This window comes from Bubalus kerabau, chromosome 9 (assembly GCF_029407905.1).
Source record: "Bubalus kerabau isolate K-KA32 ecotype Philippines breed swamp buffalo chromosome 9, PCC_UOA_SB_1v2, whole genome shotgun sequence".
Lineage (NCBI taxonomy): Eukaryota > Metazoa > Chordata > Mammalia > Artiodactyla > Bovidae > Bubalus > Bubalus kerabau.
In genome coordinates this window covers 41,572,416-41,716,594 of record NC_073632.1, presented here as the reverse complement: position 1 = coordinate 41,716,594, position 144,179 = coordinate 41,572,416, and the positions used below count along the sequence as shown (strand labels likewise).

The 144,179-nt window shown below is 38.1% G+C and overlaps 2 protein-coding genes across 2 annotated transcripts; one reads left to right on the top strand and one right to left on the bottom strand.

The window, feature by feature from the left end:
* Nucleotides 1-8,161: 8,161 nt before the first annotated feature.
* On the bottom strand, nt 8,162-24,275 carry GPRC6A (G protein-coupled receptor class C group 6 member A). Its single transcript, XM_055534734.1, is given in 12 exon segments — nt 8,162-8,510; nt 8,512-8,779; nt 8,782-8,850; nt 8,853-9,167; nt 9,170-9,235; nt 10,072-10,195; nt 13,004-13,086; nt 13,089-13,175; nt 13,904-13,943; nt 21,884-22,023; nt 22,026-22,188; nt 24,228-24,275. Coding segments are annotated over 12 exon segments (1,752 nt in total).
* A 39,426-nt stretch (nt 24,276-63,701) lies between these two features.
* Nucleotides 63,702-116,141, top strand: RFX6 (regulatory factor X6). Its single transcript, XM_055535101.1, has 19 exons — nt 63,702-63,954; nt 64,219-64,375; nt 67,107-67,230; nt 68,962-69,023; nt 82,616-82,693; nt 83,762-83,789; nt 93,781-93,888; nt 97,356-97,433; nt 97,551-97,664; nt 99,756-99,805; nt 102,153-102,312; nt 103,466-103,610; nt 104,910-105,019; nt 105,961-106,078; nt 107,519-107,641; nt 108,453-108,659; nt 110,071-110,583; nt 111,877-112,089; nt 114,833-116,141. Exons 1-19 carry the CDS (start codon nt 63,735-63,737, stop codon nt 115,006-115,008), a joined length of 2,784 nt encoding a protein of 927 aa, XP_055391076.1. The 5' UTR covers nt 63,702-63,734; the 3' UTR covers nt 115,009-116,141.
* Nucleotides 116,142-144,179: the final 28,038 nt, after the last annotated feature.

Here is a 144,179-nt window from a genome sequence, read left to right as displayed (position 1 = left end):
AATTATTAGACAGCCATTGCTTTTGTATAGCAATTCACTCACCTATGCCCACTGGAAGTAGAATAGGCAAGTTTCCTCTTGTTTCTTCCACCCCTGGAAGCCTTGGTTCTGCATGTAATTTGCGCCTTCTGTTTTCTCAGCTTCCACCAGAGCTTCATTACAAGCACTGATTTGCAACCTTCCACACACTAGGTTATTAGGAATAGCCCCAGAACAAAATACACACAGGCTCTTAGAGGTGAACCAGAAAGGGACCCTCTCTCATGTGGCTTAGCAGAGTGATTTGTCATCTTCTTCCCCATCCTGGAGGACGTGTATGTAAAAATGCATTTTTATTTCTTTCTGAGGAGTAGGAGTAGATACTTGAAAGAAAAGAAAGTCTTGACATTAACAGATTCATGAGCTAGAGTTCCAAAATTTGGCTTCTACTTTTTAAAACTACTGATCCAGTAAATGCTTTTATACTCTCCCTGATTCAAATCTTAAAAGTTCATTATGAGTGGAATGATTAATAATTTTTCTCCCTAACTTGAACTATGTCACTAATATATAACTCTCTTGGAATATTATATTTCCCATGAAATCAGACTTATAGTTCAATGTGTATTTCTCACTTGGGTTGTAAACACATTCAGTGATTTAGCTACATTATTTAGCTCTTTTTCCAGGAAAGAGAACCTATGAGCATATATCTGATACTGCTTTATTTGGGGATACAGATGGGGAATAAGTAAGCAAAATTAGAGATAAATAATTATAGAATAGGTTTGAAGAGTGGCCCACTTATTTTTTTTTTTTTCAATTGATTCCCAGACATAGCAATTGAGAGTCTTCTAAGTGGCACAAATTCTTGATACCAAAGTTGATGAGATAATATCCTTGTGCTGAAGGAATTCACATATTAATCTAGTCAGAACTATAGAATTTTAGATTGGAAAGGGAAGTTTGAAATCAACTTATTCCATGTCTTTCCTTTTACGGATGAGAACATGTAACCAGTGATGTGAGACACAAGTGTTTTAGTCATGCTTCTTTAATTTCAATTAGTAGATATCCAAGAAAAATCAACTGAAGAAAATGGGAAAATTATTTGCTTTCATAGCCGATAGTCTAAAGAGAGTTCAGCTTTAGTTACTGCTGTGTGTTCAAATGTTGGTTTCCCTCTCCTCTTCTTCTTCCCCTCTACCCGCTTCCCTCTTCTGTATTACTTGGCTCAGTTTTCCTTTTCATTTTGAACTCATTATCTTCTGTCTCAAACAAGTTTCCTTCAGGAAAGGTGAAGGTTGATAGCCCTATGGTTCACAAACTGAAATCAAGGAGGGTCTTTCTGTCTCCTTCCCAGTGCAGAGAGGACCCAGGACTCTGTGGCTGGCTCAGTCACGGATGCTTTCCACCTTGTAGTGCTCCAGGACCGACAGTCCTTTCAGTGTCGCATGGAGTAGACAGTTCCTCAAAGAATTATAAAGAGGGATGGAGACTTGGAACACAGCAAATGCAGAAGGAGCTGAGACCAGAAAACAAGCCTTGGAGACGATGAACTTCCCAACGGCACTGCAGGTTAAGCCTGCTGAGGGCGCTGGTGTCCACTTCCCTTGTCTGCCAAGATGCCCAGAGCTAAGTTTAGCACAAAAGCAATCACTACTCCTCACTTCAATTTCAGTTATTATTTGCCTTTCTAGAATGCCTTTCTATTATTTGCCTTCTAGAATGTCTAAATTCTATTATATGCATTTTCCTTTTAAAAAATACACTTCAGATCTCTTTTTGGAAATAGGTGGTTGCAAATATAATAAATAACTCGCACCCTTCAACACTTCACTTTTCTTGTGCTTTTTACCAACATGGGCATCTCTTACTATCAGTTCTTATGTCTATACAGTGGCATGTAAGGACTAATATCCTGGATTCCATTAGTTTTACGTTAGTAACTTGCAGAATTTGAGTTTTGTTTATCTAAAGTATTTACAATTGATAGCTCTTTAGATGGGAAATAATCTAACACAGGCCCACTGGTTAACTGCTGACTAGATGTCACACTGTCAGCTTGTACATCTTATAGTCCTGCCTTCTATTTCTAACAAGCAAGAAACAGATCAAGTTCACATATTTATAGATGTGAAGGAATAGCTATTTGCAAAAATGAGAAGATCTTTGATTAATTTGTTTTAGGTCTGGCATTCTCAAAATTTTATTTTCCTATAATCTGATTTTGGCTGGAAACATAACACCAGGTACCAGAAAAATTATATAACAGCAGAAATTATGAAATGCAAGAAATGTCAATTGAGATTTTCCTCCAAAGAGATTTTGATGTATACATCTGTTTGTGTGTTTTGTCTTCCAGTACTTGACATCGATTTTGTAGTTGGCCACTCATTAAAGCAGACAAACAGCCCATACATGAATTTATCAGGCTGTTTGTGTTTCTTACATATTCTCTAAGCATAAGTAATCCAGGGCTGAAAAAACAGTGCTAGAGTGTTGGGGACCAAGTCTTCCTCAGGCTGTTGCTTTGCTGTCTTCAACTTGCAGATTCTATCTCATGGTCTGAGATCATAGCTCCATTGCTCCATAGAAGCAGCAAGAAGGGAAAAGAAGCTGGGAGAGGGCATATCCTTTCCTTTTAATATCACAGTGGAAGTGCCACTTACTTCCATGTTTCATTGCTCACATGCTTATACGCCACCTTATTTTAAGCCATCTTTTGAAGGTTATGCAATTCATTGTTTTCTGCTCTGAAAGTCTAATTTTGTTGACCATGGCAGTGAAGGGCCTATCTGAAGGATTGGTTTAGAGATAGCTCAAGAACTGTGGAGAAAGTTGGGAACACAAACATTGAGTTATTGTGCTGACCAAGATGTAAGGAAAATTGGTGAGAACATTAAACTCGCTCATTTAACATTTATTGAATGCCAGTTTCTGAGGTGGCCTTATACCAAACCCAGAATGCACAATTACACTTGGACCTTGCTCTTGAGATCCTCACGACCTGGGCTGATAGGCTTCTGATTTCATCCTGCCAATAAAAGTGGTGGTGCGATGTGTATTATTTCCCCACCCCTGCATTTTAGCAATAAAATATACTAGTGTGTCTCCACAAACAGAGTAAGGAGATGACTATATGGGTCCTTTTTTGAGTGTTCATTTGCTTATTTTTATTTTCTTAGTAGTAGTAGTCTCTGAGTCATGTCCAACTCTTTCCAACCCCCAAAACTGTAGCCCACCCAGCTCCCCTGTCCATGGGATTCTCCAGCCTAGAATACTGGAGTGGGGAGCCATTCCCTTCTCCAGGGGAATCTTTCCAACCCAGGGATCAAGCCCAGGTCTCTTGCATTGTAGGCAGAGTCTTTACAGTCCAAACTACCAGGGAAGAAATAATAAATTTATTTTATCATTTTTATAATATAGTATACTGTCTTTATAATAAAAAATAAGCCCTTTATGACAAAATAGTAAGAAAATCATTGAATTTATACCCAGTTGAATTCAGAAACCTCGAAAGTTAACAGCAAAATGAAAGGTACAATAATCATTCATTTAGTTGTTCGTTTTACATGGAAGCAAGGAGATAGCTTTGGGTTTAAAGGATTCAGAACTTAATTTCATAGGTTGAATAGCATTTTCTTGTGGAATAACTGTTGAAAGCTTTGTAACTGTAGTAAAACTCACAACTCCTATGAAACAATATTTCTTTTATCATTCTGTTGGCACAGCAGTGCTGGGATTTCTGTTTTGTGTGATTACACTTGAGAATCTGAAAGCGTTCCCACAGCTTTGCTCCCATGTCAATAGGAGAAGCTGTTTTCATGTCAACAGCACAATAAATCAATGAAATGACAAACAGAATACTCATTTCTTAACACTTTCATGTACATCAGAATATTTTATACCCTTAACAATTTTATGAGATAGTATCACCATATTGTATGTAAATACATTTAAGCTAAGCGGTCACCTAGGATTAATATCTTTGTTCTTTTCATCTGCTTATGTATTTATTAATGTTTAGTCCATGCTGAGATAAGACTGTGGAAGGTCTTGCTTAGCAAGGTGGGGGGATTTAATTCTGAAGGCAATAGGAGGTTATTCAATTTTCTGAATAGGAAAGTGATCGTATTGGAAGAAACTTGTTAGAGGTTGATCTGTAATGATGTATTCTGTGTATCAGAAGGGGAATCTTGGGGTATGGAATTTTCCAACAAGAGACAGATAAAGTCATAAGGGCTTAAATTGTGATGACGACAGTGGTAATGGCAGAGAGGAAAGGGCAGTTGAAAGAGCTCTTTCTAAAGAAGAATTGACTGCTCACTGCAAAATGATGAAAACACTAGAATGTAAACTCCTCAAGAGGTGAGAACTTGTTTGTCTTTTATCATTTCTATATTCCCCTTGCATAGAGTGGTATGCCTGTGTATAGTAAAACATTTGATAAATGTTAGTAGAATAAATTAGAATAAAAACAGATGAATGCAGTAAAATGTAATATGTGCTTTGACAGAAGCAGAAAGAAAATCTTGGTAGAAGAGGAGATGGTTGAATTGTATCTGAGGGACCAGTGAGGAGGACAGAGGGGTGGAGAGGACATTAAGGCAGGGGGAAGAGGTGGGCTCTGAGGTGTGGGAACAGACAATCTCCAGCAGTTGGCCATTTCCCAAGGGTGAGGCAGTAGCCATTACCTACATGCTGGAACTGGACTTGCAGAATGTGAGCATCTGGATAAGGAGTTTTGACTAATTGCAGGTTTAAAAACAAATGAGTAAAGCAAAGAGGTTTTTAATATAGAAATATGTGTATCATAAATGAGTGGAAAGTTTAGTGAGTCCTTCTCTATGTTTAGAATAAAACATTGAGAGACCAGAGTCAATTTGAAGCCTATTGTAATAACCTATGTAAGAAGTGATGAAGGCCTAGGTTAAGGAACTAAAGACAGGGGTAGAGATCTTGGCAAGATTTTGAGAAAATGCAGGAATTAGAAAATAAAAGACAGGAACTTCCCTGGTTATCCAGTAGTTAAGACTTTGCCTTCTGGTGGCTCAGACAGCAAAGAATCTGCCTGTAATGCAGGAGACCCAGGTTTGATCCCTGAGCCAGGAAGATTCCCCTGGAGAAGGGAATGGCAACCCACTCCTGTATTCTCGCCTGGTGAATTCCATGGACAGAGCAGGCTGGTGGGTCACAGTCTGTGAGGTGGCAACGAGTTGGGCACAACTGAGCAGCTAACACTTAATTACTTATAACGCAGGGTGTGTGGGTTCATTCCCTGGTCATGGAGATAATAGTCCCACCTGCTTCAGAGCCAAAAAACCAAAACATAAAACAGAAATGATATTGTAACAAATTCAATAAAAACTTAAAAATATATAAATGATGAATTAAAAATGGAGAAGAATAAAGGAAATAGTGAAGTTAAAGGTGACTTGGATGAATTCCAGGGTTCCACCTAGTCCAGTGGTAGTACAACAAGCTGAGAAATGGAAAACAGCAGGAGGAGGAGTGAGGAGAAGGAAATAATGGAATAAATTTTAGGCATCCAGACTTTGAAGTGTTAGAGCGGCAAGCAGGTAGTTTGATTAAAGAATGACCTGGACCAGAGAGTTGGCGAGTTATCTGCATCAGGGTTAAGACATGAAGATGGGATAATATTGTAGTGAGAAAGGGTGTTGAAAGAAGCGAGATTGATACTGAGGGAGGAGCTCTGGGGAATGACCACATTTAGAGTCAAAAGGAGGAAGACATATCAGCAATGGAGACCAAATCTGAATGGTCAGGGATGTCAGAGTAGAACCAAAAGAGCCTTTGCATTAGATTGAGGAATAATTGAAAGCTTTAAAAAAAACTATGAAGAAAGAGAATTTCAAGGAGGAGGAATTATACCACAAATGCCATTAAGATTCAAAGGAGATGCTTAAAAATGACCATTGAATTTGATAGATTAAAAAGCTTCATTTTTCTGAGATCTTTTTTGCAGAGTGGTGCAACTAGAAGCCAGATTTTAGTGGTCTCAGAGTTAATGGATCACAAGTCATTTATGACACTATTCCCTCAAGCATCCAGTTAGGAAAAGGATGGAGATATTATTTTGTACATTTATCTATTGTATAAGGATGGAAATGATATGAACATGCATCCAAATCCTTATCACCAGCCTGACCTATTCCCTGAGCTCAGAGTCTTATATCCATGTTAATGCCCGTTACATCTTGAGATGACTCCAGGCACCTCCAATATTAGACTCAAGTCCAATAGTCTTCGTTTACTTTAAACTAGTCTTTCTCCTGTATTCTATGCCACCCTTCAATGAACCAAGCTAGAAGCCTATTACCTTAACCTTCAACAACTAGTTCAAAATAAATTCCCACCTCCTATGTAGCTTGAATACACACACACACACACACACACACACCACATCCTTCTTTCTGTTCCCTGTCATAGATCTTAATCCTCTGTTAACTAGACTCCATCCATCGCCTTGTGTCAGAGTGATCTGCCTTAAACAGGACTCTTTTTGCATACTTTTTTTCTATTGTGATAAAATATATATAACATAAATTTGAGCTTCCTTGGAGGCTCAATCAGTAAGGAATCTGTCTGCAATCCAGGAGACCCAGGTTTGAGCCCTGGGTTGGGAAGATCCCCTGAAGAAGGAAATGGCAACCCACTCCAGTAATTTTGCCTGGAGAATTCTAAGGACAGAGGAGCCTGGCGGGCTACAGTCCATGGTGTCACAAAGAGTCAGACACGACTTAGTGACTAAACCACAAACATAAATTTACTGTTTTGACAATTTTAAGTACACTATTCAGTGGCATGAAGTACATTCAAATTGCTAGAACAGGACTTTGAACCTGTTATCTTTCTTTGATGATCATCTTCTACCCACAAGATAAAGACCTAAGGTTTTCATAAAAGAACTCTGGTCTATGACATTCATTTATAATTTCATCTTTACATATGGCTGATGACTTCTCTCTAGTCATACGAAATGACTCTCCTTCCCTGGGTACATACTCTTGATACATTTTCTGCTGCTGTTTTCCCCCTTTATCTGGAACAGCTTTCTCTACTTTCTTTGATTAGTCATGACTCTTACTCATTTTTTAGGATTTCAACTAAATATCACATTCTTTATTTAACCTTCTCTAAAACCCTCCCATTATTCCCCCGGTGGCTAAGTGCTACTTCACTATATGATTATAGTGCCCTACTCACATTACAACCATCAATCACAACTGCTCTGAATTGATCGATGCTTTCAAAAAGACTCTTGAGAGTCCCTTGGATGCAAGGAGTGTAAACCAGTCAGTCCTAAAGGAATTGAACTCTGAATATTCATTGGAAGAACTGATGCTGAAGCTGAAGCTCCACTACTTTGGCCTCCTGATGCAAACAGCCTATTCATTAGAAATGAATGAATGAATGAATCAGGGACATGAATCTTTCTCTGATGCTGGGAAAGATTGAAGGCAGGAAGCGAAGGGGTCGACAGAGGACAAGATGGTTGGATGGCATCACCGTCTCAATGGACATGAGTTTGAGCAAGCTCCAGGAGATGGTGAAGGACAGGGAAGCCTGGCATTGTGCAGTCCATCGGGTCACAAAGAGTCAGACATGACTGAGTGACTGAACAATGATTTTGTGACTGTTTTCCCCAGGATTTTGAGCTCTTTAAAGTCAGAAATGATGCCTCAATCCTTTTTGTACCTTTGTATTTAGCATATCACCTGAACATGGTAACTGCTCAACTTCTTGTTTAACTGACCTTAATTGATCAACTGCCTGTTCAGCAGACAAGGCTAGAAGGTAAAGATGCTCAAGAGAGGAGGAGAACCCATACAAAGAGGTTTGAGAAGAGGTTATAGAGAATGGAATAAGGATGATGCATTACGGGTTGATTTCAATAGAAAAGATACCTTTGGCTCTGTGCTGAAAAAGAAGGAGGTAAAGATGGAGGCTGATGGGGGTGGCTAAGGAATGAAGGGAGTTTCAGGTTGAGGGCTTTATTTACTTTGTTACACAGGTGGTTGAACAGGGGGAAATTTGGTGCAGGTAGTAGTAGTGAAGTCACATAGTGTATGTTTGTTCAGGAAGTAAATGCACATCTTAAATGCAAAGACCCTAGAAAACATTTCATTCTGAAACATACCATGTCTTAAGGACTCATTCATATACTTGAGATTCTTTTTGGAGGCAAAGCTTTAGGTCTGCACATAGCATTTTCTCTGCATATGTGTGCAAAGCCTTGTACCTGAAGATCTCTGCTTTTCTGCTGGACTGCAGACCCACCAGCAGAGGTGTGGTTGGTTATTGTGATGTTGCTGTGGCTCATGGCAAGGCTGCCTGCACTGTGGGGAGAGTAACTGTAAATCATCTTGAGAAAGACAGATTTTGTGTTAGTCTCTTGCTTAGAAAGTATAACATAGCATTTGGGGAAGAACATGCAACATCGGATCCCGTATTTAGATATTAAAATAATGATGATCTCCACAACCAGCATATATTTGCCAAACGTGGTAGATGGGGATGAAGGTGATCCAAGCTATGAAGTAAATGAGCATGCCAAATGTTATGAATTTGGCCTCATTGTAATTCTCAGGGAATTTCCTGCCTTTGAAGGCACAAATGAAGCACATGAAGGCCAGGATGGCAGCATAGCCCAGCATGGAGCCAAATGCAAGAATGGACCCCTCCTCGCATTCAAAGATAATGACTCTGGGCAAGGAGACATTCTGTCCCACAGCAGGGGCTGCAAAGATGAGCTAGAGGGTGTAAACGACAACCAGATGCCCGTGCAAGTGAAAATGATGGGGATGGGTTTATAGAAGCACTTCAGGAAGTTCTGCAGCTTGGACAGCTGAAGGCCAGCAGAATTTTCAGGGACTTCATCAGAATGTAGGAGATGGAGAGAGTAAAGCTCATGCCAGATAGCCTCTGCCTGGTTTTACACGTGAAGCTTTGTGGTTCCCTAATGAAAAAGCCTGTGCCGGCAAAGTTGAGGAAATGACAGAAGAGGATTACGTAGCGGACCATCAATTCCCCGGATGATTTCACAACGGGTGTGTTCAGGTTTCTTGTAAATATTATGCCAATGGCCAGAACAAACAGAATTCCCAGCAGAGAGAGGGCCAGGAGCAAGATAGCCAAGGAGTCAAGGTACTCCATTTCCTTTCAAAGCACATTGTGCTCCCTACAGGGGCCCAGTGAGTTTCGTTGTTGTATAAAAGGCAATGATCCGTATGTAAAAGACACAGCAGATTTGGTTACATTGCAAATATTTAAACCAGGTGATTGTCCCCAAGTGCTACAAATGAGACTCCTCAGTGAGAGTTCTGACTGGAAAATGGATATAGATAATTGTCACATTGGTTACTTATTAAAATAAAGCATGCACATGACCCAGGAAGGTAATAAAGAAAGAGGGACAGTGAGGGAACAGTAAGAGTGGAAGAGAAAAAAGAAAAAGAGAAAAATTCATCTGGGCCATGAGTCTTTAGAAAATTAATATACTCAAGATAGATGCTAGCCTCTTATGAACTTGCTATGATAGGTGGCAGTTCAGGGACTGTCAAGAATAAGAACTTTGGTACCAGACATATTTCAAGCCCTTTCTTTATCCCTTACGGGTCCTGTAATCTTGAACCTTCAATCTTGAGCTGATTGAACTAGTGCCTCTTGGTAGGAATAATGAGATCTCTAGAGTATGCACACCTCTGGGTTTTCATCATACTCAGTTTAGTTAGTTCAGCATTTATTTATCTATAGTTATTGTGCCTCAGTTACAAATCAGACATGTCTGTGTGGGATACATAGACAAAAATTCACAGAGAACTTGCATTATTTTAAGAGGTACTGGGAGAGGAAGTCCAGTAGAGGAACAACATCTTCCCTTGGAAGTGAAGTTACTTTTACATCTGTTAGGTATTGAGTATTCATCTGCTGCAGAAGCATAAAACACTTTTTATTTTTTGAAATGAAAAAAATAAACTAAATAGAATCCATGTTAAAAAATCAGCTTAAAGAGAAATGGTTCAGGTGTATCACTATGCATGTTGTAGGGAGTGTAATTAATATTACCTGTCTGATTACTATAGTGATTTTCAGGACAGGTCACACATTCATAGCAGCAAGTATGTTGACTTTTTGTGGTTTTCTTCATTTGCCCAGGACTGCATTCCTTGAAGAATTTAGATTGAATTTTCTGCAAAGTGAAAAGAAATTCCAAATAAGTTTTTAAAAAGATTTATCCTAACTATAATATCTCTGATTTAATTTAAAGATTTATTTGCAAAATAGTATTTTGGTCTTTTTTTCTTCATAGTGTAAAAATTCTTTGTCATCTGGAGGAATTTCAACAACTTAAATAGAAAGTATTTCAGATAGTGAAACTGCTCAGGAAGAATACAGTTTTTGTCACATTAATAAATTTTGTAAGCAAATAAGGAAATTAACTCTTCTAAAAAGTCACTAGCAGACATAAAAATGTGTAGTGGTGGAACTAATGGAGGAAATGATGTTTTGGAAAATTTCAATCCTGTGCTATATGAAGAGTTCAACTATATAAGAATCATTGGACTTTTATATACTTTAGATGAAGGTTATTAATCATGGCGTCCAAGGAGCATGCCGTGTCTAATCTTGAAAAACAAAATAATGGAAAATTATCATTTAAACCCATTACAGTATTAGTTAAAAAGATAACCCTTGATACATAAATAAAATTTAATATTTAATTCATCTTGAGAATTTCAGTTTTAATTCTGCATGTCATGATATGAGTCACACATACTACTCTACTTTTATGGAACCATCTCTTTTCAATATAGCTAGTAACTCTTTGCATTTCAGCTTTTTTTTTTTTTCATTCCTAATCCCTTTCTCATGGCACATCTTGTGAGATAAATTTTTTTTTTTTTTGTCTCACTCTTACCTTGGGAAGCCAAAGCTGAACAAGTAAATGAGACTTTCTCTAGAGTGTCTTAACAGCTATTCCTAGCCTGGAAAATGAAGCCCTTAGCTAACTAGTCTTTTCTTTGGGACATGAAAATGATCTGAGTGAGAGAGAAAAGTAGCCAAGGTTAGTAGCTGTGTTCACAGATGCTGGCTTTCTTGTCTTCACTACAGCTATGTCTGATCTGGGGTTTCAGCAGGCAGGATATCTGCCCTGTAGATTCCTCAGGGAAAACTTAGTCCAAAGTATCCACACTCCTAAAGGATGCTCAGAAGACACAAAAGGATTGAACTATGAGATAAAGCTGAACATCATTATGGGGATAAAAGTGAAACCTTTCTTCCCAGCTGTACAGTTTTTTTCTCTCTCCCCACATAAAAGATAGCAATAAGAAAATGAATCTGGGTGAGAGGTGATTGGAGCTTGGATCAGGGTGGTGGTAGCAATGGAGTAGAGGACAAAAGTGTAGACTGTGTATTTTGAAAGTGTAACCTAGAATGGCTATGAAGTGTGACAGAAAGAGAAGTGACAAGGATTTTTTCATAAACAGCTAGAAGAAATGAGTTACCATTTATTGGGATGCAGGTAGGTTTTGGAGGTCAGTCTTGGAGATAATCAGTTAAGATGAAAAACTATTAGATACCCAGGTAGAGATGTCAGATAGACAGTTGTATATTTACTTGAGCTGAAATTCACAAGATAAAAATGTTGGTATCATCGGCCTTCTATATAATGACATTGTCTAAGTGCATGGATGAGATCACTAAGGAAAAGTGCAGATAGAAAAGAAGAGCAGGGAACTTCCCTGGTGGTCCAGTGGTTAAGACTCTGCACTTTCAGTTTATAGGGCACAGGTTTGATCTTTGATCTGGGAACTAAGATCCCACATGCCACAGGGTGTGGCCAAAATAAAAAAAAATTTTTTAAAGAAGCAGTTTGGAGTTCTGGGTCTATCAATATTCAGAGGGAGCGGGAATGGTAAGGAAAGGGCAAAGGAGACTGAGAAGTTGTGGCCAGAGACAGAAGAAGAAAACCCAGGGAGTGTGGTGTCATGGAAGCAAATACAGAAAGCATTTCATGGAGGGGAGAATAATTAGCCAGTAAGCGAAGTAAGATGATGTTTGTATTTATTAACCAGAGAGAAATAATTTTGATGGACTGAAAAGAATTAAAAAGAATTTATGGGAGGAGAGAAATTGAGGCCAGTGAATATATTCAACTTTTTCAAGGAGTTTTGCCGTAAAGGGAAACAGGAATGGGCAGTATACAAAGGAGGAAGATGGGGATCAATACAGTTCTTTGGATTTTCTTTTCTTAAAATGGAAGGAAGACCAACTTATTTGTATCACTATTTAGAAAACATAGAAGAGAAAATACTTGAGGGTGCAGAAGAGAGTGGAGAATTGCCAGAGAAACATCTTTGAGCAAGTAAAAGGCGCTGGGATTCAGAGGAGCTGACCTTGGCTTGAAGCATGGACAGCCCACGCACAGTGCCAGATGGAAAGCAGCGACGCAGCATAGATGTGGTGGAAGCAGTCAGTCCCTTGTGATTGTCTCAGTTTTGTCAGTCAAATAGGAAGCAGGGTCCACTGAAAGTGAAGATGGGAAAGGTGTGCTGGAGTAAAAGGACAGACAAGAAAGTATAAATAACCATCTAGGGTGGTAGACAAACGAATGGGCTGGGATACTAGTCTGATTTCCCAACAGCATTTAGAACCCAATGGAAGTTAGAGATCATGAATTTTAAGTGAGAACAGTTAGCAAAGTAGGTGGGGTTTTTTGTTTGTTTGTTTTTGCCAAGATCAGCTGTATTGGTTAGACAAAGTTGAATATAATCAGGATTATACTTTGGTCCAATGAATGATGAATAGAGAGCTGGGCACGGAAACTGAGGGTGTGTACAAGGCAGTAATATACAAGTTGACCATGGAATTTAAGGAGGGAAGTTGGGAACATTGAACAGGCAGTAGGGCCACTGAGGGGTCTGGTGGGGACAAGGATTTTGCAGTTGAAGTATCAATTGATTTGAATGCTACAAAGCAGCCAATACAAAATTACCTTAAGATTCCTATGCTCATTTTTTGTTTCTTGATTTGTGACAATGAAGACATCATTCTTCAGGTCATATTGTACCATCTTGTGATAGACATGTGGCCATTGATCTCCCTCCAGAGCACAATATTGTATCCAGTATTCATAGCTCCATGGGCATCAAAATGAAATGAACTCCCTCCATCCATGAATTGGAGAAGGCAATGGCAACCCACTCCAGTACTCTTGCCTGGAAAATCCCATGGACAGAGGAGTCTGGTAGGCTGCAGTCCATGGGGTTGCTAAGAGTCAGACACAACTGAGTGACTTTGCTTTCACTTTTCACTTTCATGCATTCAGTTCAGTTCAATTTAGTTGCTCAGCCATGTCTGACTCTTTGCGATCCCATGAACCGCAGCATGTCAGGACTCCTTGTCCATCACCAACTCCCGAAGTCCATCCAAACCTATGTCCATCGAGTCGATGATGCCATCCAAAGATTTCTTCCTCTGTCGTCCCCTTTTCCTCCTGCCCTCAATCTTTCCCAGCATCAGAGTCTTTTCAAATGAGTCAGCTGTTCGCATCAGGTGGCCAAAGTATTGGAGTTTCAGCTTCAACATCAGTCCTTCCAATGAACACCCAGAACTGATCTCCTTTAGGATGGACTGGTTGGATCTCCTTGCAGTCCAAGGGACCCTCAAGAGTCTTCACCAACACCACAGTTCAAAAGCATCAATTCTTCAGCGCTCAGCTTTCTTTATAGTCCAACTCTCACATCCATACATGACCACTGGAAACATTGGAGAAGGAAATGGGAACCCATTCCAGTGTTCTTGCCTGGAGAATCCCAGGGACAGGGGAGTCTGGTGGGCTTCTGTCTATGGGGTTGCACAGAGTCGGACACGACTGAAGTGACTTAGCAGCAGCAGCCCTCCATGAATGTGACATTTTTCAGTACAGCAAGTAACTATGAAAAATAAAAACAGAAATAAAGACTGATAGAAATATTTTAAGTGTATCCATTATCCCAATTATAACACTATCCTTGCAAGGAATATCACTTAAAAATGAGAAAAAAGGATATTCTGGATCAATGAGTGTGAGAACTACTTGAGGACTAGTAGTTCTTAACTACTAGGCAACAATTTGAGAATTGTTGAGAATTTCTGATGTCTTGCTCTGTGAATTTGAGAAAGTAAGCTAATGTTTATGGAGATAAATTCTCTTACTTACAGAACTGAAATCTGAGCACCTTTATGTTTTCCACTTTGCATACTTTCAGAATGGGTCCTCTAGAGCAGATGCCACTCTAATTCTGGTTCCAAATTTCATTAGTGGTGTGATCTTGACATTTACAACTTATTTCTAGGCCTCAGTTGAGATAAATGAAACCTATTATACTTAATAGGACTGTTGTAAGAATTAAATGTAATTATTTCTAGGTGGCTGCAGCATAAGGAGTCTGCCTGCCAATGCAGGAGATATAAGAGATGTGGGTTCGATCCCTGGATTGGGTGGTTACCCTGGAGAAGGAGATGGAAACCCACTCCAGTATTCTTGCCTGGAAAATCCCATGGACAGAGGAGCCTGGCAGGCTACAGTCCATAAGGTCACAAAAGAGTTGGACACGACTGAGCACACACATGTATATGAACACTTTAGCCTAGCATCAGGAACAGATTCGGAGAAGGAAATGGCAACCCACTCCAGTGTTCTTGCCTGGACAATCCCAGGGATGGGGGAGCCTGGTGGGCTGCTGTCTATGGGGTCGCGCAGAGTTGGACACGACTGAAGCAACTTAGCAGCAGCAGGAACAGATTAAGGGTTAATAAAGATTAGCTTAATACTTTTAAATACCTATAATTAGCTGACAGGGATGATGTGAAAATAAATGAAAATGCTTTGAATCTATCAAGTAAAAAAGTCACCTGACATTCATATGCTACTTTATAATACTCAAATCTGTGATGCCCTTTTACTCCATAATAACTCAGCGAAGCACACTTAGCAGGGATCATCTTCCTCTTTTCTCAGAGGAGGCCCCCAGCCAAGGAGTGAAAGACCTTCTCTGAAGATACACATCTTGACTTTCATTATGGAGTCTTTCTGTTGCACCTAATGATATATTAGTTTAAATTATCCTCACTGTGTTTTTCTTTTTTTTTTTTTCTTCTGACTCAAAGCCATAATCAAGGTGCCATTTGGAAGCAGGAAAATTCATCCTTTCCTTCTAGAGTCACACTCAGCCTGGGTCTTTGACCCAAGTTTCAGCAGGTGATCCAAGCCAGGAATTGTCATGCTCACCAGCCCCAAAATGAAGGCTGAAGTGACAGAGCTGCAAACCCAGAGAGAGTTCAGTAACAAACGCACCCTGTTCTTGGGTGCATCCCTACCTGAGAAGTTTAACTGGTGGACCTAATGTAACTTCTAGGGCTCCCCAGATGTCTTCATGGTAAAGAATCTACCTGCAAAGCAGGAGGCATGGGTTCAGTCCCTGGGTCAGAAAGAGCCCTTGAAGAAGGAAATGGCAACCCGCTCCATTCTTGCCTGAGAAATCCCATGGACAGAGGAGTCAGGCAGGTTACAGTCCATGGGGTCACAGAAGTGTTGGACACAACTGAGCACAGAGTAACTGCTAGTGACCTCCCTCTGAGTCCATACTCATTGGGTAGGAGGTAGGGAATCTTACTATCACCAATGGTTTTTAAGTCTGTTTCAGTAACAGAGGGTATAGTAATTGTTGTTTAGCTGCTAAGTTGTGTCTGACTCTTTTGCAACCCTATGGACTATAGCCAGCCAAGCTCCTCTGTCCATGGAATTTCCCAGGCAAGAATACCAGAGTGGGTTGCCACTCAGGGATCCCTGAGTCTTCCCAACTCAGGAATCAAACCCATGTCTCCTGCATTGCAGGTGAATTCTTTACCACTGAACCACTGGGGAAGCCCCAGGATATAATAAAGAGACCTCTAAATTCTATTTCCAATTTAGTTCAGAAAATGATTTTTTTAACCTGAGAAGAAAGAAATATAATGAAAAATTACTCTTCTTACTACTCAGTTTGTACAATGAGAACTTGTATGCAGTACAGCTAGAACAGAAAATGTTTTACTGACACATGAGGCAGCCATATTGAACTTGTGGTGCAGGAGAGAATCCTAGACTGAGAAGGAGGAGAACATTTGAGTTCTGGCTCCACCGTTAATGTGATATATAATCATGGCTAAGCACATACCATCGCATCTGTATCTGTGATGCTTCTGTGGTTTTTGTTGGGTGCAAAATCTATGGAACAAGGCAGAAGTTATTCTACTTGAATAGAGTTATTCTTCCTCTGTTTTTTCTCAGTTAATTTTTTTTTCAGTTAATCTTTTATGAATGTTTCCTTCCTTCAGTTATTCCCCCCTTTGGCAAATACAGTGTAAGAAAATCAAGTTGTATTTTAAGTGAATGTATTAGCTACAATAGTCAGGTCAATGACCAAATATAACTTTAGCAAAGTCTTTAAGCATATGCATTGATTTTATTATATGTCTTCACAGACTTCTAGTTCTTTTAATTAATTCAAATTTAATTAGTATTACTTTAAAGAAGCAGAATATCAGATCTAACATGGTGGAATTAACCAAAAAAGTCTTATTGCAGCAGTTGCCTGGAAGAAAAAAAAATATATGGAGGAAACCAAAATGGGCAAAAAAAAGCTTTCAGTGTTCCCAACTCTACCTGTGTATTGATTTTTCTTCCATTCGTTCCTTAAGCAATATACACATGTAAGCCCTAGTATCTTATTTCTTTAGGGAGCAAATCCTCTTCCATTCTCTTGTTTGAACTATAATTTCCACGAGCTTTTTTCCTGTATTTAAATAGGTTTTACAGGGTAAATTTCTGACACATATATGTTCCGTAAATAATGATAACATTGTATGATGTAAATAAAATGGCACAATTCCACATTTGTTCTTACAGGAAAGAGGATGGAACCAAACCAGTGCATTCATTACTTGTTAAATATTCTTTTGAATGTTTGCTCTGGATTAAATTCTGAACACTAATGCTATGATTATTAAGCTGTTAAAGACTTCTTCCATCCATTATTCATTTGTTTTTCATCAAGACTCTGACCCTCATGATAAGTTGACCCAAAAATATTTAGAGAGTAGGATTTGCATTTCCTTGATTATATAATCCACCTCAGTATGTTAATGACCTATTTTTGAGAACACAAGGTCAGGAGGCCACTCCCATTAAGCTGCTGTGGTTGATGTTGTTTTCCGTGTCCTCAGCCGCTCTGCTGTCCACTGCAACTCTGTAAGTGAGCTGTGCTTGGGAAAAAAGATATCTATGTATGTCAAGCAGAGACTTGCAAAGGAAGCACCCTTGCATCTCTATCTGGTACCCAACCTATGTCTTTTACTTTTGTAAAGTTTTCCATGGTGTAGCAAAAGCACATGACTAAGACTGGGAGAATTTTGCTGCTAACTCTATGGTTATTGATGGGCCCCAGATCCTTACAATCGAGGTCCCCCCATCTCTAAACTGCTGCAAGTCTCAGTCACCAGTAAAACCTCCTCTTGCCAGTTCTTTAGGATGAAATGTAGTGAACATGAATCTGTGGATCTACCATATTTAAAGATTAGAGATGAGGTATGTTAATGCTTAGTTTGTTAAGTGAAGTGAAAGTCGCTCAGTCGTGTCCGACTCTTTGTGACCCCATAGACTGTATAGTCCATGGAATTCTCCAGGCCAGAATAATGGAGTGGGTAGCCTTTCCCTTCTCCAGGGGATCTTACCAACCCAGGGATCGAACCCAGGTCTCCCACATTGCAGGCGGATTCTTTACCAGCTGAGCCACAAGGGAAGCCCAAGAATACTGGAGTGGGTAGCCTATCCCTTCTCCAGTGGATCTTTCCAACCTAGGAATTGAACTGGGGTCTCCTGCATTGCAGGCGGATTCTTTACCAACTGAGATGTGAGGGAAGCCCCAAGGCTTAGTTTAGTAAGCCTTAAAAATTATTAGTTATTATGGGCCTCATCACCTCACAATCTTTCCCTTCTAGTCCCAATATCTCCTCTAACTTCCAGACCATTGCACTTGAATGTCTTATGCTGATAAGTCGATTCAGTTGTTTCTGACTCTGTGTGACCCCATAGATGGCAGCCCACCAGGCTCCCCCATCCCTGGGATTGTCCAGGCAAGAACACTGGAGTGGGTTGCCATTTCCTTCTCCAAGTTCTTCAAATTCAACGTGTCCAAAATGGAATGCTTAATATTTCTTCTCTCTACCAGACCTTCACTTTTCTTTGCATTTTCAACTCAATAAATGGCACCAGTTGCCAAAATTTAGAATCATTTGCAGCATCTTTGCTTTTCCCTGTCATTCTTTACATCCAATCTATCTCCAAAGACTCTTCATCTTACCTCTCAAGTATACATCGCTCTATCCTCATTGTCACATTCTTAGTACCTGTAGTACTTATACCTGACGTATAAGGCATACTTATTGTATGCCTGGATTAACAAACTTTCTCTGTCTAGTGTTGTGTTCATCTAATCAATGCACATTGCAGTAGAAATACCATTTCTACAATGGTAGGTCACATCACTCTTCCGTCTAAAAATAGCTCTAATTGGTTCCCCTTTGCTTTCTCAAGTCCAAACCTTTAAACATAGCTTGCAGACTTTTCATTGAAAGGGTGGCCTTTGTACCAGCGATAATCAGAATCATCTGAGAGGTTGTTAGAAGTGCAGTCTTTCAGGTCCCCCTTACTGGAACTACTGAATTAGCATCAACATGGTAATAAGATTACCAGGTAATTAACACTCCAGCAGAGTTTGAGATGCTCTGATTGTCAAGCCTTAATGATGGATACTTCACTAATCCTCCACTCTGTAATTTCCACAGAAGACTCCAATTCTGTGGTGCTACTTTCTGATCCCTGAAGATGCCACACTTTCTCTCTCTGTGACTTTGCTGGAGTGTTTCTGTCCTGCCTAGCTCTCACTCATCTATCATATTCACCAGGGATGTCATGATCTCTGGAGAATTTTCTCTGCCATCTTGTATTTATATGAAACATTGTAATGCATTATTCTTCACTGTAATCAGCTCCTTAATTCTTTGACTGTTTACTCCTCTAGACACATGACTCCTTCAGCAAGAGAATTATCTCGTTGCCCATGATATTTTCAAAATTCAACACCATGGCCGGAACACTGAGACATCCAATAAATATTTGGCAAATAATTGTGTGAATAGTAGTTTGACTCTTATACATTCTCTTGTCCCACATACATCACTCACTACCTTGTACCTGATCCAGAATAAAGGAAAATAAACAAGGAAACCATAATCACTATTCGGGACAAGGAGGTAATAGTCCTCACACACATTTGAGGAACATAAAATAATCTGTTGCAGTAAAACAAATATGATTGCACTCTCCCTGAATACTGCTCACAGATATCACCAAATATGGAGCCAAAGTAAGGATTATCCTCAAACACTGGAGAAAACTAACTCCTTTGAAGTTATTTGAATCTAAAATCACTCAGAAAGTATTATTTAAGTATTAGTGAATTTTGCCAGGGGACAAAATAATTTTGAGGAATAGATCCTTGATTAGTGACCCTAAATATTGCTGATCTTTTCAATTTAATATCTATATGGAGATTTCTTCCTAAAAAGACAATAGTTTGCATTATTGTATTTGTCCTATTGGATCTGGCAGGGACTTGGCTCACTGGTGATCAAAGGAACAAGACACTCCTCTACTCCTCATTTCCAGGCTGTTTCTGTCTGTTTCTGGATAACCATGTCCCAGGGGGTGAATAAAGAATGACCCCGGGCTTCCAGTGTTTAAATAAAACATTTTAGAAGAGCTGCTTCGATTGTACTTTCTCAAGAGCTTTCCTCAGAATGTTTGAGACTTATTCCTGATTTTAAATACTTTCCCAGAGGATAAGTAACTATTGCTATTTGTGTTTCTTTTTTCTTATGAGTCTCTTTATAGCTCCTCCCCTTTATCCCATCTGTCTCTGATTGTCTGTTTTCTCTCCATTACTAGCTCTCACTCTTAAAATTTCATCTAGTATGTTTTATTATGTTGGTCCACTTAACATATAGGTGTTTCTTTTAAAAAACCAATCCATCATTAAAGTTTTTCACTACAAAGAGTATGCTTTCAAATAGCCACCTTAAAATAACTAGACATATAAATATGCATGTGTGTGTGTGTGTAGTAATGTATATTTTAAAGAGACTTTTAGTTAAAAAAAAAACCGTAATCTCTAGTCGTACCTCTTCATTAGTTTTTGTTTTTAATTTTGCCTTGCATTTACAAAGTGAAAACTAGTTTTAATATGAGCAACTTAAAACACCCTCTGACCATCACATGATTCACCCAAATGTAAGCTGATCACCTCAAACCTCGGAGCTTGTGGTTGTGGGTGTTTAAAGTAAAATGACACAAGTAGAAACAGCCCTGGACTGATTCAGCCCTGTTCTGATCACTTATGTGATCAGAAAAAACTGGATCTTATTCCATTTTACCTTTTTCCCCTAACAAATTTAAAAGAAATAAATTTTTGGAACATGATTCTTCCTTAAGACAGACAAGTTTGAATGCTGAGAAATTTGTTTTTGATGAGTTAAATTTATCATATAAAGCAGCCGTTTGCTTTTAAATGCCTTGTTTATGGACATTTTAAAGACACAGTGGATAATCTTCACTAAATAGGGCCACTCTAATTAGAGTTTCTACAAACTAATCGAAGAGAAGAAAGAGAGACTTCTTTTACACAAATAGTGGTTCATTTAAACCTGAGATAACACAGGACTTGGTATGATTGACCTAATAACATTCTTTTGAAGAAGACTGGAGTCCTAGAAAGACTGCCCTAAGAAAGAGTCCTAACTGGAGGTGTTGGGCTGTAATCACCCAAAGGGTATGGAGTCAGAAGACCCAGACTGGAGTCTAGTACTTTTGGCTTTGGTTTCCTTACCCACAATATTTAGCAATAATAAAAGGGATCGTTAAACACGCCTGGTCTTGTGTTGTTAGGAGCATCAAAAGATAATTCGTATGAAATTTTGAAAAACTGCAGGATCAGATATAAATCCACAAGCTAAAGGAAAATAACACTATCAGCAGAATCCTCTTGGAAAATAAGAGCATACAACTTTGGTGGAAAAGAATAGAAGGTGAAGGTAAAATAACTCTTATGCTTAAGAACAAAGAACTAATAATAGAAATGAAGGTTATTCAACACTGACAGTATCTACTTACAAAATAAATAAAATTTAGAGCAGTTTATAGCAATATTGCAAATTAAAGGAAAGAAAGAAATGATGGTAGGGGAATTTTCTTGTATCGGTGAGTTACTACCTCCCATGGTTGAAAGTCTCAACCTTATTGAAGTTACTACCTCCCATGGTTGAAAGTCTCAAGCTTGTCACAGATCCTGAATGGCATAACTGAGGGCCAGTACTGCTGGCTGAATACTGTGAACAAGTCCCAGTTCAGTGTAATTCCACAGGAAGTCAGTTCTCAGGAAGAAGTTCCTTTCTGAGTCCTTAGTGGCCAAAGTGCCCTGAGAACAGTTGGAGACACATTGACTCAGATCACTGCACAAGCAGATTCGAGCATGGCATATTCATTTAAGGGTTTGTTGTTATCACTGGGAAACACACACAGATTTTGAAGAAAGGAATGGAAAGAGGACACATTCCCTCTTCTAAAGGTAAACCCCACAACTTTGCCAATCCTTTTAACATCAGGAATGGTAGCCATCTTGGTGGATGTTGACCAGCTCTAGCCAGCAATCCAGGTCTTATTTATATTCCTTTCAATGGCTTTACTGAAGAGATTGAAAACATGGAATTGACTCAGAAATACCACAATGACATTAACCTCAGCTTCTGCTATGATTCTCTCAAGTGTCTGATTGATCCTGACTTCGATGGTAGTATCTGAGAGGAAGGCTGGGAGAGCTTCTCTGAAGGCTGTGCACACATTATTTGCTGCCGTTTGAACTGCAATAGTGTTGAGAGTCCATAGTCGTCATCTGTGGTTAGGATGTCAATCCAATTCTGTCCAGATTTCTGAATCAGGTGGGCCATTGCTTTAGTTTGGTAGAAGTCACTGGGCACTGTCCATAAAAATGAAGGAAACTGAATTTTGTCACTTAGGGTTTCTGCAGTAGATTCATAACTCACCTGGAAATGGACAGAGTATTTTAGTTATGGTGTTGATAAGCTGCAGGTGGCTATTCATAGTAGATGTTCTTCTCTTTGATTTCTGTGAGTTTCCATAAAGTTTTCTAAATTCTTTGATCCTTTCAATCCTTCCCCTTCAATGAACTACTTTATAAATAGCTTAAATCATGATAGTTAGGACCTGATGATTATTGAGTCATTGCGTCTCACTTGTTTTGTCTGTGTATAGTATAAGCAAGGGTTCAGGCTCTATATTATAATTCTGTCTGCTGCTGCTGCTAAGTCACTTCAGTCGTGTTCGACTCTGTGCGACCCCATAGACGGCAGCCCACCAGGCACCCCCGTCCCTGGGATTCTCCAGGCAAGAACACTGGAGTGGGTTGCCATTTCCTTCTCCAATGCGTGAAGGTGAAAAGTGAAAGTGAAGTCATTCAGTCGTGTCCGACTCTTAGCGACCCCATGGACTGGAGCCTACCAGGCTCCTCTGGCCATGGGATTTTCCAGGCAAGAGTACTAGAGTGGGGTGCCATTGCCTTCTCCGATAACTCTGTCTACATGCCTATAATTATGGCACCCCACTAGCTTGCTCCTCCTCTGATCTCAAGGTTCTATATTTCTTTGAAATTTTCTTCATGTGAAGACATATCTAGCTAGTACCATTTAAAGGTGATAGCACAGAAGTGATAGCACTAGCCAAGTAATTCTCATACAGACACCATCACCCTGCTTGGACAAGTACAGTAAGGGATGTAAAATCAATGAGTAAGCGTGCTTTGCACTATCATTAGTTTATAGCACTTTGGTAGGGTGAGTCGCTGCAGCCCAGTGAGCTAATCTGAGCTACAGTGGTTACTAGATATGATCAGCATCTCAAATGGGCTATTACTATCATTGCCCACTTGCAATAATCAAATTATCAATGCATATGATGTTTAAGTACCATTGGATGCTGGAGGGATACCACTGTATCGTACATCACAAAGTACAGCAAACTTCAGCTAGAGGTAAAATTAGATGGCCGAGGCCCAAATCACAAATGGAACTAGTTAGCTGCATAGCTAAATAATTGATTTCATTTAGTTGGATTTCTGGGCTTCCCTGATAGCTCAGTTGGTATATAATCCACCTGCAATGTGGGAGACCCTGGTTGGATTTCTGGGTTGGGAAGATCCACTGAAGAAGAGATAGACCACCCACTCCAGTATCCTTGGGCTTCCCTTGTGGCTCAGCTGGTAAAGAATCCACCTGCAATACAGGAGACCTGGGTTCAATCCCTGGGTTGGGAAGATCCCCTGGAGAAGGGAATGGCTACCCTTTCCAGTATTATGGCCTGGAGAATTCCATGGACTGAATAATCCATGGACTACAATCCATGGGGTCGCTAAGAGTTGGACAAGACTGAGCGATTTCAGATATGTAAGTATTTGAATTTCAAATTTTGAAAGTAGTTGGATTTCAAATATGTAAGTAATTTTAGAGTTGGTTCTTAAGAAGATTATAAAATAATTGAGTCAAATTTTGGTGTTCTTGCAATTTTTCATCTGCCAGTTCCTTTGTTCCTCTTTGTTTACTCACCTTGTCTGTCTTCCATCATTGTGTACTCCTCGCTGAATTGTCAGTTATCACTGCAACACTTCTGCCCCATCATACACCATTTGCTGTACTCCTGCCTGTAATTGAAAGTTCTCTCCTAGCATTTTGTTTGTGTGTAATATATAGATTTAGCATTTGAAAGTTAGTGTTCTTGAATGTTCAACATAGGGGACATTATCCTACTCAGGCCACCCTAGTATATCCATGAAAGTCTGTGAATCCCTTAAAATTGTATAACAATTTTGAGTGGACATGCATGTGTGTGTTTTTTGGGGGGAGAGCAGGCAGTGCTTTTATCAGATTCTCAGAGTCTGTTTCCCACAGAGAAGTTAAGCACTACTGTCTATTAGAACTGATTGGAGCCTTGCTTCCCAGGAAACAAGGGAATGTTTTCCAAGATAATGATACAGCCTTTGTTATCCATTTGTACCTCCAATCATTCTCACTAATCTTCCACTAACAACTTCATCATTTGCTTGATATCCAGTCGTCATTTAAAGCCACCAGTCAAAAGACCCACAAAGTACTTCTCATCACTTGCAAAGCAGATCACAACTAGATCAGCACTCTAAGAAAACCTACTTACCTCACTGACCACAAAATGAAGGGAAGGATTGCTGTTCCCCAGTGAAGTTAAGCAGCAGAAACAGTCTATACTGTTTCATTAGTTCAAAACAGAACAGACCAAGTGTTCATTTTGCAAAGCTATTTTCATTTTCTCTTTTTTTTCTGCCAGTCATGCAAAAATGCTGTTATTAAAATAAATACTTTGTTATAATTTGAGGGTGTGTGTGTGTTCCCCTCTCTAAGAGGAGAACTTTAGTAATTTAGGTTGCCATTGAGATCTACTTTTCACAGTCTCACATGGAATGCTAATATAGCATTTCATCATCTTCTCTTTTAACTCTGATATACTGTTCCAGTTATACAAATACTTCTTTTGCCCAGCTCAGTCCTAATTGTAAATTAGGCAAGGAAATAAAAATCCCAAAGGATTAGCCTCAGTATCCAATCTCTGTCTCAGCCTTCTTTTTATGTATTAATTGAATCTCCCACACTTATCTTCAGTGGAGTTATAAAAAAGTTATAAGGCTTTCATGTTTTGTCTAAGTTGCACATACTTGAAAGCCATTTTCAGTATCAAGCTAAATTATAAATTCTTTGAAAAAAACAAATCTGCTGAATCACTACTTTCAAGTTGTTGATACAATTGGCTGATTGAATGTTTCACTTTTCAGTTTTTTGATGTGCACATATATAGTCCAAGACAAGCGCTAAGCTTCCTTTTCTCAATGATGAATAAGTAATGCTTAATTTATAAAATAAACTTTCTTCACAAATTTCTAAACTGTGTTCCTGTATCCCCACATTCCCTAGTAAACATTCTGCACACAATGCTTATGTTAGTGACAAGCCTATTCCTTCTTACCCGGGCTACTCTGTTGAGCCCAAAGTTGAAAAAGTCTAAAGATCACTTTATGTTACCCTACTGATGTTGATACTAGAGTATTTTCAACCTGTTTGTATTTGGTTTTGGCTTTAAATGTGTAAGTTCCTTAGAGAACTTATTCATTTTCTTCACAGCGTTTATTAATATCTCTCACCATTAATTTTTTGTTTACTGTCCACCTTCTCCATTATATTTTAAAACTTTGCAAGGATAGAGATTATGTCCATAAGGTTACTTGACTGTATCCAGTATCTCATACAGGGCCCAGCACATGGTAGACACTCAATAATAAGCTGTTGGACAAATGAATGAATACTTTGAAACAGGACAAAAATGAATGGCTACAGTTTAGACTGCTGTTCTTGACTGGGTGCACATAGCTTTGGGAATCTACAGCACCCATAGAAACTGAAAGCTGAATATTGGTGAATCCCACCAAAAAAAAGCAGCTAAAAAGAGAAACTCCCAAGTTCACATTGGTTTTCTCTGGTTTGTGATCGCAGAAGGAAGATTTGTATTGAAGTCAATGATACCTGCTCCCCTATTTATTCATTCTCCGCCTTCCACTCCTAATGAGCTAAATAGTGAGCACCTGGCTGATTGTAGCACCAACAGACTCTTCACTACTGACCTGTTATTTGTTTTCAACATACTCCATGAGGTTCACAGTTCACATTGTGAATGTCACATGTGAGTGTTTTAAGGATAAATAACTTTTTATATGTACTACACATACAGCTGTTCAATTCAAATCACTAACAGGAACAGGCTGAAGTAAGTGATAAGTAGACAAGAAACTCAGAACTCTGTCATATGAACAGCTCATCAGTGGAAAAACAGCAAAGTTGCTCAGGAATGGGAGTATTTCCCCTTACAGGTTCCTCATCAATATAGGCAGAAGTAAAGAGGTTGTGAGTTTGAGTGGGAAATAGGACCCAGTGTAAGAGACAAGCTCAACTTTTCTGCCCTTGAGATTCCAGATAATCAACAGATTTAATCCCTCAAACAAAGGCAGACAAATTTGGTTAATCCAGGTTGGTGAATTATTGCAGATCTAGCTGCTTCTGTTGGCAAGCAATCACTGAAGGGTTTTTTCAAAGTTTACTTATAGAAAGAGATAACAGAACTATTGAAAACAAACAGGTAAAAATCTTCTCTGTTATGATTACAAAAGACAGTAAAACAGATATCTTACTGAGAAAGATAATAATTATACTTATGACTACTATATAGAATCCTAGTTGGTTAGATTGACCAGCATTGTTTAGCTCTTTGAATCCATTCAATTTGTCCTCAAATATTGTAGAAATAAATGTATATAATTCTTTAAATGTATAAAGTGGAAAATGAGAGTTGGGAACAAGAATAAAATTGAAACATAAACATTCATGTGCTCATAGACTACTATCCATTTCTATCAAAGGAAAACTGATCATGTAGCAACTCAATGCTTTAGGAGAAGTGTAGAGAGAACTTGGGTCAGTTATACTTACAATTCTATTCTCAGGTATAATTTATCTGAAATAGTCTCAGTTGCCTGGCCATTGATCAAAGTTACTTTTCATTTGTTTATACATTCTTTCCTTTCTTGGTTAAAAGGCATATTAAACTGTGCCTACACTATATTTGTCGGAGAAGGCAATGGCACCCCACTCCAGTACTCTTGCATGGAAAATCCCGTGGACGGAGGAGCCTGCTAGGCTGCAGTCCATGGGGTCGCTAAGAGTCGGACATGACTGAGCTACTTCACTTTCACTTTTCACTTTCATGCACTGGAGAAGGAAATGGCAACCTACTCCAGTGTTCTTGCCTGGAGAATCCCAGGGACGGGGGAGCCTGATGGGCTGCCATCTATGGGGTCGCACAGAGTTGGACACAACTGAAGTGACTTAGCAGCAGCAGCATGCTATATTTGTATTCAATAAATACTTAAGTGTCTTCTATGTCTCTAGCATAGGCGCTGGAGAAACAAAAGTGAACAAAACAGAAAAATAAATCCATCTCTCATGAGGCTTACAGTCTAATGGAGGAGGCCAATAATTACAGAAAATGTATGTTTTATAATATATTAGAAGGTATTAAGAAGGTTGTAAAGAATAAAGAGGCAAAGAGGGAGATAAAAAGTTCCAGAGTTGGTAAGGCAAGTTGGTCGTTCAAGGGCTTGCTGAGAAGATGAGACATTTGAACAAAGATTTTAAAAAGGTGAGGGAGAGGAGCCTGTGGATATGGGAGGAAAGACTGATCCAGTTACAAAGGCTTGACGAGGGAGACTTCCCTGGCAGCCTAGTGGTTAAGACTTCGCCTTGCAGTGCATGTAGTCTGATCCTTGCTTGGGGAACTAAGATCCCACATGATTTGTGGTCAAAAAACCAAAACATAAAACAGAAGCAATAAAGACTTAAAAAAAAAAAAGTTGAATAGAGAGCATCCAGAATAGCAAAGAGTAGCATTTGGAGTAAAGGGAGCAAGGAGGGGGGCAGTAAGAGATGAATTAGAGAAATGACTGGGGACCATATATGAGGGCCTTGTAGATCATTGTAAGGACTTTGACTTTAAATGAGAAGTTATTGAAAGGTTGTGAATAGTAAGAGTGATATATATCTTAATTTACATTTTTTAGATCACTTCATTGCTTTTTCATGTTCTTTTTCAAAAGCTTTTATTGGCGTATAGTTGGTTTACAATGTTGTGTTACCTGATTTAAGTTTTTAAAGGGTCAGTTTGTTTCTGTGTTGAGAGTAGATCGGAAGAGAGTTAGTAGTCATTACAATAATTTAGGCAAGACGATGGTGGCTCTGGGGAGTCTAGTAGTAGCAGAGAAAGTCAGAAGCAGTCAAGTTTTAGATGTATTTAAAAACCACAGCAAACAGAAGTTGCTGACTTACTTAGAAAAATTGCCAGCTCTAAAATTCAAATTTTTTTCTTTTTTCAATTTCTATTACAGCTACACTAAGGATGTGGGTATAGATTCAGGAAGTCAAATTATTTGGCTATAGAACCTATATTTTGAAATAGGTAAATGTTCAAGAAAAACTACATAATATTTCTCTATATTTTGTACTATCACTATTTTTCCTAAAATAGTCGATAAAATGAGATAAAAGGTAAAACACAGTTTGTATTTTTCTCTTACTAAGTATGTGGTAAATATTATTTTTAATGAGGTGTGGCTGAAACATTTATTTTGAGCTTCATGGTTCTGTCTTGGTGTTTACCTAACAATAGCATAATATGTCCATCTTGGAAAATGCAAAAGATCAAACATTTGGCTTCAAAGACAGTAAAGGGCAAACAGGAAAAGAACAATCATTGACAGTTTTCAACTTTTGAACTCTGTCACTCTCTCTTACTTGGTGTGTTTCCACACTTCACTTTCATGCTTAGTTTAAAACTACTAGAACTTGCTTTAGTAAACAAGAGATGATAAAAGCATTTTCTTTTGATTATGAAGTAAACCAAAAATTTAAACTCCACTTAAGAAAATAATCTTCCAGGAGATACAAGAAAAACAAAATACTTATGAGTTACAGTTTCAACGAATGATAGAATGCTAGCAAGAGAGGTGTCTGATGACTTCCTAGTTCAAGTACTAGGAAGATCAGGGAGAGAATTTTATGTGAGCAACTAGAGCCTGGAGAATCCCAGGGACGGGGGAGCCTGGTGGGCTGCCATCTATGGGGTCACACAGAGTCGGACACGACTGAAGTGACTTAGCAGCAGCAGCAGCAGAGGAAGAGAAAAAATAAAATCTCCAGGTCAATGCTTCCCAAACTTTCTTAAGATGTTAATAGTTGTCCTTTGATAAAAGGATTTTTATTTAATTAAATGGGAAACTTTGAGTTAGACTAAGTAGGCATCAGTTCAGTTCAGTTCAGTTGCTCAGTCGTGTCCGACTCTTTGCGACCCCATGAATCGCAGCACCCCAGGCCTCCCTGTCCATCACCAACTCCTGGAGTTCACTCAGACACACAACCATCAATGCCATCCAGCCATCTCATCCTCTGTCGTCCCCTTCTCCTCTTGCCCCCAATCCCTCCCAGCATCAGAGTCTTTTCCAATAAGTCAACTCTTCCCATGAGGTGGCCAAAGTACTGGAGTTTCAGCTTTAGCATCATTCCTTCCAAAGAAATCCCAGGGCTGATCTCCTTCAGAATGGACTGGTTGGATCTCCTTGCAGTCCAAGGAACTCTCAAGAGTCTTCTCCAACACCACAGTTCAAAAGCATCATTCTTCTGCACTCAGCTTTCTTCACAGTCCAACTCTCACATCCATACATGGCCACTGGAAAAACTATAGCCTTGACTAGACAGACCTTTGTTGGCAAAGTAATGTCTCTGCTTTTGAATATGCTATCTAGGTTGGTCATAACTTTTCTTCCAAGGAGTAAGCGTCTTTTAATTTCATGGCTGCAATCACCATCTGCAGTGATTTTGGAGCCCCCAAAAATAAAGTCTGACACTGTTTCCACTGTTTCCCCATCTATTTCCTATGAAGTGGTGGGACTGCTTCGTTTTCTGAATGTTGAGCTTTAAGCCAACTTTTTCACTCTCCACTTTCACTTTCATCATGAGGCTTTTGAGTTCCTCTTCACTTTCTGCCATAAGGGTGGTGTCATCTGCATATCTGAGGTTATTGATATTTCTCCCGGCAATCTTGATTCCAGCTTGTGCTTCCTCCAGCCCAGCGTTTCTCATGATGTACTCTGCATATAAGTTAAATAAACAGGGTGACAATATACAGCCTTGATGCACTCCTTTTCCTATTTGGAACCAGTCTGTTGTTCTATGTCCAGTTCTAACTGTTTCTTCCTGACCTGCATACAAATTTCTCAAGAGGCAGGTCAGGTGGTCTGGTATTCCCATCTCTTTCAGAATTTTCCACAGTTTCTTGTGATCCACACAGTCAAAGGCTTTGGCATAGTCAGTAAAGCAGAAATAGATGTTTTTCTGGAACTCTCTTGCTTTTTCCATGATCCAGCGGATGTTGGCAATTTGATCTCTGGTTCCTCTGCCTTTTCTAAAACCAGCTTGAACATCAAGAAGTTCATAGTTCACATATTGCTGAAGCCTGGCTTGGAGAATTTTGAGCATTACTTTGCTAGCTTGTGAGATGAGCGCAATTGTGCGGTAGTTTGAGCATTCTTTGGCATTGCCTTTCTTTGGGATTGGAAAGAAAACTGACCTTCTCCAGTCCTGTGGCCACTGCTGAGTTTTCCAAATTTGCTGGCATATTGAGTGGAGCGCTTTCACAGCATCATCTTTCAGGATTTGAAATAGCTCAACTGGAATTCCATCACCTCCACTAGCTTTGTTCGTAGTGATGCTTTCTAAGGCCCACTTGACTTCACATTCCACGATATCTGGCTCTAGGTCAGTGATCACACCATCGTGATTATCTGGGTCGTGAAGATCTTTTTTGTACAGTTCTTCTGTGTATTCTTGCCATCTCTTCTTAATATCTTCTGCTTCTGTTAGGTCCCTACCATTTCTGTCCTTTATCGAGCCCATCTTTGCATGAAATGTTCCCTTGGTATCTCTAATTTTCTTGAAGAGATCTCTAGTCTTTCCCATTCTGTTGTTTTCCTCTATTTCTTTGCATTGATCGCTGAAGAAGGCTTTCTTATCTCTTCTTGCTATTCTTTGGAACTCTGCATTCAGATGCTTATATCTTTCCTTTTCTCCTCCCTTGCCCCAGCCAAGGTCTCTGATTTCTCAGCCTTTACCCTAGAGAGGTACAGACACACGGAGATATCATTTATAAAACGCACCTGCTAAGTACTTTGTCCATTTGAAAATAGGATTGTATTTTTTCTTAAGGTTTCTTTATAAATTCTGCTACATATATGAATTAAAATTATTTTATAACACTCTATATCTTGTCTTCTCAAACCTCTCTCCATTGTTAGTTCCTAGAATATTGGAGAAAAATAATGTCCCATTTAGGTTAGAATGACAAGTTCAAGAAAACAGCTTCATGGGTAAGTCAGGAAAAGATGGTTCTTTTGTTGCTAAACTGAAGTTTCCATAGATGCCAACTTCAAAAATGAAGTCTCATTTTCCATAAATGCCACAATGAGACTGAAGCTGCAGATTTATTTGAATGCTGTAGTTTGGCACTGGGTTAGATATTTGCTGGTTTCACTTCATCTTTAGGATATTTAGTCAGAATTGACTCCTAGGATAAAACATAGACCATCAGTTGTCAATGCAGGAGATGTAAGAGACACAGGTTCAATCCCTGGGTGGGGAAGAAGGGATCTTCTTCACTATTTTTGCCTGGAAAATCCCATGAACAGAGGAGCCTGGAGGGCAATAGTCCATAGTGTCAAAAAGAGTGGAAAAGTCGGACACAACTGAAGCAACTTAGCACACACACAGGCTTGCAAGCAAAACATAAGAATCAATGAAAGCAGAGATGAAATTCTGTCTCCACCATCTAATAGTTGATTGAAACTAGCTAAGTAACTTAATTCCTCAGTTCTCTTATCTGTAAACAGAGCTAATAATATCGACCTAATACCAGAGCACCTGACTTGCCTCTTGAGAAACCCATATGCAGGTCAGGAAGCAACAGTTAGAACTGGACATGGAACAACAGACTGGTTCCAAATAGGATAAGGAGTACGTCAAGGCTGTATATTGTCACCCTGCTTATTTAACTTATATGCAGAGTACATCATGAGAAACGCTGGGCTGGAGGAAGCACAAGCTGGAATCAAGATTGCCGGGAGAAATATCAATAACCTCAGATATGCAGATGACACCACCCTTATGGCAGAAAGTGAAGAGGAACTCAAAAGCCTCTTGATGAAAGTGAAAGTGGAGAGTGAAAAAGTTGGCTTAAAGCTCAACATTCAGAAACGAAGGTCATGGCATCAGGTCCCATCACTTCCTAGGAAATAGATGGGGAAACAGTGTCAGACTTTATTTTTGGGGGCTCCAAAATCACTGCAGATGGTGATTGCAGCCATGAAATTAAAAGACGCTTACTCCTTGGAAGAAAAGTTATGACCAACCTAGATAGCATATTCAAAAGCAGAGACATTACTTTGCCAATAAAGGTTCATCTAGTCAAGGCTATAGTTTTTCCTGTGGTCATGTATGGATGTGAAAGTTGGACTGTGAAGAAGGCTGAGCGCCGAAGAATTGATGCTTTTGAACTGTGGTGGTGGAGAAGACTCTTGAGAGTCCCTTGAGCTGCAAGGAGATCCAACCAGTCCATTCTGAAGGAGATCAGCCCTGAGATTTCTTTGGAGGGAATGATACTGAAGCTGAAATTCCAGTACTTTGGTCACCTCATGTGAAGAGTTGACTCATTGGAAAAGACTCTGATGCTGGGAGGGATTGGGGGCAGGAGGAGAAGGGGACGAAAGAGGATGAGATGGCTGGATGGCATCACTGACTCGATGGACGTGAGTCTGAGTGAACTCCGGGAGTTGGTGATGGACAGGGAGGCCTGGCGTGCTGCAATTCATGGGGTCGCAGAGTCGGACACGACTGTTCGACTGAACTGAAATGAACTGAGGGTTGCTATGAGAATTTGTTGTTGTTGTTGTTCACTCGCTCAGTTGTTTCTGATTCTTTGCAACCTCATGGACTGCAGCATGCCAGGCTTCCCTGTCCTTCACCATCTCCCAGAGCTTGCTCAAACTCATGTCCATTGAGTCAGTGATGCCATCCAACCATTTCCTCTGTCGTCCCCTTCTCCCCCTGCCTTCAATTTTTCCAAGCATCAGGGTCTTTTCTAATGAGTCAGCTCTTCACATCAGGTGGCCAAAGTATTGGAGCTTCAGCTTCAGCATCAGTCTTTCCAATGAATATTCAGGACTGATTTCCTTTAGGACTGATCTCCTTGCAGTCCAAGGGACTCTGAAGAGTCTTCTCCAACACCACAATTCAAAAGCATCAATTCTTCAACACTCAGCCTTCTTACCAAATCTGAAGGGCACCTAATTTAGCACCTGGCACTTGTAGTTGCTGCTGCTGCTGCTGCTAAGTCACTACAGTCGTGTCCGACTCTGTGCAACCCCATAGATGGTAGCCCACCAGGCTCCCCGGTCCCTGGGATTCTCCAGGCAAGAACACTGGAGTGGGTTGCCATTTCCTTCTCCAATGCATGAAACTGAAAAGTGAAAGTGAAGTTGCTCAGCTGTGTCCGACTCTTAGCGACCCCATGGACTGCAGCCCACCAGGCTCCTCCGTCCGTGGAATTTTCCAGGCAAGAGTACTGGAGTGGGGTGCCATTGCCTTCTCCACCTGTAGTTGCTAAATAGCTACTATTAGTGAAAGAAGTAGAGTCAGACTCTATCGTAGTATTTTTGACATGTGGATCAGACACAGGCACTTATTCTTTATTTCTATTTTGTAATCCACTCTCAAAGTACTGGGTCCAAAATTGAGATGAGACATTGATTTAAAGTCCACTAAGCAGCCCAGAGGCAAGAGACTGACCTTCCAGTGACGGTACCTTCCTCCTGGAGCTCTAGAGCTCATATTCTAAGCTGAACCCAATCTTTTTTTTTTTTTTTTTTTTTTGGTTATTTTGAATACTTAAAAAAAAGTTATTTGTAAATTTTGAAAAAAAATTTCCTTTAATAAGAGATTTTGTAATATAGTAGAGAAGTTCTTTATTCGTAGGCTTTTTTTTTTTTTATTTTAAAGTCAGGAACAAGGCTTGTGACATCCTAGAAAAATATTGTTCAACATCCCCACCTACTGGTAACTCTAAGTAATAGTATTCAATTAGTGAAAACTGAAAATTCTTACTTTTAAAGATATAAAGTACTACTTCTACTAATAATGATTAACATATATTGAGCACTTTAAGGTCGTGGAGAACTTATCAAGAATTTTATGAAAGGGCAAATGACAGATTAATAAACTATTTTTTGGATTGAGTCAATATAACCTAAGGAAGAAATAATAATTTTCAACATTATCATTAGGCAAGAGGACAAATCACTGACTCAATCCAAAGCAGGATTTTGGGTCCACATCATCTTAGGTGTGCAAAATCACACAGCCTCCTAAATGACCTCTCGGCCTCCAGTTTTTACCCCTGGTGTATCCATTCTGTACTGTGACATGTATTTTCTCATACAGATTAAAAACAAAGGAAAAAAGTTTCTGGATAGACACTTTCAAAAAGACTTTTAACATTTTTTATCAGAGACAAGTCTTCAAGCCAGTACTTTCACTTGATGGGGTTGAACTTGTGGGAGAAAAAGATTTAAAGATGAAGCCCCGAAGTCAAGAGAACATGAAGTATTTGTCTTTTAAAGTTGATTTGAAAAAAATGTATGATGGTATTCCATCCTGATTAGAATAAGATCTCATAGACTGGGGGAAATGGGAGATAGGGAAAGAGATGTGATGCTGATAATGAGACCCTAGAACTTAGCCTGAGCCTGGTGCTGTGAGGGGATGATACATTTTGAAATTTGGGAAGAGAGGGACTGTATTTTACAAGTGAGAGGAATGTAAATAATCTGTGGTCACAGAATGGAGTGTAGTGCTTGTCATACATTTTTTGACACTTGTCACCAAGAGATGGTATGTGAGATCCATGGCCCCTCTCCTTGAATCCTGGCTGGTTCTAGAATTTCTTTGATTGATACAATATCACAAAAGTGACACAATGCAAATTTCCAGGCCCAAGTCTTTAGAAATGGGCACTTCTTGATTCTTGGAATAGTCTGGGAGCTCTGAGGCTCCATGTAAGAATCCCACACCAATATTACCCTATATGTATAATTGTTCTTTTCATGGTGATTCTATGGTTCCATACAAGCACCAGATTTCTTAACAAAGAGTTTTAGTGTTATCTGTTGAATATCTAGTTTGAAATGCATTATTAATTATCTTTCTTTAGTTCACTCTTTATATTGGAGCCAGTGCATTATGTTGATTAAATATGTGTGTACTTATCTCTGAACTTCTCTAGTAAAGTGAGTATTACAAAATATTTCCTATAACACTGGGATGTGGAGGTGTGGGTTCATAGGGCTGACAGCCACTGGTGCAAGTGCGAACAACACAGCCCCTGTGCTGGTAGGAGGTCTAGCAAGCTTGCTATTGTACTGATAAAACTGTGAACCTTTAAATCAAGCCAGGCTGGATTCAATCCTGATTCCTCATTTACTAACCATGAGACCTCAGGCAAGTAACTTAAATTCTTTGAATATCAGTTTTTCCATCTGTAAAAAACTCATGTTTTCCTCTATCTCATAGGATCAGTTGAGGATAAAACCATGTAACAAAGTACTTAACACAGTGGTCACCACATTCGTGTTAGGTATGCATGTGTGTGTGCTAAGTTGCTTCATTGGGTCTGACTCTTCGCTACTCTATGCACTGTAGCCCCCCAGCATCCTCAGTCCATGGGATTCTCTAGGCAAGGATACTGGAGTGGGTTGCTGTGTCCTCCTCCAGGGAATCTTCCCGACCCAGGGATTGAATCCAGCTTTCCTGTGTCTTCTGCATCTCAGGTGGATTCTTCACCACTGAGCCACAAGGGAAGCCCTGGTATGCAATGTAGTATTATTAAAACTCCCTAAGTTTATTAATCCCTATAATGAATACTGAATACGAATTATAAGCAAAGTGCTTTATACTGTTAATGATACAGATATTGACAAATGTTTTGTATTTATTCTTTCATTTCCAAGGAACCTGTGTCTCCATTCTGGCTTAAAGGATTCAATGTGCTGTCCTTCTACTGTGTGTTTTTTTTCCAAGTACAAACAATTCTACCCCTTTCAGGTTTTCCTAGTTATTTCTTCTGGGTCTTGAATTTGCATTCAAATATATCAAAATCTTAGTTTGGGGATTTTTTTGAATTTCCTTTTCTCTCATTCTCCATAGTCTCATTAACATCTCTTATTTCCCTGCTGGACATCAGGACTACACACAAGTGAATGTGAGGTTCAGCTCTCTATGTCATCAGTCTGTGGACAGAAGAGATCATCCTGTTGTGGGAGACTAGGCAGCCTGCTTCCTCAGCAAGTCTGGTTGTGTCCTCTTAAGGCAAGAATCAAAGTGCATCCCTGAGAAGGAGGGAGCCTTGCTTCCTACAAAAGGGTAGGGTTTTTCACAAAGCTACCCCTACAGAGAGGGCTTCATGCCTGCTGCTCATAGAATGAAGCAGGGAAAACATCATATCCTTCCATTCTCTGGCACAATGAATCTGAAAACATCAGAATGTCATGAATTTGAAAAAAATGACTTCACAATCTTAACTTTTAAGTTAAACTCAGGATTACATTATCCAGGACATGTATTCATATCCCTACAAATTTTCATTTTCTAGCTTAAAAATTTGGGCTCATTCCCATCAAAGTGGATGATAAAATAATTGAAAGTCTAACATATGCCTGCTGTTGGCACCATGGAATTACTTTTTCACTCTATAGGCTTGTAATTATCAACATACCGGAACAGGGTCAAAACAGAAATCATCCTTACTATGACCCTGACTCTACTCAAGTCCATCTTTTTATCTTAATCACTTCCTGTCTCAACTATTGGTATTTCTTTTTTTATTTATGGTCTTATTTGATCCTCTTATTTCTAACTAAGTGAATGCTGAAGGCAGCTGGTAATTCATAGATTATTTAATGGAAACTCTGCAGGAGAATTTTCCATTAGTTTAATTCTCCTTTCATGATCCTCCACCAAGTCATATAATGACCTTGACAATTTGCCTAGAATCTCTGGAGGGACCAATTGACTTTTATGTCTCCTATGTCTCCCTTCAGAATTAACTCATGGTTAGAAACAGATAGTCAACCACCTATTTAGTAGTTACAGTAGCTATGCTGTGAGGATGAAGTGGCTCTTTATTCTGTTCATAAAAGTGAAGCTTATTTCACATTTACTCTAAGTTTGTGACTAGGTTTAATATACACTTTGCTTTTACGTCAGATTTTATGTTGCCTTACTCATTAATGAATTAAGTTTCTAGAGATGTGAACAAACAGAAATTACAGATAGATCAACCTAAGATGTGTAATGGTATATAATTATTTGTTTTCCATGTTAGTGTAAATGTTACTGTAGTGTACTTTACTACTGTGCCATTTAATTTTTTAAGTTGTATTATTTTCAAAGTGGTAGATTTTCTAATTTACTTTTATGCATACAATTTATGTTGAAAGACATGTTGTTAAAATTCAACATAGTTGACTTACCGTGTATATGGATACACATTTTTAGTACTACAGATTTTAGGAAAATGATCCATAAGTCTTTGTATTTGAAACATTAATCACTTGATGTTTTTAGCTGTTTTGATTTTATAAAGCTAATATCAAAGCCACTTTTTTGCTTCTCTTTCTCCTATTAACTCCTTCTCCCCTTCACCTTTATTTATTTTTTTTAACCTGAAATGCATGATTCTTTTTTTGTTTGTTTGCCAACATGATTAGCAGTTTTCATCCAAGGATAAAAATCAGTTCTATCACCTTTATATGTATCTTGCATTTTTAATGTTATAGTTTATACTTCTTTATTTTATGTAGAATAGTAAAAATTCTCTTGAAATTTCACTTCACATCATCTGTGCATGGACTCCTCTGTCCATGGGATTCTCCAGACAAGAATACTAGAGTGGGTTTCCATTTTCTCCTCCAGGGGATCTTCTTGACCCAGGGATCAAACCTGTGTCTCTTACATCTCCTGCATTGGCAGGTGGGTTGTTTACCGTTAGTGCCACCTGGGAAACCCTCACATCATCTATATATGGCTTAGCAAAAAGATAACATATGTAACATGCTTTCTGATACAATAATTTTTTCTATCTTTTATTTAAATATTAAAAAAAAATTTACAATGTTGTGTTGGTTTCTGCCATACAACAAAGCAAATCAGCCTTGGTTATACATACATCTCCTCCCTCCTTAGCTTCCCTCCTTTCCCCACATCCCATCCCTCCAGGTCATCACAGAGAACCAGACTGGGCTTCCTATGCTACACAGCAACATCTCCAGTTTTCCAGCTTTCCAGCTTACATCTGATAATGTATATATATATAGATAGATAGATAGATAGATGCTATTTTCTCCATTCGTCCCACTCTCTCCCTCCCTGTGTCCACAAATCCATTGTCTACATGTGTGTCTCCATTCCTTCCCTGCAAATAGATTGATCAGTACCATCTTTCTAGATTTCATATATATGTGTTAGTATACTATATTTGGAGAAGGCAATGGCACCCCACTCCAGCTCTTGCCTGGAAAATCCCATGGACGGAGGAGCCTGGTAGGCTGCAGTCCATGGGGTTGTGAAGAGTTGGACACGACTGAGCAACTTCACTTTCACTTTTCACTTTCATGCACTGGAGAAGGAAATGGCAACCCACTCCAGTGTTCTTGCCTGGAGAATCCCAGGGACAGGGGAGCCTCGTGGGCTGCCGTCTATGGGGTTGCACAGAGTCGGACACAACTGAAGCAGCTTAGAAGCGTACTATATTTGTTTTTCTCTTTCTGATTTACTTCACTCTTTATAACAAGCTCTAGGTTCATCCACCTCATTAGAATGGACTCAAATTCATTCTTTTTTATGGCTGAGTAATGTTCTATTATATATATGTACCATATCTTCTTTATCCATTCATCTGTTGACAGACATCTTTGTTGCTTCCATGTTCTGGCTATGGTAAACAATGCTATTATAAACATTGAGGTACATGTGTCTTCTTTGATTATGGTTTTCTCAGGGTATATGCCTAGTGGTAGGGTTGCTGGGTCATATGGTTGATTTATTCCTAGGTTTTTTTTTAAAGGAATCTCCATACTCTTCTCCATAATGGCTGTATCAGTTTACATTCCCACCAACAGTGTAGGAGGGTTCCCTTTCCTCCACATCCTCTCCAGCATTTATTGTTTGTAGATTTTTTTGATGATGGCCTTTCTGACTGGTATGAGATGATACATCATTGTAGTTTTGATTTGCATTTCTCTAATAATTAGTGATGTTGAGTGTCTTTTTATATGTTCATTAGTCATCTGTATGTCTTCTTTGGAGAGATGTCTGTTTAGGTCTTCCGCCCATTTTGTGATTGGGCTGTTGTTTTCCTAATATTGAGCTGTATGAGCTGCTTATAAATTCTAGAGATTAATCCTTTGTCAGTTGTTTCATTTGCAATTATTTTCTCACATTCTGAGGGCTTTTAATTTTGTTTATTATTTCCTTGACTTCCTACTTTTGCATTCCAGTTCCCTGTAATGAAAAGGACATCTTTTGGGGGTATAAGTTCTAGAAGGTCTTGTAGGTCTTCATAGAACCGTTCAACTTCAGCTTCTTCAGCATTACTGGTCAGGGCATAGACTTGGATTACCGTGATATTGAATGGTTTGCCTTGGAAATGAACAAAGATTGTTCTGTAGTTTTTGAGATTGCATCCAAGTACTGCATTTTAGACTCTTTTGTTGACTACGATGGCTAATCCATTTCTTCTAAGGGATTCTTGCCCACAGTAGTAGATATAATGGTCATCTGAGTTAAATTCACCTATTCCAGTACATTTTAGTTCACTGATTCCTAAAATGTCGACATTCACTCTTGCCATCTCCTGTTTGACCACTTCCAATTTGCCTTGATCTGTGGACCTAACATTCCAGGTTCCTATACAATATTGCTCTTTACAGCATCGGACTTTACTTCTATCACCAGTCACATCCACAACTGAGTGTTTTTTTTGCTTTGGCTCCGTCTCTTCATTCTTTCTGGAGTTATTTCTCCACTGATCTCCAGTAGCATATTGGACACCTACTGACCTGGTGAGATCATCTTTCAGTGTCCTATCTTTTTGCCTTTTCATACTCTTCGTGGGGTTCTCAAGGTAAGAATACTGAAGTGGTTTGCCATTCCCTTCTCCAGTGGACCACATTCTGTCAGACCTCTCCACCATGACCCTCCCATCTTGGGTGGCCCCACACAGCATGGCTCATAGTTTCATTGAGTTAGTTAAAGCTGTGGTCCATGTGGTCAGATTGGTTAGTCTTCTGTGATTGTGGTTTTTAGTCTGTCTGCCAGATGTTCAAGCTGGTTTTAGAAAAGGTAGAGGAACCAGAGCTCAAATTGCCAACATCCACTGGATCATGGAAAAAGCAAGAGAGTTCCAGAAAAACATCTATTTCTGCTTTACTGACTATGCCAAAGCCTTTGAGTGTGTGGATCCCAACAAACTGTGGAAAATTCTGAAAGAGATGGGAATACCAGACCACCTGACCTGTCTCTTGAGAAACCTACATGCAGGTCAGGAAGCAACAGTTAGAACTGGACATGGAACTGGTTCCAAATAGGAAAAGGAGTACATCAAGGCTGTATATTGTCACCTTGCTTATTTAACTTATATGCAGAGTACATCATGAGAAACACTGGGTTGGAGGAAGCACAAGCTGGAATCAAGATTGCCGGCAGAAATATCAATAACCTCAGATATGCAGATGACACCACCCTTATGGCAGAACATGAAGAGGAACTAAAAAGCCTCTTGATGAAAGTGAAAGAGGAGAGTGAAAAAGTTGGCTTAAAGCTCAACATTAAAAAAACGAAGATCATGACATCTGGTCCCATCACTTCATGGGAAATAGATGGGGAAACAGTGTCAGACTTTATTTTGGGGGGCTTCAAAATCACTGCAGATGGTGATTGCAGCCATGAAATTAAAAGATGGTTACTCCTTGGGAGGAAAGTTATGACCAACCTAGATAGCATATTGGAAAGCAGAGACATTACTTTGCCAACAAAGTTCCGTCTAGTCAAGGCTATGGTTTTTCCAGTGGTCATGTATGGATGTGAGAGTTGGACTGTGAAGAAAGCTGAGTGCCGAAGAATTGATGCTTTTGAACTGTGGTGTTGGAGAAGACTCTGAGAGTTCCTTGGACTGCAAGGAGATCCAACCAGTCCATTCTGAAGGAGATCAGCCCTGGGATTTCTTTGGAAGGAATGACGCTAAAGCTGAAACTCCAGTACTTTGGCCACCTCATGCGAAGAGTTGACTCATTGGAAAAGACTCTGATGCTGGGAGGGCTTGGGGGCAGGAGGAGAAGGGGACGAAAGAGGATGAGATGGCTGGATGGCATCACTGACTCGATGGACGTGAGTCTGAGTGAACTCCGGGAGTTGGTGATGGACAGGGATGCCTGACATGCTGTGATTCATGGGGTCGCGAAGAGTTGGACAGGCTGAACTGTAACTGCCCTCTGATGGATAAGGATAAGAGGCTTATGGAAGCTTCCTGATGGGAGAGACTGACTGAGGGGGAAACTGGGTCTTGTTCTGATGGGCAGGGCCATGCTCAGTAAATCTTTAATCCAATTTTCTGTTGGTGGGTGGGGCTGTGTTCCCTCCCTGTTATTTACCTGGGGCCAAACTATGGTGGAAGAGGGTGTTTGCTATGACCAGTGCATTTTCTTGGCAAAACTCTAAACACCCTCTTCCAACAACACAAGAGAAGACCGAAATCAGATTGATTATATTCTTTGCAGCCAAAGATGGAGAAGCTCTATACAGTCAACAAAAACAAGACTGGGAGCTGACTGTGGCTCAGATCATGAACTCCTTATTGCCAAATTCAGACTTAAATTGAAGAAAGTAGGGAAAACCACTAGACCATTCAGGTATGACCTAAATCAAATCCCTTATGATTATACAATGGAAGTGCGAAATAGATTTAAGGGACTAGATCTGATAGATAGAGTGCCTGATGAACTATGGAATGAGGTTGGTGACATTGTACAGGAGACAGGGATCAAGACCATCCCATGGAAAAGAAATGCAAAAAAGCAAAATGGCTCTCTGAGGAGGCCTTACAAATAGCTGTGGAAAGAAGAGAAGTGAAAAGCAAAGGAGAAAAGGAAAGACGTAAGCATCTGAATGCAGAGTTCTAAAGAATAGCAAGAAGAGATTAGAAAGCCTTCCTCAGGGATCAATGCAAAGAAATAGAGGAAAACAACAGAATGGGAAAGACTAGAGATCTCTTCAAGAAAATTAGAGATACCAAGGGAACATTTCATGCAAAGATGGGCTCGATAAAGGACAGAAATGGTATGGACCTAACAGCAGCAGTAGATATTAAGAAAAGGTGGCAAGAATACACAGAAGAACTGTACAAAAAAGATCTTCACGACCCAGATAATCACGATGGTGTGATCACTGACCTAGAGCCAGACATCCTGGAATGTGAAGTCAAGTGAGCCTTAGAAAGCATCACTACGAACAAAGCTAGTGAAGGTGATGGAATTCCAGTTGAACTATTTCAAATCCTGAAAGATGATGCTGTGAAAGTGCTCCACTCAATATGCCAGCAAATTTGGAAAACTCAGCAGTGGCCACAGGACTGGAAAAGGTCAGTTTTCATTCCAATCCCAAAGAAAGGCAATGCCAAAGAATGCTCAAACTACCACACAATTGCACTTATCTCACACGCTAGTAAAGTAATGCTCCAAATTCTCCAAGGCAGGCTTCAGCAATATGTGAACTATGAACTTCTTGATGTTCAAGCTGGTTTTAGAAAAGGCAGAGGAACCAGAGATCAAATTGCCAACATCCACTGGATCATGGAAAAAGCAAGAGAGTTCCAGAAAAACATCTATTTCTGCTTTATTGACTATGCCAAAACTTTTGACTGTGTGGATCACAATAAACTGTGGAAAATTCTGAAAGAGATGGGAATACCAGACCACCTGACCTGCCTCTTGAGAAATTTGTATGCAGGTCAGGAAGAAACAGTTAGAACTGGACATGGAACAACAGACTGGTTCCAAATAGGAAAAGGAGTATGGCAAGGCTGTGTATTGTCACCCTGTTTATTTAACTTATATGCAGAGTACATCATAAGAAACTCTGGGCTGGATGAAGCACAAGCTGGAATCAAGATTGCCGGGAGAAATATCAATAACCTCAGATATGCAGATGACACCATCCTTATGGCAGAAAGCAAAGAAGAACTAAAGAGCCTCTTGATGAAAGTGAAAGAGGAGAGTGAAAAAGAAAAAGTTGGCTTAAAACTCAACATTCAGAAAACGAAGATCATGGCATCTGGTCCCATCACTTCATGGCAAATAGACGGGGGAATAGTGGAAACAATGACAGACTTTATTTTTTGTGGCTCCAAAATCACTGCAGATGATGACTGCAGCCGTGAAATTAAAAGATGCTTAGTCCTTGGAAAAAAAGTTATGACCAGCCCAGACAGCATTTTAAAAAGCAGAGACATTACTTTGCCAACAAATGTCCATCTAGTCAAAGCTATGGTTTTTCCAGTAGTCATGTATGGATGTGAGAGTTGGACTATAAAGAAAGCTGAGTGCCGAAGAATTGGTGCTTTTGAACTGTGGTGTTGGAGAAGACTCTTGAGAGTCCCTTGGACTGCAAGGAGATCCAAGCAGTCCATCCTAAAGGAGATCAGATCTGAATATTACTTGGAAGGACTGATGCTGAAGGTGAAACTCCAATATTTTGGCCTCCTGATGGGAAGAACTGACGTATTGGAAAAGATCCTGATCCTGGGAAAGATTGAGGGTGGGAGGAGAAAGGGATGACAGAGGATGAGATGGCTGGATGGTATCACCAACTCGATGGACATGAGTTTGAGTAAACTCCGGGGGTTGGTGATGGACAGGGAGGCCTGGCATGCTGCAGTCCAAGGGGTTGCAAAGAGTCAGACACGACTGAGCGAATGAACTGAATTGATTGTTTCCTTTGCTGTGCAAAAGCTTTTAAGTTTTATTAGGTTCATTTGTTTATTTTTGTTTTTATTTCCATTACTCTAGGAGGTGGGTCTAGAGTAATGAGTCACATTACTCTAGGAGCTGTGATTTATGATGAGAAGCATACTGCTTTTATTTTTCTCTAAGAGCTTTATAGTGTCTGACATTACACTTAAGTCTTTAATCCATTTGAGTTTATTTTTGTGTATGGTGTTAGGAAGTGTTCTAGTTTCAGTCTTTTGCATGTAGTTGTCCAGTTTTTCCAGCACCACTTATTGAAGAGGCTGTCTTTTCTCCATTGTATATTCTTGACTTCTTTGTCAAAGATAAAGCACCCATAGGTGTATAAGTTTATCTCTGGGCCTTCTCTCTCATCCCATTGGTCTACATTTCTGTTTTTGTGCCAATACCATACTCTCTTGATGGCTGTAACTTTGTAGTACAGTCTGAAGTCAGGAAGGTTGATTCCTTTAGCTCCATTTTTTGTCCAGATTGCTTTGGCTATTTGAGGTCTTTTGTGTTTCCATGAAAATTGTGAAAATTTTGTTCTAATTCTGTGAAAAATACTATTGATAGTTTGATAGGGATTGCCTTGAATCTGTAGATTGCTTTGGGTAATATAGTGATTTTCACAATATTGATTCTTTCAATCCAAGAACATTGCATGTCTCTCCATGTGCTGTGTCATCTTCGATTTCTTTCATCAATGTCTTAGAGTTTTCTGCATATAGGTCTTTCATCTCTTTAGGTAGGTTTATTCCTAGGTATTTTATTCTTTTTGTTTCAATGGTGAATGGAATTGTTTCCTCTCTTTCTAAGTTTTCATTGTTATTGTATAAGAGTGCACGGGATTTCTGTGTATTAATTTTATATCCTGTGACTTCACTATTTTCATTGAATAACTAGTAATTTCCTGGTGGAACGTTTAGGATTTTCTATGTATAGTATCATGTCATCTGCTAGTAGCAAGAGTTTTACTACTTCTTTTCCAATCTGGATTCCTTTTATTTCTTTTTCTTCTCTGATTGCCATGGCTAGGACTTCCAAAACTATGTTAAATAATAGTGGCGAGAGTGGGCACTCTTGTCTTATTCCTGATTTTAGAGGAAATGCTTTCAATTTTTCACCATCGAGAATAATGTTTGCTGTGAGTTTGTCTTATACGGCCTTTATTATGTTGAGGTAGGTTCCTTCTATGCCTACTTCTAAAGAGTTTTTATCATAAATGAACTTTGAATTTTTTGAAGGCTTTCTCTGCATCTTTTAAGATGATCATATAGTTTTTATCTTCCAGTTTGTTGATGGGGTTGATTTGCATATATTGAAGAATCCTTGTATCCCTGGGATAAATCCCACTTGATCATGGTGTATGATCCCTTTAATGTATTGTTGGATTCTATTTGCTAGAATTTTGTTGAGGATTTTTGCATCTATGTTCATCAGGGATATTGGCCTGTAATTTTCTTTTTATTTTAATTAAATTTATTTATTTTAATTTGAGGCTAATTACTTTACAATATTGTATTGGTTTTGCCATACATCAACATGCATCTGCCATGGGTGTACACGTGTTCCCCATCCTGAACCCCCCCCCCCACCTCCCTCCCCATACCACCCCTCTGGGTCATCCCAGTGCACCAGCCCCAAGCTTCCTGTATCCTGCATCGAAACTGGACTGGCAATTCGTTTCTTATATGATATTATATATGTTTCAATGCCATTCTCCCAAATCATCCCCCGCCTCCCTCTCCCACAGAGTCCAAAAGACTGTTCTATACATATGTGTTTCTTTTGCTGTCTCCCATACAGGGTTATCATAACCATCTTTCTAAATTCCATATATATGCGTTAGTATACTGTTTTGGTGTTCTTCTTTCTGGCCTACTTCACTCTGTATAATAGGCTCCAGTTTCATCCACCTCATTAGAACTGATTGAAATGTATTCTTTTTAATGGCTGAGTAATATTCCATTGTGTATATATACCACAGCTTTCTTATCCATTCATCTGCTGATGGACATCTATGTACTTTTCTTTTTTGATGATATTTTTCTCTGGTGGCTCAGACAATAAAGAATCTGTCTGCAATGCAGGAGACTCAGGATCAATCCTTGGGTCAGGAATATTCTCTGGAGAAGGGAATGGCTACCCAGTCCAGTATTCTTGCCTGGAGAATTCCATGGACAGAGGAGCGTGGCAGTATCAGGGTGATGGTGGCCTTATAGAATGAATTTGGAGTTTTCCTTCTTCTGCAAGTTTCTGGAAGAGTTTGAGCAGGATAGGTATTAGCTGATCTCGAAACTTGGTAGAATTTGCCTGTGAAGCCATCTGATCCTGGACTTTTCTTTGTTGGAAGATTTTTTATCAGTTTTGATTTAAGTGCTTATGATTGGCCTGTGCAAGGTTGTACTTTTCTAAGAACTTGTCCATTTCTTCCAGGTTTTTATAATAATTATTAAATTATTTCATTCAAATGTAAATTATGTCTTATAATAATCAAGAAAAATACTCTACATGTGGTATTCTATTCATTTAATAGCATTCACTAGTTGACTATGGAAATGAAGAAATTATCCCATGACTTCATAAGGAGCTAGAGAAAGATCTAGCAACTTCTTAGTACTAACTTTTCTAGTCTTCAAAGCAGAGAACATGCAGGCAGTGCCAGGCAATGGTAACAGTGTATAGTGATATACATGCTAACAGACAGACTGATGGCTGTTCCCAACAGAGTGTCCCCAAGGGAAAGTATTGATTCCCCTCAGTCTCTTTTAGGGCATTCAGAGTCTCTTGTCTGCTTACTTCTGTCTGTGAGAAGATTCATCTGTTTACCCTAGTGTGTTGGATATAACATTATCATTTTCTACATGTACCATGGTGTGAAAAAAACAGGAAAGCACTGTTGAGACTATTGAGAGATTGTGATCACCTTCTTATTCCTCAGCCTCCATATGTGTTATTATATTATTATTCCTCCATATGTGTTCCCTTCTCCTTTCTCCAACTCTCTCTTCCCTATTGTCATTCTAAATGAGCTGATGCTAAATCAAATCCAGTTGACAGATCCTTTGTTATGTCTCTAAGGTTTTAGACTGTGGCTTAGGCTGAGAGATATTTTCCTCCCTCATATCTTCACAAAGCAAATTTTCCTTGTCTTGATGTGAGAAATTTATGACACTATGTCGATAAATCTATTTCATGCAGTGATTCCCCGGTTATCTGCATATTTCACATGTACTTCAGGTAATTCTGGTGCAGATGGTCCAACTTTAAGAAGTGCCATTTTAAACCTTACATTAGATCTAACAACCTATCTCTTCTTTTGACCTAATGTTTACTTATTACGTTATCCCATTGTTATTTATCCTTTACTGGCACCCAAAAGCAATGTGTCATGGAAAGAGCAACATTTACTCAGCTCCTCCAATTGATAGATTGTTCTGTAAAGATGATGTATTGGTCTCAAAAGCTTTCAAACAGAATGAGGGATGAGGAATAAATATATTGTACACACAGTCCTAGAACCACAACTTGCAGTTAGTAGGCATTGTATCCACTCCACTCAGTGACAAGTTACAAAATTAGTGATTTAAGCAAAAGTAATCTTGTTTAACTTGAGGAAATTACATGAGTTCTGAAAAGAGTTATTGATTTCAGTATTATATTAAACAGCAATGTATTTCATCAAAAGTACTAGTGGTTATTAGTCAAATGATGATATACAATAAAGTTATTGTAATCAATATATTCACATGTAAAGCCTCAATCTTCAATATTCATGGAACAGAAATTCTAAGTAAAGGAATCATTTAGCTTGGGCAATGATAAACAGAAAGTATACCTAGTATACTAAGTATGCTGCTGCTGCTGCTAAGTCACTTCAGTCGTGTCCGACTCTGTGTGACCCCATAGACAGCAGCCCACCAGGCTCCCCCGTCCCTGGGATTCTCCAGGCAAGAACACTGGAGTGGGTTGCCATTTCCTTCTCCAATGCATGAAAGTGAAAAGTGAAAGTGAAGTCGCTCAGTCGTGTCCGACTCTTAGAGACCCCATGGACTGTAGCCCACCACGCTCCTCCGTCCATGGGATTTTCCAGGCAAGAGTACTGGAGTGGGGTACCATTGCCTTCTCCAATACTAAGTATACTATTGAACTAAGTATACTATTGATTTTTTCAAAAAATATAAGGACAAAATTATGATATATCATGTATCCTACCTTAAATTTTAGATCATTTAATTTCTTCAAAATTGTCCATGACAGTATATATAACATGACTGAAAATTCATACTTACAATGTAATTTTTTAATTATTTATCTTGTTTTGATGAGAATATTAGGACTAAAAAGCATTTCTGGTTTTGCCCATTTCTCCCAAGTAAGCACTGATGTGACATGAAGTTGTTTACTGTCTTCATTTTTGGATTTTTTTGAATTAAAGTATAGTTGATTCCCAATGCTGTGTTAGTTTCAGGTGTACAGCAAAGCGATTCAGATATATATATATCTGAATGCATATATTTTATATATATATCTGAATACATATATTTTATATATATCTGAATATATATATATCTGAATACATATATTTTATATATATATCTTATATATATATATCTGAATATATATATCTGAATACATATATTTTATATATATCTTATATATATATATCTGTATATATATATATATCTGAATACATATATTTTATATATATCTTATATATATATCTGAATATATATATATCTGAATACATATATTTTATATATATATCTGGATATATATATATTTGAATACATATATTTTTCAAATTCTTTTCCATATAGGTTATTACAAGATATTGAATATACCTCCCTGTGATATACAGTAGGTCCTTGTTTATCCATTTTATATATAGTAGTTTGTATCTGTTAATCCCAAGCTCCTAATTTATCTGTCCTTCTCCCTTTTCCCTTCTGGTAATTATAAGTTTGTTCTGTGTGTCTGTGAATCTGTTTCTGTTTTGTAAATAAGCTCTTTTGTATCATTTTTTTTTTTGAAGATTCCACATATAAGTGATACTTATCTTTCTCTGCCCAACATATTTCTCTTAATGTGATCATCTCTAAGTCCATCCATGTTGCTGCAAATGGCATTATTTTATTCTTTTTTTATGGTTAGTGATATTCCACTACATATACATATACACACACATACATACACATAACACATCTTCTTTATCCATTCATCTGTTGATGGGTGCTTAGGTTGTTTCCATGTCTGGGCTATTAGTAAATAATGCTGCTATTAACATTAGGGTACATTATCTTTTTGAATTAATTTTCATCTTCTCTGGATATAGGCCCAGGAGTGAGATTATTGGATCATATATGGTAACTCTATTATTAAGTTTTTTTTTTATTAAGTTTTTTAAGGAACCTGCACTGTTCTCCATACTCGCTTCACCAACTTACTTTCCCACCAACAGTGTAAAAGGTTTCCCTTTTCTCCACACCCTCCCCAGTGTTTATTATTTGTAGACTTTTTGATAATGCCTATTCTGACTGATTATCTGGGTCGTGAAGCTCTTTTTTGTACAGTTGTTCTATGTATAAGAATACACCTCTTCTTAATATCTTCTGCTTCTGTTAGGTCCATACAATTTCTGTCCTTTATCGAGCCCATCTTTGCATGAAACGTTACCTTGGTATCTCTAATTTTCTTGAAGAGATATCTAGTCTTTCCCATTCTGTTGTTTTACTCTATTTCTTTGCATTGATCCCTGAGGAAGGCTTTCTTATCTCTCCTTGCTATTCTTTGGAACTCTGCATTCAGATGCTTGTATCTTTCCTTTTCTCCTTTGCTTTTCACTTCTCTTCTTTCCACAGCTATTTGTAAGGCCTCCTCAGAGAGCCATTTTGCTTTTTTGCATTTCTTTTCCATGGGGATGGTCCTGATCCCTGTCTCCTGTACAATGTAACAAACTTCTGTCCATAGTTCATCAGGCACTCTGTCTATCAGATCTGGTCCCTTAAATCTATTTCTCACTTCCACTGTATAATCATAAGGAATTTGATTTAGGTCGTACCTGAATGGTCTAGTGGTTTTCCCTACTTTCTTCAATTTAAGTCTGAATTTGGCAATAAGGAGTTAATGATCTGAGCCACAGTCAGCTCCCGGTCTTGTTTTTGTTGACTGTATAGAGCTTCTCCATCTTTGGCTGCAAAGAATATAATCAATCTGATTTCGGTGTTGACCATCTGGTGAGTTCCATGTGTAGATTCTTCTCGTGTTGTTGGAAGAGGGTGTTTGCTATAACCAGTTCGTTCTCTTGGCAAAACTCTATTAGCTTTTGCCCTGCTTCATTCTGTACTCCAAGGCCAAATTTGCCTGTTACCCCAGATGTTTCTTGACTTCCTACTTTTGCGTTCCAGTTCCCAATAATGAAAAGGACCTCTTTTTGGGGTGTTAATTCTAAAAGTTTTGTAGGTCTTCATAGAAGAAGCAGAAGCAGAAGATGTTAAGAAGCAGTGACAAGAATACACAGAAGAACTGTACAAAAAAGAGCTTCACGACCCAGATAATCACAATGGTGTGATCACTGACCTATAGCCAGACATCCTGGAATGTGAAGTCAAGTGGGCCTTAGAAAGCATCACTACGAACAAAGCTAGTGAAGGTGATGGAATTCCAGTTGAGCTATTTCAAATCCTGAAAGATGATGCTGTGAAAGTGCTGCACTCAATATGCCAGCAAATCTGGAAAACTCAGCAGTGGCCACAGGACTGGAAAAGGTCAGTTTTCACTCCAATCCCAAAGAAAGGCAATGCCAAAGAATGCTCAAACTACCACACAATTGCACTCATCTCACACGCTAGTAAAGTAATGCTCAAAATTCTCCAAGCCAGGGTTCAGCAATACGTGAACCGCGAACTTCCAGATGTTCAAGAAGGATTTTAGGAAAGGCAGAGGAACTAGAGATCAAATTGCCAACATCCGCTGGATCATGAAAAAAGCAAGAGAGTTCCAGAAAAACATCTATTTCTGCTTTATTGACTATGCCAAAGCCTTTGAGTGTGTGGATCCCAACAAACTGTGGAAAATTCTGAAAGAGATGGGAATACCAGACCACCTGACCTGCCTCTTGAGAAACCTATATGCGGGTCAGGAAGCAACAACTAGAACTGGACATGGAACAACAATAGACTGGTTCCAAATAGGAAAAGGAGTACATCAAGGCTGTATATTGTCACCCTGTTTATTTAACTTCTATGCAGAGTACATCATGAGAAACACTGGGCTGGAGGAAGCACAAGTTGGAATCAAGATTGCCAGGAGAAATATCAATAACCTCAGATATGCAGATGACACCACCCTTATGGCAGAAAGTGAAGAGGAACTCAAAAGCCTCTTGATGAAAGTGAAAGTGGAGAGTGAAAAAGCTGGCTTAAAACTCAACATTCAGAAAACGAAGGTCATGGCATCAGGTCCCATCAACTTCATGGGAAATAGATGGGGAAACAGTGGAAACAGTGTCAGACTTTATTTTGGGGGGCTCCAAAATCCCTGCAGATGGTGACTGCAGCCATGAGATTAAAAGACGCTTACTCCTTGGAAGGAAAGTTATGACCAACCTAGATAGCATATTGAAAAGCAGAGACATTACTTTGCCAACAAATGTCTGTCTAGTCAGGGCTATGGTTTTTCCAGTGGTCATGTATGGATGTGAGAGTTGGACTGTGAAGAAAGCTGAGTGCCGAAGAATTGATGCTTTTGAACCGTGGTGTTGGAGAAGACTCTTGAGAGTCCCTTGGACTGCAAAGAGGTCCAACCAGTCCATCCTAACAGAGATCAGTCCTGGGTGTTCATTGGAAGGACTGATGCTAAAGCTGAAACTCCAATACTTTGGCCACCTCATGCAAAGGGTTGACTCATTGGAAAAGACCCTGATGCTGGGAGGGATTGGGGCAGGAGGAGAAGGGGACGACAGAAGATGAGATGGCTGGATGGCATCACCAACTCAATGGACATGAGTTTGCGTAAACTCCAGGAGTTGGTGATGGACAGGGAGACCGGCGCGCTGCAACTCATGGGGTCGCAAAGAGTCAGATACAACTGAGCGACTGAACTAATCTGAACTGATTCTGACTAATGTGAAGTGATACCTCATTGTAGTTTTGATTTGCATGTCTCCAATTATAATAGCAATTTTGAGCATCTTTTCATGTACCCATTGTCCATCTGTATATCTTCTTCAGAGAAATGCCTATTTAGGTTTTCTGCCCATTTTTTGATTGGGTTACTTGGTTTTCTTGTTATTGAGCTCTATGGGCTGTTTGTATATTTTGGAAATTAAGCCCCTGTCTTTCACGTTGTTTGTGAATTTTTTCTTCCATTCTGTAGATTGTCTTTTTTGTTTATGTTTTATTTGGCTGTGCCAAAGCTTATAAGTTTGATTAGGTCCCATTTGTTTATTTTTGCTTTTATTTATGTTTTTGCCCTGGGGCACTTTATTGTCTTCATTTTATATACTACATATTATATTTTGACAGTAAATATTGACTAAATAACATATTTTTACATAATTTATTTATCTGAAATAATAGGCACTTCAGCCTCAAGGCCACTAGGAAAATGTGTGGTAAGTATAACACTGTAACAAAAAGTTTTCAAATGAATAGACTTTGTTTAGCCCTCAAACATGCTTAATTTATTCAGAGGGTTTAGTGTGCACACTTATATTTTTCTGCATATATCCATAGAGTGTGTCTCTGTACAGACTGTTCACTTTGAAGAAGCAAGTGCAGAATTTTCTGGTTTTGGGGATGGAAGGAGATGTGCCTCTGAAAATTATATTCCACTTGTAGCCAGAAACTTTACAGAGCTGTTTTACTGTACTGGGCACTCCATGTTGTTTCTCTGGAAAATGGGATGCATATGTAGATCTCTCTGTGTGTTTAGTGTGAATTTCCTTAAAAAGTCAAGTAAAAAAATAAAATATGTATAGTTTGCATATGTAGACTTGTAATGGTTATTTTTCATTTGATGTTTTTGTGTATATTTTTGAATTTAATCTTTATTTGAACTTTTTGAAGTAAGTTTTATTACTCAAAATCTCCCTCACCTTTGAGTTCTATTCTTCCCTATCTTAAAAAAAAAATACACACAAACAAAAACCCCATGAAAACCAAATAATAAAAATTGGTCCACATATACTAGCCAAATCGCTTTTGCCATGCACTACTGCTACTTCTAAAGTGTCTAAAAGTTCAACCAACTTTTGGCGATATGCAAGGCTATAACCAGTCCATCATTAAATCAGTGAGGTTTTGATGTGTAACAAACCACCCCAAACTGTACTGGCTTAAAGCCACATTGTTTATTAGTGCACAAATTTATAGGTCAGCTATTTGGGTTGAGCTCAGCTGGGCTGGACTTCATTGAGACTCACTTATAAAGCTGCACTCAGCTGGCAAGTTAGCTGGAGACTAGTTACCTCAGAATGGCTTCTTTTGGATCACTTACATGTCTAGCAGTTGGTTCTTGTTATTAATTAATTCTGGGTGTCACTGGAGTGATGGGTCTGATGTGTCTCTGGCAAGCTAGCCTGGGCTTGGCCATGTGGTGTTGTTTTAAGGTTTCCAGCATCATCAGGAGAAGTGGAGATTCAATATATATTAAGTGCTTTTCAAGACTCTGTTTGCATGTTTGCTAATAGACATGTTCAGACTCAACATAGGAGGGGATTTCCCAAAGGCATGGATGGAGAATTCATGAATCATTAGGAGCTAATACTGTAAAAATTCTATCACCAGCACCATGTATGCATCCTCAATATGTTCTTGAATCACTCCTTTCTTTTCTGTTTTCACTGCCATTTCCCTAGTCCAGACCTTTGTTTTATCACCTGGAGTAGCAATCCTCATTTCAGAAAAAATAGTCCTTAAAATAAAGAATATTACAAGAGATAAGGAAGGGCACTACATAATGATCAAGGGATCAATCCAAGAGGAAGACATAACAATTGTAAATATCTATGCACCCAACATAGGAGCACCTCAATACATAAGACAAACACTAACAGACATAAAAGGAGAAACTGACAGTAATACAATAATAGTAGGAGACTTTAACACCCACTCACACCAATGGACAGATCATCAAAACAGAAAATTAATAAGGAAACACAAGTCTTAAATGACACATTAGATGAGATGGATCTCATTGATATCTTCAGGACATTCCATCCAAATGCAGAAAAATACACCTTCTTCTCAAGTGCACATGGAACATTCTCCAGGATAGACCACATTTTGGGTTACAAATCAAACCTCAGTAGATTTAAGAAAATTGAAATTGTATCAAGCATCTTCTCTGACCACAGTGCTATGGGACTAGATATCAATTACAAGAAAAAAACTGCAAGAAACACAAATACATGGAGATTAAACAACATGTTTCTAAATAACCAACAAGTTAATGAAGAACTCAAAAGGGAAATAAAAAAACTCCTAGAAACAAATGACAATGAAAACATGACAACTTAAAACCTTTGAGTACAGTGAAAGCAGTTCTAAAAGGGAAGTTTATAGCAATACAATCCTACTTCAAGAAACAAGAAAAACATCAAATAGACAACCCAACTTCACACCTAAAACAACTGGAAAAAGAACAACAACAACAAAAACCAAAATTAGTATAAGGAAAGAAATCATGAAGGTCTGAGCAGAAATAAACAAAAAAGAAATGAAAGAAACAATAGCAAAGATTAATAAAACCAAAAGCTGGTTCTTTGAGAAGATAAACAAAGTTGACAAACCTTTAGCCAGACTCATAAAGAAAAAAAGAGAGAAGAATCAAATCAACAAAATTAGAAATGAAGAAGGAGAGGTTACAACAGACAATGCAGAAATACAAAGGATTATAAGAGACTATTATGAACAACCATATGGCAATAAAATTGATAACCTGAAAGAATGGACAGATTCTTAGAAAAGTTCAATTTTCCAAGACAAGCTTAATCACATCTTTGGAATGATAGTGGTAAAAGAGTTAACTGTTATTTACAAAATTGTCTGGTAACTGTCTTTGGCAGTAGCTACAGTGAGTTCTGGCTCGGAGTCAAACAAGAAGCTGAGTGACTATTTTGCATAGAAAATACCTTTTATTTTCCTTCATAGTTCCTAAAAACTGCAACCAGGGAAATAACATTTCTTTTTCATGCAAGACCTGTCACCAGGCAATGTTAATCCTTCCTTTAAATAACATTGCATGCTAAGTCACTTCAGTCGTGTCCAACTCTTTGCAACCCTATGGACTGTAGCCCACCAGGCTCCTCTATCCACAGGATTCTCCAAGCCAGAATACTGGAGTGGGTTGCTATGCCCTCCTTCTGGGCATCTTTCCAACCCAGGGATTGAACCCTGGTCTATCGCATTGTGGGAGGTCTCCTGCATTGCAGGAGGATTCTTCATGGACTGAGCCCCCCAGGGAAGCCCTTAAATAAGTAGTGTGTGCATAACTGTCTGACTCTTTGTGACCCCATGGACTGTAGCCCACTAGGCTCCTCTGTCCATGGGATTCTCCAGGCAAAGATACTGAAGTGGGTTGCCATTTCCTCTTCTGGGGCTCTTCCCAACCCAGGAATGGAACCAATGTCTCATGTCTTCTGCATTGGCAGGTGGGTTCTTTATGACTGCCACTACCTGGAGACATTAAATAAATAAAATGGAGATTAAATAACATTTTGTTGTTGTTGTTCAGTCACTTAGTCATGTTCAACTCTTTGCCACATAGACTGCAGCATGCCAGGCTTCCCTGTCCTTCACCATCTCCCTAAGCTTGCTCAAACTCATGTCCATTGAGTCGGTGATGCCATCCAACCATTTCGTCCTCTGGCATCCCTTTCTCCTGCCTTCAATGTTTCCCAGCATCAGTGTCTTTTCTAATGAGTTGCATCAGGTGGCCAGAGTTTTGGAGCTTCAGCTTCAGCATCAGTCCTTCCAATGTATATACAAGATTGATTTCGTTTAGGATTGACTGGTTTGATCTCCTTATGGTAATTCTGCAAGGAACTCTCAAGAGCTTTCTCCAGCACCACAGCTCAAAAGCATCCTCAGCCTTCTTTATGGTCCAACTCTCACTTCCATACATGACTATTGGAAAAACCATAGCTTTGACTACATGAACATTTTCAGCAAAGTGATGTCTCTGCATTTTAATATGCTGTCTAGGTTGGCCATAGCTTTTCTTCCAAGGAGCAAGCGTCTTTTAATTTTATGGCTATAGTCGCCATCTTAGGTGATTTTGGAGCCCAAGAAAATAAAGTCTGTCATGGTTTCCATTGTTTCCCCATCTATTTGCCTTGAAATGCAAATGCCATGATCTTGGTTTTTTCAGTATTGAGTTTCAAGCCAGTTTTTTCACTCTCCTCTTTCACTTTCATCAAGAGGCTCTTTAGTTCCTCTTCACTTTCTGCCATAAAGGTGGTGTTATCTGCATATCTGAGGTTATTGATATTTCTCCTGGCAATATTGATTCCAGCTTGTGCTTCTTCCAGCCCAGCATTTCGCATGATGTACTCTGCATATAAGTTAAATAAGCAGGATGACAATATATTGCCTTGACGTACTCCTTTCCCAATTTGGAACCAGCATGTTGTTCCACGTCCAGTTCTAACTGTTGCTTCTTGACCTGCATACAGGTTTTGCAGGAGGCAGGTAAAGTGGTCTGGTATTCCCATCTCTTTAAGAATTTCCAGTTTGTTGTGTTCCACACAGTCAAAAGCTTTAGCATAGTCAATGAAGCAGAAGTAGATGTTTTTTTCTGGAATTCTCTTGCTTTCTCTATAATCCAATGGATGCTGGCAATTTGATAACATTAGTATCTGCCATTTACCCTATTTCCAAGGGCACATTCCCTTTCCCAGTCCTGATCACTGCTCAGATGAAATCTCGTTATAGTTTTCTTGAACCCCCTTACTTGGATTTTTCCCAATTAATTGGCATCTTATATTGATTTGCAATTGTGAAAAAAAAAGTAGTTCTGCCTACATGTAAAGAGGAGTAATCTACAGTGTTCTAACCAGCTGGACATATCCTTTTTCTTTTTTTTCTATTTTTTATTTAAATATTGAAAAAAATTTTTTACATTGTTGTGTTGGTGTCTGACTCTTCGCGACCCCATGGACTGCAGCCCACCAGGATCCTCCATCCATGGGATTTTCCAGGCAAGAGTACTGGAGTGGGGTGCCATCGCCTTCTCTGGTTTCTGCCATATAACAATGCAAATCAGCCATAATTACACATACATCCCCTTCCTCTGTAGCCTCCCTCCCGTCTCCCCCAGCGCATCGCTCTAGGTTATCACAGAGCACCAGACTGGACTTTTCGTGCTACACAGCAACTTCTCACCAGCTATCCATCTTATTTCTGATAGTGTATATATGTTGATGCTACTTCTTCATTCATCCCACTCTCTCCCTCCCCTACTGTGTCCACAAGTCCATTCTCCACATCTCTGTCTCCATCCTTTCCCTGCAAATAGATTCATCAATATCGCTTCTCTAAATTCAGTACAGAATTCAATGGCATCCCACTCCAGTGCTTTGCCTGGAAAATCCCATGGATGGAGGAGCCTGTTGGGCTGCAGTCCATGGGGTCACTGGGAGTTGGACACGACTGAGCAACTTCACTTTCACTTTTCACTTTCATGCATTGGAGAAGGAAATGGCAACCCACTCCAGTGTTCTTGCCTGGAGAATCCCAGGGATGGGAGAGCCTGGTGGCTGCCGTCTATGGGGTCACATAGAGTCGGACACGACTGAAGTGACTTAGCAGCAGCATCAGCAGTGTTAATATACTATAATTGTTTTTCCCTTTCTGACATACTTCACTGTTTAACAGGCTCTAGGTCCATCCACTTCACTAGAGCTGACTCAAATTCATTCTTTTTTATGGCTAACATTCCACTGTCTATATGTACCACATCTTCCTTATCCACTCATCTGTTGATGGACATTTAGGTTGCTTCCATGTCCTGGCTATTGTAAGCAATGCTGCTATGGTCAGTGAGGCACATGTGTCTTTCAATTATGGTTTTCTCAGAGTATATGCCCTCAATGGGACATATTATCTCTTTGTCTTTTTTACTGACTCCCTCAATCCTCTCAACCATTTCTTGACCCTTCTTTTTCTTTCTTTCTCTCCTCCATGTTCTTTGTTTTCTAGTACTTCTTTCTCATCCCACATGCAATAAGGACAAGAAAGAAAGAGAGGGAGTGATGAAGGAAGGAGGAAAGGAAGGGAAAAAGGAAGGCAGGAAGGAAAGAAGAAAAAAGATTAACCTGGCATAATCAAGACTGAAGGACAAAGGAATTAGACTTGAAGAAATATGTAGACATAATTGATTGAAATCTATAGGACGGTAGAAAAAGAAATAGCTCATATTTTAAGAATAAGCCTGGGAAGTTTTTCCAAACTTTCAGTTTTCTTTATAGCAAAGTTTTGGATTAAATAGTCATTGTTATCTGGTAAGGTATCCTTATAACACTGAACTTGCCTATTTAAATTTTTTTCTTTATTGAGATAAAATCCACCATTTTAACCATTTTGAAGTATATGACTCAGTGTTTTTTTGTTTGTTTGTTTGTTTGTTTAGCATATTCACAATGTTGTGCAACCAACTCTACTAATTCCAGAATGTTTTCATTACCCACAAAGGAAACCCTATATACATTAAGCAGTCACTTCCCAATACCCCACCTCCAGTCACTCACAATCACTAATCTACTTTCTGTCTTTATGGAATTGTTTATTCTGGACATTTCATATAGATGGACTCATACAATATGTGGCCTTTATATTTGACTTCATTCATTTACCATTAGATTTTCAATTTTCACCCATATTGTAGCATATATAAGTTCTTCATTATTTTTATAGCTAAGTACGATTCCTTTGAATGAATATGCCACATTTTATTAATCTACTCCATAGTGATAGACACTGGGTGGTATCTGCTTTGACTATTATGCATAATTATGCTACAAACATTTGTATTTATGTTTTGGTGTTTTCTGTTTTCTGTTCTTTTGGGTAAATATATAAGAATGGAATTACTGGGTCATATAGTAGCTCCATGATATGACATGACATGAGTTTGAGCAAACTCTGGGAGATAACGACAGGAAAACCTGGTGTGCTGCAGTCCACAGGGTCACAAAGAGTTGGGCGTGACTTAGCAACTGAACAACCACGAAGAGTAGCTTCATGTTTAAATATTAGAGGGACTGCCAAACTGTTTTCTACAATGGCTGCATTTTACATGCTCACCAGCAATGTATGAGACTCTCAGTTTCTCTATATCTTACTTTCCTTTTCCTTTAAAAAATTATAACCATCCTAATGGGAGTAAAGTGCTATCTCATTGTGGTTTTGATTTGCATTTCCCTAAGGATAATGATGTTGAACATCCTTTCATGTGCTTATTGGACATTGGTTTACTTTCTTTGGAGAAATGTCTATTCAAATCTTTGGTCCGTCTATAAATTGGGCTACTATCTTTTCATTGTTGAGTTATAACAATTATTCAGATGTTTTGGTACTAGATCTTTATCAGGTAAATGATTTTAAACGTTCTGTCATTCCATGTGTTTTCACTTTCTTGATAGTGTGTTCCTTGATGTACACATTTTAGTGCAGTTCATCTTTTTTTGTTTGTTGCTGTGCTTTTGGTATTCTATTTAACAAATATCTGCTTACTCTAAGGTCATGAAGATTTACACTTAGATTTCCTTTTAAGAGTTGTACAGTTTTAGCTCTTATATTTAGGTCTCTGATTCATTTTGAGTTAATTTTTGTATTTATTAAAAATGTGAAGAAGAGCATCAAATTCAAAGCCCAGATAGAGTCTGGGCAAGGAGCAAAATGTTTCTCAGAATCATTCTGCAATGAAAGAGAAAATTTCTTTTTCTTTTTTGCCTATGAGTGCTAAAAAAGATCTAAAGTTTCAGAATAAAACTATTGGATAACTTTTATTGTGCTTAACTGTTCCAGTCACTGTCATAATAAAGAACACACCTAGGTTCTTTTTCACGATATTTTATTTAATTCTTACATCTGTGCTATAGTGTGGTAACTTATGTCGGCAGAACATAAGTCAAGCAGTCATCTACAAATGTGATTTTTAAGACACCGTTTTGAGAAGAAACAAGGGATGGGGCAGGACAGAGAAGAGGAAGAAGCCAAATAAGAATGTGTTTCTACAACCTAGATATCCATCAACAGATGAATGGATAAGGAAGTTGTGGTACATATACACAATGGAATATTACTCAACTATAAAAAGGAATGCATTGAGTCAGTTCTAATGAGGTGGAGGAACCTAGAGCCTATTATACAAAGTGAAGTTAAGTCAGAAAAAGACAAATATCATGTATTAACACATGTATATGGAATCTAGATAGCACTGGCGATCCTACTTGCAGGGCAGGAAAGAAGACATGGACATTTTGGACACAGTGGGGGAAGGAAAGGGTGGGATGATATGAGAGAATAGCACTGAAACATATACATCGCCATATGCAAAAGAGAAGACAGTGGGAGTTCGATGGATGATGCAGGGGACCCAAAGCCAGTGCTCTATGACAACTTAGAGGGGTGGGATGGGGAGGAAAGTGGGAAGGCTTTCAAGAGGGAGGGGACATATGGATACCTAATGTGGATTCATGTTGAAGTATAGCAAAAACCATCATAATATTGTAAACTAATTATCCTCTAATTTAAAAAGCTAATAAAATTTAAAAAAGGAAAAAAGAAAAAAACAGGCTTCCAGGAATAGTCCAGCAGATGATGCTTCAGCCTGATCCCACAGAGGAATTCTGGATTGTAAACTGCAGCTCATATTTATCCACCACCAGGTCAATGAGCTAGGCTTTTATTTTCCTTAATCGTCAGTCATTGGCTAAGGGCTATCCAGGGGATGTATAAACACTGAGGTACTGGGGCTCTGCCTATGGGCAAAGGTGGTCTGGTAGCCAAGGGCAGCTCCTCCAAAGAAGAGTCTCAGGTGCCTTCAGGTGGTGGGTGGTAGAGCTGGTTACTGGAAACAAAAGGAAGTTGAAGCTGGAGAAAGGGTGGTTCAAAAATGTAAGGGGGACCCAAGAGGATCTGAGAAAGCACCCATGGGTCTGCTACAGATAGTTACTATTTTTTCCAGTTTAGAGAGAAAGAAACAGAAAGGTTAAGTGCCCAGAGTCACTAGGAGAATGAGTACCAGTGTATCTGACTCCAGATTCCTTTTCCCTTTAATGTGGTACCTCCAGTCATGAAGATACTCTCATTTGGGAACTTCTAAGAATCTTCTTTCTCGTATATCATTGGGCTGTTTTATTCAAACAGTAAACTTTTTCAGGTATTCTTTGAGATCTGTAATGCATACAGAATTCTGTATGTGTGTGTATGTGAGTGTATGCATTTGCTTTTATCTTTTGGGAAGAGAATCTATGGCTTATGCAAATTTCTTAAAGGAATATAAAAAACAAAATGTTTAGAAGCATTATTTTAAATGATCATTTTCTATATTTACCTATTTTCCTGCCTAGGATTTTTTTTTTTACTTGCTTATCAGTCTTATGTCTCTAAATCATTGTTCTTAGGAGCTCAAATTATGATAATCACAAATGGCAATTTAGGATGATAAAAGCTTTTTATTTCCCTTCTCAGAGCACCACTCTTACTGCATCCGAGAGGGATTGGTATGAACTCTTTTTTAAACATTTGGTATAATTCAGCATTCAAGTCCTCTTGTCTTAGGCTTTTATTGTTGGAAATGTTTTTATTACTGATTCAATTTCTTTACTTATGATAAGTCTTTCAGGTTTTTATTTCTGACCAGTAGCACACAGAACTTATATATTATTTTGTTAGGGGGAAAGAGTTTACTTAAAAATAAAGCAAAAAATTCACTTGGGGCCTTAAATGGCTTGTGTTTCGCTGATCAATTCAACTGGATAATTGCCAGATATTCACTTAGTGTCCATATGACATACACACACACATACAACCTGGCCATCAAGTGATATTTTTAAAAAGCTATTTTTAAATTCTAGTAATTTTATTGAACGTTTTTCTTCTGATTATGTGATACAAGTGGACAGAGTCTTTCTGTGTACAGTTAACCACTAGGACTTCCTTTATAGAGTGAGTCTGAGGGTGTTTCTGTAAAGAAGGGACATTCTAAACTTCAGCATTGTAGGGCTGAGCCCCATGGACTGAGAAAACTCGGAGGCTTTGCAGAGAGGGGGTACTGGGTAGAGGAGACTGATACTGAAGGTTGTAGGGAGCGATGGTGGTATAGACTTAAAGCTTTAGGTGCCTGGATAGATGGATTGCCCCAACCTAGATCCAGGCTTTGGAGGTACCAGGAGAAAATCTCTGACAGAGAAGTGGTGACTTTCTCATAAGTTATGCTGAAAAATGGGTAAGGGTCAAATACACTCATAATCTTAGCCACTTTGACAAAGTAATGCTCTTAGATTGTTTTACTCCCACCTATAATCCACCCTTCAGCCATCTACCACTTTGGGTCCCATTTTGCTTTTTCCATGTTATATTTGGATATAATATAGTTTAATATTGTTAAATTTCAGGAGTGATCTATCTTACTAATGCTCCAAATGAGGATGGCAGGCTGCAGGTTGTGGTGAAAAAGTGTGAATGGAAAGCAAGATATTTGCTCTCTCTGGAGAGCACCAAACATATAGATAGTAAGCACAGGGCAATATCTGTCAAAAGAACAGAAGATGGAAGGAAGGAAAGATTCTGTGTCAATGGGGCAACACATAGCCCAAGGCTACTGATTTCCTCTTAAAGAGAGAACAAGATATTTTCCCCCATACACGACTATCTCGGCATTTTAGATTGGAAATAAAGTGTGGCAATTTCATTTTTTCATTTCCATTGCACTACTACCAGGTATGAGGGGTGAGGAATCGTCAGGGACGCGTTTAAATTACAAAGTATGTAGAGACTGGATGCATCTTTTCCTCTAAGCTCAGAGCCAGATCCCCAGAGGGCAGAGAGGCAGGCATTCTGCGCTGGGGAGCAAGGCAGTCTCACCACTTGTGGGCCGAGATGGCGTCGGTCCCGGTCACTGAGAAGACCCCTCACCACCCCCCACACCCCACCGCCCAGGATTACTCTGGGAATAAATCAACCCAGACCATGTTATGCAAAGACTGAGCGGTGCTCTGGGGTCCCCCTCTTCTGGCCTGGGCGTGCAGATTCAGGGCTGTCCCCTGAAGCATCCTTGATGTCATCTGAGAGTAGAGGTGGGGAGAGTTGCTTCTCCCCTCCCTCGGCACTCCCCCCCTCCCCCGGCCCCCGCCACCCCGAGATGACAGGGTCGCTTTCTTGGTTCTTTGGAGAGCTTTTGGTGTGGAAAAGTGTCCTCAGTCCCAGCTCTAGATGGGAGAAGAGGAAACAGAGGGAAGGAGATGTGGGGAAAGGGACTTCATTGCTCAGGCTTGACTCGCGCAGGTGAGGAAGTGAGTTCTGAGCAGAGCATCTGTCAGGATGGCAGACAGGTGGAGACAGGCAGTCCCGCCTCGGCCCACCCGGTTCCCTGGGCGGTCAGAGCGGCACCTGGGCCGGGCCTTCCTTCTCCGCGACGCCCGGGGGATCCCGAGCCGCGGCCTCCGTCTCCGCCCCAGCGGCCCCGGGGACGCAGCCCCGCCCCACCCCGCCCCGCCCCGGCCTCCCGGCTCCGCTGGGCGCCGGTCGAGCGGCGGGCGCCCAAGTCTCGGCGGCCAGGAGGATGGCCAAGCTCCCGGAGCTGGAAGACGCCTTCCTGCAGGCGCAGGCTTCTCCCCCGGTTTCTCCCGAAGTCCAGGAGTGTTGTGTGCAGCTCCTGGGCAAGGGTTTACTCGTTTACCCCGAAGAACGGGTGTACCTGGCGGCCGAAGCGCAGCCGGGGCGCGCGCTGGGCAGCGGGGAGAAAGCGGACGACCCGGAGCTGCCCGGGGGAGTTAAATCCGGTGAGTGCTCTGCCCTCCCGGGACGTGACTGGGACTCGGATGTAGTTTTAAAAGGGCCTCCAATAATAAAGATAAACACATCGCAAACGTACATGTGTTTCCCCTAGGAAAATGCTGGTCGAATAGAAATTAAGTCTAAGGGATTTTGTATAACTCTCCTCCGAACCCCCATAGACCACCCCGTTTGACCCCAAGATACATTTAGAGCTAATTAATTGATTTTATATTCTGGTTTTCTTTATCATCTTTTCAACTGGCAATCAGAAATGCATTTAAGCAATGGTAACTTTTCCTCCGAAGAAGAGGATGTGGATAATCCAGACAGCAAAACTAAAGCAACCGATCCACACCTCTCACAGAAGAAAACCATCACGCAGATTATGAAGGATAAAAAGAAGCAGACCCAGCTCACCCTGCAGTGGTAAGGCTCCCTCAAGGGTACCTACAACACCTGTTGAATTTTTAAAGTCAGTATATTCAGATTCTTTGCTTTTCTCCATTTAGTTTTCAAACTTTCTTGGAGGAGTTTAAAAGACCAATTAGAAATTCATCCAAAAATTGTTTTCACTGAATGTTTCCTATAGAGACATATCCTGGTACGGGTGAAAAATGATCTGCAATGCAAATAAAAATCATCACTTTGTTCACTATTGGCTAACTTCTTTGTAATTTTGTAATTTCTTTGTTGTAGTTTCATTATTGTAATTTCTTTGAATGTAAGCAATAATGAATTTTTAATAACTTATTTGTTCAACATGCAATCAACTCATAAACTTTTATGTTTATAAAACATGAATCTTAAAAACTTAAAAAGAGGAAGGATCTTAACATTACCTTTTACTATAGAGCACAAATTCAAAATTGTGTATCAATTGTGTACCAGTTCAGCCATACGATGAAATATGTTTGAACTAGAAGACATAGATCAATCAGTTAAAATGGTGCTATTAACTTAAATAAATATTCAACTATTTTAAAAGTAGCTTTTATATATGATTTATTACAGTGAATATCACTAATTAGATTTTGTGGAAAATCTTCTAAAACCAAGAGTTTATCAATAGGCTCTCTAAGGTCCTACAGAACCTTTTATAATATTGTTTCAAAAGGAAGAGGAATCTAAAGTAGAAACATAATATTAAACTTCCCTATGTAGGGTAAAGAAATTTCCTCCCAAATTCCAAATAGGATGCAAATAAGTTAAAATGTCTATTTGCTGATAAGTTATACAATCTGTTTATATGTAAAATGTGATCTAAATCTTAGAAAAATACAATAGAAAAAGCAGTATCTTAATAAAAACTAGTACATTTTATTTCATTTAAACATTGAATTACAATTTGCATATACTAAATGTTTGTGATTGTGTCCTTAATTCTTCCAAACATTTGAAATAGAACCTTAATATCCTTCTAAAATTATGGCTAATCTATTGAAGTTGATATCTCATTTATTAGTTAAGAATATACTAGAGCAATAAATAATTGAGCTAATTATCTTAAATATTTAGGAAACAGCTATTTTCTTTAGGATAATTGGGGCAAAAAGGTTTTGACTTCAGATATATTATGAAGGTTTTTTGAATGATCACTTCCATTCAATTTGAGTGAATGGAAACAAATTTGGGTTTTTATTTTATAAATATAAATACATTACAATTAAAGAAAAAAGTCATATCCAAAATTAAAATTGTATTTATGTCTAGGATTAGTCAGTATTTTGAAGACAAAAACAATGCCAACAATATCAATATAGCCAGGTGAAAAAGTGGACATTATATGTGTCATTTAAATATAGTTTAAATAGTTGAATATTTCTCAGTAATTTTCATATGTTTTGAGACTATAAAATGTCATCATTTTTGTTTGAACTTTCCACACTCTCACCTCCTCCCAAAGAGATATATAGTTTTTAAAAAACCTAGTTGAGTTATTTACCTTTTGATAATTTTCCCTTACGATTACAGATTATAGTGGGGATGTTAAAAATTAGAATTAAAAATTAAAGTGAAAAAATCTGCCTGAGTAGCTTCAATTTTCACTGTTAGCTAGGTGTTTGGTTTTATGTATGCAGATTTTACTTGGATTTCCATCTTTCTATGACAAAGGATAAAAGGAACCAAATCCCAGGAAACACATCTTGTAGTTTTCATCTCACGCACCTTGGGAACATGTTAAATCAGAGATCTTGAAGAGTTTCACTCAGTTTTAACCTAAATGTATATTCTATATTGCATTGCTCTTGTATAGTAGTAATTATGATTTTACTGTACATAAAAAGAATGTAAGTAAATTTTAGCCATTATTATCTACTGAAAGGGTAGAAGAATTGAGAGTAGAATCCACAAGTTCTGATTTCTTGATGGCTGTTCAGGTATTTGTAACACTTAAATATATGTTATTACATTTATATAAATTGTGTGCAGTTGCAATTGCTGGTATCCAAATTAAGTGGAATTATTTCTAAATTTTCAAAGATTATATGATTATGTTTATAATATAGAACTGAATTTAGTGTCATATTTGGTGGCATCTATACAGAATAACATTATGTTTCGTGAGTACAGGATCTTTTAGGTAATTATAAGTACTGATTACAGCTAAAAAGGGTAGAGATAGAAATAAATCGGTACTATTTCAAACTTAAAGTTAATGTATTCTTATGTATTTTGCAAATAAATGTGTCACCAAACTTCCCTAACTATTCAATGTTCAGAGCCAGTTTGTGAGTGAAAGTAAGAGATTGTAGGCATTCGCCAACCTGAAGCCTCTCAAGAATGTTATTTTAAAAATCCATCACCTTCAATTTCACTATTCATATTTGGTTATCACAGAGCAAAGCCTGATGAACAGTGAAGATTTACTCAGAAGTAAGGCTTATTCGGGCATGTGGACCAGGCAGAAGTGATTTTGTCTTAGCCATGGATGTTTTAACTGCACTAACAGGTGTTCACTGAGGTTCTTGTTCTTCTAACTTTAATCCTTGTGATTATATTTTCAATATTATCCAGAATAAAAGAAGTCTACTTATGTCTGCTCATGAACACATTTATATAGAGTCTGTGTTCAAAAGGAGCATTAAAACAATGTGAGGGGGGAAGGAAAGAAGAAATAAAGAAAAGGTTTGAACTAATTCTTTGCCCTTTTTCTTAGGCTTGAAGAGAATTACATTGTATGTGAAGGAGTTTGCTTACCACGGTGCATCCTTTATGCACACTATTTAGATTTCTGCAGGAAAGAGAAATTAGAGCCAGCCTGCGCGGCCACCTTTGGAAAGGTAAATAACACATTTTGGCTATACTGCCTTACAACTAAAGTCATATGAGGCAGACAGTATGGAAACAAACTTAACTGTTCAAGTTTTCTTACAGAATATTAAGAAACCTGTTTGTAAATGAAATCTCTTAAGGACTGCATTTGGAACTACTATATGTTTAATGTAGATTTTACCTACTATTTGTTTTACCTTGAACTGTAATTCTATATGTTTTAAATATTAGAACCCTGGCTACCAGATTTAATGTGACCTTAAAAGAAGCTTCAAATAAGCTCCATTCCCTTCAAAGAGGGATACATTAAAAAGAATGGTATGGCCTGTACTGAGAAGCAAAATTAAGTGGAAATGACAAGTATCTTGTTAATATAATTGGTGATTGCATTTATTCTATCTCATAAACAGTTCTCTTAATTCTCCATTTGCTCTTAAGTATATTTACACCCCAAACTCCCGAGATGTTGTGACAGGATTGGTTAAATTTCTCTCCTTTAAAAACATTCCTTTTTACTGAACCTGTGTGGTTAGGATAGGAATCGCTATAACTGAATGCTACTGTATTTACATACATAGGACTCATTTTAAGAATTTGGAAACAGTATCTATCTCTTGAGAAAGTCTTGTTTTTTGAGATTCTTGTCCTGCTCTATTGTCTTAAAATCTCAGATATCCCAGAAAAATTGGAAGTTTAGATCTCAACTATTACATCTCTTATAAACTGAAATCCAAATTCTAACCTGTAGAGGGACTCATTGTATTAGAAAATAATGATGACTATGGTCTGGCTTCTCAGTTGTTTTTTTTTTTTAATAAAATAATTTATGAATTTATTTTGAAAACTTATCTGTTTACAGCACACAGTGTGATAAGGGCATGGTAATCCAGTGATTTTGGTTCCAGCCTAGGCTCTAATTTGTTGGGAGACCTGAAAAGCACTTAACCTCCTGAAAACTCAGTTCACTCATTCTATAAAATGAGGAGGTTGCATAAGACGACTTCTAATATCCATTTTAGCTTTAATATTTTACTAGGCCTCCTTATGATAGTAATTCTTAACTGTTTGGGGTGCCATGAAACACTGAGGATATGATAAGAACTACAGAACCAGTCCTCAAGAAATTGATGCACATTAATGCATAAAGTCTGCCATGGAGTCTTTAGAAGATCATGTCTAGATCTCCTAAGATTCAGGTTAAAAGTGCTGTTTTATGCAGAAGAGATTTTTGTTCATGACTCAAGCGCTAATTTTTAGTCAGTTTAGAGAAAAAGAATTTAAAACACTGAAATTTGAAACCAAAGAAAAGAAAAAATTTAAAACACTGCTGTGGAGATCTGGTAAGACAAAGAAAATTTCCATGTCCTTTCAGAGCTGGAGATAGATATTTAATTTGGGTGAATCTCTGCAAAGAATTACTATAAAGAAACTCAAATTTTTCCACAAAGTATATAAATAAAGTAATAATTGTTCTAGTAATAATATCAAGCAAGAGCACATATTGGTATAATCTGCTTTGGAAATTGAGAAAAGGGCAATGGAACAATATCATCAAAAAAAAATACCTCTCTCCCTGTGCAGATGTGTCATTATGTATCAATATGTGTATGACATTATTTTTTCCAGACTAAATATTTACTCAAAGCTCAACATTTGTTTTCTAGAATTAATTGATCATGGGAGGCTTGCAATAGAACCCCACACCTTCTAAAAACTAAAGTAATTGACTTTCTTTTCAGACAATTCGTCAGAAATTTCCCCTCTTGACAACTCGGCGGCTCGGAACAAGAGGCCATTCAAAGTAAGGCACATGAATGAGCACATTTCAGATCTGTACACATGGTACCTTATACATGAGGACTAACACAGTGTAAAACAAGGATTGTCTTTATCGGTGAATAGAACTAGGTATTCTCTTCTTGATAAAGCAGAGAACTGCTTTACTAACTATTAAGATCTAAAAAGAAAAAAATAAATGGATTTTAGAATAATGTTTAAAAAGCTAAATTTACACAGAAAAATCATTTTTTTTCTGGTGAAATAATCTTTATTTTATTTTACATTATTTATTTAATTTTGGCTGTACAGGATCTTTGTTTCTGCTTGGGCTTTTCTCTAGCGAGCGGGGACTACTCTGTAGCTGTGGTGCGCAGGCTTCTCATTGCGGTGGGCTCACTTGTTGCAGAACACAGACTCGAGGGTGCATGGGTTTCAGTAGTTGTGGTTCCTGAGCTCTAAAGCACAGACTCAATAGGTGTAGTGCACAGTGTTGCTCCATGTCATGTGGGATCTTCTCAGACCAGGAATCGAACTTGTGTCTCCTGCATGGGCAGGCGGACTCTATACCACTGAGCCACCAGGGAAGTCCTCTGGTGGAATAATCTAAATGAATCATTTTTACAACCTTAAAGCCACGGCTGAAGGTACCAGCATCATGAAAAGGAAATGCAAATGGATGCCTAAGTGACTGGGTGGAATCCACACACTTCCAAAGAGCAGGAAGGGGAGGGAGGGATTGAACATGGTCCAGGTTCTTCCTCTGGTTTTTTTTCCCAGATAATAATTTATTTATATCACCCTTTTTTCCATTCAAGACAAATGACAGGCACAAATGACTCAATGGAAATATAAATATAAAACGAACAGTCACGTTTTCTCTCTGTTGATAACGTTAGCTTTTACTTATCTCTTGTGACAATCTCTGCAGAACCTTCAGCTACAGGTTCCTGTTCATCCATTATTTCTTTTGTCCACCATTTTTTTTTTTTTTTTTAGTTTTTCCTTTCCTAATGTCTACAAACATATTCAGATCTCTTCTGTGTTGATAAAAATAAAATTATCTCAAACCTGCTATACTCTTCAATATTGCTGTTATTTTTCTTCTCTTTGCTATTTCTTGAGAGTAGCTATCTGTTCACTTACCTTACCACTGATCACATACCTCTGTCTCGTCCATTTCTTTACCTGGACAAAAACTCAATGGCTCGTTTTTACTGTTGCTGATCTTCCTAGGCACCTGTCTAGAGTTTGAATCCACTGATAATGTCCTCTTAAAATAAATAAATGCATAAAGCTTCCTCTATGGCCTTTCTGTCATACCACTATCAAGTCTTTTTCCCTCTTCTGCCATTTGTTTTCCAGTTTATCCAGTGTCTCTTTCTGCCCTAACATCTAGTCCAGCATTGTCCAAAAAAATATAATGCAACCACATATTTAATTCAAATTTTTCTAGAAGCCACGTTAAAAAAGTAAGATGAGACAGATGAGATTGATTTTAATATTTTTTTAAGCCAACATATCCAAAACATGATAATTTGACCATATAAAAAATAAAATTATTGATGAGATATTTTACATTCTTTCTTTTCTACCAGTGTTTGAGATCCCATGTGTATTTTATAGCTACACTACATAGCAATTCAGACTAGTCACATTTCAGATGGCTCAGTAATAGACATGTGATCTGTGGCTATTCTATTGGCTAGCTCAGCCTCAGTCATTTGCCAAAAACATAGATCCTGTTTTATTGTGAATTCTCTTAAATCTGTGTCTGTCTCCATTCATACTTTCAAAACCTGACCTTGACCCTGTCTTTCTAGTCTGTTCAGTACAGTTCTCATCTTGACCTTGTGAAGTTCAGATTCAATCTTTTCTCTGTCATCCTCAGACACTTTCACCTGCTCGTGACAAACTTTTCTAACCTTGACATTAAAGGCCCATTCCGATTTAGTGCCAAACCGTTTTCTTACCTTATTATCTGCTCCTCACTTTTCAGCATGCAGCCTGTGCTCTCACCAGTTTATTGATCACTTAGTTCCCTTTGCCTCCCTCTCAACTGCCACTGTTTTGTTCTTGCTGTCTTCCTCCATGGAAGATCTCCTTTTCCCTAGAAGGGAACTGAACCCCTATCCATTTAAAAGAATGTCTCCTGAACTTCCTCTTCTTTTGAATCTTTTCTTTGCCTCTTGACATTTTGTAGGCTTTTTCTTTGCACCCTCATGGGAGAAGGCAATGGCACCCCACTCCAGTACTCTTGCCTGGAAAATCCCATGGACGGAGGAGCCTGATGGGCTGCAGCCCATGAGGTCGCTAAGAGTCGGACATGACTGAGTGACTTGACTTTCACTTTTCACTTTCATGCACTGGAGAAGAAAATGGCAACCCACTCCAGTATTCTTGCCTGGAGAATCCCAGGGACAGGGGAGCCTGGTGGGCTGCCATCTATGGGGTTGCACAGAGTTGGACACGACTGAAGTGATTTAGCAGCAGCAGCAGCAGCAGTTTTTGATACCTATCCTAGTGGGAAATTAACTTATCTCCTCCTCTCAAAAGATAGTGTTTTGAAGATAGAGACTTTGCCTCACCCATTCTTGTATTCTTCCTGTGGTCTGCTATGTAATAGATTGGACTCCCCTGGTGAAAGTGAAAGTTGCTCAGTCGTGTCCGACTCTTTGCAACCCCATGGACTATTCAGTCCATGGAATTCTCCAGGCCAGAATACTGGAATTGGTAGTGTTCTCCTTCTTCAGGGGATCTTCAAGCCCGGGATTGAACCCAGATCTTCTGCATTGTAGGCGGATTCCTTACCAGCTGAGCCACAAGAGAAGCCCAGGACTTCCTTGCTGGATCAGTGGTAAGAAATCCGCTGGCCAATGCAGGAGATGTGAGTTTGATCCCTGGGTTGGGTAGACCCCTCAGAAAAGGAAATAGTGACCCACTTGAGTATTCTTTCCTGGGAAATCCCATGGACAGAGGAGTCTGGTGGGCTACAGTTCAAGGGGTAGCAGAAGAGTTGGACACAACTTAGCAACAAAACAAAAACAATATAATAGGTTATCAATTAATATCTAGTTCACTGATTCGTGTTAATGTTAATAGTATTGTGACCTGAGAAATGAAATGCCAGATTGAAAAAGACAAAGTTGGCTCATTCCTTCTAACCAAATCAGCTTCTTTTCAAAGTTGAATCAGTTTAACTGGCTAATTTCTACTGAATTTGATTCCTGCTGAACTGTGTAGGGAGATAAAAGATTAAATAGTGTTTGAGGTAAATAGTGGAAAAAGGGGCTAAGCAAGGCAGAGAAATCCTCTTCACAGGGTCTACAGGAGGACAAGCAGGCAGGCTGCAGAGAAAGTCAATTAATCCTAGAAGGAGCCTTTAGGATTAGGAATGAATCATTAACCTTGTCCATTGTGACAGTGAGGCTCCCGTGTGTAGGTTTATGTTGTAAAATAATATGTAGTGACTTCAGGGAGTTTGTTTGGTATCTAACAGCTGATGCCCAAGAGCATAGCATTAACAATTTGAATTTGTTCCTACTTTGCTGATATGCCATTTGCTTTTTATAAATTGCATATTATACTTTTGGTATTTGATATCATGGGGACATTTTTTTCTTTGTATCAGCTAAGTATGTTAAAAGATATGGCAAGCTGTAGAGTTCGTGTATTTTGTCATTGTTCATATTGTGATGTAATTATTCTTAGTGAGATGATTTTCCTGACTTTTTTCATTTCCAAGAAATACTCTTAGACTTTTTTTTAATCTTAGAAGATAATATATCAAGAGGTAGAGTCACCTAGTGGTTAGGAGTATGAGGTTTAAAGTTGAACAAATCTGAGCTTTAATCCCATATTCCCATATATAACTGGGTGAGTTGTTCAGCTTTTCATCAAGAAATTGGCTATGCCATTAGCTATTAGATTTGGTATGAGAATTAAATGAAAGAAGTATAGAAATGAATGGAGACATGAATATGCTTTCAACCTCGCTATCCTTAATAGTAAAGAATTATTATTAATAGTAATATGAAATTAATAATATATTATTCACAGTGCATCCAAAAATCAGCAATGCAATTAAAAGTTATTACTTATTGAGCACTACACACACATGCACACATACACACTCACTCTCTAATCTTTACGATGACAATACAAGATTGGAATTACTGTGTTTTACAAAGGAGGAAACTGCAGTTCAAAGATCACTGACTTGCCCAAGGCCATACAGATACTATAAAATAAAAATGTTGGCATTTAAATCAAAGTTTATTTGGCTCTAAAGTTTGTGCTTTAACAACTGATAAAATTTCTTCTCTCCAATATGTCATATCAAAAAGTTGTATAATTGAGATTTTGAGGTATACATTTTATTTATTTTTTCTGATATAGCAGTTGTAAATGATCGTTAATATATTAGACTCTTCTTCAAAGAGCTAACAACATTTCTCAAGCATCAACATAAGGCATTTAAAATTATTTTAAATTTATTTAGAGATATTTTTGTTTTCTATAAAAGCAAATTTGTAGCACAGTTTTACGTTCTGCTTTGAATTTTTGTCCAAAATTTCTCTATGTTGGCATATTGTCTTTACAATCATCGTTTCTACTGGCTGTTTAATATTTCAAAAATTTGCCTTTTATGAAAAAATATTTTTATGTGTTTGGAAATGTGAAAAATTGATGAAACAAATATAAATGAAGAAGTAAGCATGTTTTGGAGAAACAAGATTTATAATTTCTCCCAATTTTACTAGTAATTTTGGAAAACTTTTTGTTGTCATTTTTATAATAGTGCCCAGAATGTATAATCACTAAATATCTATTAAATTATTTCTAACATATGAATAAATTTAGTATTAATTTATTTATAAGTAAGTAAATAATAAACACAGTCCTCCATCCTTCCATTCACTCTCACCATCCCCTTCCTGCCAAGGAAACTAACAATCCCAATGGCAGTTTCTGCATGTTCTCAATACCAGTATAAAAACTGACTTTGCTTTTGAGGTTTTTTTCTCTCTTCTCTTTGATTCACCACCAATGTCAATAATATACTTTTTCTTTCCTGTGCAAAATTTTAGATTTTGGATAAATACAAATGGATCAAAATTCTATACGTACAAAGAATGTTTAATGAAAAGTAATTTCTGCCTATTTTATATCATGAAAGTATTATTTTGAATATAGTATATTATGGATTTTTATTGATGTACAAAGCATGGTGCTAAAGAGTTTTAGACAATAGTAAAATAGGGTACATACTGTCAAAAAACTTTCACTATTAATATTCATGTATTCAGTAAACATTTTACTGTGTGTCCTGGTGCTGACTAAGCCCTAGAGATACAATAATTAGCAAAAGAGTCTGTGTCCCACCCTTGCTCAAAACCGCTCAGCAGGATAAGGGAAAAGACAGGGGAGCCCAATGAGCAGATTTCATGAGACTTCATGCACACAGTAAACTGTTTGATTTGAAGTTACATTTTAATTTCTTGTAGACTTTGATCAGTCAAATCTCGGTTTTCAGACATGACAGATAAAAGCTATTATCTTATTTATTAGTAGTGATTTAGTGGGTTAATAAAACTGATATGGCAGCTGCTCTTATCATAGTAAGTTATTGCAAGGCCCTGAACAGCTTAATCCCATCATTTCCTTATCAGTTATCATTTGTCTAATGTAAACTAACATCAGGGCTACTAGCTCAGTGGGAACATATGTTTCAGGAATTCTATATAATGACAAAATGGAAAAGAAGACTTATAGGTGTAGGTATAAACTGATCATCAAATGAAGGAAAGTATTGGACACAAAGTAAATATTTTAGTACTAAAAAGAGGAGCAATAACTTCATTTGTCCTATTAAAATATAACACACTCACTTTAAAATGTGGACATAAAAATTAATGAATAATTTTTCTTCATTCCTAAAATGTAAATGATGTCTGTCTCCTGATACAAGGCAAAGGACAGTTGATGCTAATGAATGAACACAATTTTGTTAATCACAAGGACTACTTGTATTATGCAAATGTTTTATTAGCTAAATTAGGTAATCATACCCAGGATTCTTAAGCAGTCATCATATATCTTTTAGGATAAAAATGGATAAAAATCATATAGGGAGAAAGAACTGTGGAATATTTGGAAATAGAGTAACCTACAGGATAGGCATTGTCTATTGGTATATAAGTTAAAAAAACTATTTATCCCATAGTGAGGCAAACCTCACTTTTTTATTCAACATTTACCTATATATATTCTTATTATGCTAGAATATTTCTGGCAAATATTTCCTAGCAAGATTTATTTTAGGGTAATATTTTAACAACAAATAATGATATAAAATGTTGCAAGTGAGATGAAAAAAATTCACATATGTTTTGTTTGAAATTACCTCCCCTGTTTTATGAGTTTTATCTTCAGCTGTTAGGAAGACAGAGAGCTGCTCAATTATCTCTCTCAAAGACACTAAATCATCACTCAGATGATAACACGTTCCTAGTTAGACTAAAAGGAAGAGTAAAGGGGAAAGATTATTTTACTGGCACTAGAAAAAACTGGATATGAAGTGTGCTAAAGCATTACAATGGTCATTGCAGAATATTGAGATTTATATTTCTAGCAATTTCTAGTCTTTCCACCTAAATACACTGACTGCCATGTCCTTTATATACATTGTTCAGATATACAACTTTTGTTCAACTCCAGTATTTTACCAGTAACCTGAAAAGGCACAGTCTTAGAAAGTAGTTATTGAAACTATTGGCTTTAAGAAAATGTGTGTTTTATCAGTTTCTAGATTTCTAGCAGAACACATTGATTGGTCCAATAAATGAGGATTTTTCTATACATTAATTTCTAAGGGGGAATACAATGAAGGGAAAGATACAATTCCCTTCCTCTAAATCTTATTGGTTAGTAGGAGAGAGAAGCTGTGTGTGCTCATACCAACAGTACGAGATACAAAGCTACATGGGATAACTGACCAAGAGTTCGAAGGACAGAGAAATTAATTTTACCTAAGATACCGTGCAAAACTTGCTTGATTCATGGATAACAAGTGAGGACATGTAGGAAGAAGGGCATTCCCAGAGCAGAGCTCAACAAGATAAAAGCACGAAGGGAGGAAAGCACACATTGTTTATGGAAAGCAAGGAACTCAGGAAGAGAGAAATTGTCTTCATTATTATTCAGTATAAATAGTTACCACCTATTAAGCGACTATTACATGTAAAGAACTTTACGTATACTTCACCTTGAATTTCCACAGCAGCCTGCAAGTAAAGTAATATTTATTTTACTTTACTTTATATGTAAACTATATATTCAGTAAATGTAATAGTTTATTATTATTATTATTCACAAAAGTGAAAGTGAAGTCGCTCAGTTGTGTCTGACTCTTTGCGACCCCATGGACTGTAGCCTACCAGGCTCCTCCATCCATGGGATTCTCCAGGCAAGAATACTAGAGTGGGTTGCATTTCCTTCCCCAAGAGATCTTCCTGACCCAGGGATTGAACCTGGGTCTCCCTAAATCATTCAGTACTTGTGGTAGAGTTAAAGGAATTAGTCAATTTCCTCACATCGCATTAGACAAGAGATTTTAAAATCTCTATCAAATTTTAAATTGTGCTATGTTTAAGTGTATGATACTGTATGTATGCCCTTTATTAACAAATTCTTGTTTTTAACATTTTCTTTATGATATATTATTATATTTAACTTTTTTCATGTGATGAATTTATTTATTCAACAAATGTTTATTACCTTTATAGGGAGCTTATATTCTATAGGGTATGTTTGTTTACATATAGAATTTCAAATATGAAACATTCAGACCAATGGTATTGTTCTTAATGATTCAAGTTAGCTATTAATTCTTAATGATTAATGCTGAAGTTGGAGAGGGAATGTGTCTGCTGGGTGCAAGCATGTTTGAACTATATTTCATCCAAGAATTTCTAATTATAAATTAAATTAAGATGCAGTGTAATTTTGTATCATGAGTATGAAGGGAACATGGTCTCACAGAGAGTGCTCTGTGGAGCTTCAGGTTTGAATTTTGTCTTCAAACTCATAACCTTTCACACAACTTATTCAAAAAATCACATAACCTTTTTGAACTTTGCTTTGAAATGGAAATACTACTTTACTTGCAGGCTGCTGTGGAATTTTGAGGTGAAGTATAGGTAAAATTCTTTACATGTAATAGTTGCTCAATAAGTGGTAACTGTTTATACTCATATTGACTATCACCTGCTTCAGTTTTAACACATGTTAGTTTGCAATTCTTTCTTTGCATGCTTCCCCCCGCCCCACAAGACTACCCACTCCCCCAGGGCGGAAACCCTCATCAGTCTCTTTTTGAATCCTTAGCTCCTAGCACATAGTAAGCCTTGGATACATGTTTGAAAGAAGGAGTGTTCACTCTTTCACTAGTTCCTTGTTGGCCAGCATATTTATAAGGTTGTGCTCATGTAACATGCTCAAGTACATCAACATGTCTCAATTATGAGACATTGCTAATGAGAAAAGGGCTGGCTGCTTCTCCCTTGTAGAGTGGAAAATTGCTGACCAATTACCTTCTTCAGGTGTCAATGTGTATCTGGTTGATGGTTTCATTTATATGTGACCTATACATAAAATACATTACTTAAAAGATTTTTTTTTTAAGATATAACATCTTGATTCTCATTGTAGGTGGAGGTATTAAATACTTCTATTTTTAAAGATGTGTGTGCTTAGTTGCTCAGTTGTGTCCGACTCTTTGCGACCCCATGGACTGTAGTGAGCCAGGCTCCTCTGTCCATGGGGATTCTCCAGGCAAGAATACTGGAGTGAGTTGCCATGCCCTCCTCCAGGGGATCTTCCTGACCCAGGGATCAAACCCAGGTCTCCCACATTGCAGGTGGATTCTTTACTGTCTGAGCAACCAGGGAAACCCATTTTTAAAGATATTCTGCCTTAATGATGAGAAGGGAGGAAGCAAAATAATAGCAGTTTTATAAAGATAAGGAACAAATGAATTGTGTAATAAAAATATTCTTTCCTTAAAAATCTGAAGTAAAAAAAGAATTACAAATCAGTTACTCAGTATTTTGGGGGGTCCTAAAGGATGTTGCAATTTTTACAAAAAGTGATCATCAAGTGATATTTTTAAATGAAAGTAAAGTTTGCCTAAGGGTTTTTCAGTGTGGTCGCTGCTCTGTGACTGGCAGGCAGCTGGGCTCAAGAAGCCATGAACCAGGGTGAAATGCAGAAACGTATAGGTTCCTGGTTGATTATCCAGGTCTGGGTTTTAATCATTGTGTTGACAGCTCACACGGTGGTCAGGATACAGTGTGCCAGCTAATATTTGCTGAACTCGTGGTTATCCCTTTGAGTTGTCTTACAAATGTTGTCTACCACGTGTGAAGGCAAGTAGTTTCTTCTCAGTTTACATGGCAAAACATTTCATCATGGTGTAATATGACTTACATGTTGAAAAAAGGATTATAGATGAGAAACAAGAAGATCAAATTATATAAAAGAATGAGTGCTGAGTGCTAAGTTGCTTCCATCATGTCTGATTCTTTGTGACCCTATGGACTGTAGCACGCCAGGTTCCCCATCCATGGGATTCTCTAAGCAAGAATACTAACTAGAGTGGGTTGCTATGCTCTTCTCCAGGGCATCTTCCCAACCCAGGGACTGAACCCATGTCTCTTAGTCTCCTGCATTGACAGGGGGATTTTTTTTACCACTAGCACCACCTGGAAGATCAATCAACTTTTAAAGCAATGCTTACTACATATTGCTTCAGACAGTGGCTACAATGATGTTTGTATTAATTCATTTTTAATTGGAGTATAATTGATTTACAATGCTGTGTTAGTGAAGTTATTTGAACTGTGGCATCTGCAGAGCAAAGAGCAAGCTTTGCAAAAGATCATGAAATTGCAGTTTATTTTCACTGTAATAGTTTCTCTTGTTCTCAGGCATCTCTTGCTTTATTTAACCCAATACAAAGTCATTTTCTTTTGGTATCTTAGTTCTAAAACCTAATAAAAGAAAAATAGTTATAATTATTTCAGACTTATGTTCACTAATCCTAATATGCTTGGCTGAATGTCATCTAAATATGTCCATGTGTTATGGTTTTTAGGTATTTACCTTATCATTTTCTATTACTATAGCTGCTTTTGGTAATGTCTTTATCTATGATTTAAATAGTTTTCTTCTTTTAGCTTCTAATTAGAGACAAATGAACTCAAAATTTTGGAGTTTGCTCAAGTTTCGTATTTCCTTCATTTCTCTCTTTGTCCCAATATACCATAGAGGTGCTTTTCCCTTATCTACCAGAGGGTTATTTTCTTACTGTAAAAATGGAGCTTATTCTCTTTAGGTTAATAGACTGCTTTCATTTTTCTTCCAAAACTGAAGGCTTGAACACTTATTCCAAGTCTGCTACACTCATAAAATATCTTCACTACCTTGATCAAATAGAACAGCTCTTTCTGAAGCATTTCTTAGTATAATTATGTAATTTTTTCATATTTAGAAACGCTTTCTTTTCCATCTCAAATGGCCCAGTGTCATTAGAGGCATCTTCTTTACCACTATACTGCCCTTGAAACCTAATGGGTGAGAAGCCATCTCTGGGACTCACACTTACAGAGGGCTCTGTTTCTGCCCTCTTTCAGCTGGTCTCCTCAGGAGACAAGGAATTCACAGCCCATATGGATGTGCCCACCTGGAGACCACATGCCCCTTCCAGCCCACATTTTAAGTCCATGGGGCCCAAGAACTCCAAACGGCCTCAGGCCTGCCTCCGGGGCCTATGTAGGCCTCTTCCTTCATCCATCCTCAAGAGACATAGACCTACTGGGTTGCTCGGGGGCAGCTGTTCAGGTGTGTGTGAGGGTGGAACTTGGATGTGGAGGCTGGAGTGGTCTCGAGCAGCCCCTCACAGTGAACAGAGGAGCGGAGGCTGGGGAGAGAAGTGAGGTGGGGATGGCTCTTCTCACACCACCATGTTTCCTCATGGAACTTCAGGAGGCCAGGCATTCTACATTCAGACGTACCTGCCAGATCATTATGGCAGTATGCTGTCACGACAGGAGGACAGGGACATTTTGTTTCACAGTGTGGTCACTCGATTTATATATTTTAAGTAATTAGGTATAAGGCCTGTGAGCCTCCATTTGTACTCTTGTCCTGAGACTTGAAAACATTTAGGGTTAGAGTTGCTCTGCCAAGTCCCTTCTTTATTATTGAGGTCAGCAAAGGGGCCTTGAAGCATAGATCCTCCATTGTCTTCTCCACTTCAAACTCAGATGGCAATGCTAAGAAGTGAATTTTTAAATATGATTACACTGAAGTCTACTGGAAGCCCCCTTATCCTTTTATTTCATTCCTTCCCTAATTTTAGATGAATGCAAATTGAAATGGTAGATAACCAAATATTTGATGGTGCTGCATGGTAGGCAGAGAAGGGAAGGGAAAGTGAAGGCAGAAATGAGCAGACTTTGGCCACCCTCACTAAATACCCACTGTCTGACTGGTGTTTGTGACCTGTGTGTAGCATTTGTACTTGAGTGTAAAGTAAGTCAGGATTCTGCAGTTGAGGAGAATGAGGAACAACTTGAGATTCCATGGAATGCTACATTTGCCTGTATCTCCAGTTCCATGGAGAAGGCGATGGCACCCCACTCCAGTACTTTTGCTTGGAAAATCCCTTGGATGGAGGACCCTGGTAGGCTGCAGTCCATGGGGTCGCTAAGAGTCAGACACAACTGAGCGACTTCACTTTCACTATTCACTTTCATGCATTGGAGAAGGAAATGGCAACTCACTCCAGTGTTCTTGCCTGGAGAATCCCAGGGATGGTGGAGCCTGGTGGGCTGCCGTCTATGGGTTCGCACAGAGTCAGACACGACTGAAGCGACTTAGCAGCAGCAGCAGCCGGTTCCATAGAGACGCTGATAACAAATTGTTTGTCACACTGTTACATTCCATGTTTCATATTTCCACTGATTCATCACATAGTTGTTTTCTCCCCACTGTTGCACAAAAACTTGAAGTGAAAATGACAGTGAATTGGGCTTTTCACTCCTGAGGAAAATAACTTTTAAAGGGTCATATGCTTTGTACATATTCTTATACATGACATCATTGTCTTCCCCACACAAAAAGTCACATTCTTCTCCATTCAATGAATGTACTACGAAGAGGACCCACTGTTTTCTGTTTCAGTTGACCACATTCAAATTGAACCAAGCAATTTGTAGATAGTTACACTGGATATACTTAGAGCCAGTGTCTACATTTACAAATTTAAGTGCCTACAGTTAAATGCCTGCAATTACAATTTTTTTTCTTTTCCTGGCTTTTGAAACCTAATTTTTTAGAGGTTTGAGGGGGATTGGCAGTAGATGATTTTCCTTCTTTTCAAGCTTAGAGCCAGAAATAGGATCATAAGTTGGGTTCATTTCAGTTCAGTTCAGTCACTCAGTCATGTCCGACTCTTTGCAACCCTATGAATCACAGCACGCCAGGCCCCATCACCAACTCCCGGAATTCACTCAAACTCATGTCCATCGAGTTGATGATGCCATCCAGCCATCTCATCCTCTGTCGTCCCCTTCTCCTCCTGCCCCCAATCCCTCCCAGCATCAGGGTCCTTTCCAATGAGTCAACTCTTCACATGAGGTGGCCAAAAGTACTGGAGTTTCAGCTTCAGCATCATTCCTTCCAATGAACACCCAGGACTGATCTCCTTTAGGATGAACTGGTTGGATCTCCTTGCAGACCAAGGGACTCTCAAGAGTCTTCTCCAACACCACAGTTCAAAAGCATCAATTCTTTGGTGCTCAGCCTTCTTCACAGTCCAACTCTCACATCCATACATGACCACAGGAAAAACCATAGCCTTGACTAGATGGACCTTTATTGGCAAAGTAATGTCTCTGCTTTTGAATATGCTATCTAGGTTGGTCATAACTTTCCTTCCAAGGAGTAAGAGTCTTGTAATAATCATGGCTGCAATCACCATCTGCAGTGATTTTGGAGCCCAAAAAAATAAAGTCTGACACTGTTTCCACTGTTTCCCCATCTATTTCCCATGAAGTGATGGGGCCAGATGCCATGATCTTCATTTTCTGAATGTTGAGCTTTAAGCCAACTTTTTCACTCTCCTCTTTCACTTTCATCAAGAGGCTTTTGAGTTCCTCTTCACTTTCTGCCATAAGGGTGGTGTCATCTGCATATCTGAGGTTATTGATATTTCTCCCGGCAATCTTGATTCCAGCTCGTGCTTCTTCCAGCCCAGCGTTTCTCATGATATACTCTGCATATAAGTTAAATAAGCAGGGTGACAATATACAGCCTTGACGTACTCCTTTTCCTATTTGGAACCAGTCTGTTGTTCCATGTCCAGTTCTAACTGTTGCTTCCTGATAGTTACTGTTAAAGAAGGATTAAACACATTAAGATGTTACTTGAAAAAAGTCAGGAGAGGAAGATGATGATCAAGGGACTGCAGTTCTTATCTGTGATTCACTTCAATTCTACTTTAGTTTTCCACTTCAAAAATCTATATTAACACAGAGCTGGTTCTTGTTCTAGGTATCATTATTATGGGATTGGCATCAAAGAGAGTAGTGCATATTACCACTCCGTTTATTCTGGAAAAGGCCTGACAAGGTAGAGTCCTGCTATCTTCAAGACAAGTTCTCTGAATGTCTTTAAATAATATATATCGAATAAAATGACTTGCTAATTTTGCTTATTGAAATGTTTTCCTTTAAGCATCAGACCTTAATTTTAACTTTGTATGGACACTTACAATGACTGGGCAATTTATATAATTTGCAGTCATTAATGAGAAATTAATGGTGAGCCAGGTGTCCCAGAGAGATGTAAAAGAGAAACCATGGAAGCAGAATTACTTTTAAATTAATATTTGCTTCTAAGGCTAAATTGATTTTCAAGCTAGATTCAATAAAATAAAGGCAGAAAATGTATTTTTTTCTATGTGATAACCTGCTTTAAAGATGCTTTGGCCAGTATCTTATGAGAATGAAAAGCTTATTCATCTCTAGTCACATATGCTCTGATGTACCAGCTTACTTTAGTATGATAAAGCTTCTGACCCCAGCTACTGAGTCTCTGTGAAGGAAAAAATACAAATGAATATAAAGAACATGTTGCTCTAATCTGCCATCAACTCTCAGGAGGATGTTATTGACAAGTAAGGTGGCATCAAATGAAACCAGTGATAATATACAATTATTATTTTTTAAAAATTAGAACTCCAAATGATTAAATCTGCATCTGAAATTTCTTTATGGTATGATTTACCAAGAACTGCTCTTAACTCTTAAAAGAATGATTCATTTTTAAAAGTAAGATATCTTGTGGAAAAGCAAATAACTTTAGTCACCTAAGTCATACTAAGATGAAACTCAGATACTATAGAGAACATAATGGCAGCTTATTAACCACTGCTTGCTGTAAAGTGAAAATACAGGCTAGAACACACAAATGCTTCATATTATGTGCCTTCATTGTCTCAATTCTTAACTGACTGCTCAATATCCTTTATTCTGCTTTCCCTTAGAGGCTTGGGTTCCTTTGAAAATCAAACACATTTCTCTAGATTTATTTCACTAGTCGTGGTGTAGTTACTACTTTTGTAGGTCCTCTGCATTTCCTTGATAACTATAACTGTATATGTATTTTTAATTACTGAAAAATGTTCTTATTTTTAAGGTTTTCTGGAAGCAAGCTGAAGAATGAGGTAAGAATTATTTTCATTTATATTATATATCGCTATAACATGTATTACAAGCTTAACAATAGGGTTATTCATCCTTATTAGCAAATATAGAAATAAATGTTATTTATTAAGAGTGCCTTGAATGGCTGAGCACTTCAGACAGAGTTAAATTAGATTTGGGGCAACTAACGATTCTTTACATGGACCTACTGAAACTCCAATTAACCTAGCAGGGGGAATTTTTCAATTATTCTCACCTAGTATTAGATACTAGAAAGAGTATTTTTTAAAAGACCACCATTGATCCAGAAATTTTTTATTTAAATTTTAAAAAGCCTAAAGCTGAGGATATGGAAAAAACTGGTGTTTGGAGTATATATACCTATTTAGACAAAACCTTTAATAGTTGTCAAGAACCCAAATGTTATGCCGTGATGTTTTACCGTGTATGTGTGTGATATTGCTGCTCTCTTCTGCACTGGGGCTGATGGCAGGGTGTGGCAGAGGTGGGAGGTAAGGAGAAAGGGCCCACCACACACACAGCACACACTTTCTCACCCAACACACACTTTCTCTGTAGACTCCCCTCCCCCTTCTCACTCCCAACCAAAGAACAGGTCAACAAACTGACTTTATCTAAATGACTTAAACTACCATTAGAGACTGCATGGCTAATTAGGCACATGATCAGGTCTTCATTATCCTCAAGTTAACTAATCATTAAAGGAGGTACCACAGAACCCTGGGCCCATGACAATGTGTTGTGTGGTCCATCTGGACCTGAGGTAAATTGTAACTCCATTAGTTTGGTGAAATGATGCAAACATATTAAGAAATAATATAAAAACCCCCAATCTTCTGAAATGGCCAATTTCTTCCCACAAGTGCTTTTAATACAGTTAATGGCTAATTACATAATAAAATCCTCCAGATTGCTTTTTTTATCAATGAAATAATAGCTCTTTATTAGATAAACAGTTGTGAAAGTGCAAAAATATTGACTTAGAAATACACTTCAGTTGACTGAAGTTTATGTCAATAGGGAGTTTAAATCATTTCTCTCAGGTGTTCCTTCTACTGTTATGAAGAGCTGGTGGTACCATCAGTCCATTAGCTGGTACAGCATGCAGGTGGCAAGCCTCGCTTTATCAAGTAAAAGAAAATTTTTTCTCATGTCTACTTCTTCTTCCTTGGAAGAGCACAATAAAAACTCGGGTATAGATTTTGTTAATAAAGTAAAAATAATTTTTCAATTAGCCTATACAGCCTATTTTTCTAAAGCTACCTGAAGCAATAATAGAGAATAATTATTGTGATTATTATATAAATGAGCACAGTTAAGGGCTGTTTAAAAGCTCAAAAATATTCTTTTTGTTGTTCAGTCACTAAGTCATGTCTGACTTTTTGTGACCCAATGGACTGCAGCATGCCAGACTTCCCTGTCCCTCACTATCTCCTGGTTGCTCAAACTCATGTTTATTGAGTCAGTGATGTCATCCAACTATCTCATCCTCTGTTGCCCCCTTCTCCTCTTGCCCTCAATCTTTCCCAGCATCAGGGTCTTTTCCAATGAGTCTAAATACTTTTTAAAAATTATAAGATACGTGTTTAACAAAGTTGAAATTTTTAAAAATTGTTTTGATTTGGAGTGACCAACCATCAGTTTGCTCAGGATGTGAGACTTTCAGTGCAAATCTTCATATCCTTCAGGTCATTTAAGCATTAAGAATGGTGAGGTAGGGAAAACAGGTAATAATATTGCCAATTTTACAGCTAAGGAAACTGAGATGTATTTGTTTTCTTACAAATTCAAAATAAAATTCTATTTTTTAAACCCATGGTTGAAATGTTAATTGATAGATATGTGGTATTATAGGTATGCGGGAACAAAATTGTGAATGGATAAGTTTGATCCTATATAGTGTAGCAGAAAAACGTACCTTGAGCAAGTAATCATAACTAATCATAAACAGTGTCTTGAGGGTTAACCTAGTATAAGTGATTAAGGACATTTCCCACAGGAAGTAACATTTAAAGATAGAACTGAGATAAGTAGGATTTTGGAGGAGGAGAAGAGTGGTCCAGACAGATGGAACATAGGTTAGGATTTCTCAGCCTTAGTACCACTGACATTTTAGGCCAGATAATTCTGTGTAGTGGGAGATGTCCTGTGCATTTGTAGGATATTTCAACATCACAGTCTCTGGTTTCTATCCATCAGATCCAATAGCTCTCCCTCCACCTCATTGTGAAAACCAAAAATGTCTCTGATGTTGTCAAATATTAAAAACCAGCAAACAGGAAGGCAAACAAAAGGAGCATCATGCTATAGATACATGGATAGTCTGGATAAGAAAATATCCAAATAAGGATAAAAGCCCAAAGGATGGAGAGAAATGACTGATTTTAGCCAGGAAGTACTGGAAGAGAAGCAGGTAGAAAGAATAGAAAGATGAAGGGCTCAGTTTAGAACTTGCTATATTTTTTGTTGTGTCCGACTTTTTGTGACCTCAAGGACTGTGGCCTGCCAGGTTCCTCTGTCCATAGAATTCTCCAGGCAAGAATACTGAAGTGGGTAGCCATTCCCTTCTCCAGGGGATCTTCCCGACCCAGGGAATGAACCCAAATCTCTTGCATTGCAAGCAGATTCTTTGCTGTCTGAGCCACCAGGGAAGCCACGAAGGAAAAGACCCTGATCCTGAGAAAGATTGAGGGTGAGAGGAGGAGAGGGTGACAGAGGATGAGATGGTTGTATAGCATCACCAACTCAACAAACATGAGTTTGAGCCAACTCTGAGAGATAGTGAAGAACAGGGAAGTCTGATTTGCTGTAGTCTGTGGGGTTGCAAAGAGCTAGACATGACTTAGTGGCTGAACAACAACAAATATTTGATGTGTTTATAAAATATCCAGTGTATACTTGAAGTGAGCAGTTGGATATATATGACTGGATGACAGGATTTAGGTATTTAGTTTGGTGGTGACTGAAGTCATGGTAAAGGGTAAACACATATAGGGAGAAAATAAATGAGAAGAAAAAAACATTATGAGAAAAGAGTTGTGAAAAGTGGGAAAGAAGAACAAGAGAGGAGAATCCAGAGAGGGAAGAGAAAGGAGAACATAGTGACACAGAAGCCAGGAGAAAAGAGTGCTTCTAAGGGAAGGGAACGCTTGCTGCTATCAAATGGGGCTAAAGGGTCATCAAGATACGGATTGGAAAAGGTCAATGGAATGAGTAAAGTACAGATAATAATTGCAGGGAGAGCATTTTCAGTGCTAGAGTTAGATTGATTTGTGGGAGAGCTAGGGTTTGATTGATTTGTGAAATGAGTGGACAGTGGAATTGAATGTAGAAAATTTAGGATAGGGGTGGGCTTGACCATTAGTTCAGAAGGAAGATTGAACTGTGGTTCTAATGTTGATAAAACATAGTCAGTAAAGAGTAGAGACTGAAGATGTGAAAGAGAATTGAGAGTACAGGGTCACTGAAGAGATGGGCAAGGAAGAGCTTTGGAGTGGAGGAAGTGGCCCTAGAGAGAAGGACATTTATTTCATTAAAACTGAAAAGAGGAATGGCTTAGTTCAGATGAAGTGGGTTTGTAGATTTTGTGGCAGGAAATTGAGATAGTTTGGTGGTTTTGGTTTCCTCTCTGAGGTATCAGCAGTCAGGTCATTTTCTGTGAGTGAAATCTTGGTAGGGGGTAGTAGAAGTCTGAAGAACTTTGAAGTCCCAGCTCTTCTCAGTCAGGATTTCCAGAGAGAATGTAGTCTCAATGCCCCCAAGGCATCCATTGTATGTAGGGAATGAGCACTTTTATGCATCTGGAATTGTACTAGCCAAGTGCTTTCCTTGGGAGAACTGAGAAAATGGTCATTCAAATTGTTTTCTACAGAACTTTTCTCACAGATTCCCGGTTGAGAGAGGTGGGAACAGTTTCTGGGGAAGACAGGAAAGGCAGAACATTATAAAATGTAAATTTCAAGAAACAGCAGAAATGCAAAATATTTGGGAGTAATCAAAAGAAAAGCCATCCCTGGTGGCTCACATGGTAAAAAATCTGCCTGCAAAGCAGGAGACCCAGGTTCAATCCCTGGGTTGGGAAGATCCTCTGAAAAGGGGAATGGCTACCCTGTGTCAATTCTTCCTTAAATTTAGACATTTAATACTCTATTTAAAAATTTGAGAGGGAGGTGGGAGGGGGATTCAGGATGGGGAACATGTGTACACCCATGGCGGATTCATGTTGATGCATATATGGCAAAACCAATACAATATTGTAAAGTAATTAGCCTCCAATTAAAAAATAAATTTATATTAAAAAAATTTGAATGAGCAGTTATTTTTGGAAATTAACTTGATCTAAAAGGATATATGGGGTTTCCCAGGTTGCTCAGTGGTTCCTGCCACTGAGCAAAGAATCCACCTGCCAATGCAGGAGACGCAAGGACACGCGGTCAATCTCTGGATGGGGAAGATTCCTGGCAGCAGGAAATGGCAAGTCACTGTAGTGTTCTTGCCTGGAAAATTCCATGGGCAACGGAGCCTGGCAGGCTACAGTCCATGCGGTCACAATGAGTATGACACGACTCAGTGACTGAGCATGCACGCCTGCACAAAGGGTGTATAGGAAGTAATAGTTGAGGGAAGTATAAAGAAGAATACTCAAAGGAGCCGTGTCTGGCAGATATCAAAATTATGACACTATTATACTAACTCAAATGTAGGTAGAACAAATCTACAGCAGAGATTAGATACCTGAAAAAAGGCCCAAGTGTATGTAATAATTTAGTGTGTAAGAAAGGACACATTATACCCAATGAAGGAAGAAGTATTTTTCAATGAATTGTAATAATTCCTTTATGGAAGAAGAGAGAGTACCAAATAAATAAATAAAATTCTTCAGGGCTTAATGTTAGAAAAATGGTCTATTTTGGAAAAAAAAATTCTAAAGTTTGTATCTGTATGATGTTCATATAAGTTATTAAATAAAAAATAATAATTAGAAGGAAATATATCTACCTCCTTTCTGAAGGGAGAATAACTTTTTAATCATGAAAACAATTTAAGAAATTTCAAAGGAAAAAAATGAAAACATGAAAAATGCTTTAAATCAAAGTATCATATACAAAATCTGAAGTCAAAAAAAGACAATGGGAAGATATTAGTCCATTGTCACATGCAAATATGACAATAGGATAATATCTCTACTACGTGAAGAAATACTAGCAATTTATTTAAAAAATAGGAGGACCTCAATAACAGTTTTTTAAAAAGACATGAATAGACAAAACACACGAGGAAGAAAAGGCCAATAAATGCATGAAAATGAACTACCAAATACATTTAAATTACATTTTAAATAATGAAATTGTCAAATATAAAAATTATTATTAAGCTGGTAAAAGTATGGTGAGATAAGGTCTTTCATATCCTGCTGGTGAAGACAGAACAAATTTTCTGGAAGATCATTGCAAGATCCATGTTCAAATCTTAGAAGTGTTCATACTCTTTCTCCCACTAATTTCACCTTTGTATGAATCTCACATAAAGAAATAATAGAAAATGCAAACAAAATATTATGTACAAAATTGTTATTGACTATGGTGTGAAACATATCTAAATGACTAATAATAAAAAATGGTCACATAATTTGTAAGACATTTACAGGACTGAATATCATATCATTTATTAAAGACTTTTAATGACATGGAGAAGTGTTAGAAAGTAAAACAGGATGCAAAAACAAATATGGCTTTAAAAATGTAAAATGTATAACATAAATCTGGATATATATCATATATAAGTGATAGAGGATTAATATCTACAAATACTATGCTATGCAGTATGGCAGCCACTAGCCACAAATGACTATTAATTACATAAAATATTCAGTTTCTTTGTCACATTATTTACATTTCAAGTGCTGGCTAGTGAATATTGTGTTTGAACAGTGCAGATAATAGAACATTTTCATCATCCCAGAAAGTTCTATCAGACGGCACCGTTTTAGAGTGTGTTCAACTCAATAATAAAAATTGAGCCACCAGAGAAGCCTGATAAAAAGACCACCCAATAGAAATACAGTAAAGTGTATGAACAGGCAAGTCACCAAGGTGAAAAAGAATGACACGCATAGTGTCGGTGCTCACGGTGCCTGTTCTGATCGACCAGGCTCTATAATGTGTGCGTGCGTGCGTGCTAAGTCGCTTCAGTCGTGTCTGACTCTGTGTGACCCCATGGACAGTAGCCCGCCAGGCTCCTCTGTCCATGGGATTCTCCAGGCAAGAATACTGGAGTGGGTTGCCATGCCCTTCCTCAGGGGATCTTCCTGACCCAAGGATCGAACCCGTGTCTCCTGCTGCTCCTGCATTGCAAGCAGAGTCTTTACCACTGAGCCACTGGGGAAACCCTCTATAATGTGTAGTCAATAAATATTTTGAATACCACCCTGCCAATAAATATATCTATTTTTAAATCAGGAAAATTAACATTAAAACCTTAATGGGTAATCATTTTACTATTACTGTACCAGCAGCAATTAAAACTATTAAAATATAGCCTTGTTAAGAATGGGAGCTAAGAAGCTTTTCTAAATGGTAGAAGGGGCAATACCTAATAAAACAGAAAGTTCACACACATTACGACTGCCTTCCTAGAGAAACCTTCACACTGTGCACAAAAAGGCATGTATGTGGATGTTCACTGCAGTATTGTTTATAATTTCAGAATACCAAAAAATAAAAATTCCATTATGATATAGTAGGAAAACAAAATTTTATATATTTAAGAAAATACTACACTGCTTTGGAAATGAGTGAACTATAGCCTTAAGAATCAAATTAGGTTCATCTTGAATACTTAAAGTGTGCAAAAAAGCTCATTGAATGTAGAAAAATACATACTATATGGTACCAGTTTTAAAGCAATAATATATGTTATTTAAAAACATTTACATATGAGGTAAATTTTTAAAGGTTTGTATAGTAATGATATAAACCAAATCCAGAACATTAATTATTCCTTATGAGGGGGATGGGAATGAAATTAGAGAGGGTGACAGAGGCCACGTTAGTATTTCAAATGTCTGATGTCTCAAGACGGTAAGTATGAGTCTTTATTATTTTTTATATATACCTTCTTTTAAGTTTTAAATGGCTCATAATATAAAAGTGAACAGAATCAATGGCAACAAAAGCAAAACAAAACATGGAGAGGAAATTAAGAGTCATTATCAACCAGCAGTATGAATTTTGATTGTTTAAAATGTTTTATTCATAAATATAGTGGTTCACATTTCAAAAATATCTTAGAGAAAGTCTCAGAACCCTTTACTTGCCAGGAATAAACAAATAAATGAAACCTAGTTTTAATACCTTACCCTGGTCGAAGAAAACTTTTCCTGTGAATCTTCCAGTGTGGGTACAATTTTGTTTTCAGTGGCTCTGGTAATGAAGTTGCCATTATTTCCTAGGGAATAGTCCCTTGATTTCATACATTTCAACCAGGAAGTTTCCCTGATAGCCTTCTCCTTAATATCAACCATTCATGACCAGTTTAACAACTTTGTACCAAGATAAATAGCAAATCCTCCCTCCTTGGTATATGCTTTTCAAATATTTGTAGACTGTTATCATGCTGTCTTTTAGTCATCACTTAACCAAACTGTGCAGCTTAAATCCTTTAATCTTTCCTCATAAATCAGACCCTCTTGCTTCTAATCATATTGTTTCTTTTCTGTAAGTTCCTTCTTGTTTTCTTTTGGACATAAGATTCCTAATCGTTCAAGAGTAGTGAAGTCATCAGTTGACAGAAAAAAAAAAAAAAAAAGAAACAGACCTCCTTAGCTGGTCTAAGATTTGCCTCCTCATTTAGTGCGATTAAAATAGAAAGCCTGCTAGTGGAGGTAAAATGAACATCTTTTAATTTTTCCCAGTTTATCAATCTCTCCTTTCTTTTTGTGTTATAGGTTCTAGACAGAATATTATCATTTGATTTATACCAGCTTTGTACACACTTGTTAACATATCCAGGCAAATTTAATTTTTGACTTTTTTTCTTTAGGCACTTTTCCGCCTGTTGATGTTCCATATGTGTTGCTAGCTTCTATCACAAAACTACTATTTATCAACATGAGAATTTTAAATAATAGTCAAAAGACATATACTCTGCTCCTTAATATGTGTTTCCATTGCACTCTAACATTTTTATTGGGAAATGTATTATTGTAACACATGCACACACACAGAGTTTTTAAAATAAGCCTAAGATAAAAACTCATAACCTACCTCATTGTTTAAAAGAGAAAAGTCCTCTTTGTGCCCTCACCATAATCACTTCTTGTCCCTACCAAACATTACTGCTCACAGAATTTGGTGCTAATTACTCCTTTTTCATTCATTAAAGTTTATCACTTATGAGTGTATACCGTCAATATTAAACAATGTAGTGATGATTGTACTTAGTACCACTGAACTGTATCTTTTAAAATGTTTAAAATAGTAAATATTATATATTGTTTATCATTGTCCAATTTACCACCAATGCATTATTTATTATTGTTCCTACATAAAAATGGATTCACTTTTTCTATGACTTTCTGGTTTCATTCAACATTGAGTGAGTGAAGTCACTCAGTTGTGTCCGACTCTCTGCAACCCCGTGGACTGTAGCCCACCAGGCTCCTCCGTCCATGGGATTCTCCAGGCAAGGATACTGGAGTGGGTTGCCATTTCCTTCTCCAGGGGATCTTCCCAACCCAGGGATCGAACCCAAGTCTCCCGCATTGCGGGCAGACACTTTAACCTCTGAGCCACCAGGGAAGCCCATTCAACATTAGGTTTTGTAATTCATCAATGTTAATATATGTAGGCGTTCTCCACAAACAAAACCAACAATCAGTTGTGACCTATGAGTGTGTGCCTGCATGTTCAGTCATCTGACCCTTTGCAACCCCATGGACTGTAGCCCGCTAGGCTCTTCTGTCCATGGGATTTCCTAGGCAAGAATATTGAAGTGGGTTGCCATTTCCTCCACCAGGGCATCTTCTCGACCCAGGGATCCAACCTGCATCTCCTACACCTCCTAACAGGGCTAAAGGCAGATTCTTTAACACTGAGCCATCTGGGAAGCCTTTGCTAAGGCTCTGGTTCCATCATGACTATGTATTCTTTCTCTCTATGTGTGGGTTTCTTGTAGGTACATTAGAATTGCAGTATTATATGTTACTTATTTGTCACTTTTTCTGATTTTCGGGAAACTACCAGAGGGTGCTTTGTGGCTCAGTCATGTCTGACTCTTTGCAACCATTTGGACTATAGCCCACCAGGCTCCTCTGTTCATGGGATTTTCCAGGCAGGAATATTGGAGTAGGTTGCTATTTCCTTCTCCAACCTTTGAAGGGTGCTTTCCAAAGGATTCAAAATAAAACAAGTACCTGAATTTGGCAGAGGGAGGGAGGTTGAGATGGGAAAATCCTGAGTACTAGTTTGGGAATCTGAAGAGTTAGGCTTCAATCACAATTTTACCACTAATTATCTTTGAGGCATAATAAATTAAAACTTCTTACCATCTCATTTATTTAATCCATAACTGATTTGGTAATTCATAAATGAATTTGGCAATTTCTGACCCTTTCATATTAAAGTAATTTCAGTAGCCTAAAAGTAGCTCTTTAAAACATGTCATTAACAAATGTAAACTTGTGAACTAAAATTTCTAAAAGTTGTAAAAACTGAAAAAGTGTTTAAAACTAAAATCCGAAGTAAAAGAAAAATGCCCCGACTATGAAACTATGTATGATTTGGCAACAGTAATTCTGCTGAAATATTAGTTTATCCAGGTATTTGATCTAATAAACAGTTTACTCAAACCTCCTGACTTGTTATGGTTTGAAAGATAAAGAAGAATGAAATTTTGTAGGTTTCTATATTGTTAGAATTGTATATTGTAGAATTCTCTGTCATTATCAAATAGTTGATAATGATTTATTTCTTTTCATTTTTTAAATTATAGGGTGGCTTCACTCGTAAATATTCACTTAGCTCAAAAACTGGAACACTTCTTCCAGAATTCCCCAGCGCTCAACACCTTGTGTACCAAGGATGCCTTTCTAAGGACAAGGTATCAATTAAAGATACTTCTCTATTGATTTTCTGATATGTTGGTTCCATATCTCAATTTGCTGGGAATCTCATGGCACTCGTGGGAAACAGAAATCTGCATAATCAAACATAATTGACTGATTTATAGGAGGGACAAATGTTTACTAACATCGATTCAGGACTTTCCAATTAATTATTTACCATCTCCCTGATAGTATATTATCAGAAGGTGGTAAAATAAACCTCAAAAGACTAAAGTTTATTTTTTATTTAAAACAGTATCAAGGAAGAAAATCCTAGAATGTGCCTATCATATGCAATTTCTTTCATTTTAAGTGTGATATTTTCTACTAGCACCATTTCATTTCAGTAATTAGTCATCAACCACTTCTCTAGGACAGAATTTTTTCCTATCACTGAGGGGGAGATACCTTACTCGAAGATTCCAAAGATTCTTCTCAATTATGAAACTTTGTGCTCTGTTGCAAAATTTTTTGAACGTTAAAGAAGAAACAGTTTCCTGAAATTCAGTTTATAAAATAAATTGCATTGCTTATGTAGTAAAGTCTAAAGCTAAATGCTCCCCTATTTCTAAACTTCTAGAGGCATTTTCTGGGTATCTGCTGGCTGACTAATAGCAGGATCCATTATTATATCAGAGCATAAAGATTTCTACATTCTTTTCAACTGAAGTTCATTTTCTATTAGCATTTGAGAAAGTATCTTTCAGAGTATATTTAAGTCAGTTCATATTTTTAAGGTGCAAAGACAGGTGAATATGATTAACAGTGTCCAGCTGTATTTAGTAATGGGCATTTGTAGAAACTGCAAATAAAAATGACATGCTGTTAAAAAGGTCTATTCATAGATAAGTAGAGATGCACAGTAACTTCATTCTAATTCATAATACTGACAGACTTATTTCCCAGTTAGAAACAGGCAAAATATTGAAGGTAGTTCTCAGATCCAGGCAAGCCTCCTGAAGTATGTCCACCTCCTATTATGCTCTTCTCCCATCACATTTCTCAAGGTCATCACATCATCTTTTAACCTTATGGAAATAATATGAAAGGGAGACACTTCCAGTAAATGTTAACATGTGACAATTTGTGGGGGAACTTGTGGAAATCTGTGGGACCTTGAGGAGCACAGTTCTTTGGGGGAAGGTATTGTTGGCTTTGTGGAGAGGATGGCTCCCATGCAAACATATCAAGAAGATGTTTACTGTGTAAATATACCAGGTGAGGAGGGTAGACAGAGAGAGTAACAAAGAAAAAAAGAAGTGAGGAACATGTTCCAGTAGTTTATTTCAGCCTTCTCTAACCTCCAAGGAATTCCTTATCTGTCAACTTGAAAAACTGGTCTGTAGATCATTTCTCACTCAGTATTCAAGATGCTTAAATAAGCTCTGGTTTATAAATTCATTCCCAGTGGCCCCCATCATGAGCCCCATACTTCCCTTTGTCCTTTGAGGACAGCTGGGCCCTGCCTTTTACCTTCCTAGACAGTAGCCAAGTTCCCCAGGTAACGTGTCAGTTCATAGAAAGAGGGGTGTGGCTGAAGCTGAACACTTTTAAGCACCTACTTTCTTGAGGCAGATACGATGGAGGCTGCCTAGTGAGAAGCTGACCCCAGTGAGTGGTGTTTGCTGAAGCTGAGGGACCTGCTTTTTGCCCCCATCAGAGCGTCACTCAAGACAGGTGCTACCCCCTCTCTTGCTCACTGACTTTACTAGAGCGAAGACTTGCCTCTGATTCTACCCTCTATAATGTGATGTTCTCAGGAAATTGAGCAAAATTATGTTTATAAAGACTGCAAAGTATGCTACAGTGAAAAGTTCTTACCCTAAGACTGTGTAACTATTAAATAAGCAAAGTACCAATGATAAGATTTAAATTTTTTGATGCTTTCTGTATAGAAGAAAAAAAATTGACACAAATAAATGGAAACACTTGTGAAGATAAAAGTTCACTTGTTCTTTAGTGGCTTTCAGGGGTCAAAGGGTTAATTTTTGACAACAGTTATTAATTCTTTTCTGTCATTCATGCTGTTCTTATCCTCATTTGAAACTATGTCTTGCGGCCCATCTGAAAATTGTTGCTTAAGGAAAAGAGCATATTTCATTTGCGTCAGCGGTGACATCCTGGCGGAGGTGTGTAGTCAGCTTACCTCCTTAGAGGTAGATTGGTAATTTGCATGCCATCATTATACAGCTTTACACTAAACCACAAAGATGTCTGATGTTGCTGGGCTGCAGAGATAAAGGTTGGAGAGCAAAGAATTGGAGTAGGACATCCCTGTCACCATCACCACCCTAGATACTATAAAGATAAAAATAGTTAACCGTTGTATTGTATTATGGATTACTCCAACCACTTTCACGTGTTAATTTATTTAGTCTTCATAACAACCCGATTAGATATTTACTGTTTTTATGATCTCCATTTTATAGATGAGGAAATTAAAACACATGAATGTTAAGTATTTCGACCGACATCACATAGCTACTAAGTGGCAGAGGAGAGCTAGCATTCAAATCCAGGTATCCTGCAGGCAGAGTTCACACCTCTAACATCTAAGCCTGTTCCTCTGTTCACACAGAACACACAACCTGTAACAGGTAGCAATGTTTCTAGCTTATAAAATAAAAATGTTTTGAACATGGGTGTTCCTAGTTTTCCAGAAGATTAACAAGTTCTAACCCTCTGCAAATTGTAAGATGTTTAAGATTTTCTATCTGTGGATACAAATGTATTAGTACATGTACATGTACATGTATTAGTGTATACATGGAAACAGAGAATTTTAGTAACAGACATTTAATGTTGAAATCTTTTTTGGCCAATGAGTCATTTAATATTATTAGTAATTTGAGGTAATACAGTAAGAGCTTATACTTTGCATGAGGAAAATTGTTCCACCTGCAGCACATCTTGTTTTATCTTCTTCAACACCTTATAAGTAATATGTTATTACTACTTGAAGATATAAAGCTTGGGATCAGAGACAAAGCAACCTGTGCAGAACAGTGCAGTGGAGCACACGTTCAGTGTTAGCTGACTCCACAACCGAAACTGGAAACCCCTGCACCACGCTGCCCAAGCACCTGCTTAATTAAACTGTGTGAAGAGTTCATGTATGTTATCATTTTACATTTATTTCTCCAATCAAAGGAGATTTCCTTATTAAGCAGAAAACTACAATGTCGCTTTGACTGATAGTTCCCTAAACAATCACTTTTTTCGTTTTTCTTATCACACTGTCCTGAGACTATCCATTTGCTCGCCTTTGTCCCTTCACAAGGCAATGTGCGCCTTAAAATAAGAATTACGCCTTCACCTTTGTTTCCTCAGCATTGAGCACAGTGCTTGGTACATAACAGGAATTTTAACCATGTACTTGAATATATGAACAAATGTATGCATGAACAAAATGAAGACAGCATTGAAAGGGTGCTTCTGTTAAGATTTTTCTTCCTTGATATAGGTTGATACCCTAATAATGATGTACAAAACTCACTGCCAGTGCATCTTGGACAATGCAATAAATGGGAACTTTGAGGAGGTAAGAGTAACAAAGAACGCTTTGCTGACTGTATTATATAAACATTCTTTTCTTGTTTTTCATACAAGTTCATGTTAAGGAAAAATGTTAATGTACATACTCTTTGTTCTCAACTAGATTCAGCATTTCTTATTACATTTTTGGCAAGGAATGCCTGATCATCTTCTTCCCCTGCTTGAAAACCCAGTTATAATTGACATTTTCTGTGTTTGTGACTCAATTCTTTATAAGGTAAGCTCTTTAGGATGACTTAAACATATATTTCTCATTCCATCTAAACTTTTCAATATGTTTTCAATAAACTTGTTATTTCTAGCTGGAGATGCACTATTAATTTTTTTCTGATTAGAAAGCAATCAGCTTAATAGTATGTATGTAATAGTGAATGTATTTTAATGTAAATTTATATTAAGTAAAACAAAAATCAGTTTCTGTTTACAGCTAAGAATGATTCTAAATATGACACACTTCCATAAAAACTTACATAATTTTATTAACTGTCTAAGATGTTTTCAGAATAAATAGTGGCTTTTTCACAGTATCAGAGTTTGGGGAAAAGCAGAATTAAGCACTCTTACTGGAGTAATAACTTGAAAAATCTGGAAATCTCTAATGTTAATGCATTAATGATGAATTTTGTTCTTAAGCCAAACAAGAGTCCCTAAGTGTCTATAGAAGGATCAGAAAAGATATTGAAAGCAAAGAGGAGATGGTTGGCCACAGAACCAGCCATTCAGCTGGAAAGAGGGTAAAGCTAATTCCCCCAGGAATCTGTTCCCAAGTTAGAGTAGATACAGGTCCAAGCTGAGGGAGAAAACTGTACTACAGTTTGGGTATTTTGAATTGAGTCTATCTGCATTAACCTGTTAAATTGTCATAAGGATAAACAAAAGCTTTCCTTTTAAAACATATTAATAATTTGGGTAAGCAAGAAAACCCAAGCTGGAGCCCTGTTAAGTATTTCGGAGGAAAAATCCATCTAAGTTAGTTGCTGCTATTACATTCTCAACTTTGCAGAGAAGTGAAGCAAACACTAAACAGTCCAGAAGCAACTTTGCATGTCGAGAACCGGTAGGCGGGCTTGACCTAGAATGCAGGAGCCCATATTTTCATCCTCTGTCCCATTCTTCCTTACTGCAGGATAAGAGAATGGAGGAAGTGCTGTATATTCTCTACCTTTAATTAAAGTTGAAGAAAAACAAAGGAGGGCAAGGATTGTCTCATTTCTCTGGATCAAATAAGAATATCATCATCCAGAGAGAAATGGTTCAGTTTGCACTAAGTGATTATCTGCAATGTTTAAGACATGAGAAAGTAATGGGAAAGATGAAAGCAGGTGGTTCCAAAAGTAGGTATAAGACCTGGGCTCATACACGCACATTTACCAGCAGCAAGGAAAAGCTGTTCCGACTGTCTTTCAGACCTCCAAAAAATATCCATAAAGCGTGGCTTTCCCCACTGCCAAATGGTCTATTTCTTTGCCTTCAGCACAAAAGTCCAGAGTTTAAGTACCTTTCCATACACAAAGTTTTTCCCACAGTGAGCACTGTAAAGAGAGTAGTGTATTGTAACATGAGCTTTGGCAAGACCTTCATCCCACCTCTAGAGATTGGTCAGCTTTTAGTCCTTAAAACTGTGCATAATTACCAAGGCCAGTTCACTGGTGATGAGCATACTGGGCATCTACAACAGTATGGCTTTAGTGTTTCAAATACGTGGACTACATGTGCGTTTTGCTAGTAGGCTACACAGGCCTTTGTAGACGAGTGTTTACTCTCATTTTGAAATATCTTCTGAAGCCCTCTTGGTCCTCGTCCCCAGGCTGGCCCACTCAGTTTATGAGTCAGCCCAAGGGATCCATACTATTCATAACCCTTCTGATTCCCCATCTGCTTGATTTATCCGTTTTTCCTGAGCTGGTATCAGTCAGCACTTATTTTTTCTTTCCACTTGTTCTCATCAAGATCATCCTTGATGAGAACCCATCTCACCCATGTTTAAGGTGCAGTCAGTCTAGCCCTTTCTTTTCAGTGTTCCTTATGTTCTGAAAACTAGCACTCTGTACTCAGTATATTCATGTCACCTGCTTAACTGGCATTGCAATATTTCTATAGACCCCTCCCCTTGCCTTTTACACACACACAAACACACACACACAGCTCACATATACATTCATTTTAGAGATAAAAGTACAACTTTCAGAAACGAGTTAACATATTATTCTCTGGAAAGCTCGGAATAAAAAGTAGCTGACAAAGAGTAAGTGCATCTATAGAAATATCGAGTAAGGTTTTATGTTAACTCTCTTTTGCTGTGATTAAGGTTCTTACAGATGTCCTCATTCCTGCCACAATGCAAGAAATGCCTGAAAGGTAGGTTCAGTCAATAAAATATACTTGCTTGTAAAGGGTTTAACCTCATACATTATAGTAAAGCAAAACATTCAGTAGAAATTCATTCATTTACCAGTATTATTTTCCTGCTCCTGCCTGTTTGTATTAGCTGAAGAGATGTGCCCCAATCTTTATATTCAAACCTCAGTGAACAAAATTGATGGGACAATCCTGAAATCCCTTTGAGAGCTGCCCAAGTGAAAAATAAATATTTAAGTATAGTTGACCTTTAAGATACTTGAGGAAGTTCTTCAATGGAAACTGGCTAGAGGGAGATAAATGGGATAATTTGTGGAAAATATCCACAATAATAAAAACATAAGGAAAATTGTTTTATATTTATTATACTTTAGTCTTAATTTTGAAAATCAGAAAGGAACATAATGGAATTATTACTTTCTTTTTAACAAAGGAGTAAGATCTCAAATGGAAATGATGCTTGAAGATTTTTCACAAAGTCTTTTCTGATGTAAGAACAATAGAAACTTGAAACAAAGCCAATTTAAAAAACGATAAATTCTAATAAAGTAATGAAATTTATTTTAGTATTTGGGGATACAAATATACATAGGCAGGGATAATAGGTTCTCAATAAATACATGATGATTGATAAAACAATCTTTATTTTTTATTTACCTTTTCCTCTAGACTGGTTTGTTTATTTAAATAGTAGTTGGTCTGTCAATAGTTTCTTGTAATTATTGATATACAGTCTTTAAACATCTAATCTGAGCTCTGAATTAGGTAGACAACACTTCTGTGTCACAGCAAAATGGCTATGCTTACATAGTGACAGGCATTCAGTCATGGCTATGTGTGCTGTGCTCAGCCGCTGAGCCGTGTCCAATGCGACCGCATGGACTGTAGCCTCCTAGGCTCCATGGGATTTTCCCAGCAAGAATACTGGAATGGGTTGCCATTTCCTTTTCCAGGGGATCTTCCTGATCCAGGGATCGAACCTAAGCCTCCTGCATCTACTGCACTGGCAGGCAGATCTTGTACCACTGAGCCACCTAGGAAGCCATTCAGCCATGTAGCTAACAAGTAGTAACAGCTGAATTTTATTAAACACAGTGTGGGCGTTTAATCTTACCCAAATTATTTCACTTAATTCCTACAACCAACCTGAAAAGTACTATTTCTATATTTATCTCTTAAGTATGCAAGTAGTTTGTATTCATTTAGAAAATGAAAAACATGCATAAGTGCATTTAAAAAATCACTGATAATCTTAGATTTTTAATGTCAGGTTATTATCTCACAAACTTTTTTCTAGGAATGTTAAAAAATGGAATTATAGTACACATACTATTGCAGTATACTGTGAAAATCTTCCCATATCAACAAATACAGATGAGCATTTTTTAAATGATTGGATAGACATCCAGCATCTGAAAAATACTATATTTAATCAATTCCTTTTCATTGAACAATTGGATTTTTTTTGAAAAACAACTTGTTACACTATTCCAAACTGTTATGATCCCAAATTCACAAAGAGGAACCTGGGAGTACAAAGAAGTTAATTTATTTGCCCAAATTAGTAGGAAGCAGAACCTAGATTTTAATTAAGGTCTGTTTAACTCTAAACTCTGCCTATTTTTATTCCTTTACCATGTCACTGCTCCCCAACATATGCCCTATCCTAAATATATTTAGATCAGTTTCATTACAATGTCATATGTAGGTTGTTGACTGACATAAATTTTTGTATATTCTCATAATATATATATGCAACCAACATTTGCAATTTTCTAAATGAGGTCCTATAATTTGTGGTAATTTATTCTATAGTTATATTTGAATTATAGGAATTATTGGGAATTTGAAATATAGGAATCATGTAGAATTATAGGAATATGTTACTAGAAACAAATATTAAATACCTGAAATGCATTGTGATCCCTTTGCATGTCTCTCAAGAAGCCAAGATATGTACAATCAAGTGCACACTTACCTTTTCCCAGAACTGTTTTACAGAAGATGATTGAATTATCAATATTAATGATAAAGTATATCTTTATTGATCACTTTCTGCCTGCCAAGTTTTAACCCAAACACTTTCCATGAATCATTTCATGTAGTCCTCATTATAATCCTGTGACATGAATACTATTCTTATTCCCATTTAACAGATGAGGAAATTAGAGTTTCAGGAGATTGAGTATTTTGATCAAGATGATAAATGGCAGACCTAGGCTGACTTCAGTCATGTTCTTAGAATCACAGAATAATACCACACCTCTATCAAACTGCATTTATTTAATGCATTGTGAACTATTTAGTATTTAATACAGAGGTTTTTGTTCTTTGGGAATTTTTATAGCTTATTAGCAGACATAAGAAATTTTGCTAAGAATTGGGAACAATGGGTTGTTTCATCCTTGGAAAATTTGCCAGAAGCTCTAACTGACAAGAAAATACCTATTGTGAGAAGATTTGTATCATCTCTGAAACGGCAAACATCTTTCTTACATCTTGCACAGGTACGTCAGTCAGCCAAGCGTATCAGAGTCACCAAATCAAAATTAAATCATTTGTTAGCAAAGACTGAGAAACTTTCAGAGACTGAGGACAAAGTAGACAGCAATTAAATCCAATGTGAGATCCTAGAATGAATGCTAGAACAGAGAAAGGACATTAGTGGGAAAATTGATGAAATTTGAATTATGTCTGTAGTTTAGTTATTAGTATTGTACTCACCTTGGTTTTCTGATTTTGGTAATATACAATGGTAATGTAAAATAATGACATAAGGAGAAGCTGGGTAGAGAGTATATGGAAATACTCTACACTATTTTTTGCAACTTTTTTGTAAATTTAAAATTATTTTAAAATAGAAAGTAAAAAGAAAAAAACCTTTTGAATGTAATGTAAAATTTAAAACTCTTATTTGCCACATGAATTCTATTAATAAATAAATCCAATGAATAAAATTAATAGATTGTGGGGAATGAGCGCATCTGATATTTTGAAACCCACAACACACTTTAAGTGAAAGAAAGTGAAGTCGCTCAGTCATGTCTGACTCTTTGCGACCCCATGGACTGTAGCCTACCAGGCTCCCCTGTCCATGGGATTTTCCAGGCAAGAGTACTGGAGTGGGGTGCCATTTCGTTCTCCAGAGGATCTTCCTGACCCAGGGATCAAACCCAGGTCTCCCACATTGTAAGCAAATGCTTTACCATCTGAGCCACCAGGGAAGTCACTTTAAACTACTTCTAATTTAGTTCTCTTAAATAGGAGGAAAAAGTAATTCCTAAATTAGAGTTATGTGTTTGTATATTGTTAAAGTATACTTCCCCTCTCCTCAAATTTTCCTTTGCTTTATGAAGGTCATCAACCTCTGAAATTTTGAAAGACTTGCTTAGGATAGTTTCAGATAAGAAATATAACATTGTGAAACTCTTTATTTTATGACCATAGATTAAAAAATATATATTTTCTTATTCCAAAAATAGTTTTCAAACCTTTAACAGAGATGACCATGAGTCTCAGCTACTGCTTTTAGTTTTAAAATAAGAAATGAGTTATTTAGGATACATTTCTCTCAGAGAATTGTTTCTCTAGAAGCTAAATTTTTATTTAGATGGAAGATCAATGATGTAATTTAGTATCCTTTTTACTTTCTTTATGCAGATTGCCAGACCAGCTCTCTTTGACCAGCATGTTGTGAATTCTATGGTATCTGATATTGAAAAGGTTGACTTGAATAGCATCGGATCTCAGGCCCTTCTCACGATCTCCGGCAGCACAGACACTGAATCTGATATCTACACTGAATGTAAGCCTTCTCTCTGTATTTAGAGCAGGGTCTCTCCATCTCAGTGCTATCCATATCTTAGACTGGATAACTGTTTGATGGGGCAGGGCAGGGACTGTCTTGTGTATAGAAGGATGTTTAGCAGCATCCCTGGGCACTATCCCCTACATGCCAGTAGCGGCCACCCCAAGTTTTGACAACCAAATATGTCTCCAGACATTCCCAAGTGTCCCCTTGGACTACAAAATCATTGAGAAATCTTGGTTTATAGAAATACTTTTAATTTGAAAAAATTGTTCTCTATTTTAAAACAGTTGTACTTACTGATTGTGAAAAACCTGGAAAATATAGAAAATGTTAAGAGGAAAATAAAAGCCATCTATAATCTCATTGTCTAGAAATAACCCAAATAGAAAAAAACCTAGGAATAATCAAAATGGTTTTGAGTTTTCTTCCAGTTTTATATTACATGCATATGCATTTCCATGTTTTCCACTCTTGGCATCATCTGGGGTACAATGCATATCAAAATGGTATCTCAATGCAATCATGTTTTACAAAGCAGACGTGCCCTGCTTAGGTTTGGACAGCCTGACATTTACCAAGCCAGTATATGTGACTACACAGCCAAGCTCCATTTCCCAGGGATAACAACCAACTGTTTTTCCTACCATTTTTCTCTGAAAACACCAAAAAAATGCAGCCTCCTATAGGCTATAACTCACTGCTCTCTTGGGACAGGCCAACCTTAGTCCTGCTTTCTGTTTCCTAACAAAATTATATTACCCTTTGGGATTCAGTAAACCTCAAACTGTTTAATAAAATGATAGTCTTAAACTGCCCCTTTAACTTTTACATGATAAAAGATTATTCATTTAAGTGGCTCATTTCTGCAGGGCAGAATTTAATTTTTGCTAAAGATAAAGGGTATTTTAGAAAGCAGGAAATCAACAAGTCTAGCTTAGTTCATTCATTAACTTTCAACTAATCCATTGCATTTAATGAAAGCATTGCATTCAAAATGAATTATCATCTCTATTGACAACTTATTCCTCCCTAGTGTGTAATATATAAACCTGCATTTCAGTATATACCAAGACATATACACTTGTGACTAAAATTTTGAAGAGTCAAGAACTAAGGACTTTTTGTTAGTTTCCAGGATATGAAATTCATTTCTTTAACACATTTAATTTAATCTACCTGTCTTTCCCTTTTATACTATAAAGTTACCAGTTATTCTAGTTTTAGGTTTTATCTCAGGTTCAAAATAGAATACAATATTAGGCTTTCTTTTTTTTTTTTCTTTTTCCATGGTAGATGATTCTATCACAGTGTTTCAAGAACTGAAAGATCTCCTTAAGAAGAATGCCACTGTGGAGGCTTTCATTGAATGGTTGGATACTGTGGTGGAGCAGAGAGTTATTAAGGTATTTTTCAGATATATTCAGAAAATAAGATTTTGTTAATAGCAAATGCTAAACTGGCTATAATTTCTTGAGTGGTGGGGAGTGGTGATAGGATATGTGTAATAATGCTTTGAAAAGCTTTTGAAACCCTACCAATAAGGTAAGTCAAATATCAAAATTAGAAATACGGCAGATTTGAGAGCATTGGACATGAATTGGATTTTATTTATTGTTTTCTGACAGACTACATGCTACTGTGCCTTCGCTATCAGTCAATAAGTTTACAACTGAGTAACATCAGTAGTGAAAGATAAAACTGGAAAGATCTGGCCCTTTTCTTAAAAAGCATGGTTTCATAAAAGGTGACAGAAGATATAGTTTTAAGTAATTTGCATTTTTTAATTCCAGGAGCTCAGTATTTTGTGTTTTGTATGTGGTTTCTTCAACTCTTTCAGTTAACCTTCAAGTCATCCATCACACAAGGCCATAAGAACAAATATATCCATCACCAATTGGTGTTAACCATTCCATATCAAGGAAACTAGTTATAGTGAGGAACCTTTTTTTTCTTCTGGAAGGAAAACAGATTAACATTCAGGACCAGAGAAGTCAGTTAATCATTCACAGAAATATATAACCCTTTCTTCATACTTTGCTTCTGCTCTTTTTAAAGCTCTGTCAAAGGAAAATTGAGAGAAAATATTTTGTAAATTATTTCATTTTGTTGTCCAATTCTGTTAGGTAACAAAAACATACACAATAAAGATCTATGAACCTGAGAAATGACAGCAAAGACAGATGGAAATTAAAATCCCCGGACAGATCATTTTATTTGATGACATAAAAGGCATGCTATGCCATCTGTCCATCTGTCAGTTTATCTACCTCTTGATCTTATATACGAAGCATGTAATGATGAGATAAGAGATTTTATATTTTCATTTTTGTTGCTTTACTTATAGACCAGCAAGCAAAATGGGAGATCATTAAAGAAGAGGGCTCAAGACTTCCTGCTGAAGTGGAGCTTTTTTGGTGCTCGAGTAATGCATAATCTCACCTTGAACAATGCATCCAGTTTTGGTATCTTATGTGCTTTATAAAACTCTTCTTAGATGAATTACATCATTCATTCCTCAGTCACATTTCCTATCAATTATTAAACGTGTGGCACTGTCACTTCTCCAATCTGACTATTAAACCAGTGGACAATGATTGTTATTAGCCTGGGTATTAGAGTCAGACCACTTGCAGAGTTAAATCCTTACACTCCTTTTCTTTGAGTTTGCTTTTACCCAAGCTAACCTGCTCATTGTAGAAATGGGAGAATACTTCTTTCATTGGGTTACATGGGCAGTTGAGTGAGGTGATGTATATAAAAATACATTGCCAGCAGTTGGCATACACAGTAAATAGCTGTAACCATTACGTTCCATCAGTGCTAGGATAAATTCCCTTTGTTAAACAAGCAAATAAACAATAATCCATACATTACTTTCCAAAGGCACTATTCATTACAGTATGGTAAATGTCTGCATCTTTTCCAGGAACCCACATAGCTGTATTCCAAGAGTCAAAGAGCTGATTAGAAGACATGCTATCATATGTTTCTGAACCATCTTTCCTGATCCATATGACTTATGAAAAAATTGACTCAAGTTACCTTATTTAAAAGTTGAAGACTTTCTTTTTCCTAAAATTTCTCAGGTTCTTTGTTGGTAGTTGTAATGCTATCTACTGGACAGTACTTCTGTACTTTGTAATTGCATTTTGCAAAATCTTCACATATAAAATAGGTTATAATTAAGTAAATTGTCATTTAACTTCCAACAGAATTAGATTAAATTAGTGAACCTGTATTGAGGCATGAACAAAACATATTGTCTATTGTCTGAAATTTGTTGCTTATGCTTAAGGTTTCTTAAATTATATAATACTTAATCCTGACTTTATTATGAAAAAAGACTCTTGGGAAATCTGTTGAATAAAAGTTTAAGGTTTTCCAGGATATCTTCCACATGAAAATTACTTTTTCTTTTTTTTAATGAAAGAACATTTTGTTTCAGGAGAAAAAGACATCTTCTCACTTGATACTTTTTTCAACCATGTTGGCTATTGTCTAATTATTTAGTCCAAAGTAAACAGAAATAGAGGAGAGTAGAGCTCATTCTCCCTGGGTTAAAGCTTATCACACTCCAATGTATGCCCTCTTAAAGCATAAAGCATGTCTCACTTTCATCCGTATTTTCCTTTGATGTAATTAGTGGCCAAAGAGCTGGCAGGACAGTACACACAGGGAGCTGGGCAGGCGGTTCACAAAAAGATTAGAGACCCAAGTTAAGCATGTTGGTCTTAGCAGGTCATTTAAAGTCCAACAAGTATTTGTTTATTTCAGTTGCTCCTTGTAAAGTGCTGCGAGATGGTCACAAAGATAACGTGACGTCTCTCTTTTTTCTCTCCGTCTCTTTCTTTCCCTTATTTCATCTTGCAATGCCCTCTGCTCATTCCTCACCCATAAACAAGGTTCTTTCCATTTGATCCGAATGCTTCTTGATGAATACATTCTGCTCGCCATGGAGACCCAGTTTAATAATGACAAAGAGCAGGAGTTACAGAATTTATTGGACAAGTATATGAAGAATTCAGGTAATTTAAAATGTACATCTTATTTTGCATCTTTCTTTGTGGAAACCTAATTTCAGGAATTTGTAAGCACACCTGTTAAGTGGATTGATAGTAGACTCAGATTTTTCCCCACCAAATTGTCACTACTGAAACAGGATACTAACACTAAGAGAGCCCTATTTCGTCTTTCCTCCATTGGTACATAGAGTAGTCAAGTAGTCAACTGGAAACTCTGAAGAATAAAATCGATATTCTTAACTTCTGAGAACTTAGATAAAATTGGAGAAATGACTGTAACACAAAAATAACTGTAATTCAAGATAACATGTCTTATAAATGGTGCAGAGATGAGTTCTTTAGGGATTTAGAGAGGGAAGGAAAGTCATCTATTTGGCATGTGATGATTTGCATTTTGAAGGCTATTCACTATAGAGTGGACTATTTAGTGCCCCTAAGAAAACACCTGGATGGCTGGATGGCATCACTGATACAACAGACATGAACTTGAGCAAACTTTGGGAGATGGTGAGGGACAGCAAGGCTTGGCATGCTGCAGTCCATGGGGTCACAAAGAGTTGAACATGACTGGGCGACTGAACAAAAACAACAAGAAAATACCTATACCCACAAGTATATGGTTAGCAAAGCCCAGCACCTCTGCCAAGACCAAAGGTCTGCCTGTCTTATTTCCCATGGAAAACATTTCTCAAAAATTTCCAGATTTATGACACAGCCCTGGAACATTTACAATGTGTTTTGTTTTTCACTTGGGCTTATCTACTAGGAATGTGGCAATGATGTTAGCTTTCGTATTTTAAAAAAAACTTTCCAGATGCAAGTAAAGCTGCCTTCACTGCTTCTCCGAGTTCATGCTTTCTGGCCAACCGTAATAAAGGGAGCACTGTTCCCAGTGATACTGTGAAGAATGAAAGCCATGTGGAGACAACGTATCTTCCTCTGTCATCTAGTCAACCTGGAGGCTTAACCTCTGCTCTGCACCCGTTCCCTGCTGGGAATACAGACAACATGCCGCTTCCAGGTAGGCTGTGAGACAACCAAGAACATCACTTAGGCTTCAGTATGTCTCACAGGAACCTATTCCTTTGTTTTCTTAAAGCTAATAACCTCCAGGTGTTCCAAGAATAAAAAGGCTTATCTCCGATGACTTCTAATAAAGCTTTATAATATTTTTTGATTTTCAACATTTGTCATTCATATTTTTATCAACACCATTTTAAAGATAGACATCACACTTTAACATACTCTTCTGGTTATATCAGAAGTCCAAATACTTGGTTATTCTCACTTGGTGGAAGAAAGAAATAGATTAGGTGTCCACAAAATCCTTAAGATGCTTTGAAAGTCAAAAAATATGAGCTACTTACTTATTTATGGATTTTGAGGAGACTTTGTTTGTCCTCCATTATAAAATAGATTGAGGGGACCTGCAACTAAGATGTGATGCAGCCAAATAAATAAAAAAATTTTTTTTTAAGATTCAGCTATTTTAGGATAACCATCACAAAAATTTTTCTCTTTGGTCTGTGGTTCCCTGTTGGTCTGAATGTTTATGGCTTAAACTAGCTACTAGATAATACTTTAAATCCACTTATTGCCTTATGTCTTCCTTGAAATCCTTCTATATACCTTATTTGTTGGACACACAGAATTTTAACCCTGGAAGGACCTTAAAGTTCAGGGGCCTAATTCCAACAATGGAAAGCTAGGGGCCCAGGGATTTGGTAGCTTTCATAACTCATTGCTCATCAGTGGGGTTTGCATGGAGTTTTGAATTGGCTGCTTTGAAGCCATGGTCTTTTTGACATTATTGTGTTTTTCTTTCACACTATACATTGGCTTCCCAGGTGACATTAGAGGTAAAGAACCTGCCTGCCAGTGCAGGAGAGAGTTGCAGGTTCGATCCCTGGGTTGGGAAGATACCCTGGAGGAGGGCATGGCAATCCACTCCAGTATTCTTGCCTGGAGAAGAATATCATGGACAGAGGAGCCTGGTGGGCTATAGTTTATAGGGTCACAAAGAGTTGGACATGACTGAAGCGATGAGATCTACAATGTCCCTTCTATACATCAAACCATTTAGCATTCAGTGCGTTTTTTTAATTACAGAGAAAGGTAAACAGCAGACCCTTTGCCCTTCCCAAGCTTGAGCTCTAATCATCTTTATACAGATGGAAGGATGAAGCCATCCCAGGCTCTTCTCCATGGTCAGTAACTCCAAAAGTTGCCACTGTTGTGAAATACATACATGTTACAATGATATTTTTAAGCCTAGAGTTTTGTTGTTTCCCCAGTCCTGTTATTTTTGGAGGTTAGAAATGATCTAAGTTGGAAAAAAGATATATTAATAAATCTTTTGCATAATTTTAAATGTTGTGAGCCCATCTGTTTTTAATCTGCCACTAGTGAATGCTCCGGCAACTTTTTTCCAGGTCAAATGGAGCTTTCCCAGAGTTCTGGACATCTGATGACACCACCTATTTCTCCAGCTATGGCGAGCCGAGGAAGTGTCATTAACCAGGGGCCAATGGCAGGGAGGCCCCCGAGCGTGGGCCCAGTACTGTCAGCCCCATCACACTGCTCAGCATACTCAGAGCCTATTTATCCGACTTTCCCTCAAGCCAGCCATGACTTTTATGGGACCAACTCTAACTATCAGACTGTGTTTAGGACACAGCCTCACACCCCATCAGGACTCTATCCTCATCGCCCGGAGCATGGTCGATGCATGGTCTGGAGTGACCAGCAGCTTTCTAGAGACTTCTTCAGTGGCAGCTGTGCTGGGTCCCCATATAATTCTCGGCCACCTTCCAGCTATGGACCATCCCCACATGGCCAAGATCCACATAGTCTGCAGTTTTTAAATACAGGAGGCTTCAATTTCCTGAGCAATGCAGGGGCTGCCAGCTGCCAAGGAGCAACGTTGCCTCCTAATTCACCTAATGGTATTGAAATTTTTAAAGAATTTTTCCTTTCCTGAGATGACAGTTAGGCCAAACCAGACATTGAGTTCCACCTCTGGTGAACAGCACGTCATCCTGTGTAGAACTTCCTCAAGATCGTGGAATCTTAGACATTTGGAGCTAATTTCAGCCATGTACAAGCATATCCCTGGGCTTCCTGGGGAGCTCAGCTGGTAAAGAATCCACCTGCAATGCAGGAGACCCCAGTTCAATTCCTGAGTCAGCAAGTTCCCCTGGAGAAGGGATAGGCTGCCCACTCCAGTATTCTTGAGCTTCCCTGGTGACTTAGATGGTAAAGAATCTGCCTGCAATGCAGATTCTGCATTTGCAGAATCTGGGTTTGATACCTGGGTTGGGAATATCCCCTGGAAGAGGGCATGGCAACTCACTCCAGTATTCTTGCCTGGAGAATCCCCATGGACAGAGGAGCCTGGCAGGCTACAGTCTATGGGGGTCACAAAGAGCCAGACACGACTGAGTGAGTAAGCACAGCACAACACAAACATATCCCGAATTCTTGTGGCTTGATTACAGTTGTCCTTCTAAATGCCACACAGGGTGAAAACATTGTCAAACCATATGTTAGCCCCAGAGAAGAACGTTATGTTCTTTGAAGATATTTTTAGTGAATAATGTTTCTTCCAGAGAGCTAGCAGCAGATCTTCAAGATTAGGACCCAGACAGTGCTTCCTGTTGGGCTGGTAAAACACGTAAAGCTCTGTGGACTTATTCAGCCACCAAAGTGACTGCTCTGTTGCTCCTCTCCTCAGCAAAGACCAGTCCTCCTCCCAGAAACATCAATCCGTAAATAAAACTGGTACTTGATAAGTAATCTTTGTGAAAGGCTAATAGTGCTTTTTTTCTTCATAGGCATCATAAGATCTTATTAATTTAGAGAAGGGAAATATGAGAGAGGTATAGTCTTATATCTCAAAATTAATAATATGATAACTCCTATGTATTTTAAAAACAAAAAACAACAAGTGAACCATATCCATGGGTTTGGGTGGACTCCGGGAGTTTGTGATGGACACGGAGGCCTGGCGTGCTCTGGTTCATGGGGTTGCAAAGAGTCGGACACGACTGAGTGACTGAACTGAACTGAACTATATCCATATATAAGCACATCCAACTGTATTGTAAATGTTGATGTCAATGTAGTATTTACAGTAGGGTATCTTGAGGGATCTCTCCTATTACCTTGTTCTTTCATTTTTCTTCCTGAATATTATTTGCGATAAGTAAACTCTACTTTCTCAACACTTTCTGTCATAGGGTACTATGGGAGCAACGTCAACTACCCAGAGTCTCATAGACTTGGATCGATGGTGAATCAACACGTTTCCGTCATCAGCAGTGTGCGCTCCCTGCCTCCATATGGTGACATTCATGATCCGCTCAACATTTTAGATGATGGTAGCAGAAAGCAGACCAGCTCCTTTTATGCAGACACACCACCTTCTGTTGCATGTCGAACTCCTGTAGTAGGTAAATTAATAGTTTTTGAAAATATTTTAAAAATGTTGTTAACCTCAGGTATACAGTATTAACTGGGCACTCATGTTCCCACCTTTGGTTTATCAGTTTAGATCTGAAGTTATATTTTTGAATCTGTTAGGAACAGTCTTACCATTTTTCAATTTATATGTCACCATGCAACCTACTGCTAGATCTGTTATTCTTTCCAAAAAGAATCTGGCATCTAATTTTGTATGAAAATATTTCATATAACCTATCAAAAGTAGTCTAAAAAACTGTAAGGGCAATAATGATATCTTTTTCTCACTTTTTCTTATTCGCCGTTGAAAGCAGGGCCAGTGACAAGAGCTGTCTTTGGACACCATAATCTCCATCAGTATCATAAAACCACTCCAGGTTTTTAAAAATGGTGACTTGTGAGGAAGGTTACTATCACTTTCTCATTTGTAAATAAAATGTGATTAGAAAACCTGTAGAAAATGTTGTTTTCTTAGTCTATAATGTACATTTTAAGTAAAAATGAGCAAAACTGTATGTTTTCCCTGAAGTCCCCTAGCATCTTATTCCAACAAAGTTGCTGTCCCTGAGAAAATACCACGACTTTTACTAGATGATTCGCCAGCCCCCAGCAAAGTGTCGGCCATGGAGTAGGATCTCCATAAAGCAGTGAAATGAAAAAAGGGAACAAAAAAAGGCATAGATTTAGTCTCTAAACCTGCTAATAATGTAACACAGGCAAAGTATATATCCATGTAAGTATCAGGGCAGGTACAGTGTTAATGTTTATATGAGATGATTGAAATCTTCCAATGGAATTGATTTCAGATTAGCATCAAGTAGAGAAGGAAATGGCAACCCACTCCAGTGTTCTTACCTGGAGAATCCCAGGGACGGGGGAGCCTGGTGGGCTGCCGTCTATGGGGTCGCACAGAGTCGGACACGACTGAAGCGACTTAGCAGCAGCAGCAGAGGGTATCAACACCCAAAGAGAGCATAAGGGAAAACGGAATAAAGTCCATTCTCCTCTCTCAGTGTGTTTTTCCAGTAATTCAATAGGAAGCACTTCTTCCCTTCCTATGACCATTACAGATGCTCCTGAGCAGAGTCTGCCAGCTCATCTCATGCTATCTGCATATGGTCGTTGCTTCTGTGTTACTCTAATGAAGCAGAAAATTCCACTTCAGGAAGTTTCCTTGCTGTGAGACTAAAATGGACCGTGTTGCTGTTGTTACTATTAGTTCTGTTTACTTATAGAGATAGTAGACACCTTGATGGAACATAGTTTGGATATAGGAGAGACTCTAAGCTTTAGTTGTCTGAGCTAGCTTATAAGTGAATTGCAAAGAAGACTTCAAGGTGAAAAGAGGGAAGAGAGTAAGCTGAGTGAGTACCACAAGGAGTGTGTGTGTGTGCGTGCTCAGTTGCTCAATCGTGTCTGACTCTTTGTGACCCCATGGACTGTAGCCCACCAGGCTCCTCTGTCCATGGTGTTTTCCAGGCAAGAGTACTAGAGAGGGTTGCCATTTCCTTCTCCAGGAGATCTTCCCCACTGAGGGATTGAACCTGAGTCTCCTGCACTGGCAGGCTGTTCCTTTACCACTGAGCCACCTGGGAAGCACCACAAGGGAGTTAGGACCTATAGTTAAATGTCCTTAGTTATGAACCTGCTTCTTAGTGACAGAGATGATGGTACTTAGAAAAAGAAGAAAAACAGTACTAAGAAAGCAGCAACCAAAAATGCAGGAAATGTAGTGCTGGTGAGCCAGTTAGTGAACAATTTTGAGAACCTACTGTGATGCGCCAATCCTCATTTTAGGTGTGCAGTTACGGCAGTGATCAGGTCAGAGTTCCTGCTTGTAAGAAGTCTACATTCTAGTAGGGAAAGATCAAGCAATGAAAATATTTTTTAAACGCATTAAAAAAGATAATTTCAGATACTCTCAGGTCAATTAAATACTAAGGTAAAATGACAGACAGTAATGGATGAGCTGTTTTAGCTAAAATAGTTGGGAAAGGAATCCTGAGGCAGAAACATTTGAGTTGAAAGCTGAATGATAAGAAGGAGGAAATGTGAAAATCTGATGGTGCAAGTTCTAGGCAGAAGGAATGGCAAATTGCATAGCCTCTGAAATGAGAATTCTTTGGCTTCAATGGATAGAAAGAGGGCTCATGTGTTTTGAGCATGGTGAATGAAGAGAGGGGAGTAAAATAAATCAGAAGACAGAGGCCAGTTCACCTAGGGTATTATGAACTAGAGCAAGGAGCTTGGATTTTGTTCTAAGAGTAATGGAAAGTCCTTGTAGCATTTGAGAAGAGAGACAATTTGATGTCCACTTTGGCAAGATTATCCTAGCCACTCTCTACAGGGTAAAAAGTGAAGCAAACAAAGGCGAGAGTCCTGAGACTAGTTAGGAGGCCTCTGTGTTAGTCCAGGTAAAGAGAAGATGGAGGTTTGAACTCCAATTGTGGAGATGCAGATGGAAAGAGGAAGTAGACTGGGGGAATATTTTGATGATAAAGTTGTCTGAATTTATGTTTGAAATTGAGTTTTCTTTGTGAAAGATGTTGAAGAAGGAAAATGCAAGGGGGGAAATAGAAAAGATAAGAATTGCTCTGAGAAACCATACACACTCAAATTTAGTACAAATATATATGCTAAATGCACAAGTAAGTATGAAGGCTTAAAGTGAGTGGCACGGAAGAAAGAAAATGTCCATCTTTTTTCAATTGCTAATTATATTTTCCCTTACAGCATCCAGCCTGCAAACCCCAATTCCTTCCTCCTCCTCCCAGTGTATGTATGGAACTTCCAATCAATATCCAGCTCAAGAACCCCTGGACTCCCATGGAGCAAATGGAAGAGAAATGGTGTCCTCTCTACCACCAATCAACACTGTGTTCATGGGAACAGCGGCTGGAGGCACTTAAAGCAACAGTGTTGGGTGGGGTGTGAAACTAAAAAATCTCTACCATTCACATCCTATCTACTCAGACTGCCATCAGAGAAAGAAAATGGACTATCCAGTGGCAGGATATTGTTTTTCAGGTCACTGGTATAAAACTATGGACAACTCCATAGTGAATGGAAATACTTGTGGAATTTGCCTTGCAAACAATTTGTTTAGAATGTATGTGGTCCCATTATTAATTATAGCATCAAACATTATCAAATGAACCAGTGGAGGTTTGAAGATGCAGACATTTCAACCATGAAGATTTAATATTTCTCTTCTTAATTTATTGAAAATCTGTGTGCTGTTTCATTTTTGGTTTTATAAAAAGAGAAACATTTATTTAATGCTTTTAAAATACTTTTAATTTATTAGGATCGCAGAATCATTGTTTACTATCCCTTATTTGACAACAGTCAAATGTGTATGGCTACCTCCTATGGAAATGTTTACAGGATCAAGACTTAGTTCCATTCAGCCTCAACCAAAGATGCTTGACTTTCAATTCCTGTGCATTAGTATGATGATTTATGTTACATAGCAGTATTCCAATTCTATGTAACTGAAAGGAGATTAAAAATGCTTTCCTTCTTTATTTAAAAAAGATAGGAAGAAATAAAGTATAGAAATATTTTTAAAGGCTTGGTTGCTCTCAGGGCTGGTACTATTTCTAAAGAATTCTTGGGATTTGCAGGCAAAGTTCCTTGGTATATCAAATTAAAAACAGTAATTCTAGAATATTTGCATATCAGATCCATGCATATAAATACAAAGAAATTGTGACTTGTAGACTGTTTGAACATCTACAGATATGGAAGCAGTCTTTGAGTACTTTGCTTAGAAACTGAGAGTGAATGAGTATTTAAGGATCATCTAGATGCAAAAACAAACACAGAAATGAAGAATTCATTAAGTATAAACCAATGCAATTTGATACACCATTTATCTAGCTGAATCTTTTCATGTGTCTTAACTGGAAAAGTCTGTTGTTAAGACTCGTGGCCTATAGTAACGCGAAACTTCTATCAACTTTACAGGTATTTCCTATAATCTTATGACAGGTGTTCTATTATTTTTATTAAGCATAGGGTTATACTGTAAGTCCTAGGTACATCATTACAAAAGGATCTGTAAGCCCTAAACACCCATTTTACATCATGATGTAATCTGGTAAAGACCAACTGTGGAATTGTTTTCAGCAAGCAATAAACAATTATCTGTGGACTTGTTGGGGTGTTGCTACCATTTGCTAGTATGTAGTTATGAGCTAGTTAATTAGCAGAAATATTTTGCAACAATAACAAATCATGAGAAATCTAAGTGTCCTATTCTTTGCTATGGTAATATCATGAGTACAAAGGAAATAAAATTAATAAGGGCTTGGACTGAAGGAGAAAACAAAACAGCTTTAAGAAGTATTTTGCCATGAATATTAAAACTTAAAACCAAATTTCCACTGTATAGTAATTAAATACATATTCAGCATCTGTTTTGTGTCAGACACAATGAAAATACAAAGATGAAAAAGACAGTGCCAATATCTTTAGTAAGTTCTGATGTAATGAGAAAGGAAAGATAAGTAAAATCTCAACTGAAGATTTTTGATTAAAAAGCAAGGTGGGGAAGCGATGTTTAGGGAACATCTAGCCTAGTGAAGAGGAACTAAAAAGCCTCTTGATGGAAGTGAAAGAGGAGAGTGAAAACTTGGCTTAAAGCTCAACATTCAGAAAACTAAGATCATGGCATCCGGTCCCATCACTTCATGGCAAATAGATGGGGAAACAGTGTCAGACTTTATTTTTTTGGGCTCCAAAATCACTGCAGATGGTGACTGCAGCCATGAAATTAAAAGACGCTTACTCCTTGGAAGAAAAGTTATGACCAACCTAGATAGCATATTGAAAAGCAGAGACATTACTTTGGCAACAAAGGTCCATCTAGTTAAGGCTATGGTTTTTCCAGTGGTCATGTATGGATGTGAGAGTTGGACTGTGAAGAAAGCTGAGCACTGAAGAATTGATGTTTTTGAACTGTGGTGTTGGAGAAGACTCTTGAGAGTCCCTTGGACTGCAAGGAGATCCAACCAGTCCATCCTAAAGGAGATCAGTCCTGGGTGTTCATTGGAAAGACTGATACTGAAGCTGAAACTCCAACACTTTGGCCACCTCGTGCGAAGAGTTGACTCATTGGAAAAGACCCTGATGCTGGGAGGGATTGGGGGCAGGAGGAAAAGGGGACGACAGAGGATGAGATGGCTGGATGGCATCACCGACTCGATGGAAATGAGTTTGAGTGAACTCCGGGAGTTGGTGATGGACAGGGAGGCCTGGCATCTGTGATTCATGGGGTCACAAAGAGTTGGACAAGACTGAGCCTAGCCTTAGTTGCAGGGAGGAAGTGGATTTCGGAAAGGAATTAGCATAAGAATGGGCCACTTAGAAGGCTGTTTCTTTCATCCAGAGGCCCAGCCGGTAAGCGCAAAGGCAGTGGGGAAGAATGATTGACGAGGGAGAGACAGAAGCATAAGCACCATTTCAAAGACACATGAACATCATTTCAAAGACTGCATTGAAGGGTTGGTGATTGACTAGATAGAAGGAAAAAAGGGATTATGTCACTAGCAGCTCTAAAGTTTGCCTTAACACTGTTTGCAGAGAACATCAGTGTAAATGAAACTGAAGTGAAAGTTGCTCAGTCCTGTCTGAGTGTAGCCCACCAGGTTCCTCTGGCCATGGAATTCTCCAGGCAAGAATACTGGAGTAGGTAGCCGTTCCCTTCTCCAGGGGAATCTTCCCAACCCAGGGATCGAACCCGGGTCTCCCACAGTGCAGGGGTATTCTTTACTGTCTGAGCCACCAGGGAAGCCCCCCAGTGTAAATAGTTGACCATATAGTGATACTGTCCTCTTAAGGTGAGGGAAAATGATCGGAGCAAGGAGAAGTTCAGAAGCAAGGGAACAGTGTCTGGGTTTCAGGTGCATCTAACAAGGTGCTAAATTTTGACAAGACGACGACTAACTTGCTCTTTCCCCTAGGTAGTGGACTTAGGTTTATCACTATTACAAGCCCAATTGTATTTCTTGACGCAAGCACTGTTGGCTTTTAGGCAGGACAGTTCTTGGTTTTGTAGGACTATTCTGCATCTCACTAAGATTTATCGTTCCTGACCTCAAACACTAAATACCGATGCACTGCCCCAACACAGCCGTGACAAACAGAAACATCTCCCGTATCTCCACATGCCTCTGGAGAGGAGTGCCATTCCAGCATGGATTACAGGTGACAGCATCTGTAATTTTACCAAAAGGAGCTTGAGACATTTAATACCATCAGCTACCTCTATTGTTTAAGAATTGTTTCCTGGGACTTCCCTGGTGGTCCAGTGGTTAAGGATGCCTGCCAATGGAGGAGACACAGGTTCGATCCCTGGTCCAGGAAGATTTCACATGCCATGGGGCAAGGAAGCGCGTGTGCCATAGCTACTGAGCCCAAGCTCTAGATCCCGCGTGCTGCAACTACTGAAGCCTGTGTGCGACAACAAAGACCCAGCGCAGCCAAAAATAAATTAATTAAAAAAAATTTTGTATAAAAATGCTATCACAAAATCCATTAGCAAGTACATGACTAAGGATAATACAGATGTTAATACCTGTGTGTAGTAATTCAGTAACCTACATTACTTCTGCTTTGTGTCATTCTGTATTCATCAGTTTTCTACATTTTCATAAGCCATCAATAAAAATGTCTTCCTATTAAATTAAAAAAAAAACTTTTAAAAAAAGACTTTTATCCTTCATGGATCTAAAGTTTGGCTGTTTTCCACACAAAATGCCTTAAGCAGCCAAACTTTAGATCCATTAAAGAACTAATTTTAATGTAGTTAACTAATTTTAATATAGTTAAGAGAATCTTGCCTAGATTTTTATGTTTCTGAAAGTAAATTATTCTTAAAAACCTGTTAGAAATTGTGGAATATCAATTATAAAGAGGTGATCTGTTCAAACTAATGCTTATGTGAATTACAAAGTTAAGGTTAAAATTTTTAAATGGTAGGTTTATAACTCAATTTTGGGGGTACTATTTCATGCAAAGATGGGCTCAATAAAGGACAGAAATGGTATGGACCTAACAGAAGCAGAAGATATTAAGAAGAGGTGGCAGGAATACACAGAAGAACTGTACAAAAAAGATCTTCACGACACAGATAATCACGATGGTGTGATTACTCACCTAGAGCCAGACATCCTGGAATGTGAAGTCAAGTGGGCCTTAGAAAGCATCACTATGAACAAAGCTAGTGGAGGTGATGGAATTCCAGTTGAGCTATTCCAAATCCTGAAAGATGATGCTGTGAAAGTGCTGCACTCAATATGCCAGCAAATTTGGAAAACTCAGCAGTGGCCACAGGACTGGAAAAGGTCAGTTTTCATTCCAATCCCAAAGAAAGGCAATGCCAAAGAATGCTCAAACTACCACACAATTGCACTCATCTCACACGTTAGTAAAGTAATGCTCAAAATTCTCCAAGTCAGGCTTAAGCAATATGTGAACCGTGAACTTCCTGATGTTCAAGCTGGTTTTAGAAAAGGCAGAGGAACCAGAGATCAAATTGCCAACATCTGCTGGATCATGGAAAAAGCAAGAGAGTTTCAGAAAAACATCTATTTCTGCTTTATTGACTATGCCAAAGCCTTTGACTGTGTGGATCACAATAAACTGTGGACAATTCTTCAAGAGATGGGAATACCAGAGCACCTGACCTGCCTCTTGAGAAACCTATATGCAGGTCAGGAAGAAACAGTTAGAACTGGACATGGAACAACAGACTGGTTCCAAATAGGAAAAGGAGTACGTCAAGGCTGTATATTGTCACCCTGCTTATTTCACTTCTATGCAGAGTACATCATGAGAAATGCTGGGCTGAAAGAAGCACAAGCTGGAATCAAGATTGCCAGGAGAAATATCAATAACCTCAGATATGCAGATGATACCACCCTTATGGCAGAAAGTGAAGAGGAACTAAAAAACCTCTTGATGAAAGTGAAAGTGGAGAGTGAAAAAGTTGGCTTAAAGCTCAACATTCAGAAGACGAAGATCATGGCATCTGGCCCCATCACTTCATGGGAAATAGATGGGGAAACAGTGGAAACAGTGTCAGACTTTATTTTTTTGGACTCCAAAATCACTGCAGATGGTGACTGCAGCCATGAAATTAAAAGACACTTACTCCTTGGAAGAAAAGTTATGACCAACCTAGATAGCATATTCAAAAGCAGAGACATTACTTTGCCAACAAAGGTCAGTCTAGTCAAGGCTATGGTTTTTCCTGTGGTCATGTATGGATGTGAGAGTTGGACTGTGAAGAAGGCTGAGCACTGAAGAATTGATGCTTTTGAACTGTGGTGTTGGAGAAGACTCTTGAGAGTCCCTTGGACTGCAAGGAGATCCAACCAGTCCATTCTGAAGGCGATCAGCCCTGGGATTTCTTTGGAGGGAATGATGCTAAAGCTGAAACTCCAGTACTTTGGCCACCTCATGCGAAGAGTTGACTCACTGGAAAAGACTCTGATGCTGGGAGGGATTGGGGGCAGGAGGAAAAGGGAACGACAGAGGATGAGATGGCTGGATGGCATCACTGACTCGATGGATGTGAGTTTGAGTGAACTCCGGGAGTTGGTGATGGACAGGGAGGCCTGGCATGCTGCAGTTCATGGGGTCGCAAAGAGTTGGACACGACTGAGCAACTGAAGTGAACTGAACTGAACTGATAACTGAATTTTGGGGGTACTATCTTTCAAGTCTTAAGGTGGTTACTAAATATACATAACATAAAAATGAATGTTTTAATTAATTTGCTGGATCCTTAATACAATTCAGAGACCAAAGGCCTGTTTTGTAACAACTTGAAGAAAAACTAAAACCCAGCTGAATCGTTAACATAGACCCACAGATCAGAAGGGATCTGGTTTAGAAGGGATCTGGTTTATCTTCTCTCCAGGTGGCATTGCCATAAGAAAAGCCAGAACTATCATCAGTTATATGTTCCCTAGTACACTTTCCAGGTGGCACTAGTGGTAAAGAACCTGGCTGCCAATGCAAGAGACTTAAGACACCTGGGTTTGATCCCTGGGTTGGGAAGATTTCCTGGAGGAGGAAATGGCAACCCACTCCAGTATTCTTGCCTGGAGAATCCCATGGACGGAGGAGCCTGGCTGGCTGCAGTCCATAGGGTTGCACAGAGTAGGACATGACAAAAGCAACTTAGCATGCATGCAAGTACACTTTCAGGTCAGAAGGAATTTTTTTGTTTAATAATTTAAGCTAAATTTCAATTACAGTTGTGATGTAGAATCTTTTTCTTTCTTTCTCCTTTGAAAAAAAGAAGTCCATAAGATACTCAAGGTAGCCCAGGTCATAGTTTGGAAATGGTGAGGGGAATATTTTTCATTGGCATGATGCTTAAAGAGGGCCGGTCCTCTGGCATGTAGTGTCAGGACCAGGGATGTGAATACTCTGCAATGTATGGGAGAGATCGGAAGAACTATCCTACTTCAAAAGCCAAACTGTGGAGAAATAGAGGTAAACCAGTAGGCTATGAGGGGATTGTCCCAAAACTTTTACCAATAATGGCAATCTGTATTAAATGTTCCTATGTCCATGAAATTCTCCAGGCAAGGATACTGGAGTGGTAGCCATTCCCTTCTCCAGGAGATCTTCCAGACCCAGGGATTGAACCCAGGTCTCCTGCATTGCAGGCAGATCCTTTACCATCTGACCCACCAGGACAGAAGAGCCTGGCAGGCTCTAGTCCATAGGGTCACAAAGAGTCAGATACAACTGAAGCAACTAAGCACATTAAATGTTATTTAACCCAATCAGATCATCTCTTGAGGAACAGTGACTGGGAAACTCATACACTTAATCTAGAGAAACAAACAGGCAGAGGAGTAGAGCTAAAAGCAGAGGAAAAAAAAAAAGAAAGCAGCTGAGCTGGTACAGGAGTTCAGAAGGCAGCAGTAGGCGGACCCCTCTAATGGGACGCCGAGGTGGCAGGTCCTCAGACCTGATGGGGTCCTCAGAACCCCGGCTCTGCGACCGTGCCATCCTGACCACCAGGGAACGATGCCAAATCCTCCTCTCTCCATTCAAATTTGCTGGGAGCCATTAATGGACACGGGCTGCATTTAGCTATCCAGAGTATAGCTGCTCTGACCACACCACCAAATCCACAACAGCGTGCGTTTCCTCTTCTTCAGAAAAACTTGATAGGCAACACATTAGAAGCTTACCGATTGTGCTTTTGAACCACTAATTCATGCTCATACAAATGCAGTCCACCAAAAAAGGACAAAGAATTGTGCCACTCCTTGAAAGTCAGCCCAGATGATACATTCTCTTTCCCTCTACCTCCCTCCCTCAAGAAAAAAAAGAGAAAAAGGAAGAAAGAAAACAACTTTGAGGTAAATGAATTCTAAAATCCAAACCCAGAGTTCTACCTTTTCAAAAAAGCAGGAGGCAGATGAGAGTATGCTCAAACTTCCTGGAAAGGGATATTACAGGTACTCAGATTTCTTTATAAACCTGAGTATAAAGGGAGTGAAATTAACTGTCATACAAGTCTCATAATAACAGCTATGAGATCTTATAAGGCCTGGAGGAGTAAACTGTTTATACTGTATTTTAAAGGCAGATTTATAATCCTAGGTGAGTTATAGAAATTTAAACAAAAACCTTCCAGAAAAGTAAACAATAATGATAATGGCATACAGGACATTTTGTGCTTTGGAAAAGATAAGAAATGATGAATTTATATAAAAGGTCATTATATTATCTCATTCAATTATTGAATTCTAAATTAAATCCTTGAGTTTGTAAATGGCAGAGAACACAACCTGTCTGTTCCAAAAGCACACTGATTAAATGAAAAGAAAATAAATTTCAGTTACTCTGTGATGTAGACATTAGCAATGGCTGGGAAAGACTGATAGTTTTAAGTAGACTCCAATGAACAATCTATTTGCTAAATTTTGAGATCTCTGACTACAAAATAAGGTCTTATCTCTGTTCTGATTGGTAAAAAATGTCTGTGATTAGTTTTCTAATATCAAAATCTTATAAATAGTGTTGTTCCATTTTCATTGATCTTGGCTACATAATACTATGGTAGAAATGTTTCCTATTTTAAAAATAGTCTATTTCCAGAATGAGCAAGATAATTTATTTAGTTTTTTTGTAGAATCTAATCTAGTTGGAGAGATCTCTGATTTTCCCCCAAATTTCTCTTCTAATGTCTATAATTTCAATCATATTCATGCAGATGTTTAGGAAGATAAAATTGACCAGTCATTAGTTTGACCTTTTTACTTATCACATCAGGGGTTCTAGTAAAAGACTCTCTGCTCATTCAGTAGCATGGGAAGTTTTTGTTTTTGAGAATACCGTATTATTTACTTCTCTGGAAAACAATAACAGTTATTTACTAATCAAAGAAAATCGAAACATGAAGAGCATAATACTGCTATATTTCTAAATAGCACAACTAAAAACATACTTATAAATTCCAGCTCCTATTAAAACTTTATCTCAACATTTACAAATATTTCATTTACTCTAAAGACTTAAAATTTACTTATTGCATCAATGAACATGGGGTAAATGTGTCTTTTTGAGTTATGGTTTTCTCACTGTATATGCCCAGTAGTGAGATTTCTGGGTCATATCGTAGGTCTAATTTTAGTATTTTAAGGGACTTCCATACTATTCTCCACAGTGACTAGTTCTCCACAGTGACTAGTTCTCCACAGTGATATACCAATTTACTTTCCCACAAGCAGTGCAAGAGGGTTCCCTTTTCTCCACATCCTTTCCAGCGTTTATTGTTTGTAGATTTTTTGTTGATGGCCATTCTGATCAGCGTGAGATAATGCCTCACTGTAGTTTTTATTTGCATTTCTCTAATAATTGGTGACGGTCAGTATTTTTTCATGTGCCCCGTGGCCATCTGTATGTCTTTGTTGTACAGCAGAAACTAATGCAACATTATAAAGAATTATACTCCAATAATAAATAAATTGGGCTTCTCTGGTGGCTCAGCGGTAACGAACCCGCCTGCAATGCAGGAGACGTGGCAAGAACTGCGAGTTTGATCCCTGGGTTGGGAAGATCCCCTGGAGAAGGAAATGGCCACCCACTCCAGTATTCTTGCCTGGAAAATCCCATGGACAGCCTATGGGGTCGCAAAAGAGTTGGACACAACTTAGTGACTAAACAACAGTGACAAATAAATAAGTAAATAAAAGTACTATACATAAAAATTATAAGTGATATCATAAGCTAAAACATCAATTAAATCTACAGGAAAAAATTTTTTTTTAATTTACTTATTGCTTGAGTGTTTTTAATGAAATGTCTTGGTAGTGTTCTCAATCTTTGTTAGGTTTTGTTAATGCATTAATGTGTTGAAGGTGGCAAGAGATACTCCATTTTATCCCATGTTTTGATAAATATGTCTGCTCACACTGGTGGTAACAAGAATAGACAAGATCCATCCCTCAAGGAACTTATACAACTGGTTACAGTTAAGAAGTAATTAGCTGAAACTGTGAAAAGAAGTGAAGGATCTCAGAGAAATTCAAACAAGAATTGGGCTCCTGGAGACACATGCAGGGCAGGGATATGATGGGAAGACCTAGTCAGGGAAACTTCTTGAAAAAAGTGATATACTGAGATTGAAGAAAATGTGAGAAGGGATGCTGAGGAAGGAAGTTGTGGTGGGGAAGGGATGAGCAGTCAGGACAAGTTCAGGACAGGACAAGGTCCAGCTCATAAGGAACCTGGAAGCAAAAGATGAAAAGGTGTGGCAGAGCATGGAGAGCTTGGAAGGAGAGGCTAGGAAGGCACTCCTGAGGCTTTCATGCCTGTGGTGGTTTGTTGATAAAACATGAGAGACATAAAATTGTAAAGATCTATAAAATATAAGAAGAGGCTGGTAAGAATGTCAAGCTGTGATGTTTATAAACTCTGAAATGCTAAAATCTTTTCGCTATGAGAACAGTATTGCTTTCCTAGAGTCCACTACTAAAAGTAACCTTTAGCCCCTTTTATGTGTTCAATAACAACACAATTAAAGAACTTAACCTCATAGTTTTCTATTGGAACATGTTTGACATATAACATTGTATTAGGCTTAGATTTTGGTTTTCTTCATGAGGGTCTTAATTAGGGTCTCTTTATAAAAAATGATAATCTCAGCCAATAAAATTAAGTTTGAATGGAACTCACTATTCTTTTTCTACAAATTCAGTCCCAGACTTCTTCCCTTGAACTATCAGGGAAATATTTAAATCTCATGGAAAAGTAAACTATGTTAATGCTTCTAAGTAGCATTTTTCTGTATTGCTGATGTGATTAATTTTAACCTTAAAGTTGAAGGGAACTAAAGGTGACGAGAAGGTCAAAACCAAGATTTCTCACTGTGGTGTGGGGACTTTTCTTAAAAGAGATGTAGAGTCTTCGAGTAAGAATTGAGGAACACACTTACAAAGGTGAAAAATTAACTACTCAATATGATACCTGCTCTAAAGTAAAGAGAAACCATTGTTTTTATTAGTTAAAAACAAGGATGGTGTTCTTACCAATCAATAGAATGAGGGTCAGAGATTTACAGCCCTCAAGCATCTTTAAACACACCGAGGCAAATATGAGCTCCATGGGCAGTTTGTTAATCAAGATTTGTCATTTGGCTTTGTGTACTTTAGCTTATTAATGCTTTATACATGACCTTTATGGAAAACAGAACTGTTTCCACATTTTGTGCCGTAAAATGGCAAGATTTCTTGTCTTTGAATTTTGGACGTAATGTTTTGTATTATTTTCCACCTCCCCTCCCAATTGTTGTATTATTTGTTTGTATTATTTGCCTCCCCCCGCCACCCCAATGAACTATTGCCTGAGTATCGCTACCATTTATAATATTCATTTTAACTCTCCACTCCGCAAAGAAACTTCACCTAGAATATGTACCTAAAGATGGTTCCTGATGTTTTCACAGGAAGCTGAGAATTCAGTTGCCTAAGAAGTTGGAGGCACTTGGACATCAAACTAGCAGAGAAACCCCCTCTGAGGTTACACTGATCATTCAGTAAAAGAGAACTCCTTGGCATATCAGCGTTCTCTCACAAGCTGATGCTCCCCAGAGAATATAAGGGCACACTGGCCAAGAAGTAACTGTGAATCCTGGAAACCAAAAAGAATAGCTTGTCTTTGGCACATGCTTCCATGCTAAGTGACTCACCCTAGTGAAACTCCTGTAGAGCTTCTTGTGAGCTCCTTACATTTGAACACATATGACCATCAAAGATTCAGAGAGTCTAGCAGGGACTCAGAAGGATCAGGATAACGTGGGATAGATCTGAATTATCCTAGGAAAGGCACCAACCCAGGAACCACAGAGTTATCTTGACCTGGTTGTTCAAGTTTTCATTAAACTATGAAGATAAAGCAGAGAGAAAATATGTAGCAATTTAAAACACTTTTTACAGAGTCAGACAAATCTGTATTTGAAGCCACAGAGCTCAACTGTGCTATGTATGGTGTTAAATAACATCTCCAAGACTCATTTTCCCCTGATACAAAGGAAATGACTTACAAAACAGAAAGAGACTCACAGACTTTGAGAACAAACTTATGGTTGCTGCAAGGAAGGATGGGGGGAAAGGATAGTTAGGGATTTGGGGATGAACGTGTACACACTGCTATGTTTAAAATGGATAACTAACAAGGACCTACTGTATAACGCGTGGAACTCTGCTCAGTGTTATATGGCAGCCTGAATGGAGGGGAGTTTGGGGGAGAATGGATACATGTGTATGTAGGGCTGAATCCCTTCGCTGTTCACCTGAAACAACATTGCTTGTTAACTGGCTATACCCTAATACATAGTAAAAAGTTTTTTTTAAAAGGTTTTGTTTTTTTTTTCTCATTTGTAAAATAGGCTTAATTATATTATCTACCACAAAAAGGCTTTTGTGAAGATTAACTCAGCTAATGTTTATGAAATATTTAACATGATGGTTTCTGACACATTTCACAGACTCAGTAAATGGTAACTGAGGTTAATTGTCATTATTATTCAAATCACATAGAATCAGTAGTATTATTGAAAGCAAGGCAAGTTGTTCTTGTGTGTCCTTATCGGTAATGTAGACTGCTCTATTGCTAGAGTTGTTCAGCAAGATAACCTAGTGTGGTGTGATTAAATAAGAATTTAGTACGTAAAAGTAAAGGAAAAAAGCAAAATGTGGTAAATCATTAACTACTCCAATATGGTTTTATAGAAATGACATCCACAGAATACAATATGGTCTGATTGTTGGATATGAAAACATGATTACAAGAAATATTTCAAAATAATTTGTGTTTATACATATTTTGGTAGTTTCATACAATGATGCAGATTCTTCCTCTATTAACCAATAATTCTGGGAGGACACTTTCAATGTCAATATTTCAGTCTGATTGTTTTCAGACCTATAATATGCAGCCATAAAAAAATGAGATTTTTCTGTGAAAATTTCTATTAGGAAGAAAATAGTTTCCACTGATTAATTTGATTCTACATTAAAAGTCAGTTAAATTAGTATTTTTAAAATGTAAATAGCTAAATTTATAGTCAGAAATTATTAAAGTGTTAAATGTTTTTAATACCTTCAGAACTGCAAAGTTAGGGATAAGCTTTCTCTTGTCTGTATTATTATTGTAAGCAGAACTTTTGCCCCAGCCAAAAGAACTCTCCCAAGCTACTAAGCTGAACATCCAGTTGTTAATTATTGAACATCTCCTCAAAGATGTTCTGCGGGAACCCAAGGCTCAGCATGTACGCCATTGGCGTCATTGTATTCTCTCCAAGTTTTCCCTCTCATCATTATAGAGAAAAGCAAGCCCAAAACCTGGAAGACATTCCAAATTCCCTTTCATTGCCCCCTCTTCCAGTCCCTGTATTCCTTCTGGTTATCTTCCTGAGTTCTCATCTTCTCATCCTCAGAGACAACATCCCAGAGCAGATTATATCCTTAACAGGATTATGGTATTAGCTCCAACTTGATCAGTTCTCCATCACTTCCAGACAGAGTTTCCTTCAGCACAATCTGCACTACTCAAGATTGTCCTCTCTGGCTCCTTTCTGACCTTGGAACAGGGCCCAAACTCATCAGCATGGCTCTAAGGCTTTTTTTTTTTGGGGGGGGCTTTTCCTGCTTGTACCTAATGTTAATCAATATAACGTATATGCTCTTTGGAACTTTGTCTGCAATTGGAAGCTTCAGAGGATTTTTAGATGTCAAAAATAATCACTGTGTAGGTACTGAGATTTCCTTTACGTTCTGTGGTCAGAGTAGAAAGTGTAGAAATATGAATGATAAATGGTCAATAGAGATGAAATGCTTATAAAAATCAATAGACTTAATGGCTCTAAAATATTTCAGGATGTTAGCATCTGACACAAACAACATTGAAGGAAACCTTATTTAATGGAATATCCTGGCTCATGTATCAGTCTTCCTAATGTATGACAAAGTGATATTGAAAGACTGAGGAAATAGACTTTGATGGACCTCAATGACATATAGGCAGATCACTTAACTGAATTGAAGCTTGAGATTTTTAAAAAGTTAATACACAGAAATTTAATAAATGCAATAAACTCTCTTCTACTTTCTTCTGCCTCTTCTTCTTTGACTGATTCTTACGAAACCTTCCAGTACAGATTTACAGCCTCTAAGAAATCATTCCTGAAACTCCAAAGTTCAGGTTAAGGTCCCCTGTATACGTTCTTTTCAAGTCCTATACTTCGCCAGCATGACTCTTATCATGTTAGTTTGCTGTCTTCTGTCCTAGACTATTAACTCTGGGACGGCTGGGCAATTGTTAGGCTTTTTGATGTATTTCCTCAGTAAATATATGTTTAATTAAAATTGCATAATAAACATCTTCAAATTCAGAATGAATAATCACCTGTAGGTTCAAGATGCTGTGTATCAGATAACATAATGAGGTCAGAGTCAGGCTGTTCATCTAACAGGGACCCAGAACTGCACAAAGTATGAAAATTTACTGAGGTTGGGTTTGTCCTGGCAGGTACCAATCAGAAGCATTCCTTGGAGAATAAAATTGTGTTACATTTTTGTCTTTAGATTTTCTTTTCAATCACAGACTTGAAACACAAGTGGATTCTGAGAACTAAGGTCTAGTAGTTATCCATTTTAATAGCATAAGCCCTCAGTAAATGAGTAATTCATTCATTAATTCATTGATTAATTCATTGAATGGTTGATTGGGAAGGCTTGCAAGTTGCCATTGTAAGTCATGCAATCCAAATATGCATCCTAAATAAATTCTTGTGCTTTTGCTCAAGTAGAAAGATGGTAGGATGTTCTTAACAGCATTATTTGCAATAGGAAGAAAATTGGAATCAACTTAAATGACCGCCAATAGATGAATGGATAAGAAAAAAAAAAGAATTCACGCAATGGAATACCATATTCAGGCAAAATTAGCGCATTAAACCTACACATATTGGAAATAAGTCATGAAAAGATCATATTAAGTGAAAAAAGCAAGTTTAAAAGAAAAAATATAATATTTATGTAAATATAAAACCATAAAACAAAACTATTTCTTTTTATGTATGAAAGTGAAAGTCACTCAGTGCTGTCCAACTCTTTGTGACCCCATGGACTATACAGTCTATGGAATTCTCCAGGCCAGAATGCTGGAGTGGGTAGCCTTTCCCTTCTCCAGGGCATCTTCCCAACTCAGGGACTGAACCCGGGTCTCCCTCCTTGCAAGCAGATTCTTTACCAGTTGAACCACAAAGGAACACCTTTTTCTGTATACATATGTGATAAAAATTAAGATATGTGGTTGAGAGGTATATATATTATTTTCTGTGTAATGACTACCTTTGGGGAGGGAAGCAGAGGAATAAGATGGGATGAAGTTTCAGTAATACCCTAAATGCTGTGCTTCTTTAAAAAAGATGTGAAATAAATATGGCAAAATGTTGTATGTTGGTTAAAGTTTGGTGATAGATACATTGATGCTTATTATATTTTCTTGTGTACTTTTTAGTAAATTTAAGTATTTCATAATTATTTATTGAATTACAATAGAGAAAAACAAATCATAAGAGGGGAGCACCTATTCAGCTTTAAAAATTAAAACTTTATCCATAGGTGTTGGTTCAGTCTTGAGTTGAATAAAATATGCTGTTGAGAGTCAAAGGGTTATTTGAGTCTCATTAGCAAATGTTTGTATCTCTGGTAAAGTCAGTTAGGCAGTAAAAAATGGCTTTGTTAGATAAGATAGAAAAGAATGTCTTTCTTCTTTACAGCAAATAGTTTTCCTAATTACAAATGCGAAAGATGCTCAGAAATGTAAAATAAGAGGAAGGTAGGAATCCACATATAATCTTGCCTCTTATAAATAAAATCTATAAACATAATTTTTCACATGTGCACATACCTATATGCATACGTGATTTAAGGGCATCTCTCTGTGCATACTGGTTTGCACTTAGTATTATATGATGAACATATTTTCTATGCTATTTCATTTTGTTTTACTGAAGATTTTTGGTAACTGTGTAGGATTTCTTCAGACATGCTATCATTTGCTTAATCAGTTCCCTACTATTGAATATTTAGGTGGCTTCTAGACTTTTAAAAAAAGAAAAAGATAATGAATTCCTGGCTCACTGGAAATAATATGATTTCAAATGTTTTCTAATTCAGCATTGTTTTCATTGAACCCCAACATGTAAATACATGCATTTGATTTTTTTTCTGACATAAGGAATCATCTACACGATGAACTAAATTTCCCATCTATTTTCAGCATGTGTAATATCCAGGAGACAAATCCACTGTAACATCCTCGCCAGCTCTTAGCATGTCTAGGGGTTGGCATGCTTAGGCTAGGACAATATTCCCACAATGATTTTTACCTGCTTACTTTGGAGGTGAGGAAAAAGAATGTCAAACATTTTAAAAGTGTTCAAAATCAAATTCTTAAGAAAGGACTAAACTGTTTAAATATTCTTAAATGGAAATTATTTCCAAAATATTAATAATACAGACACTGGATGAGTTCTTTTAATCCCCACAACAACCTGATATAACATATTTAATGAAATAAATTTCTGGACCCAAGATGGAGCTGCTTCTGCCCAGGGAGCCATGTCAACAAACTGAAATTTAGATAACTTCAATGTCCCTGTAAATATTCTACTTGACCAGAAATGCAATATAACCAGTCAGTCAATCCCAAAACACCAAGTCAACTCTGAATTCTATACTTTGTTCTATAAAAGCTTCCTATATATTCTCATTTTGCAGTTCTCAGAATGGAGACTGTCCACTTCATGAGTTGTTAAGTAATGCTTGCTTGTATCACCTAAATTGTCATTAGCTATTTTAAACATATTACATTAATATTTAAGTCGAATGTTAGAAGAAACTGCTTTATGATTCCTTTAAGATAAGTGAAAGTGAAGTTGCTCAGTCGTGTCTGACTCTTTGTGACCCCATGGACAGTAGCTTACCAGGCTCTGTGGTCCATGGGATTTTCGAGGCAAGAATCCTGGAGTGGGCTGCCATTTCCTTCTCCAGGGGATCTTCCCAACCCAGGGATCGAACCCAGGTCTCCTGCATTGCAGACAGACAGTTTACCATCTGAGCCACTAGGGAAGCCCTCCTTTAAGATAAGACAATCGCAAAACAGTCCTAATTGCCGAAAAAGACCTCTAAAACACAAACACCCATGTTCACATATCCATACGGATGTGGCAATAGTCTAGGTAAGAGACAGGAACTCAGTGCACCTTGGGGAACATAAGCAAGTAGAACTGAAGTGAGGCAAAATGCCATTAAGCAACCACACAGTGGAATTCAGACACTGTGGGGTCATGATTCAATCCCCTATCAATGCCAGTGTCACAATTCACTCTGTCAAGTTCAGTTAATATTGATGAGGTTATAAACACATGGCTTCCTCCCTTGAGATTATTTATCTATGCAAACACTCCTCTCAATAGCCTAGCAACTCATCTGCCCTCTGCTTTCAAGGATATATGTGTCACACATTCCGTTATGTAAAAGAGATGATTCAGACACATCTTCTGAATGTCTCTGTGAAGAAATAAAATCCAGTTTCCATCCAAGTCAGTGTAAGCAATAATGTTCAATAATCAAGGACTTTTCTAAGTTATATTATCATAGTTTTATTAATATGAATATATATGTATATATATATTGGCAAAGGAAATGGCAACCCACTCCAGTATTCTTGCTGGGGAAATCCCATGGACAGGGGAGCCTGGCAGACTACAGTCCATTGGGTTGCAAAGAGTCGGACACGACTGAGCGACTAACACACACACACACACATATATAATACTTTTGCTTGGACTGGGTCTTTTGAGGCAGATCTGTGGGTTTCTGGGTCTGCTAGAGTATAGGGAACTTATGGGAGGAAGCCCCGTGTGTCACATAAGAGCTGTGCCTGGAATTCCTTGGTTACTACAATCTGGGTAATCAGTGAGGAAGATATTACAATATTCCAGGTTTAAAAAGATAGCTAAGGCCTCAACTCTTGTCATTAATTCATTAGGTTGAAAACAAGACAAGACTTGATTAATTAGATATGGAGGATGGAGGTGGCAGTAAGTGTGATGGGAGTGAAAAGGTCTGACACAGAAGATTTGATATGTGGTGATGCCATTAACCAATTAAGAAATGTAGGAGGAAATGCAGTGTTTATGTGAGGGATATGAAGTTGAAGTGTGACATGAAACATAATCATCTTACGCACATTAGTTTTGAGGTGCTTTTGGAGTATGTCTAGGTTGGCTTATTTCTGGTCTAAAACTCAGGGCAACAGTAAAGCCTGGAAATATGCCCTTGATGGTTTAAGATAAGGTGTTAGTTAAAACTGTGTCAGGATGATTGCCCAGGGAGAATTTATAGACTAAGCAGAGCAGTGGGCCCAAAAGAAGGTCCTCAAGAAAATCCTGTGCTTAAAGCTGAGACACAGAGAAGGCAAGCATGAAGAAGACTGACAGTCAGAGCTGAGGGCAGAGAAAGGGGAAAGTCAGGAAGTGGAGAGTTTCAAGACTGTGTAATGATCAATAGGGGAAACAGAGCATAAACGTGTGAACACATCATGAACATGCAAACACAGCATAAATGCTCTACTAAGGAAAGGTTTGGATAATATCTATTGAGTTTGGCAATTTGGAGATTAGTGGGCTCTCCAAGGGCTGTTTTTCAACTGAATTGTAAACAGAAAGTGAGAAAAGGAAGACAATGAGCGTGGAACACCCTTACAAATGTTTTCTTGCTGGATTAAAACAAGGCTATTTGTTGTTCTTCTTTTTGACTTGGAAACATTTAAGGATACTTAGAGACCACAGTCTTGGGCTCCAAAACCACTGCAGAGGGCGACCACAGCCATGAAATTAAAAGACACCTGCTCCTTGGAAGAAAAGCTATGACAAACCACGACAGCATATTAGAAAGCAGAGTCACTACTTTGCCAACAAGAGTCTATATAGTCAAAGCTATGGTTTTTCCAGTAGTCATGTATGGATGTGAGAGCTGGACCATAAAGAAGGCTCAGCACTGAAGAACTGATGCTTTTAAACTATGGCATTGAAGAAGACTCTTGAGAATCCCTTGGACTACAAGGAGATCAAACCAGTCAATCCTAAAGGAAATCAATCTTGAATATTCATTGGAAGGACTGATGCTGAAGCTGAAACTCCAAAACTTTGGCCACCTGATGCGAAGAACTGACTCATTTGAAAAGACTCTGATGCCAAGACAGATTGAAGGCAGGAGGAGAAGGGGACAACAGGGAACAAGATGGTTGGATGGCATCACTGACTCAATGGACATGAGTTTGAGCAAGCTCCAGGAGTTGGTGAAGGATAGGGAAGCCTGGTGTGCTGCAGTCCATGGGGTCGCAAAGAGTTGGACACAACTGAGCAACTGAACAACAATGAAGAGACCACAGAGAAACACCAGAGAGGAAGACACTGAAGGTAAAGGAGCGATGAAGACAACAGATGGAGTGACATACTGGAAGGGGTGTCCTGATCTAGGCTTGGCTGCATCAGTGGGATGCACTGATTATTGCTCTTATTCTTTCCCTCTACCCTATCAGGACACTCTTATTACATGACTGATTCACATACTTCAGCAGGATCTGCAACCAACTATCCATCTGTGAGCCTTGCTCTTCCACGTTCTCAGGCAAAATTCTGGAAGAAGAAAAAAACAAAATGAACCTGGTGGTTGAAAGCAGAATTCAACCAGAAAGAGTTAATAAAGTGACCTCATAATTGGGTTTTCTTCATCCAACAGGCAATCTCAGTTATTAAAACAACACAGCCACAAACTCTTCATGATAAGGTAGAGATTTCTGCAAAATCTAAGTTGTTTCTGCAAAATCCTGGACTTCCCTGACTGCCTGAATTGAATTAGAGTATATTTTAAGCCACTGTATTACACATACATACACAGAGAACCCACAAAGATATGCTGTTCTCCTGGTCATTAGATGAGGTTCTGATGTAGCAATAACAAGCCATAGATAGGTTCAAGCAGGTCTAACAGCAGATAATAAGCTTGCAGGTTTTTAATTTCCTAGTAAAAGGCACAGTAAGCATTCCTACTCCATTCCTGACCCCCAGCTCATCTCTCAGGCTCAGTTCCCTCCTCCAAGTGAGACCCGGAGGACAGAGGGTTAGAAATACGGTAAAGGTGTCCCACTATGCCTATTATATGGTAATTCTTACAAACTGAAAACTTAATGCTTTGTCTTTTTAATGTATATAAAATTTAAGATGGTCATAATGTGAAAATAGCAACATCAAAACAGCCTTGTGAGAATGACAGGTGACTTCCTTAGCTTCCTTTCTCTGTCTTCTCCTCATTCCTAATAATCTCACTTTTTATCAAGCCCATCTCCTGTTTCTCTTTTCCTATCTTTCTCTTCTGAAGTTCATAGCTGATATGACAATTTTTTATCCACTGCCTTCACCCCATGGCCAATTATCCTTACCTTCTGAAAGCAGTTCTAGAAGTTTCTATTCAAGTAATCAGTCAGTGTGTCAACCAACATTTACTGTTAAGCTCCAGACATTATTATCCTGAGATGTGGTAACACAGGACTTCCAGGGTGAACCACCATTGGCGGGTATACCTCATTTTATTTTCTGGTGCTTAACTTTACAGAGAACACTACCAGAAATGAAAATCTCAACCCTGAGCCCCAGAAACAGCAGGAAGAATCAAATATGGGAAAGAAAAGTGCTTGCAGTATCAGAATGGCCTGGCATCCCAATGATGTTTAATAAGTGTTTTCATCAGGAACTTGGAAAATCTGATGTATCAATGTCTCTGAATAGTTTGCATCTCAAAAAGAGTCAGAATTCATAGAAACTTCAATATACTGTATACATTTTCCTTGGGTGCTGGAAGAAATGTATTAGAATAGCCACTACCTAAGGAACCCTAGAATGAATTTCTCTCCTGTATCATTCTTCACAAATGAACATTGTTTGTTCTGGAAGCTATGATTACCAAACATATATTGCAGAGAACATATACATGTTTTGGTGTTTCTTGATGTAGTCCTGAGATTTTTGTCCTCCACTTAAAAATCCAGAAAGGAAAAAGAAAGATATCTGCAAAGACAACAATGATGATGTAGAAGTAAATTATAATTAAAATAAGCAAGCAAACAACAAAAGCAACCAATCTATGGCTCTTTTGATTCACAGAAATCAAAACACTTCCATTCACAGGGTGGCGGTCCCTGCAGACGCATATTCAAATCAACTTTAAATGTTCAGTTCCTGTTGCATTCAGCTCCTTTATTTCTGTAAATTTTTTTCATTCTTAATGATGGCACAGATGGACTCACAATTGGAGAGCATGTAAAAAGATTCTATGTCACAGATGAACTAGGAAAGCTGACCTGCCTTCCTCTGGGCTTGGTTGATCATTACCCTTGATCAAATAAAAAGCCACATGTTCCAGCTGCCCTTATGCCCTGGTTACCACAGTGAGAAAAAGAAAGGAGAGAAACAGAAGGAAGACTTGGGACAAGATAGATAATCCTTATATAAATTTTCATATCACCTGAATACAAGCATGTTTCATGCATTCAAATTCTTCATTTTTTCAACAAACATTTAAATGGAATGAAAGTGGCTCACAATAAATCATTTACTCTTGCTGTGATGGAAATGATAATCTCCTGCAACCAACCAAGCTTTTAAAATGTCATATAACATGTACTTAGAGAAAAAAATGTCGAGATGCTGGATTAGATGTGAAGAAGAGTGAGAGCTCAAAAGAAGGAAATGGAAAGAAAGCCAAAGAGCAGTTACTCCTCCTGATTTCATATTGAATCTTTGAGGGTGTAGACATTTGGTAGATATTTGGAGTTACTTTACACTAGAGATTTTTGAAGGCAAACATTCTACAAAATGAGGTGTCTTTTCCCCCTCCAAAATGAATTTTAAAACCTAGTGCTGTTCTGAAACACATGGAAACATGTCCATGTGGCAGAAGCTGGTGAAACAAATTATAAATTAGTATACATGATACCACATTTCTTGTGGTATATATATTTGGGGGGGGCATAAAAATAAATAAGAACATATAGGGAGGGGTGCATGTGTGTGTGCTAAGTTGCTTTAGTCGTATTTGACTCTTTGTGACCCTGCGTTATGGACTATGGCCCACCAGGCTCTCTGGCGCTGAGATTCTCCAGGCAAGAATACTGGAGTGGCTTACATACCCTCCTCCAGGGGATCTTCCCAACCCAGGAATCAAACCGCGGTCTCCTGCATTGCAGGTGGATTCTTTACCGACTGAGCCACCAGGGAAGCCCAAGAATACTGGAGTGGGTAGCCTATCCCTTCTCCAGGAGATCTTCCCAACCCAGGAATTGAACTGGGGTCTCCTGTATTACAGGCAGATTCTTTACCAGCTGAGCTACCAGGGAAGTGCTATTAAGATTTAGACATTGGTAATTATGATTATAGTAAATATCCCAAAAAGTGTTGAATAGTTTGCTGGTTGAATAGTTGGTTAGCCAGGGGTTAATGTAGGGCTTCCCAGGTGACTCAGTGGTAAAGCATCTGTCTGCTAAAGCAGGAGAAGCAGGAGACGCAGGTTTGATCCCTGAGTCGGGAAGATTCCCCGGAGGAGGAAATGGGAACCCAATCCAGTATTCTTGCCTGGAAGACTCCATGGACAGTGGAGCCTAGCGGGCTGCAGTCCACAGGGTCACAAAGAACTGGACACGACTGAGCGACTGAGCATGAGCCTAAAGGGCTAATATGTGTTTTCTGGAGAATTCTGTTATGGAGCAGACCCTGTTTGAACTTGATGAACCAGCTGTGTGGACAGAAAAACCCTGAATACTTGCCTTGGTTTTTAAGGAATCTCTTTGCATTGTCTCATTTTATTGGTCCCAAATCAAGGAGAAATGATAGGCATTCTATTGACTGATGACAGATTTGCACACAGTAAATTTAGTGATGTGTAATTGCTCAAGGCAAAATGAAAATCAACATATAGCAAATGATGTGTACTTTTCCAACTAAAATCAGAATTAAAACAGTAGCTATTTAATTTGGTTGAGGAAAAGTTTCTGGAGAATGTGTTTCAAGGAAGTAAATAACCCTAGAATGTGAAGAGCTCTCAGATTTGAATGACAAGAGAAGCAGGAATGAAGAAAGGGGGTGAGAAGCAATAAGCCAGCCCTAGAGTGACATCACCCTGAAGGAGAGATTGACTGTCTTAAAGGTAAGTATACCTGAAACTAACACAATATTATATAAATCAACTATCCTTCAAAAAAAAAAGATAAGTGCAACTTCTTTCAATTTTTAAAGAGAAGTGAAACAGAAAAAAGACTTCAGTTTTATGCGTTAACTTTAAAAGATGAAAGACTAAGGCTTTTAAGTACAGCATGAAAGAAATGTGATTGCAATGCCCTTTTTTCTGATACTCTGGGGCTGTTGACCACCATGCAATATATTGACCTAAATTGTGAGGATAAAATTCAAAGTCCATTCATCTGACATCAAAAAAAGGCATTTATTCAATTCTTATAGTTTAATTTCAAATTATAAAGAAAAAGTCTTTGTATTTTATGGCAACTTGAAGCCACACACCTCTTAGTAAAGATGAATAAATCAGTAAAGTGACATTTTTCCTTGTGTAGTTATTGGCCAAAGTTAAATCAGAATCTCTTTCCTAAATCATAGAGATAGCAAAGTTCAAACTAGATTTTTTTTTTTTTTTCAAACTAGATTTTTAAAATTTGTATCACATGCCTGCAAATTAACTCTCAGTCATCTGATTTCTATTATTTTGCTCACCTTGAACAACTCAAGCAGGACCTGTTCTGGAAAGAGGTGGAGCATATTTAGCTGCCTGAGTGCCAAGTCTTTCTAGCATGCTAAGTCAATTCAGTCGTGTCCAACTCTTTGCAACCCCATGGATGATAACCCGCCAGGCTCCTCTGTCCAAGGGATTCTCCAGGCAAGAATACTGGAGTGGGCTGCCATGCCCTCTTTCATGGGGGAATCTTCTGGACCCAGGGATCAAACCTGCATCTCTTTACGAATCCTGCATTGGCAGGTGGGTACTTTACCACCAGTGCCACCTGGGAAGCCCAGACTTCCCAACTACACCTCCAAATGAATCTATACAATTTTAATGACTTATGCAATTGTTACTTAGTTGTTGCTGCTAAATTTTAGGGGGGGAGATTTTGCAACAGGGATCAATAGATGTGTTTCATTTCTTAGTTGCCTCATTTCTGGGACTCCTTGAAACAAGCATATGCCAGCTAGAGAGACATCTTTCAGTGTAATCATGGCTAGAAGGCAGCATTTCTTTAGTTTGGTATTATCCGCCATCTCCGAGAAAAGCACCTGCAACTGGCTTTGTCAAATAGAGTCAGATAGATAGAGATCAAAGCTGCAGCCTCTGTGACTGGTTGACTGGCAAGATGAGCACCGCCAGAAAAGAACAATCGGGTGGCTATGCACAGCTGATGGGTTCCTGAGCTTTCTCTCACATCTGGTTTACCTCGTTTTATCTATGCTGATAAGAACAAGAAAAGTATCTGAACTGGACAAAGGCTAATGATAGCGTATTATTGTATGTTAGTTGCTCAGTCCTATCCAACTCTTTGCAACCCCGTGGGCTGTAGCTTGCCAGGCTCCTCTGTCCATGGAATTCTCCAGGCAAGAATACTGGAGTGAGTTGCCATTTTCTTCTCTAGGGGATCTTCCTGGCCCAGGGATTGAACTCAGTTCTCCTGTATTGCAGGCAGATTCTTTACCATCTTAGCCACCAATGTATTAATAATATGCTATCATTTTTAATATGCTAGTAATAAAAAGTGATAGTGTATTATTAATACATTCAAATAAAAATCAAAAGGATTACTTATAACTCCCCAAACAGTATCAGATTGATCTTTAGGTTGTGAACTTGTGCTGGCCACACAGTTTTCCTCTCAGGAGAATTTTGAGGCTTTCCATCTCATCTCTTTCTACTTCCCACGCTCCAAGAGGAGTTTGTCCATAGCTCAAGGGGGCACTATTGATCTGTTGGCTAACAGATGGCTAACATGGTGGGGAAGGCTAGATGCTGGTTCATAGGTTCATAAAAGCACTGATTTCTCAACCAAGAGTATTTCCTACCCACAGGAATTGTAAATCAGAGCAAGTTTTAAAGAAGATAGAAATTTCCCTTTGTTATTCAGGGTTTTAGAAAGTATTTCTGAACAGATTACAGAATGTGAAATAGGATGTTTTTTATTCTGCAGAATGTTCATGCAGTTAGAAATCTCGGTAGTTGCCAAAATAATTTCCATTGCCTTGAAATTATTTTCCTTGCATTAGCTTTAGTTCCTTTTCAAGCCTACACATTTGTACATTGTTTTTTTTTGTAGATTTTCTATGAATTAGAACAGATATATCCTAATGTGTCCCTGGATTATAAGTTTATGCAATACTTTTTATAGGTACTAGAATTGGGGCAAATTATTATAAATACACTTATAAACACTTATTATAAGCTCACTATCACTAATGAAAAATAAAATCATATATATAATCATATATATGTGTGTGCTTATATCTATATACAGAGATATAATCTCTTCTTTTCCTAAACATAAATAGGATAAAGTTTATGATGTTTTTGCTAGTCTTTCTATATCATTTTAAATAAGAACCACTATATAAACAATCTCTCATAACCATGGTTTCAAAAATAAATTCTATTGATGATACAACTCAACTGACTACACATTGCTTAAGACGTTTTCATATGCCTAGCAGTGTGCAGCTAAAGGTAAATTATTCTTCATCTTAAGGGTCATTTACCTATGGGCTGTCTGGCATAAGCATGGTTTTAATAACAGCTTCTATTACTACAGTCACAACAACTCCAAATAAGAAAAAAAAAAAAAAAAATCCCTGAGTTTGGCAGAGAATGAGTAAACTTGTGAAAGAAAATGGATGCTCTGAATTATTCCTGAAACTTCATGACCCCAGTGGCAACTCTCTTCTGTTGAACTCCAATGTTCAAGGCAGTCATCACATAACTAGGGGACGTTTGCAATCATAGTAAATCTACTGAGTGTCTGCTATGTGCCAGACACGGTGCTAAGATTATATGAGTTGCCTATGGAAATCTTTACCTCAGCTCTATGAAGTAGCATTTTCCAAGCAGGAATACTGGAGGAGGTGGCCATTTCCTTCTCCAAGAAATCTTCTCTACCCAGGGATCAAACCCATGTCTCTTGCTTCTCCTGCATTGGCAGATGGATTCTTTACCTCTGTGCCACCTGGGAAGCCCAGGTACTATTGAAAACCGAGAAAACTCCGTATCAGAGACATGAGGTGGGTTCCCCCCAAAGTTACACATGAGTGAGCAAGAGAGTTAAGAGTTAACACTAGGTGTTGTAAGGTCACAGTGTGCGTCCTAAGATCCTATTTCCTGCTTTTCTGTAATTTATATTGCTTTGAAATTATTTTCCTCCTGTTAGCTTTAATTCCTTAAAGGAACTAAAGATCCTAAAGTGCGTCCTAAGAGCCTACATCTCAGCCTACATCTGACCCCACCCACTCTCCCTTCCCCTCACCCTTATTACATCCCGTCCCAGGTCATAGTCAGGTCTTGTTGGCTTGCCCTCAGCTGTTGGGGAGGAATTTCTGAACAGGGCCTTTTGCTCAAAGTCTCCAAGTTACTTGAATAAATAGAAGAAGAAAAGAAAAAGCTTTAGGTTAATATTGAATTTTGTGATAGTTGGCAATTATTCCCATTTTGTTTCTCTCCCTAAATGGATGTATATAATATTAGTTTGTTCAAAAGTTTATTCAGATTTTTCATAACTTCTTATGGAAAAACTCAAACGAACATTTTGGCCAACCCTTTAGATGTCAGCCAAAGAGAACTACAAAATTACTCTTGTTATTTTTATTGACAAACTATACTGAAACTTAAAAGTGAGATGCCTCAAGAAACTATTTCCAGGTACATCAATGAATTGAGATAGAGACATTATTTTCATTATGTTTTCTGTTACCACAGTATTTTATAAAGACCCACAACAACACTGTAACAGGGTACTTTTATTTTCACTATTTTTGTAGAGGAGGGGACCTCAGCTTGGGAGGTTAAGTAACTTCCTCAAGCCCACAAGCTAAAAAGTGGCAAGACAATAATGTGGGCTGTAGTTTAACTCCAAAGTTCATATTTTAAACTCTTTTTGCTTCATTTCCCAAATGCAAAGGTGCAATTCACAGTTGTTCAGACATCACTCACATACCCTGTGTGGGGGTGGGGCGTGAGATTGATCCCATGCCCTTTAAAGAGGTTTATCAGAGTGCCAATTAGGCCACCCTTCTACATCTTTTTCCTGGGAACAGAAAGGCAGAGGGCCTCCTACAGATTCTACATCGCTACAAAACCAATATATTTAATAAGCCATGCGTGTTAAAAACGTTTTCCCTTCTCTGAACCTTCTGTTTGTGTTGCCTTACCTGCTGCAATAAGCACCGCACCACCCATGGCACAGGCACGTCTTTACAGTCCTGACAATATCGGGGCAAGTTAGCAAAAAGTTTCCAACACTATGAAACATAGCCAAACCAGTCTTCAGTATGATCCCATTCATCCTCTAATAAATTAATAATATCTCCACACGTGGACAGGAAACAATATCCTTTGGAAAAAGAGCAGCAGGTAAGAAGGTACTTTCATCTGCATTTATTTTAAATTCTATGACAGGTGTCCTTTTCCATGACTCACAGAGAATTTCCTCCTTTTTTTCCTATTGATATGTTTAGTAAATCAAGGACCTAAAATCACAACTGTGAAAGTTAAAAAAAAAAAAGGCTACCATAGATTTTTTCTTTACCTTGAAAAAAAAAAAAAAGTTTATCCTTTCACCACAACAGATGGTTTTAAATGCAGTGATTACAAAATTCTGAAGGTAAAATGGTTTAATTACAAAGTCAATACTGCCTCCAACCTGGGCTAAGTCTTTAGCGAAAAAACAACAGACGGAGCAGTGCAAACGCTAAGGCAATGTTTAACCAGAACTTTGCATAGCTACTGCAGTAGGGTTTTCCATGAGGCTTTAGTAAACTACAGATCACGATTCTGGGCTCCTATTCACTGAATGTCCTCAAAGGATGAAGAGTTACAGAGGAGTATGTATCTCACCATGCGATACATGTACACACACAAACAAGTGTGATGAAGCCTACTGGAACCCCAAATTATGAGATGGGGTTCAATTTCAGCAAAAATGGGCAAATAGGAAAAGTTAAGAATACACAGAGAAGGATTTTGTCACAGGAATGAGTTTGCAATTCATTTTAAAAGGACATCGTTCTGAAATTACATGTTAGTAAGTCATTTTTCAAACATTAAATGGTCAGTTTTGGCTTAAAACATAAGGAGTGATTCAACTGCTAGATGTTTGTGGATGTTGGTTTTGTTTGTTTGTTTTTTATCTCATGAGAGGGCAAAATTTAAGTTGGATTTCTTTGTAAAATTGTCATCTGTTTTTCCGAAACAGAAATGATCAGAGGACACAAAATATTATTTATGGGTTAAATCTTGATTCTAATTAGATTTATAATATGAAAATGAAATCAGAGTGCCTGGGGAAAGCCTTCTATATGCTAGCAATACAATCAGACATAACAAATGACTCAGTGAAATTAATTTCATTTTATCCATTAAATGGAATTAGAATGATCCATGAAAGCTTATGGAAAAGAAAATCACATGCATTTTCCTTAAGCTGGCGTATTCTTGCTTCATGTTCACTAAACATTTAATATAGGCAATTACAGGATAGTTAGGGTCACTGAGCTGAGCAGGTGTGGGAGGATCTAAACAGTTAAGTAAAATAAACATTTCTGATGGTCTTATCTCTCCACCTTCTGAACTTAATAAATGTCACGAGGATAACCTAAAACAACTCTTCTAGCAGCTCCACGGGGAATTAAATTCAGAAGCATTTTGTGATTTCTAATCTGCTCAGGTTGCTCTGCTAGGGAAAATGCCTCATTCCACTAGGAAGTACCTAGGATTACATTCAAAGACATTTGGAAAGGTTGTTGTTGAGATTAAAACATAAAGAAAAGAAAAAAATAAAAAGAGATAAGCACTATGTTCTAAAAATATAAATGGCTTAAAAGGTGCAATTTTACAAACATTACATTAAGACAAAGTAAGTAACTTCTCAGTGATAATTACCACACATTAATTTCAGCTTGGGAGAAGTATTAAAATTTAATTACCCAAATTTATAGTAATAAGACACATCTAGTTGCTTACTGAATTTCATTCTCTGCCATAAGTTTTCTAAAAACGCTCTAAATAAGCAAAAAGTCTCAACTTCTAAAAGTCATTAATATAATTGAGAAATTCTTTGGTAATCCTTAGTAACAAGTTCTTGAAAACCACGCGTTGGAAATTCATTGTTTCACTCTCATTTCCTTCTGGATAGGCAACCATTCCAATACGCTTAATGTCAT

Excerpts from the sequence above, each read along its gene's own strand:
- RFX6 (XM_055535101.1), top strand. The coding sequence starts at position 63,735 with ATGGCCAAGCTCCCGGAGCTGGAAGACGCCTTCCTGCAGGCGCAGGCT. Across the intron at positions 67,231-68,961 it reads GCGCGGCCACCTTTGGAAAG|ACAATTCGTCAGAAATTTCC; the intron begins GTAAATAACACA and ends CTTTCTTTTCAG. Across the intron at positions 106,079-107,518 it reads GAACAATGCATCCAGTTTTG|GTTCTTTCCATTTGATCCGA; the intron begins GTATCTTATGTG and ends CCCATAAACAAG.